This window comes from Melozone crissalis, unplaced genomic scaffold (genome assembly GCF_028551555.1).
Source record: "Melozone crissalis strain CALT ecotype California unplaced genomic scaffold, PUWL_Pcris_2 ptg000014l_1, whole genome shotgun sequence".
In the NCBI taxonomy this organism is placed as follows: domain Eukaryota; kingdom Metazoa; phylum Chordata; class Aves; order Passeriformes; family Passerellidae; genus Melozone; species Melozone crissalis.
In genome coordinates this window covers 15,476,386-15,619,631 of record NW_026535792.1, presented here as the reverse complement: position 1 = coordinate 15,619,631, position 143,246 = coordinate 15,476,386, and the positions used below count along the sequence as shown (strand labels likewise).

The window sequence follows — 143,246 nt, the reverse complement described above, 5'->3', positions numbered from 1 at the left end:
GCTTTAAAACTGACTCTGGCTTATACTTTGTTCACTTTGTTGGGGACACAAGTCTGTTAGTATTTTGGAGATACAGACTTTGTTTTTATGCATATCAATATCATATCAGTGCTTAATATGTATTTTTAGATTTTACATTAATACACCTGAAAATAAACATTAAAAGATGTGGGTAGTTCTCTAATGTTCACAACACCAGCTGCAAATACCCTTATTATGGCTTCCTTCAACGTTTCCAAATTATCCACAAAGGCAAAATTATTTCAGCAGGAGTTTTGCCAGAGAGAGGAAGTAAGAGTCAAGACCATCCAGGGCTCGAGGTTTTCTGTGGAGACTGCAAGATCCCTGCAATAGTGATTGTCTTTCACACTCAGGCACTGCAAAGCACAGGGAGCCTTGGGTCCCCTGCTGCTACTTCAACACAAATCATAAACAGTAGTAAAACAATTCCTGTGTAGTGTTCTCCCAGAGCTGGCACAGCCCCAGTGTGAGAGCTGGAGCTGCACAGCCATGCAGCCACGCCGTGAGGTGGGGATGGATGTCACATCAGTCAATTTAATGAGAAAGGCAGCAGCCAAAACTCATCTCACCTCCCTGACAAATTTATGTCTGCTCTTCCAGGCAAGTTAAGGGAGAAACTCCTTCCCCTAAAGCTAAGCAACAGCAGTTATTCTCAGAACAGCTCAGCAGTTCTATTGAGAAGGAACACTGCAGGGAGGAGTAGATGGAAATAGATGTGATTCATACTGCAAGGGAGCCACTGTAGATCTGAGCTTCTGAAATTGCAGTGCCCAGTTCTAAGATTGTGCTCCTGGGCAGAGCTTGCTCCTAAGACATCAGTGCAGTCTGACTGGCAGCTTCCTCGGAAGATTTACAGGACGGAGTGTGGAAATAAAGACTAAAATTTGTGGAGGAAGAAAAAAGACATAAAACTTTCTGGAAAAGCTCAGTAGTGTGGGTGAGTAGCAGCACCACAGACTGCTGTGCACTCAGAGAGTCACAGCTCAGCATGTTTATGACACACTCACTTTGTACTTCCAGCATCCAGCTCCAGCTAGACTTCTGGACTTCCGAAAATTTCAGGCAAAGGACTACATTGAAATTACTGTGGACAAAAATGAAGTGCAGAAAATATGGACATTTTCAGGGAATCCAAATTTTAAAAAATCAGTTGCTACACACAAGGACTCCACAACACACCATTCTCAGAATCTGTAAAACCACTATAATTTAACACAATAATGTCTTTAAATCTGGATTGCAAAGAGATAGAAATCATGCAAAGCACAATTACAACATGTAACCACTGTGCACTTCTCAAACAACCAAGACATCCTTTCCTTGAAGATCCAGCTTAGGTTATGTGGCCTCTGACCTGTTTCAGGAATAAACTGCATTTTTTAGCACTTGGATTTCATACCTTATACACATTTAGATGATTAACAACATAATTGAAACACATAAAGGGCTTTATTATCACAGTAATGTACAGGTTTCAATGTGGACTTTCACAAAAGTGTTTTCCTATCTTATCATGACTCACTATTATTTGTTCATAAAACTCCACTCAGTGTTACTAAAGTAAGCAAGGAGGAATATGTTCAAACTTGCTGCATTCTTTTTCTTGTGGTAACTCACAGAAATGTCTAATGTACAGCTGGGCCCAAGGTCAGGGGAGTATCCAAATCCAAAGGGTGCTATTCCTCTGTTTTTCACATTTAAATCCTTGTACTCAATGGTAGGATAAAGCAGTTTAGTGGTTTTAATTCTGGACTCAAAAGAAGTGATAGTTCCTGGCCCAATAGCCAGACTTTAAAGATTTCCATGACTCAAAGCAGCAGAACTTCCAAACAAAAAGAGAATGAGCAATCCTGGCTATTTGGTGGTGTAGTTTCATCAGAGCAACTGAAAAAAGTGCAATGCTACCAAATTGTAATTCAGCTGTAACAGGAAAATGCAGGATTTTCAAACACCACCTTCTCATTGGCTTGGAAAGGTCCCACTTATCTCATAAAATGCTACAAGGCAAGGCTTCTATCTAAATCTAAAATAGGATTTTAAATGTGCAATGACTGCAAATTACAGAATTGTTTTCTTCACTTAGCTTGTCATAATCTGTAGCTAAGAGTCCAAAAGCACACTGCAAACAAAGCCCTGCACAGGGGATAATCCAATAAATTGACCTCTCTCAGTTCACTCAAAATCTGATGACCACTGACATCATGAGAGATTAAAAGAGAATTACAGGGCAGTAATATATTTCTGTAGGAGCAAATCTCCTTTTTGAAGGCCTTCTTTATAAATATTTACTGAAGAGTCTTTGTGGTAAGTGGAGACACAGTATAAGGAAGAGTGTCATTGAAACAATCACCTGGGAAAGATCACTTCTGCCAGTGCATGCAAAAATCCCTTCATCTGCTCATGACTGATCAAAATGCAGAGGCAACTTACAAAAGGAAGACAGAATGCATCAGCAAACTGATGGAGAAAAGAAGGTATTACTTAAATGAGCCCTCAGAAAAGGCTTTGTCCATGTGCACACTTCCAGGTTATCTAGAATAAAGATATAAATCTTCACAACAAAGGCATGTTGCCTGTTTCCATTCTCCTCCTGACTCCTACAAAATTTTAAGAAAGAGGTTGATCCTTACAAGGCCAAAGTCACTGAATGTGCAGCCCCCACCTTCAAACTACTAATAGAAAATCACCCAATTCAAAACCTCATGTTCCTCAGGATATCAATTGATAGCACCATGAAAAATTAGGCAATTTCTCAAGGGGTCTAAATGTCAGTGTTTGTGTTTGAGCACTGCTATATTATACAGTTTCTTCAAAGTGTATGACACAGATCTGAGACAATGATATCTCCCAGGGCACAGAGAGCACCTGAGCTACAAGTGATATTACAGAAGGCTGCATTCAGGATCGGGTGCAGCCAAAATGCAAAGGGCTTTGGCTTCTTTTTTTGTTTGGGATGTGATCCAGACAAGGCTGTAGTAATGAGCAGGGGCTATAGATCCCTAAGCCCCCTTGTAAATCTGCTCATGGCAAAGAGTAAATTAAAGCATTAGGCCCATGCAACACACATGCGTGCATTATTACAGGTTTCTGAACTTCTGTCAAGGCTGCTCTAATGGGAAGAGCAGCCACCCCCTCATTCTGAGCTTGATATGGCTAGATCCTTCTTTTGAGAATTGATTTTATATAAGATCACTCTCTAAAACTTATAGAAAAGTTAAACACTAAGGTAGTTTGACACAGTTTGATACAAGGCTTAGGCACATCACACATTTCAGCATTCCGCTGCAAAATCTCGTTCCAAATCTGCATTGACCCTTCTCACATACTATGTTTAATTTCAGAAGTCAGCAAAATAATTTAAAAAATGTTCACTCGCTCATCTAGGCTCCACAGCTCACTAATTTTAATCTTGATTTTTCTGAGAGGGAATGTAGACTAGAAACCATGCTTGAGCCCCCACCAATGTTCTGATCTTTGACCCTTGCTACAATTGATTCTGAGAACCCCTGTGTGATAGGTGAACTGTGTAAAATGTGCTCAGAGGCTGTTTTTAAAGCCCCTCTTCAGTAATCATCCACTTTAAAACATTTGTGTGTTACAAATTAAACTTAAATAGATAGAGGCATGAGCAGCTGTGAAAGCAGCAATGCACCTAAGGTTTGAATATAAATGTCTCTCATTTGAATAGCTGATATTTGTAAGCAGTATCCTTCAACTTTGCAAAGAGCAGATCTTTTGTTCTGCTGACTTACATAAGTGATTGATAGCTCATTAATGTCCCTGAAAAAAACACACAGCCACAACAAAAACATTGTGAGCATAATAAAGGGAAGAAAAGGCACTTAATTCCAGGTCATAATTTTCAAACAAATAAAAGAAATATATATTTTTTTGTGTTATATTCCGATCTTGATTGCTCAAATGCTAATCCAAGTGTAGTTTATGAATGCAGAGTTGTAAATACAGATATCCTGACTCCGTGTATGCATTACAATCCTAAAGCACAGTACAATATAAAGATGCAGTCAAGACAAATAAATGTGAACTTCAGTGGGGAACTACCCTTTCCACCCTCCCTTGCTTGCACATTCCATGTAATTTTTATCTGCATTGTTCAGTAATTTTAAAAGTGCAGCGCTGAAATCCCAGCTAGTACATCAGATGAGATTAGAATAAACAGCTCTGATAAAAGGTGTTGCAATGTTCTAGTTTTAGATCAATGTTCTAGTTTTCAGACCATCTTTTTATAATGCAGAACTTGATCCTCCCCTTTCTTGGCTGAAAGAATTCATTTTCTTACAGGACTTCAGGCCTACACCTGTCATTGTATGAGGCAAATATTATTTATCTACTAATAAGAGCAATTTTATTCTCCATGCTGCAAGGAGCTAAGGAGAACTGAAGGCAACTGAAGGTAAAGAGAACCTTTGCTAACTAAATAGTGTGTGCTCAGCATCTGTGTACCAGAGAACATGATGTGACTTCCAAGACCATCATTTTACTCCAAGGAAATATCTTTGAAGAACAAGGAATTCTTCTGCCAGGATGCAAGAAAGATTGATAACTATAGAGTAATATGGTTTCTATTGTAGCTCTGTGGTAGTCATGGCAATTAAACACTGATTATTTTTTATTATTATTATATAGGCTAATAAATGCATTTGATTTAATAATGCTGTGTTGGAGAGAAAAATATAGTCTTACACTAGGAAAATACTATAATCAAATGGATCCCCTAAGCAATGCAGCATTTCAGATCAAAATTATGTGGCAAAGATCCAACATTTATGGAGCCAATACTAACACAGTAAAACTAATTTCTTACCCCCTGCCTGTCACCCCAAGCCTTTCTTCAATTCATGCTTAAGTCTAACATAGTTTACATTCTTTCTTGCAACTTCTTTCAAACTGGGTATGACTTTTCTGGATTTCTTCTGCAACTGCATCTAATAGCGAATGAGTCTCAAGACTTCCTGAATGAATTTTTTGGATAGAGAAACAGGAGCAGAACCTTACTGAAGCACATCACAGACAGCAAAGGAACAGATAACATTTCTTAGGTAAGCAGGGAGATTTGAGAAGTGTGAAGGTGGGAATTGTTAAATATTTGAAGCAATATGGACAGCAAAAGTGAATGAGAATTAATTTCAGGTCCTAAAGATCCCTAAGAAAGCTGTGGGGGTGGGAGAAGAAAGAAATCAATTTAAGTTTCATCTGTAACACACAAATATTTTAAAGTGGTTGATGACTGACAAAGGGCTTTAAAAGAAGAATACAGAGATCTCTTCTTCTCATTGCGATCTTGCTTTTGAAGTAAGATATAAGTGGGGGTTTGCAGACTCAGATCCAAGGAAATTCACCAAGCATAAAATAAAATAATCTAATGTCGAATCTTTGTTCACTGGAGTGATGAAAAACCCAAACATTGTGGATGGGCACGAGATCAACAGTCTTTTCACTAAGGGCTCTTATTCCAACCTTGTTCCCTTTTACAGCTGCTGAACACACCTCAGCCAATCCCTTCAAATAGTTTAGCTTCTAAAGCCCAATTCCCTGAAGGAATGTTCTGGGGCTTTAAGATGAGGGACCACAGATAAGAAAATGTAGCTTCTCCTCTTCTGTCTCTCTCCAACCAGTAGAACCTTTTGTTGCCTCCCATAAGATTTAATTTTCAGATTTTTTTTTCCTTTTTTTTTTTTTCCCCCCCAGAAGGGCCATTTCAGCTTCTGCAAAGGACCAGAGGTCTCACACCACCATTACTCTCAAAACCACCTCATTACTGAGTTTTCAGCTGTCAGATCTTGAATGTTAACCCATATATTTAAAAGATCTGTACATTCAGTCCCATCAAATGCCACGAGGGCTTGAAAATGCTTGTCCTGAGGATGAATTATTGTCATAATATTTTATAAAGCAAAAGAGGTCACTATGCTCAAAGAGGCAGGAGAAACTGTATATCATATTGAATAGTAAAAGTGAAGAGAGAATGATCTGGATCACTTGGAAACAAATACCAAATTTCAAAATGGCCACAGTAAAATCACATATTACAACCAATGAATGTAATTCCAGCTTGCCTGAGACAGGAAGGGGATCAGTCTGGGGAAATGGAAACCAGAAAAGAGTTAATACAGCCCTTGCAAATAAATCAGGATCATTTTAGATAGGAGTAGGGGGAGGAAATCACTGTAACATCAGGTGTTAGATTGCTAGCAAAACAGTACATGCCATTCGGGTTTTCTTAGTTTAGGAGGGAAATTTGTAAATTGACAGGCTTAAAAAGCACTCAAATAATGATTCAATGAAAGCTTTCTTTACATTGAAAGACTTGAGGTCATCCAGTGGTTTAGCTTCACAACCAGAAAGTTCTTCTAAAAGGTGGCTTGATCAGTGGTGTTAAGAGGAGTATTTGCAATAACAAATTCTAGGCATATTATTTAAGTTCTTTTATACACAATATGTAATGACTGGAAGTTGAATCTACACATACACAGATTAAAAGAAATATGTATATTCTAATGGCAAGGAAATTAATCAGGAAACCAACTTATTGAAAGTTCTGAGTTCCTATAAAAGGAAATATTTTCATAAGAAGCAAGTTGTTCTAATTTGTCTCCTAATTGGAAAAATAATTAATTCACAAAAGTTCAACAGACTGTATTAAACAAGAAAAAAGGTTAGTTGGCTTTAAATCTTTGAATCCCTCTAGTTTCTTATCCAGGTTCATTGTTCCTCCCCAGCAGAGTAAGTTCACATTGCTGCTAGCAGGAGGCAATCGTATTATGAGCGGCTTTCTTGCTTTGCTCGGAGCAGTGCACTTTATTTAACAGCTGCCTCCTCAGCTTGTTGCTTAAATAGTAAACTACAGAAATGTATTGTTAGAAAGGTGGAAAAGTTATAGGAATAACTTTTAGTTAGAGAATATATTTTGTCCACTGCATTTCATCTAAAGATCCAAAGAGGAGATCAAAGTACTTTGCCTCCTAAAGTTTTGTGATAATATAAAGCATTCCAGTGGTTGAGTCAAAAGAAATTATGCAGCATTGGAGTATTCATTCATTAGAAACCAGTGTGACTTCACTAACAGCACACATCCTCATGTGGGTGAACAGTTCCAAGATGTCTGGAATAATATTAACACCTTAGAAGCTTTTTGTTTATACCTGGTTAGGTTTGGGCCCTGTTTTTGTTTCAGATACAATCTTAAAAACAGAACTCCATCTGCTTTAGAGAAACACTTGGGAGGCTGTTTGTTTTTTAAAGTGCAGAGGTTCAGTTAGTGTGATAGTTAAAAAATAAAACCTCTCTGCTTTGATGTTTTCTTACCCACCACTCCAGGAGCCTGTCTTCCATGTCCAAACTGATGAGGCATAACAGTCTAATCAACTATTTATCCAGAATTCACTAGTTAGAACATGTGCAATAAAATGATTCTGAACTTGAGCTGAACTGTGCTGCCGTGTCTTTACTCAGATGCAGATACTGGTAAATTAATCTGGAGTGACTACTGAGGAAAGCTGCAGCAAAGAGAACTCTAACAGAAGTTAGAGTATTAATTAAATTAACAAAGCACAATCTGAATAAACAAACCGTGTGTGACTGAGGGTGGGCACGGCCAGGCGGTTGCAGAGGTGCTGCTCACAATGCCCACGGTCACCCTGCTGCCAGGTGGAAGCTTACACACCACTGGGGGGACGCTGGCTGACAGCAAATGTGCAAATCTCTGTATTTCTAAGAAATTCATGAAGGCAATTCTCAATCTGACTCGGAGGTGATCAGGGAAGTGGGGAAGGTGGCAGAGATATGGGAGGAAATGACATTTTTCATGAACAGGAGGGATTAGAGCATACGAACAACATGCATATCTTTCTTGCTATATGCCATGTGACCATGGATAAGAAGTATTATGCACATGCCTAAAAAGAAGATTCTCCAGAAATGAGGTCAAATGCCTTGATCTCACTTTCACCAGAGAAAATCTGCAATAAATCAAGCAAATTCTTTGATGATGTTGTGAATTTACAGAGCAGAAGTGGCCAACTTGTGATTATTCTACCAGTACTAGTATGGTGAAAGTTTTAACAATCAAATGCAAGTCAGAACATGCAGATATATCCATTTGCTTTAAAAAAAATAGAAAAGAAAGAGAAAAAAAGCAATGTATTAATTGTAAAGTAGAGGATTATAACAATGGTAGTCTTCCAGATGGATTTAGGTAAAGAAAAATAATAACTCATACTATGTGGTAACAAAAAAACCCTGATAATATGGTGCATGTATTGAGGGAATTCAAGGTTCTTACCAAAATCAGTTCATCATTAGCTAATTCTCTAGTCCAGTATGTTTTGGGACCTTCTCCCTCAATAAGAGTTTGTTTGCAGTACATCTTGTTTTCATTCTCCCAAGTGGCCAAACTCTGCAGGCAAGAAAACCATTAGGAAATACATTAATTATATTCCCCAGCAGCATGAGACAGAAACAACAATGAGCAGTAGTGAGAATAATCGCTCCACTAAAGGAGCAACACATGGATAGTCAAAGGCAGAGGAAAAAAAGTAATCAGTGGAAAGTGGTGAAATAAAAATTAAGGCGTGATGGGGCATTTTGGAAAGAATATATTAGTAATATATTAGTATATAGAATAGTCTAGAATACTATAGAATACTATATATATTCTATATATAGTATAGAATATATTAGTAAAGTAATCGCAAATGTGTCTTTTCAGTGTGAAGACACTCAGTTTCCATCAAATGCTTGATGTTGGAAAGTGTAATTTAGGAACATGCAAATGTAGCGTCTACATTCCCAATCATCTTTGTAAAAATGATTTGATCTGACATGTTATTTATCACTACAGAGTCCCCTAAGAGTAAAAGCATAAACAATTGTATATATCAAGTTGTAGTCATAAATAATGCAGTATTTGTCACTTACAATATTTCCTGCTCTATGGCACTGTGCCAAGTTAACTGTTTATTAAGCGCATTGAGCTAACAAACTAGAATAAATCACAGTTCAATTTTAAAAAATGTCAGAATTCAAGTGTTTGTGACATTACTTTTTTAAGTTTGTGAGTCTGAGAATTGAAATACCCTTGGGCATTTTTCAAAGCATTTGAATAACAACTATGAAACCACTGAAAAATAAAAGACCCCGAAACTACATGATTTTGTTAAACTTTCACAAACAGGCAAGCCCTGACTGTTGCTTTTCACATGAGCACTGAACTCCACAGTGCAATGGAACAGCTGTGCAGAAGGATGCCCTGTAATGAATGTTCAAGTAATCACTTTATAACTACACAGGGGAGACATTTATTAGTCTGTGATTACATACATGTACATATACACGTGTGCATGTGCATACGTATGCCTAAATTCAAGTTAACACTTCACAGACTTTCCAAGGGAAAAACCCTTTACTTTGAGTAAAAATTAGCTGTTTACTTTTTAAATATTTTTCAAAACAATAGATTTTATAAACCAACAAGCCATCTCAAATGGCAGTTATAGAAGCTGTGCCTTGAAGTACAACCATATATGATGCTGTCTTTGTCTGCACAAACAATGGATCAAGTTAGTTGGCAGTACAAAACCCTCCACCCCATAAAGTATATCAAAATCTATCACCAGTCAGCAGTTTTTCCAGATACTGCAAACTACATTCTGGAGTATAATTTTATTATCTGTCAGTTTCTGCTCTGTGGCCACATCTTGGTTATATACACACAGCAGTACAACTTATTGCTGAGAGCGGACTATAAATAATTTCACAACACGTGGAAAAAATTTACTTCTTCACAAAACCCATTTCTTTCAGGTTTTTCCAACTTTCATAGCTTACGCCTAATTATTGTTTTTCCATCTTCAGCAATAAATCCTTCTCTAGAAAGCGGGTCACATTTATTGTATATGCATTATGTATGAAGACACTTTTGTTGAACAAGATAAATTAACAAAGCCTGCAACATTTCCTGGACAAACTGTTAAATATATGATAACTCATCCTAGAGAGCAAGCGGATGTTCTAAATATTCACTGATTCCCAGAATCTGCTTCTCGTTTCATAAGTTTATGTTGACACCAATTGCACTGAAGGCAGTAAGTTCTGAATTTTTAGTGATAAAGATGGTCTCAAAAGCTGACCCAAGAATTAGGAGAGATCATATTTTGGAAAGTAGCTTATTTTACCAATACTGGATACTTTTAAAACTGGATCCTCATTTGAGACTACCTTCTGATAATCTTCATTTGTACTTCTTTTATAAGAGTTTTATGTACACTTATACATACTCCTTTATAATTTTGAGTGTAAATTGTCTGAAGAAAGCATAACTAACCCATACCTTCAATAATGGTTTTCAAAGGGCAGCTATGACCACAGCCCAGCTCCCCAAATCTCAGATCCCACATATCTACACCAGCAAGAACCTGGTGTCAGATGCTGCCGACTTAAATCCCCCTCCACAGCCACAAAAGTGGTTACAGAGGTAGAGGAGCAGGGTCTCACACACAGAATCAAGCCCAAAACATTCCAGGGAATGCATCTAATGCACTTGTGCTCAAGGAGATGGTGTAATTGTGTCTGGTGTAACACCTGCTGAAAGCCTGTCTTACACTGTTAAAGAGCTATCTATCAGTAAACTGGACATACGCACATGGCAAGAGTGTGAAAGAGGGTTTCAGCCCCAACCAACAGTCGGTGGTCCTGCTTGAGAACTCATCTGATTCAATCTAAGACAAAAGCTATGTCAGATTTGTGCAATAAATCCTGACTCTTGAGGTCTCTCTTGCTCCACCACTTCCCATGTTCGTGTCAGGGACAGAAGCTGGGGAGAGATTTCACTGCAGCTGAGGTCTTCAGGGGAGAGGAAAGCAAAAAGAGAACTAAACTCTGCCAAGCTGGAAACCAGATACCTGAACTCTGCTTTCAGGACCTTTCATGTCCTGCTGCCTTGAGATTTCAGTTTTATCCCAAAAGAGGGACAAGGGAAGTGGTGACCATCCAGACCCTCCAAGAATGCTTCAAGAAGAGGGTGGAGGGCAGCAATGCCGCTGTCTGGGGAGATGTGTTTGCCCCATCTAAAGAGCGGCAGATGTGTTTGTCCCATGTAAAAAGAACTTGGTAACACGCACACCCCCCACACACATACACATGCCCCAGCTCTCCTCCTACCCTGCACTTCCGTCCATCCACCGTCTCCTCCTCAAAGCTCTCCCCGATTTTGAAGTTGATCTCAGTGGTGCGGACAGTAGTGGAAGTTTTGATGTAGAACTGGTCCCCGTCCTGGCGGATCTCCACATGGGGTTTGGAGGCGGCTGCCACCGCCACTTTCCTGAGCATGGCATTGACACCTGGGCGAAGCGGGGAGGAAACAGCTTGAAGCGGCCAGCGGTGCCCTGGGCTGACCTCGCCCAGCACCACACAGACCAGGGAGCGGGGCGAGAGCCGGGGCACCGCGCGTAGCCCCCGGCACAGCGGCGGCGCTCGGGCAGGCTCCGCACGGCCGGCGGCACACGCGGGCTCCGGCAGCGATCCCCGCGGCGGAACGCCGGGCCAGCGGCAGCCCGGCTCCTCGGGCAGGACCGCCGGTGAGGCGGGGACCGTGCCGGGCCGTGCCTCGACCGCCCCTTCCCGGGTAGGGCTCTGAGCCACGCTCCGCACCGGCGGGAGCCTCTCCTGCCCGCGGCCGAGGCGCGGAGCTCTCCCGGAGACACCGGGCACCGGAGCGCGGCTGCGGCTGCCGCCCCGCGTCCCCTCCCGCGGGACACGGCCCGGCTCCCCCGCCACTCACCCAGCGCCTTGAGCAGCTCGTCGAAATTCTCGCTGCTCTTCATCTTCCAAGTGCCGGCGAAGTTGGGCATGGCGGGTCGGGCGCTGCGGAGGGCGGCGGGGACGCGGCGCTGCTGCTCGCTCTCCGGCTCAGGCACCTTGTGAGTGGGGCGGACCGCGGCGGCAGCGGCAGGGAGAGCCGGGCACACCCACCCGGCCCCCCACCCCTTCCCTCGGGCCAGCATCACACCGCCAGACAGCCGGCCCCCTCCCTGTCATGGCCATCCATCCATCCATCCATCCATCCATCCATCCATCCATCCATCCATCCATCACTGCCTGCCGCCTGCCTCGCAAGCTCCACAGCTGCCCCTCCTGGGGCTGCCCAAGAACGAGAGCCCGATCGCCACTTGTGCGACAAATGAGGCGGACAGTGAGGACCTGATGAAAAGCCCCAGAAGCAGGCAGGGAAGGCAGAGGGCTATCGCACCAGGCTCACGCTGGGCTGACCCCAGCACGGCAGGGCCGAGGCGCAGCAGCCCATCGCACCTCACCCGAGCCCTGCATGCTCGGGCCTTCCCGCTGCCAGCCTGCCCCAGCACTGCTCACTGGCACAGCCAGCAGCTCCGAGGGGTGGCAGGGAGCAGAACCCTTTCCAGGACAGGGAACTGCTGTAAGGAAGCTGTCACCACCCTGAGCCGAGTCTCCCCTTCGAGAAGGGTGAAGGACAAAGAGATACACAACACCTAAAGCATTCCCCCACTTCCTTAAATCAGCACCAGTGTGCTCAAGATTAGATTGCTGTTCTGAGCCTTTCCATTGTGTTTGCTTTGAATCCCTCAGTTTCAGGTCAAAGATGCTAGATTAAAGTTCCTTATCAAAGCTAATTTATCCACATGATAAAATGGAGCAGAATTTGACAGGTTAAGGCGTATGGAGTTTTTCTGCTGCTATTGTGCATAAGGAAATAGTCAAAACATTCAGAGGCCTGTGATTTCCCACACAGAACAGAGCCAGATGTATTTTAATTATAGGAAAACCTTTGCTGAACAAACTTCATGGTACATTCACAATCATTCTTCACTTGTTAGATTCTGTAAAATGAACTCGTAGGTTACTTGAGTTATGTATAAAATGTGTTAATTCCTGGAAAATGAATAATTCTGGGAGTTACTTTAGTATGTTAGGCAGGGTTCTATATATGCTGAAATTTGCTCTCATTTTTTATTCCAGGAAGAACTTCACCTGAGTAAGAACCATAGAGCAGAACCAAGTATTTGTCTGTTGATTGTCACTCTTTTTCTACTGATTTTTTGTTTCTGCCTTTCCAGAAGAACACCCTGGAGACCTGGCATAGCTCTTTAACGGAAATATTTTGATGAAAAATCTGAGTTTTTTCCAGGAAATGAACATCTCAGAGAGGAATATATGTTTTCAATAATAGGGTTTGTCTAAAAAGAGAAACAGAGCAATACAAACCCAAAACAAAAAACAGAGCACAAAGCATCCTTCAGTTGTTTTAGTAAATGACAATAAATTCATCTCCATCTGAAATACTTTAAAATTTCAAATCCCCTCAAAGAAAAACACTTCTGAAAAAAAAAAGACAGACACACAAAAAATTTCCTATTGCAAGTAGGTTTAAGATTTTCAAATGTAAGGCTGCAGGCCCAACAAACACATACCAAGCCTTTATATTGTATGAAACACTGAAGAAAAACCCTGCTCAGACCCTCAGTTTCAACTTCCCAATTGCACACTAAAAACATGCTACATGCTTTGCTTCCAGAATACCTGGAGCCCAGTGGAAGTGTTATGGCTCACTCTTTGCAGGACAAAGTCCTGAGCTACCTATGACAATGAGTATGAGCAGCATAAACCAGATGGGAGCTCCTATCTCTTCATGAGAAAATAAACAAAGAAGAAGAAGAAGATTTTAAGGAAGGACAATTTCTTTTTTAAAGGACCACTTAAGCTCTTTTGTTTGCTGACCTGATACAAACAGGAACTATTCCAGCAGATGTGACCTGAGAGAGTGTCTCTAAGATGCAGGACACACGTTCTAGGTGTTGCACTGTGGCTGGCCATTGACCTGTTCCATTAGGACCAAGAGGGAGCCTTCAAAATACCCTTCACCTAGAAAGTGGGTCAGGCTGGAAGGAAGAAATGCCTTCAGTCAATAAAGTCTCTATTCTGCAATGGCAGCACATTGAGCTATTTATCCTAAACATAGAGATATTAAATTACATTTTTATTTACCTTATAATCTTACCTAAATACCATGAGGCACTGCTCTACCTACACAATACAGTTTCTAAAACAAAAGCTCAGTTACACTCTAGAGTGTCTAACTGCCTCTCTGGGGCAATGTGTGCACATTCAGACTTTATTCATACAGAGAGGAAGTTTCCTTCCAGCACTGTGTAATGCATGCTTAGCAACTATTCCGAATTAGACTTCCAAGTTCAACTCCAGAAGGAGTTGCTCCCCTCTGAGAGTGAGGGTCCCCTCTTGCCAGCACAGGCAGGACACAAGCATGTGCATTTCCAGAGCCAATGACTTCCCTCTCATCCATAGTTCTTCCTGCACACACGGTAGTTGAACTGATCACCAACAGTTGTTCCCCCCTTAATCTTTGAGTTACACTTCTTTTTGTATCCTTTCTGCATGCTGCTTCTCTTTTCTTTTAAATAATTTATGGTTTTCGTCTTGTTCTCAAAAATAAGCCTTCATGTTTCTCTGGCTTTACTAATTAATTTAGAAGTCACAATGAGTTAAACTCCAAAGTCAAAAGGAACCTAACTTTGCTCCAACAAAAGTTTAAAAGCAAAACATCTCTAGTATTTATGTCCCTTAAGACAGCTAAAGCTCAGTGAGAAAAATGATCTTTCTGTTTTCCATGTGGTGTTTCATGAAAACATTGTGGATTGTAATCCCATTGCATGGTGGAACACAAATCCCCACTTAGGCTGATAAGGCAACAGAGTGAGGTGTAACTTAAATGGCAACAAATTTCACACAGTTTATGCACTAGTTACACCAATTTATTACATATAAACTAATAAATGATATAAAAGTCAGTAAGAGATGAGTTTCTATTTTACAAGCTGTGATCATATCAGTTAGCTCAATGCTCTGAGACTCATTTGCACGCTGAACTGTTTGAAGGAGAGGGAAGGAAAGACAAGGAAGAAAATATGGAAAGAAGCTTAAAGGAAAGGAAAACAGAGGTGTGATGTAAGACCCATAAGGTATATAGCACTGCTATAATAAAAAAACATTAAGGCAGAATGTGAATTAGGATCAGTTTACTGCATATTGGATCACTCAAATGAAGGACAGGAATAACATCACTCTGGCAGACATGACTCAAGTCTCTACTGTTGTAAAGTGAAGATCAGAAAGTTATACTGATTTATATTAGCTGAGAATGTTGCCCATGGACTTTTAATTTAGCTCACTTCATAGATCCTTTTTCCTACCACAGCAGCAATAGGAGATGTTTATCAGGTCATGCTGAAATAACCCAGACTAAATGACAGTTTTACTTTTCTTTCAATCTCCTTCTGTATGTAATTTCCCCATTAATGTTATGAAAACCAGTTTGATTTTCAAAACATGCCTCTCAGCACTTTTCCCCCTTGGCATTTATTTTATTTACCTGAATCCCTTAAGACTGATCCTTTCCTACAGATGGACCTAATTAATCTTTCCAGCAGCGCCCCTAAGACAAAGGGAAGTAATATATGTACAGATGGGACCAGGGTACTCCATCATCTATATAAATAAGTGACCAGTAATGTGACCAAAACTATCCCCTTGAGGTTATTGACTGACCACTGTGAAGTCACACAAGGCTCAGTGTAAACAATAGATTTTATTTACTAAGGTGGTACCCTAGAAAGAAAAAAAAAGAAAAGAAAAAAAAAAAAGATTGGTTTAAGGGACAATATAATAAATTATTTCTGACATGAATAAATTGTACAACTGGAAGGCAAATTGCCATCGTAAATTTATCTGCCAAATTAATTTACAATGGGCCTCTAGCATGACAATAGGTGAAATGTAATATGATGTGTGCAACATCAACAGCATTTCTGCAGTGTTGCACCATATATTCTACTGCATTCTTATTAAGTTGAAAGAATACTGATTATTCCCAAACTGAAATGCTAGAGGCACTTCCAATGCCAAGCTATCCTTTTCACTTTTGAGACCGAAGTCATAGGAAAGTAAATTAATTCTTGCATTGTTAGGGCCAAACAGTAAAGTTTTTGCCAGTTTTATGTTCAGTAAGAAAAACAGATATGATTATCTTAATTCCTTCCCTTCAATATTCCCTTTCATGGGGAACTAGTTGATCTCTGTTCTTTCCCACAGCCAGGCTTTAAGCTGGCCACCTGCTCTATCTTCTGATGTGCTACAAGGATACAATAAAATTGAGAATTGTTTCCTTAACCAAAGTAAAATTTGCTTCTCTGACTCTGAAAACAAAGGGAGTTTGACTGTGGTTTCACTTGGGCATTAATTCTGCAGACTGCTGAGCAACTTGATCCTGATCCAGCAATGTGCAGTAGCAATGTAGTAACACAATCACCATGAACTGTGCCTTAAAGGTGCTCATGAGTGTGTTTTCCTGGGCAAGCACCAGAATAAAGCCACAAATATCAGGAAACAGGAAAATCAAGATCGCTCCATCTCAGACTATTGTTCTGTCTGTAATATAAACTAGTTTAGAATTTTTGGAAACTGTTTTGGAAAACAACTTACAAACTGTTAAATAATTTTGTAGAAGGGCCATACTGAATAACCAACATCCAATACAGATTTTCAGTAGCTGGACCTTTTAACATACATTTGAGCATTTGTAACATATCAAATTTGACCATTGACCAAGAGTGTGAGGAATGCTAGTGACATTACCTTCTGTCCAAACTGCCCAGCTACCACCAGCTGCCTTGAACAATTCCTGCCTCCTGAAAGTCAGATTCTGCCTGTGGCTTGGCAGCTGAAAGGGAGTCATCAATCCCCAAGCCCCTCTGGTTCAGACAAAGCAACATGGCAGAAAGTGACAGCTTAGAAGCAACATTAACAATCTGCCAATTTTAAAATACAGTATTGTATGAACAGGAAGGAAAAAAAATCTATTCACATGATTAAACAGAGCTTTCTGTTTCATTGGGCAAACAATGTTATTCAGAAAGAAAAAACTAAACCAAGGATTTATTGATTTCAGAATCTATGGCCTGAGGTGAAAGTCATCCTCTGTGAGTGCATTACACATGTTTAAATGGATTTTTTTTGTGGAATTCTTAGTCAAGAATGGCTCTCTGAAGGAAGAAGGTCATGGAAAGTCCCAATAGGTTTTTTCACAAACTAGTAAATAAGACATTAGCGTTCTTTTCTCTTTCCTCAACTTTCCTTTTCTTTAGCTGAAGGAAGCTATTCAGACTGATTTGACTAATTTTGGCACAATATCTCAGCACAATACTTTCACTTCAGACAAGATAACAAACATCTCTTTAAGCAGTGGAGTTACTGCACCTGCTCACAGGCAACCTAAGACAAGGACTAAGCCAGGCGAGTAGAGGATCTGAGGCAGGGAAGCTGGGATACACTGGTCTACATAAATCTTTAGGAGATAAAATCAAGTGGCTTCAAGCCAAAGAGTCCTTCATAGGTATGTCCAACACTCAGGAGCATAGTTCCTGTTCCCCTATCAGAGGCTTTTAAGAAAATAGCTCATAGGGTGTATTTATTTGATGTCTCCAAATGTGTGCTTCAGTCAGGCAAAGGGTAGAGGTGATAAAGCAGCTCTTAAAACACAACCTTTCCTTTGAGCTATGTCTGGTAGTTTGCCCATGTGGTCACTACAAAAATCTGAACAATGCTAGAGAAGTGAGAGCAGTGCTCTGGGTGTCACAGCCTTGCTTTGCTATTTCAGCCCCTGACATTGCTGAAGTTGTTAAATTGGAAATGTTCCCTATAATTACTAATGCAGAAGCGTTGTTTCTTTTTCATAAAGGGGTTACTACGACATTTGAAACCAGGGATTTTCATAGAGGCTTTCAGGAACCCAGCAAGTCTCCTTTTCTTGAACAAAAGGCATTAATAAAGCCATAGCTGTCAATAGAAAAGTAATCAAACTGTGGCAGCTCTCTGAAGACAATGCAGGTCTATTAAGACTGACTTAGTCAGGCAGATGGACCGAGCTGATGTGTGGTCATTAGAGATTCTTAAAGGACCTTCGTCTCCAGGGACAGAGGACCATGGTATTTTTTCCAAATGTCCAGAAGAAGAATGAGTGAATTCAAAGGAATATATTCTCATTTAGGTCTGGACTGAACTCCCAACAGGGCCATGTCCTGAAGCTATAGAGGCCGTGCCATTTGCACAACCGGAGGTTTTACTCTGGTGCCCTGACCTTTGTGTATGTGCTAAATTCAAAAGCTTTCCACTACATCTGGCAGACAAAAAGAAGATGAAGAAACTTCATTTTCCCTTTCCTAGCAAAACAGAGTATTTAGCATTCCACATAAATTAGAACCAGGAAATAAGGATCGTATCCATTAATTCAATTTAAAATTCCAAATGTCTTTGAAAGTCTTTTCATCAGCTTATTTTGAAGCAAAAATAAGTCTGAGCATTTGAGCTAGTTCTTACCAATACAAACAGCTATAACTGTACTCGTTTCAAGGAAGACATGACAATTTATACTATGAGAAGATGAGGTCCAGAAATATGAAAGCTGTAGGTGTTCTAACTCCTATCAATTCTTCTCCCAGCTTTGTTTTGTCCTGCTAAACTTTGCTCAGAAAATGACCTTGAGTACAACTGCTCTTTCTATCGTTAACCCTCTGACCTTCTAAACTAACATCCTTTGCTCTTTCTAATTCAGAAGGTTTCTGGGGCTTATTAACTGAGCAGGCCAAGTGACCGTTCCCAACCGAAACCAGAGTCCCTGACAAGGAGGTCATTGTTTTCCAGGCTTCCTCCCCAGTACTAGATCTGCAGATTTCAGACTGAAAAAGAATAATGCAGACATTCTTTGTCTAAACATTATCTGGAAAGCATCAAGATAACTCACGCCACTTCCTCGCCTATTAAAATTAGAGGGGTCATCTCTTGGGACCTAAGTGATTATGGCCACAGTTTTCAAACTCGGATGATGAAATTTGTAGCAAACTATATCATGAGGCATATAAATAAAAGAACTTCAGTCTTCAGAATGAAAAATAATTTGAACTAATGTCAGTCAAAAGAGAGGGTACTCAGCATTCCTATGATTTGCAATATTTTTACTTATGTCCCTCGCTATATACTTCAATGAATAGCCAAAAGCAATCAAATTTGGAAAGTGTGAACAAATTTCTCAAAAGAAGATGCTGTAATTAGGCTTCTAAGTTTAGGATTTAGGATCCATGAGATCCTTCTATAATACATCCTCGAAAACCAGAAATTCTAGCCAAGACACAGGGGCATATTACTATGGGCTTCAGCCTCTCAGCAACAGCAGACCATATTCATGCAACCCATTAGTACAAGTAAGTCACTTTCTACAGCATTTGTCCTACTTTTCCCTAGAGCCCCTCCCTCACAAGAGGCCATTAAAAAGCGAATACTCTAGGAAATCAATTCTGTACATTTTAAAAGCTGTTTGAACCCCCCTTATCTCCAAGGTGGAGGCAGTGAGTGCGCTGGCTCCCGGCGGAGGCTGCAGCTCCTGCCAGCAGCACCACCTAGCGCAGAGCACGCTCCGTGTCCCGGCCCCTCCATCTGCGTCCCAGATGCGCCCAGCCTGGAGCGCCTTCCCACCAGCATCTCCCATCAATAATGTGAACAGCAAACACAAGGCACCGGGACAGGATGTTATGGCAAGTAATTTCGAGACATCAGCTCTCAAAGTAAGGCCAGGTGAAATACTACAGTTGAATTTCCAGGGGGGTATTTTTAGAAAAGCTGACAAATAGAAAGTTCATTGCATAAGGTACACTGTTAAAAGGGAATTGCTAAACTTTACACTTGGTTGTGCCAATGCAATCTCTTTACTTTTCAGAACTGCTGACAGAAAAAGGAACCACAGTGAAACTGCAGGGATATTAAAATTTGTATTTTAATGTAGTATTGGTTTATTTTGCAAAGAACAGCAACATCTTTCCATGCCAGAAAACCTAAACAGCAATCCCCAAGCACAAATTTCTAGAGCAAAAAGTTAAACACTTCCTTTGTACCATTATTTACTGTGGGTCGCTGACTAAAGAGCACTCTCCTCATCTGAACTCAATTTCTGCCACCAGACTGTCAGGATGGCTATGGCTTTCCAGCCATACAAGAGATTCTCCCTTAAGAAAAGACAAAAAGAAAGGCTTTGGTTTTTATAACATTTAGAGTGTTTGTGACTGGGCAGATAGTTTATAAAAGCAGAAATGTCATTACATGCACATTTTTAAAGCAATAGTCTACAACTAAAGAAAAAAATTTAATAGTTCCATGTAAACAACAAGACCTAAATCATAAAAGGGCTGATGACCACAGAGAACACTCATCTTTTTCAACTATGCACTGTTCTCTAATGTTGCATTTAAGAGGCCCTCCCAAGATTAAAGTCCCCATTATGTCATATGCTATAGATGTGATTCTGCCTACATTTTTCCATTCATAAACAATGGTGAATGCTATTTTCTTGGTAGAAACAAATCAATGTGCATATCTGGGACCCAAGCTGTTAAATCTCTATTAAAATGAAGGCTACAAGCCTAAGTAGAATCTCTAAAGAGAAATGGAGCCCATATGTCAGAGACACAACTTCAGATTATCACAGCTGGAAATGAAGAAATTGTGGTGTATTGATTAATTTTGATTTTGCTTAATGAGCTATGACAGAAAGCCACTAAGATGAATGCATCTTCCTTTCTGGAACAGGAGGGGTTCTGCTCATAATGTCACTGACTTTGAATGGGGTCTCTCTAATGTTTTTTGGGATTTGTTTCTGAAATTGCAGTAATGAATACAGACCAATCAAATTAAAGGGTAATGGAGGCAACTTTTGTGAACAAAGAGATGTTCCAGTATCAGAAGCAAGCTTACTGGGAGTGCTGTCTGTGATCTAAAACAGCAGGAAAAGTGAATAATATCAAGGCAGTTAAATTGTATTCAGGAGCTCCTTGTGCTCCAGAAATCGGAACTCACTGTCCAGTAAGGACTTGACCCATTACAGATTTCAGGTGTAGCACAGGTGTGGCACAGGTGGCAGAATGCCTAAGCAGCCTATGGGATACCAAACACCTCTGCTTCCAAGTGCCACCTATGGGAGCTGTACCTGCAAAGCAAGAAACTGAGGAGCAGAAGCCTTGATCAAAGGAGGGAACTAAGAACTGGATAGGATTCAGCACCTTGTTCCAGTCACAATGGACTCACACTCTCCAGACCAGCACTCAGGGACAGATTGTGACACCAGCTACAGTTATCTTTGTCCTATGTTATATACATGACAGGTTTGTTGGTCTTTTCAAACAAAACAAACCTCCCTGCATAAGAACAATACCTTGCTGCTTATGATTTTGAGATGTCCCAGCTCTAGAAGCAGTATTTGCCTTTAAGATGTGGGCTAAACATCATGGACTTAATAATGAAACACTTCACTCATTAAAATATTATAAGAATGGAAAAAAAACCCCATTCCTTTGAAGGTAAACACCATATAAACTCCTGACTTTCTGCTGATAAATAGGACCTTCATTCTGATGATTTATTTCTTGCTTCAGAAAGACACTGCCTGTAGCTGTGATTAGACAGAATATATTTTCACAACAATCTCTAATGTGCTTCTCATGGTTTTTAGACTGTGAAAGCATAGTTTGCTGCTGGCTAAAGGTTTCAAATTCTGTTTTATCTGACAGTTCTGAAGGCTTGGTTATACCATAGTCACATGCAGAGAGGGGTGTGACACTGGCTATATACAGCATGCCCCACCATGTGTCACTCTGGGGAGAAAGAAACCCCACAAATACATGTAATGTATTAATGGCCTAAGCCATTCTCTGCCACATCTGAAATGACCTCTGTGCCCAGTTCAGCTGGCACACCTTTCACATGGAGTCCCCAACCTTGGAAAAGGGTAGGCAAGAAACAGGTGAAGCATTTGACCAGTAATATTGTATGATCTTGATGAGGGAAGCAGTCTGTGCAGTCAGCTCCAAAATGTCATTCCTGTGGATGCTGTGACACTAATGACATGTGACAAGAAGAGTAGGCAAGCCACCATGTTAAATACAAACAGACTCACAATAGCCATGAAAAGTGAGATGGGAGCAGGAAGGAGAAATGATAGACTGAAAAGACAGACTGACAGTTGACTACCTATGTGAGATTCTAATTGAAGTTGTACCCAATGTATCCCTTCTGAGGCAAGAACTAAAAGCCCTCAGTACCTTGCAGGATCTGTAAAACTTGATTTTTAATTTTTTTTAAATTTTTGGGCACAGATTTTAGCTCTTCAGAAAAAAAACACCAGTAAACTGGAAAAAAAGATCTACAGAACGGTGTCCTGATTCTAAATGCAATGTAAATAGTGTGTAAGGCCAGCTAGAGCTCATATAGCACTAATTAAGTGCATGACAATCCTGACTATTATATCCAGAAGCCTGTTTATTCCTGCTTGTCACAGCCCAGCAGCAGCACATCAGCAACCCTCGTTTCAGAATAAATGAAAACCTTTCATTTCCTGGCCTTGGGCACTGACAACAATAAAAAAAGAAGGTCATTTACTCATGATACCACTGCTTGTTTTGGAGTAGCTGTGCCAGACTGTCTCTGTGATCTCTGGACACCATGTAATGTTGTAGTGGATGAGAATCTGAGGAGAACACCATGTGCATGTGTAGAAAGATGATGGCAGTATTAGAAACATTTACTTCACAAAGCCCTCAGGCATACAAACCAACACATTGAAATAGTTTTTAAGTTCTTGGCATCTCCCCCAGGCTAATTGTTTCACTTGTGGGACAAAAAGAAATAACTGATATTTGGAATCTTATCAGAAGATTATGAAGAAAAATCACATCCCTTTGTCTGCAACTTAAAAGAATCTGTAGGAATCAAATGCTTTATTACTGCCTGAGTATTCTGCTTGCATAAAGCTGATGCAATTTAGAGGTGCCACAAACTAAGAAAACAAATCATACCTGCCTGTGATTTTCTTGCAAATTCCTGTAAATGTAGAGAAGCAGAGAGAGCATTATTCTGATATTCTTTACAACTCATTTACTCTGTGAACTGTTGGCTCCAGTAAATTCTGGTGCTTTGCTCAAATCCTCTCTGGAGGCAGCTCAGCCCTGTAGAGTTAGTTCAGTTTGGAGATGGGAGGGAAAATCTCAGCCAGGACTATGCATGTTCACTGTGGTCACCCATGAGCATGCAGGAGCAGTGTCACAGCATTCAGGTGTTCCACATCCCCTTTTATATCTTTACCAAATAAACAGTACAGAGAAAAGCATTAAAAAAAATAAGAGAAGTAGTAATAAAACCACAGACTTGGAGGAGGACTCCCTGCTGCACCCACTTCAGTTTTAAACTCATTGCTTTAAATTGATTTGGTTTTCTGCCAGCTATATCTCACTAGGGTGCCTATTTTCAGCAATAGCATGAAAGCAAGCTCACACTTTTAAGTGAGATATCAGAGTTGGATTTAGTAAGGAAAAAACCATGGAAATTAAAATTTAAAACTCCTTGTTATATCCCCATCTTCACATGAAAGCACAATGTCAGAATAAGCCTCTGGGTCAGGCAAAAATAAGAAATAAAAATGAGACTACTGCACTTCACACTTGTAGAGGAACCCCTGTGGCATAAAGCTCTGCATGAAGAATGTGGCAGAAACGCAGACTTTCCCTGCAGATGCTAATATGATCTGCTGCTCTAGGAAATCATTATTCCTCTACTTGGATCAGTTCTATGAAGATGAACTCATACCAGAATGGATGGCACTGTACTGATATCTGAGAACTTCATCTGACAAAACCCCAAATTTATGTCTTTCACATAGATACACTTTTGTAAACAGCACCTCCTCACCATTTCTCCCTAACACACAGAACAGTGCACAACAGAATAATAAAACTTTATCTATGAGACTGATTGATATCAGTCCCTCACTGGAGATATTAAAAATCCATCTGAATGCAATCCTGTACAATATTCTCTAGGATGACCCTGCCTGAGCAGGGAAGTTGGGGCAGACCCACTGTAATGCTTTCCAGCCTTACCTATTCTGTGAACTGGTGACTTCACTGCTACACAAGCTTTTAGGAAAAGGCACTGTTTTATCTGGAACATCATGAAAATTCAGTTATTTGCTAGCACTTCCATTAAATGCATGTCACATTCATACACAAAGAATATTTTCCAAAAAGCTTAGAAAGGCACATTGATTTGAATACACTCCTAAAGCAATTGAAAATGGGGGAATCTGCTCCTAGGGAAAGATAAGGAAAAGCAGGAAACTACTTATTTATACCACTTTCAGAGTTTTAGACATACTTTTTTACATCAGAGTCTACATAAAACATGTTTTTCACCCTACAACATTTTAAAAATAAACTATATTAATCTCCAAGTTTTTAGTTATTATCCACTCCAAAGCAGTCAAGTGCTAACTTTCTGATAAAGCATAACAGAGAAAGACCTCTTTGGAAAGACACACTAGACAAACAGACAAACAAAACAGAGAAGTACTATTCTTCATCATGGCAATGAATCTCAGCTGCTATTCTAGGAGACTCTAAATCTGGGACTTGAAAGGAGCTGTTTTGTTTACTAAAACTGTTAAATCAAATAATCTCTCTGTGACTGCATGTTTCTCTGTGACCACAAGAGATATTTCTAGTTTATTTAATGATATTTAATTAAGTCTCCATTAATGCTTATTCTAAAACAGTTTCATCATTACCCAGAATGATTGCTATTAACTGCAAAGAGGGTAGCCCTGGGCACTGAAAGATCAAAGAGTAATAAATCATCTTATTGGTTGAGGAAAGCACTCTTAAATCTGTCTATAACTATCTCTGAAAACTTTCTAAACTTGCTAATGGTGCAGTATTATAGTTCTGATGGCATTTGAGTTTATTTAATTATGCTAATTATTCACAGTTTTCTTAGCCTGGTTGTTACAAACCATGAGCTGATGGATGTTACAATGGTTGGGGCATTCATGCACAGGCATCTATTTACTTCATTTCTAATGCATGCTAACATGCTGATACATCTGTTCTTGTTACTTGACTGTTTCAAAGGATACTGAGTTTGACACGGATCCAATTATTTAATCTGGAGATTATTTATTATATAATAGTAATAATTCAGAGCAGATCTTCCTACCTGACAGACTGAGGCTGGGCTGTCTGCAATCTCTCAAGTGTGCCCTGTGAAACCAAAGAGGCTGCTTCAGGAGTAATGTACTCTTGCATGTGAAAAGAGAAGCAGACTCCAGCCCATTGTTGCAGGATTATTGCAGAACCCATTGTACTGAGTGCCAGATGATGAAAGGGCCAGTGTTTGTAGCCAGGAACAGTCTTGAGAGTGAAGACAAGTAGCTTATGCTTAGCAGGATACAGTTACAAAAACAAGTGAGTCTGTGCAGATGAGTCAGAACTGTGATAGGAGAATTGTGGATAGAACAATCCAAATCATCAAGAAAAAGAAAAGAATATTACAGCAGCAAAGACTCAAGTCCCAGGATGGAAGTTTAGCCCTGTGGCTCTCATTATCATAGAGATGTTATGGAGAAAATCTCTGAAGGCTTTAGAGAAAGGCAGACAAAAACACAGGAAAGAGGCAAGTCAAAAATGAAGTCTAAGTCTAGAAACAGACCTGAGAAATTCACTGAATTATTGTGTTTTCCTCAGTGACTGGGAAAAACATAGGGAAGATAATGAGTTCTTTTTGGCTAGCTTGGACTTCAGCTGGTTGTGAGGCCTTAATGAAAAAAGGCAGGAACAAGTACAGTGATTCCAACTGAAATTATAGGGGGAAATTACATTACTCAGAGACATGTAAGAGAAGAGATTTATTTGAACAAATATGTTATTAATTTTGCACTAATTTCACAAGGTCACTTCTACCTACAAACACAACTGAACAGCTAGAGCTCCACACAGGATGTATTTCCCTTGAAATAGAGGGGATTCAGAAACATCAAGAGCACACTGACCTTTACAAAGATCTTCAGAAGAAATCTACAGTCACCTACTAGAGTGGGGTCCTTGGATTCATTCTGAATCCTCAAGTCTGTTCTTCCTTTTTCAGGTATATGCTTAGAGTTCTTTTTTCTGCAATGCTTATTGTCTTGTGGTGGAGACTTTATTTACACTCCTCATGAATCCTTTATCACATACAGCCTCACACAGGATACAAAGGGATGCCAGTTCCACATTTCTGGACCTCTCATATCAATGTTTTTCATTATAACAATTTTTCAAGAGAGTATCAGTACTATTTACTATAAACCACAAGCACTATGCCTATGGCAATAATTTTTCTGACTATGTGTGTTTGCCTTGAATGCACTGCAATGACAGGATAAAACACTTGTGATCAGAATTCAGTACACAGATAATGTTTCAGAACACAGGACATGGAGATTGGTTTCATCAGAGATGAAAACAAAACATAGCCACTCTAAAAAGGAAAGGTTATAGCTATTCATGTGAGGAGTTTGGCATGATATAAAAAAAAATTTGTTGTCTTGATTGGATTGCATTAGGGCAGGATCCTCTAGGAAACACAGGGATTTTTCATCTTTTGTAAGTAATTACCTGAAAGAGTAGAGTAGGATGAAAGAAACTCTGGAAAAGGGGTAAACACATTTCCCAGCCACCATGTATGCAGCACCATCAGTGCATGGAGAGCAAGAAGCAGCAATATCATGTAGCAGAGAGCACTCCTCTGCCTTTCCCTCCAACCTTCCCCTTCACCAATAAATGTGGTAAAGTTTGGCTCCCTGGAGCCCAGTACCTGCCCATACTGCCCAGTTGGTCTCCTCTTGCCTCAGCAAAGAGGTTTACATGGCTTGCACCAGCTGGATTTCACCACAGAGAAGCAGGTAAAGAAAGAAGAAGTAGACAGGGACTGTTTCCTTTCTTCTTGCCCAATGTAGCAGTCTGAAAAAGTTCAGGATGGTCTTTTCCACAGTAACTTGCTGTGAATCTCAGGTATCCCCGCTCATTTCCCCTTTGCTTATGCACTGCCTCCCAGATCTCTTTGCCAATCAAAACACAGTCCAATTCAGTTTTCAGCAGTTTGCTGAAAACTCAAGTCAATGAAGAGCCTGGAAGGACTCGAGTCTCTGTTTTCCAATAGATTAAATTCCTTCAGGGGCAGAGCCTTCCTTTGCTGCCTCACACCTCCCTCCTGAAACCACTGAAACATTTGGGGAACTGTCACATTGGATATTGTTACCATGCTCTAATGCAAGGAGACTGCAAAGTGACCTGATTCATACAAAAAGAAAAAACCCAACAGACTAGCAATAACAAAATGAATTTGTGCAGACAGCAATGCAGAGATGGCAAGGCAAAGGGGATTGTGTTTACTTAGCAAGCTGATATTTTCTTGAAGGAGCGAGACAATGTAAATCCTCAATGGCAAGCTCACTGCTGAAAACTGGATTTGCCTATCTGCATTTGGCACAAATCTAGCTCTCAAATTCAAGATGGTTATTACTCAAGGCAATCAAAAACACCTTTGCTTTTGTTCAGTCTCTCTAGGGTAAAACTGTCCACTGAGACCATGACATACAGTCTGCATGTCTTTAAATCAGCACCTTATCAGCAGTTACTTTAATATATTTTTATTACCACATGCAATAAACCCAAGAACCTCCCATCTCTGGAAAAGAGGCTGCTCTTGCTGTGATTTGCTCACAAGAGGTGAATACACAATGCAGCATCACTGGCCAACAGCTGCCATGGCACTGGGGACAAACAGCCAGCCAGGTTTACCGCCCTGCCACTCAAGAGGATGAGCAGACTTTGCCTATGCAGAGCTTGGGGCTCCAAAGGGTGTCAGAGTCCAGCTCACATTGCTGAGTGTCCTTTAGCTCTCCCAGATGAAGCCTCTTCCTGAGCCTTGCTTGGTTTCTCAGAAAACAAAACCTGGCACAGGAAGAAGTATATGGAAACAAGACACAACTGGTCCTTCATACTAACACTAGAAATCTGTAATTTGTTTTTTCTTCACATTGTAAATTATTCCAATTCTAAACATGTGCTGGAAAAGCTGCTTTTCAAAATCTAAAACTGCTGCAGAGGATCATGTGCCAATATTTAGACCACCAGCTGTGAAGCTGTATTTTCCATTTTCTCTTCTGATGTTTGATAGAGCACCTTTTATATTGAAAAATGACTCTTCTCAGAGAGGGCCCCATAGCACACACATCTTTTATCAAAATGTATGGAGACTCTACTAGGAGTAATCCCCTCTCAGGAACTGACAAATCTGACCTAGGCAAAACATCAGTCTAAAATATCTCCCTAAAACAAATTCTTCATGAATTGTGCAACAACCTTCACTGAGACAAGCTTCACTGAGGAGAGGGGAGAAGGCTTTTATTATCTTCATCTCCAGTAATTAAGACTGAGAACCAGCAAAATACTTAAACATCATGATTCCAAATATTTGTATTTCAATGCTAAAACACTTAGTGTATGGTTAAATACTGTGCTGGATCAGGTCTGGAGCACATTTGTGTGTACCCAGTTCAGCAGTGCAAAAGAGCCAGACAAACCCCTCCACTTTCTGAGCACTCTTGTAAAGTCCCTGTTTATAATGTCAGTCCAGAGAGGACCACTGCTGTCCCTTGTCTGGGCCAAAACTCTATTTCTCTGCTTTCTAGCACTGTGTTTGTGCTGCCTGTTTGCCCTACACTAGCCAATGCTATGCTGGCCAACACTCACGTATTTTTGCTACCACCTTTCTCGGTGTTCAAACCCCTATGATAGAGCTTTTGCTGCCAGTTAGGGGCTTGTAGAAGTCCCACACACCCCTGCTGTGATCATTGCATGTCACAGGAACATCCAGTTGTGGCACTCAAATTCAAAATATCCCAGTAATTCCTATGATGACTGTAGGACTTCAAACAATAACCTGCTAAATCTCTGCCTTTAAACAACACGCTAACTGAGACTAATAAATGAGAGCTACTGACTGCACTCTATGGAATCTGGTGGTGCCTAAAAGATCACTCCCTTCCTGACCTCAGAACTGTAGGGGTCAGTGTGTAATTGTTTTCATGCAGGATCAGCTCTGGCCTAGGTGTCATTACTGAGATGTGCATGACTTCCCTCCATTAGCAGCACCAAGAGCTGCAGCTAAGTGGGTCACAGATGCTAACAGAGCTCAGTGCAGCTGCTTAAATTCATTGTTCTCTTTCAGCTGAGCATGGAAAGCACTGACTCCTGTGCACCGAAAAAGCCACTTCACTAGCACTTGTCAAATGTCCTATGATGAACACATTTAGGGGTTCCTCACTCTCAGTACCTCTGAGTCTACCCTCAAGGGCCAAGACACCACTGGGAAAAGTGCACTCTCAGTATTTTCAGTGCATCAACCTCTGCAAGCAAGCCTTTCCTCAGCAGTTTCCCAACATGGTTTTTGAGAATTTGCAACCTCAGTTTCAAAGGGACACTTGCATTTTAGACAGCATTTCCAAACCACTAAACCTGAAAAATCAAAAAGCACAGGGTTCAAGTGCCACTTCATAAATTAACTCAGATATTAGAAGTGTAAAAGGGAAGGTTTTCTTGCCCCAGAAAACACAAAGAACTGAAGATTTCCTGGTATCATAGCATCCAAATTTCAGAACAATGTTATGTGATCTCAGCAACAATCCTCCAGTCACACAATTGATCTGAAGTTCACAGAAATCAGGAATTTTTTTCCTCTCTTTTTGTTTTTTTGGTTCTATGTCTGACTTAGAAAGCCTGAAGCCCAGAAGACAATTACCTTACATACAAAATCTCTTATTTCCTCATGCCGTGTTTCTGCTAATGTCAGTAACGCATCACTAAACATAGGTGGACCAAAGCAGTCAAACAATCACGTCATTACATGTCTGAATTTTTTTTTTCATTATATGAAACACCCATCACTGATACAATGTCAAATGTGAATGAAGTACTTATGATGGGAACTCACAAAAGCGTCTAGTGTTTTTATATGAGGTATTTACAGAACTGATTCAGTGGAGATTTGAACATGTGTTCAGGACCCAGTGAAATCCACAAGACATGAACACATGGTCTTGCTGTGCAGGAGCAGAATGTTGAATCACCACTGTAAAATGGGCTCTCACAGCCAGCAACAACACAGTGATTTAACCAATTGGTATGGTTTGAGTCAAGCATCTCATCCAGAGGTAGCTGAACATAATCACAATGCTTTATGATGTGCCATACTTAGCCCTTCTCCCTCTGACTTCCATGGAGCCAGAGCTTGCAGAGCACTGCCATTTATCCTGCAGCACAACTCCTCTGTGTAAGGTTAACACTGTCAGTTTGATTCACAGGGGTTTGTGAGCCAGGCAAGCAAACTGAAGAAGAAAAAGCCTCTCTCACAAGGAGACAAGGACACGAAAGAGGTTGCCCAGCAAAGTCATCAAAGCAAACAGCATGAATGAGACAGTGTTGATGAAGACAGAAGTGGCATTGAAGGCTGCAATAACAAAGCAGGGCAGTGACATGAAGATAAGTGGCAAAGTAATTGTCTGGTTGAGCCAAGTGTGTCCATACAGTCCATCTGCCAGCAACCCATGCAAATGGACACCAAGCACTGAAGATCTAAGTACCTATTTATGTAAATATATTCCAAATGGTGACACAAAAATACGTAGGAACAAATAATTAGGAAACACAACTAAAAGTTTTTGAGCGTATTGGAGGTAATTATTATGAACAGTCTTAGCGTCTACTGCCAACAAATGAACGATTTTCTTCCTGGTTTTTCTTACTAATTATTCTAAAAAGCCAGAGTTGTGTCCTCAACATTTGATCCTGTAAAAGTTTATCATATAAAAAATACTCTTGATGTAACAAAGGAGCCACATTGCCAGGCCAGTTTCTGAATCCCCACTCCAGCAAAAAAATTGTCTAGAAGCCAATTTTAGCAGCTAAGTGGATTATCAATTTCGAAAGAGAGTCTCTAAGAAGAATAAAGTTAATAGCATTTTACAGTGGAGCAAATAACATATCCAGAGACTGGATCCATGATGCCTTCATTTCATCCTTAGTGAATTGTAAATAGCTTGGTCAGGCAGAGAATGTTACACAGCAGATGAAGGAAAACCCTTCCCTCCTCTCTGTCTCCCAGTTCATCAGCCTATTGAACCTTTATCTGTATGGATCAGAAAAAGACAAAAAAAAAAGATGCTTTCTCTTGTCTTTACTACCACTCACAGTAAGCTCAAGTGACCCAGATGCAAGTAGAGCCACCATTCTGGGTATAAAAGTGCAGAGCATCCCACATGCCTTCCTCCTCCTGCTTTGTGAGAGCAGCATCTCATTCACACAGGCAGTGACTGCAGACATTCCCTGGCACTTGGGGGCTGAGGATGGCACAGAAGAGCCTTCCATCACACATCATGTATGGATACCAAAGTAAAAAGGACACAGCCAGGCTTAGAAGAGAGCCTTAGATTATGTGGTCAATACTTAGTAGCTCACAACTACACAGCCAATTATTAATGGACAGCCAGAAGTGTTTTCCTAGAGCTCAAGTGGTTCAGTTTTGGTGCATAAGGTCACCAGGTCATGCCCAGCTGTCATATATATCTGAAGCCACAATAGCAAGGGACATGCATTAATTTTGGTAAAACATGTGAAATTCATCATCCTGGAGAAAAAAGTTTTACTGCTAGACTTGATGTATGGGTTGAAACTTTTTGCCTTCTGTAAGTCAGTCCCAACTACATGCATGATGTTTTAAAGGGCCTTATTTCAATCCTGACAAATGAGCACCAGATGTTTCTTTTATCTTAGTTGCATTCTATATGCAACTATATATTCTATATATCCAACATTTCAGGCTCATGTTAAGGTCTGAGAAACTCTCTCTGATCCACCTCTTGCTCCTTAAAAAAAGAAAATTGTGTGAGAGAATAAAATAAAGAATAACATATTATAATTCTGACAAAGTAAATAAATGAATGAAGAACTGAAGTCTTCTCACTGGAAGAAAGAGAAGAGAGGTAGAAAAAACCATCTGGGTTCAGTTATCATCCAGCACAGACCGATTTTTCATTAGAAAATCTCTCATGAAGAACAATTACTTCTGCTTTTTTTTTTTTTGCTTATTTCATTATTCCTTTCAAAACAACTGTATTCTGAAAGGTTCTCTTTGACCTACACATACCATGAGCAGGAGGTTAAAAGGCCTGTAATTACAGCTGACCATTCTGGCTTCTCTGCAGATGACAGTGGGGATGAGGCTCCATCCATGGGGAAGAGAGTCCAGTTTTTAGGACTTATTTAATTAACTGTTTTATTTTCTTCTTTTCTTCCTAAAAGCAGCCGCTCATTCACTCCACTCTCGCTGTCCACCTTACCCACTCCAAAGGAGCCTGATCCATTCTGAAGGAAAGCACTCTCCAGGCTAAGCTTTCCCCTGAGCAGAAGCTGACCAGGACACCTTGGGCTGGAACTGCACAGTGCCAGCCAGAGAAAGATTTGTTCCTGCAAGTGCTAAGGACTATTTTCATTCCTGTTAGGCCGAGTCTCCTCTTCATTTCTGTCTGTCCCAAGTACTTTTCCTTGCTTGTTGAATGAATACATTGAACTATCTCCTTTCTCATTAGCAAAGCAATGTAGTATTTAAATGCAAACTTAAAGCAGGTCAGTGTGCAGATACACACTGAGCTAGAGCACATACCAAGAGGCTGAGAAATGGTTCCATTCCTCGATCTACCACTGACTAAATTCGTCACCTTGCTTCAGATTTCACCCATCTGTGAAATGGGATAATGATCCTTCCTTAACTCATAGGGCAAGAATGTCATTAATTTTTGGTCTTGGTTTCAGATTCTTGAAGAAGAGCTTTTCCATTATATCATTTCCCTGTTTTGGCCAGCCCTTGGACTACAGTTGTGACTACAGTTCCAACTCTATATCCTACAAGGTATGATGGCTGGGTTTGGTGCCACCACTCGCAACATGCAGTGCCCTTACAATGAATGCTTTTTGAAATAAGACAAGAGCATTTCAAAGCAAAGCTTTTGTTTGAAACTCTTCAAATTTCAGGAAAGTTTATACTTGACTCCAGATCCCAATTCAGCTGCTTGGGACCATCAAAAAGAAACCTATCAGTGAAAAAGTATATGGATTTGCAAGAAAAGGAAAGAAAGGGGACAGCAGCTGACAAAAAGATATAACAAAGAAATAAGTGAGCAGAGGAAAACCAACAAAAGCTGAAAGATCAGCAAATCTGCATGCAAGGAACTGAACTTGTTTCAAAAGTGGAACTGAAGACTGTATTAAGACTCAATTTTCTGTGGCTCTTGTCTTTTGCCTCAACTGCCCCAATGCCAATGCACTACAATACTGACACATGCTATAGAAAAAGCTGTAGATACTCTGAGTGACTTAGTGGAGCAGTCAGAGATCTGAAATGAATGAGCAAACAGTGCAAATGCCATTGCAATTCACTCCCAGGAACACAGTCCCTTGATGGTTTCCCAGGAACACAGCACCCAGAAGCAGAGGATTCTTTGCTCCTGCCACAACTGTTCAGAATCCCCAGAACACAGAAGGATGTGAAATGATTAATGTTTGACTGTGAATGCCAACCTCCTGGAAAGAGGATGGAGATGCTCTTGCTGCTGCTGCCCCACAACAGGGAGATGGTATACTATAATATATAAATATAAATCTGCACACAGGCTCCACGCTCTGTCACAAGACACCCTTTGTTCCTGCAGCACCTGTGGGTGACCAATCCTACACTGAACCCTAAGATGGAAAAACAAACCCAAAACTGATGGATCAGTCCTGAAAGAAGCTTGGAATTGAATCCAGCTCTCTGCAGGCACAGTTGTAATACACAGTCACTTTTCTAAATTGACATGGCCTGACATTAGTAACCACAAAAATGCATATTCCTGTATTACTCTCTTGGGCAAACACCACCACATAACTTAAATACCATTCTCATCTTCCTCAAACCCACTAGCAAATGAATTATGTAGTGTGGAGCAGGGAGAGAAGGTGACACGTCTGGTACTTGAATGCTGCAGTGCTCATGTACCTGCAGAGCTGGAGCTCCCAGTTAATTATCTGGCCTTTCTGTTTTATGGAAGTTCATGTGCCTTCAAGACCTTAATGAATCAAGGCTTACTTGGCATTCCTCTTGTGTGTGAGGCTGGTGTTGAACTGTGAGTGCTGATCTGAGCTGGGGCTGTAGTACCATGCCACAATGGCAATCAGCCTGTGCTCCTAAATTGTCCTGCTCCCAATGTGCTCTCTGCAGCTGAACTTTGGGCTAGGAAGTGCCTTTTGCAATGTTCATGTGGCATCCAAAGTCATGACCTAATTCACTTCTATCTGAAAGCACAATATGAGGGTGATCATAATGACCATTTTAATATGGCAGGTTTCTTCCCTGTGACACTGTTTTAAAAGCTGTCATTGGAACCCAGAGGCACTCCCAAGGCATTGCTGTGATTAGGGCTGAAATACCCATGCTGACACAGTGCTCCCCAACAAGGACAGACATACAGAAACCTGCCCTCAGTTACTGTTCCACAGGGGCAATTTATCTGTAAATCAAACATGTGGCACACTTTGCTTCAGATTATCCTCTTGATGCACCAAAGCAGCATCTAATCAGCTTTCACTCTATGAAATACAGATTTGTGTCATAAGTGATGTAGGACATAACCCACAATCTCACTCTGCCCTCTCACAGGAGAACAGGAACAATCTTTTCCCATGAAGGCCTAAGGTGTTCACTGTACAGAGCAAATACCAGTGCACAGAGAGAACTTTGAAACCTCTGGGGGGATTAGAAACACTTTGTCAGTCAAAGATTATGTTACAGTCCTGCAGTACTCTATACAGAACTGCAAGACCAAGCTTGATTATTTGAACATAAGGTGAAAGTAGTATATTTTAAGCGCACATTTAAATGAAAGAATTCTTAGAAGAACCCTGGCAAGAAATAGAATAACTTCTTTTACTTTTGGAGAATGTTTACCATTGCGTCATTACAAACGAGTAAATGAGGATTTCTGAAATTCAAGACATTAAAGCTGTATGCCTTAAAATCTTCTCAAAGCTCAACCTAATCAGAGAACTAAGGATCCTGTAATTATATGTAAAAGTCTGTAATTATGTGTAAGAGTTTTACCCAGATTTTCATTCTTGACTGCAGAACTGTGTTAAGACACATTCAGAATGCCTGTTTTGGTTGTTACTCTGCTTACTCAGACAAGTTCCATTGATCTCAAAGAGCTTTGTGTACGTATGAAAACTGATTAAGAGCTGTGAAAGACCACTGATCCTTTGTCTTTAGTTTTAAACCTCAGGGAATCTGATTAATTCTCCTGAACTTCAATTCTGACATTTTTTGCACTTTTAACTCAAGCGGAGACTGCGACTTGAGAAACTTCAGCTTCCAAAAGAAAAGTCATACCTTTTTTTTTTTTTTTTTTTTTTTTTGATCTGACACAGATGATTAGCAGGGAAACTTCCTTTCTGGAGCACAAGGAGTGGCTGAGGGCGCTGTGGGGGCTCAGCCCGGAGGAGGCTCGGGGGGACTTTCTTGCCCTCTGTAACTCCCTGACAGGGTGTAGCCAGGTGGGGATCAGGCTCTTCTCCCAGGAAACAAGTGACATCACCAGAGGAAACAGCCACAAGTTGTGTCAAAGGAGGTTCAGGCTGGACATCAGGAAGAATTTCTTCACAGAAAAGGTGGTCAGGCATTGAAATGAGCTGCCCAGGGAGGTGGTGGAATCACCATCCCTGAAGTGTTCAAGCAATGATCAGCTGTGGCACTTCGTGCTCTGGCCTGGTTGACAAGGTGGTCAACTTAGGCTGGATTTGATCATCTTGCAGGCCCCTCCCAACCTTAATGACTCTGTGGTTCTGTGATTCTGTGAAGTTAAAGCCTTCTGTGCCGTGGTAAGAGCCATGGGCAGTGCTGCAGCCCAAGGAGCGCGGGGTCGGGCAGTGCTGTACTCGGGCTGCCCCTCGCCTCCTGCACACCTCAGAGAAGCGGCAGCCGGCCCAGCCTTCCCTCAGGAGCTTCTACATGGCTGGGCCGGCGGCCCTGGCCGCACCCCACAGCTCACACCAGCACTGCCACGGCAGCACGGCAGGGCACCGCTGCCACCGCTACCACACACCCACATCTGAGGGCTGCCCACAGCGATGGCGCCGGCCCCGCGCCCGCCTGGCCTGTGGGTGAGCGGGAAGGGATAAGTGAGAGGCGGAGATGAAGATGTCAACTGTGGGACGCCAGTGCGGGACGCGGGGCCGGGGGCTCGGTGCTGCTGTCCCTGAGGGCGCTGACGGGCAGGACACAGAGCCGGGGCTCGGTCCCCCTCTCCCTGAGGACGCTGACGGGCAGGACGCGGGGCCGGGGCTCAGTGCCGCTGTCCCCGAGGGCGCTGACGAGCAGGACGCGGGGCCGGGGCTCGGTGCCGCTGTCCCCTGAGGGCGCTGCCGGGCAGGACTCGGGGCCGTTTCCACCGCGGGACGTGTCCCGCTGTCCCTCCCGGCCACAGGGCGGCGGCAGAGGCGCGGGGCCGGAGGGCGCGGGGAGCGGCGCTCTCGGTGGTACCGAGGTCATCACGGCGCGACGGCGGCGGGAGCTGTGTCCGGCTGCTGTGGGCGCGCTCCCCTCGGGATTGTTTTCAGAAAGACATGACCACACAGGTAATTAAAAACACAGCGTTAGCTGAGCTAATTGCTGGCTTGAGGTGTGTGTATGTGTATGTATATATATGTGTATAGGCTGCTCATGTGTAATATTAATTATTTTTTCTTTCTAGTACGGTATTCTCTTCAAACAAGAGCAAGGTGAGCAAACGCTAACGGGTATTGAGCAGTGTTGGTGTTCTGGGATGATGTAAAGTTGATAATGGCAGGTATCTGTGTGAGGAGACGTGGCTATGCGTATATTGGGCATAAATCTGAGTAAGTCAGAGGTAGCTGTGCTGCTTTTTCAGCAGTGATGCTGCTCACATATTTTGGAACAAAGAAGACAGTGACGAGGCTCTCAGAGCGCTCAATAGACCTGAGGAGCAGGGCACGGTCTATTGCCAACATTGCAGCTAGCCAGTTCAGCATTACCAAAACCAGTTGTGATCTTCTATCAAAAGAAAATACTTATTTTTAAATTAATGTGCTTATATTCTCTTTTAGCTCACGATGATGCCATTTGGTCAGTTGCATGGGGCAAAAATAAAAATGATGGTTCTGAAACAGTGATCTCTGGCTCTCTGGATGATCTGGTAAAGGTCTGGAAGTGGTAAGTGCCCCATATTAATCTGTGTTAGGCCTTAGAAATCGTCCGTGTGGAGCAGCCTTGAATTTCCACAATCTGCAGGGATGTTAGAAGAATGGCACGCAGAGCTGCTTCTTTGAGCAAGTTTATCTCCATTGGTGTGTGCCTTCTCTTGGAGTGGTGGCATTCTGGTGTGCTTTCATTTTAAAAAAAAAGAGAATCCTTTTGAAAATGCATTTCAGAGAATACTTAATGTACTTCTAAACCAAAGAATGAGAAATGCCTCTTTTGATGAGACAGTGCATTTGGAGATGTGTATTGTGAAAAAAATAATGGGAATAGCGAGAAAGAGGAAATGACATCTTCCTTTTTTATTGAAAAAAAGATCCTGATAATCCTAATGGAAGTGTGCTTTTGCAGAGAAGTTATGTCTCTTAGGCAAAGCAGTGTGAAGGATGTGCTTCACTTCAGTGGTGAAGTGTGGTGGTGGGGTGGGGTGACTGTGAAGATGTCAGTCATGGTACTTTGTGCTGAGCTCACAGGTCAGCCCTGTGAGCACCCACAGACTGGGGTGTGATGGGCATTTTTTGGTGGGATGGCTTCCAAACTTAGGATGAAGTACCTGCTTGGCAGGAATATGCTAAATTATTGATTTGTCAGTTCTTTAAGTACAGAGAGTTTGTGTGCAGCCCTTCAGGGAGGAATGTGGATTGTTTGTTTTGTGTGAGGTTGGGGATGTTCCCAACAAGGCTTTTCTTTCCGTGCACGGCAGGAACGATGAAAAGCTGGATCTGCAGTGGACTCTGGAGGGGCACCAGCTGGGGGTGGTGTCAGTGGACATCAGCCACACGGGTGCCATCGCAGCCTCCAGCTCCCTGGACGCCCACATTCGCCTCTGGGACTTGGAGACTGGCAAGCAGATCAAGTCCATAGATGCTGGTCCTGGTAAGACACCAGTGCTGAGCTGGCTCTGCAGGGGAACACTGTGACTCTTCCTGGCAGATACTGGGGGACCGAGGTACCTGAGGGCATTAAGGTCTTTGGGGGGTTTAATCTTTCCTGTATTTGCAGAAGTCTTTAAGGTTTTATGAGCTCCACACAAAGCAGCATCAGACAATTTTACAATTTTACAATTTTATTTTTACACACTACTTGTGCTTTCTCAGGTATACATAGTAGGCTTTTTGCTGTATGCATAAAGCAGAAGCTTCTCTTACACATGCATTGGTAAAGGGATATTTGGAAGAAATAATTCAAGTGCTTATTCAGATGGATTTACAAAGGAGCTCTGAATGTTCTTCATAACACTGCAGTGAATTTGAGCCTTGCATCTGATCCTTTTTTATCCAGCATGTCCAGTCCTGAGCAAGCAAGTCAAAACAGCTATCAATGGTAACAATGCTGATGTTCTCCAAGCTGGAATTCAGGGCCCAAGGTCTTATTCCAAGTATTTAATGAGTCCACTGGGACTCAAGAATTTAAGAATAATCTTGCAGTGTTTTAGGCAATTAATATTTAACTTTTAGGGAAAAAACCTGTAAATTACATTGTGCCAGATAAATACATTGCACTGTTATGAAAAATGGTGGGTTTTTACATTCAGTTGCAGGAATGTTATCTGTGTTACATTTGTATATCTGCATTTCTCCTGTACTTTCATCTTCTGTGCTTTGCTACATACTTGTGTTGCTTTTTTCAGTAGTTTCAATCTTTTGGTTCTGGGAAAAAAGTAAGAATTTCCACTTAACTGCTGCAGTCTTAAATTCTAAATTTAACATTACATGAGGATCTCATAAGGTCAGGGTCTTACTAGAAATGTAATATTTTACTAAATGTAAGTAAATAGCTCAAGATATGCTCCATTAGTTACATAGAAGGGGTAACTTGATGAGCTTGTACATTCTTGGGGGGTTACACATCTAAACAGATGCATACAGGACTGACACTGTTGAATAAGAACCAGGAACAGGATCCAGCTAACTGGTTTTTATTTTTTAATACAGTTGATGCTTGGTCCCTGGCTTTTTCACCTGATTCCCAGTACCTTGCAACAGGAAGTCACGTGGGGAAAGTAAATATTTTCGGTGTTGAAACTGGAAAGAAAGAATATTCTCTAGACACCAGAGGAAAGTTCATCCTTAGCATTGCATATGTAAGAAGCACATAATTCCTTATGAGAAATTGCTATTGCTGTAAGATGTTGTAAATAGGTATTTTTGTTTCCATCTATCAGTTTATCTCTGCAATAATATTAGGTGACAGCCACAGTTCCAAATACAAATTGTGTGACATTTCCCCCTGCACATCTGGAAAATATATTTGGATCTTGTTTATAGCCTTCAGGATTTTTGGAGCCCAGGTATCTTGCATAGATTACTATTTGTGAAAAGTTGCCAAGGGAATGTCAGGGCTTACACAGCATAAATACACACAGATGTTGAATCACACTTTTTGTGTTTTATTACAGAGTCCAGATGGAAAATACTTGGCCAGTGGAGCAATAGATGGCATTATCAATATTTTTGATATTGCAACTGGAAAGCTTCTGCATACGCTAGAAGGTATGGTTTGGTTATTTGCAGTACCTAATTCTGACCTCATTTCTGACAAAATTAAAGGATATAATGCAAGTCAGAATAAGCTACAACAACCATGGCAAAAGTGAGTTGACATATTTGTCCATTAGACAGTATTTACTTATTTAGTGTGTTCTGACCTAAACCACTTAAAATATTAGAGGCAGACTGTAAACTCAGGCTTGCATCATAAATGCCTTTTTTAAAAGATACAGTCAGTAAAGCTTAACTAAATTCTTAAAGTGGAGCTCTTGTATTGCAGAAAAGTACAAGGGAATGAAGCCAAGCCAAATGTGTGCTGCCCTGCACATGATTTTTCTTTTTCTTGCGTTATTTGTTCTAAAGCAATTTTTTTGCTAGTCTAAAAAGTAACTGAACATTTTATGTTGTAGAACACATGAATTTTTTTTTCTAACAGATAAATGGGCTTTTAATGTTCATGCAGTTTCTGCCCAGTTGTAACCAAAACCCCAATCACTTAAATCATACTATAAAATATGACATGATTTCTAATAGAGATGCACAGTTGAAAAAAATTAGATAGTCTTTGTGTTGCAGACATGCCTTAACATTCACAGTTGAGAATTGCTGTTCCATTTTCCCTTGTGTGAAGAAGCCTCTGGAGAGAAGGAGGCTTCAGAGGCTGCTGTGCCTGAGCAGGCAGAGCTGTTGTGGCTTGCTGGGTGCTGTGTCAGTGGGAGGAGTGCCAGCCCTGCCCTGTGTCCCTGTCCCTGCAGGCCATGCCATGCCCATCCGCTCGCTGACCTTCTCCCCTGACTCCCAGCTGCTCGTCACCGCCTCCGATGATGGATACATCAAAATCTACGATGTGTGAGTGGCTGATACTGTGAAACATAGAGCTAACCCTCCACTCTCCAGAATTCCTTTCAGCTTTTGGTGACTTTTTATGTAATAAATAATCTTAAATCGTAAAATACTACATCCTCAGATAGTTTTTGAAAGTGTAGAGATAGAAGAAAGCTGTAAATTGAAAACAAATTACTTTTCTTATATTTGCCTGTAGGCAGTAAGCTAATTCTTCTGTGTATCTGTCCTGTGAGCTTGTGTTCACCTCTCCTAAACATCTGTTCTGTGCACAGGAAATCATATTTATAACCTATTTCTGTTGCATCTTGCAATACCTTGGAAGACCCTGGGGAGGAAATGGCCCTGCTTCAGTGGTCTTCACCTGCTAAACCTGCATTGCTTTGGCTTTGGTGAAACTCTTTGTCCTCCAGTCCGTCTTCTTAGCGACTTCTTTTTATGTTAACTATTTGAAATGGAAAAACAGAATCTGCTGTAACACCAGTTCAGCTTGGATGAACAAATGTCCAGAAGTCACCTTCCATTGAACCATTCTTGATTGCACTAGCTAGGGTATATTCCTGTTGCTTTTTCCCTGGAATTCACAAAGCAAATGCTCACGTGTTCTTTCCACAGGCAACATGCAAACTTGGCTGGCACATTAAGTGGTCACGGATCCTGGGTTTTGAATGTAGCATTTTGTCCCGATGATACCCATTTTGTTTCCAGGTATTGAGGATTTTTAATTGTTTTTGATTACTGGAAAAAAAAAAGTGTACAAATTGCAGTGGGATGTGTAATGAAATAACATAAAATTTCAAGGCTCGAGCCAATCTGTTATGTGATACCAGCTGTAGTGAGAGCATTTTACAGAGTAAGTCTTCCCATTGCAGTGTAGTTCCTGACAAGTGAAAAACACCTAAGAGAACAGCAGTTTGATTCTAAATAGCTGAAAAATTGCTCTTGAATCAAGAATTACAACCTAAAGTAGTAATACATTAATCTACTTGAATTTTAGTATTAATTCTTAAAACAGCTGAGGCAGCTAGGGGACGAAGTATATGTAACAGGAATTTCCTTATCCAAAGAACTTGCCTCAAAGAATTTTTTGGTCAAAATGGGAGTCTTCATTTTCACATTGCAGATGTTGGAACAGTACATTTATTTTAAAGGTAGTGGAACCTAGCAGAAGATGCAGTCATTTGCTACTTCATCCCTGTATTTGATGGGTGAAAGAGGGTTTCTTATGTCTACCATATCAGAACCTTTAATGTTTGCATTAAACTTTAGTTAATATATTAATTTAAACATTAATCAGCCTTATTTTTCTTTCAGTTCATCTGATAAAAGTGTGAAGGTTTGGGATGCTGGAACGAGGACCTGTGTCCATACTTTTTTTGACCACCAAGATCAGGTATGGCTGCTATTCCCTGAGTCACCACGTTCCCAGGAGAGCTTGTGTAGTTGAGCACATTTGTGCTTCACCTTGGTGCTGCAGCTCCAGGCTTGCAGTAATGTAGCTTTAGCCTGCTATAATGAAATTTTAAAAGTTGTGATTATTTAGCACTTAATATTGAACTAGTACTCCCAGGTGTATATGCTGATCTCTTCCAAGTCATTAACATTTTTCAGGCCCAAAAAAGGCAATCCTGAGTGGCCTAAGTCTCACCAGACTCTGTTACCTTTGTCTCTGGTTTTACTTATTTCTGTGACTAACACAGCATGTGTAAGGGTGGAAATACTTATTTAAAAGGATGGAATTACTTAAAAAGATGCTTGAAAGCAGCCTGGAAACCTGGGAGTTTTTCCTCCTTCAGTGTCTGTAATACTGGGTGATACCTGCCTGTGAGGGAAGGACTTAAGCTTCTACCCATTTACTCTTTGTCCAAATGTTAGGTGATAAACGGAATAGTGTTTTATTTTAATGGGCCACTGAACAAGAAACAAAGGATATTCTTTCAGATTTTATTTGAATGTTTTCTTCTGTAGTACTTTCTTGCTGGTAAGCTTTTTCTCAGTTACCTGCATTTGTGGGGGTTTTAATATTGGAGTACCAAGTGGGACTTGCTTTCCCCTGTTGTTTAGCTATTGTGTATGGTCTCATTCAGTCTGTGGCAGACACAGATGTGTTAGTTACTGGGAATGCTGGGTTTGGGTACTAATCCAAAATAGTGTACAAGATTACCCAAACCATACAGTTGTCAACACACCCATTCTGCATTTCACATTAATGTGCTAGGGAGCCTTCACCCTTCCTGATGTCATTCTGATGGAGATGGGTGTCAGGTAAGAGCCTGTGCAACTGTCTTAGATCAGAGTGACCTGAATTTTTCTAAGTTTTGTACTGGTAGGTAAGTAGTTCTCTGAAAGAGCTCAAGGCTAAACCCAGTTCTGTTCTTCAGTCTGTCATGGTCTCAGTCTGCATGACAAATACTTCCTCTCTTCCTTTTCTGCACTGTACTCTTTTTAGCAAGGGCTGCAGGATGGGCAGGAGTGAGAATGCTTGGGTTATTGATGCAAACTGAGGTGAGCACTTTTCAGCCCTGCCCGAGTATCTGTGGCTGGGGTAAGGCACAGTCAGTGGGAGTGGTGTAGGAGCTCGGCAGGCTCCTAGAGGGCAGTGTCCTGCTCTGCTTCGGCGGCCGCAGCTGCTGGTGAAGCAGAAGCCACAACTACACCAGTGCTAATTAGGTGACTTTGCAACAATCTTTCCTCTACTGCTTGTAATAAGTATTACTGCTGCAAAGATTCTTTATCTTTGTCCTCTCTGGATAAACTTGCATATGTCTTATTTACAGGTTTGGGGAGTGAAATACAATGGAAGCGGGTCCAAAATTGTGTCCGTTGGTGATGACCAAGAAATTCATATTTATGACTGTCCAGTGTAAATGTCTTGACTCAGATGCTTCAGTAAATCTCTTGTAGCAGTTTCAAGGGACTGCTACTGTTCTATGTCATTTTTTACTATGATAAAAGCATTGATACTGATCTGCAAAAGCAGATCCAATTTTGATTTTGCTTAGCACAAGAGAAAGTCTTACTTTTTTAAAATAAAAGCTACAGCTCCAAGTCCTTGTGTCTAATTCTTGGGGAAAAAGTATTTTTGGAAACAGGTAGTCATGGGTGAAGTAACTGCTCAGCTAATCACCCCTGCCTTTTAACATAAATAGACCAGAGCTATGGCCTAAGTGTTACAGCAGCTTATTTTAGCAGAAGGAAAATGACTGAGGCTGTGTTATAGATATGGGAAATGACAGCCCAGCTTGTCCTGCTAGTGAGTGCAAGAGGATCACTTAAGCTGAACACCTGTTTCAACAATTGTGTGGCATGGACCATTCATCATGGTTTCATTTCACTAAAGGGGACTACTTGTTTCTAACCCTGACTTAATACAAACACTACCAGCAAAGAGGTAAAACGGAAAAAAGTTTTAATGGGATCGCTGTACTGTGGTAGCATGTATGTTACAGAACAGCAGCAGTACACCCAGTGCAAGTGGTTTTGGTTTATTCATTTTAGTTAAGGCACAAGTATACAATGCCTAGGAGGAAGTAAAAACCCTTTCTAGGAAGGCTGAAATACAAAGCTTGAGCTTCTGAAAGGTCAAACTTTTATTTGCAAGTATTTGCTTGTATGTAACACATTAGAGGACAGCTTGTAACCTTGGGTCACACACAGCGAAGCAGCTGAAGGAACGCTACTGTAAACCCACAAAACACAGGAAGAGGGCTAAGAGGCAGAGAGGAGGGCATGCACAAAATGCTTCTGAAATACAAAATGAGACAGGTATGAGTGGTGCAGCTAACACAAATAATCTAGACTAGATGACAGAAGTCTGAGCTTAGAAGAACTTGTTTAAATAAAGGGGGTTCCAGAATGGCTTAGAAAGTACAAGAGAAGCACGAGAAAAGGTGAAGTACTATTTATTAGAAGTTATTCTGCTATGTTTTATTCTATGAAATTAATTTTCCAGTATGAAAGTATTTACATAAGACACTCCACTTAGCCTCTATCGATATTGCCAAAGTCTTATAGAAATAGCACAGGTGAATAAATTGAGAACCTTCACAGCAAGGAAAATTCATACCAACTTGGTTCTCAGCTGTATGACATTTGCTTTATATAGAAAGACTACAAGAACACAATATAAATTAGTTACAAAAAGGTGATACTGACAGCGCAGCAACTCAATTTGCTGAACACAAAAACCACAAGCAGTGGCTATTACAGCCATGCAGTTTTCATTGTGAAAATTTACATCTTAGATGACATCTGCTCCACCTTGCTTTAAGATGCCTGGCATTGTACTCCTGTTCTTGGACCCTCCTCATCTTCTTCATATGCTTCTCCTGCACTGTTACGGTAGGTTTGCTCATTTGGATCAAAATCTTCAAGGTCTACCTGATCCATCTCATCTGTAACCATAACATCTTCTCGTGAAGGAAGCAGAGCCTCCAGCAGAGACAGTTTCTCCCTTGGGAGCCAGTAGTGCTCTGGAAACTGGACCTACAATTTTACATATTTAAAATGAGTATTTATTCATGTGCAAACATGAGTATATTGGCTACAGAAAAGCATGCAGCTTACCAAAAACTGTATGATCAGGCTGCCTTTGTCCATTGGAGATTTGTAGACAGGCATCCCTTCATTGTAGATACATTTTAGGTCACCATGTTTTATCACTTCACCTATGGAGGCAAGAGCTGTAAGTGGGCTGCTGTGATGGGATGGGCATTTCACAGCCACACAAGGCAGGGCTGGACACTGTTCTCATGGCACCTCAGGGAGATTGTAATCACTTCACAGCAAAGACCTAAACCCAAGCTGTACACAACTAAGGCCATTTAGACTATTTCCCCTGCTATAAGAGAAATCAGCTTTTCTTGGCACAGCCTTCAGGCTGAGTGAACAGATAATTAAGTAGAATTAAGATTCTTTCCTCTTTAATATCTTCCTGGCTATCCACCAGCTGGGGCAGAGGTTTATTAAGAGGTATTTGACAGCTTTAGGTGTAACTGCATGTTTTAGAGTAACAACAACAAAGAACCAACTAGGTTAAGTGACTGCCTCATGAACCTGTTGCATCATCTGGTTAGGAAAAAACCCAACCCAAACAGAACAATCTCCCCCAAAACTCCAGTCCAGGTATAATTAAACCAATTAGTTTGCACAGTATTAGTACTCTTAACAACCTACCTGGCCTAGTAGATATGACAAGAACTCGGTTGTCCAGAGTTTCAATTGTCTTTCTGAAACCACATAAAGCCTCTGAGAGTTGAATTCTCATTTTTGTGATTAAGTCATGCCCTCGTCTCTGAAAGACACTGTGATCCTTTTGGTCAAGCACAATTATAACATCACCAGGCTCCAAATCAGGCTCCTGGTCACCTTCTCCATGAAATACTATCTTCTGACCATCTTTCATACCTGAAGAAAAGAAACCCATTTATTCTCTGCAGAACTATAGACTATTATTGACTATTATTTGGGAACCAATACAAATACACAGTTCTTACCTTTATCAACATGAACTTCTATGATCTTTTTCTCTCTTACAACCTTACAGCCATTGCAGTTGTCACATCTGTCTTTTGGATTTATTCTTTCACCTTGGCCTTTGCATTCTGGGCACACAGTTTGGATTTGCTGCACCATGCCAGGTCCAATCTGCTGAACTATAACTTGCATCCCTCTTCCTTTACACACAGGACATTTTTCTACTGCCCCTCTCTTTCCGCCATAACCTTTGACAAAAGAATTAAATTGCATCTCAGTCTCAAAAAATTACAGTAGTCAGGCTGGAACTCGCTGACTTCAAGAGCATGGTTAGGGTAACTTAAAAGTAGTTCAGTAATGGAATTTAGCTGCCATCACAAAATATACCCCACAAGCTGGAGGTTTCTACAAACAAAATGTTTATACAGCTAATTGTATTAGCCTCTGCCCCACCCCAGTAACTCCTGGTTTCCAAGGAACTGCCAGCATACCAAATTCAAGACATGAACATTCCATTAATACTTGGAAAAGAACCTGCTTATGAAATATTTAACAGCGTACTAAGATATAAGACCTTATTAAAATTTACCTCAAAGAGGACCAGTCTAGGGAGTACTTAGTAACTGTAAAATTAGTAGCATAACACAAGCTAGTCTTCCACCCACAGCAATTAAAGAAGTTTTACAAAATAAACATTTACATCCAAGTTCTGGGTGAAGATAATTTTAATTTAGGTACCCCTAACCGCAACTCACGGTGAGTTTTAGTTTGCCATTAGAACAATCATTTTGTAACACCGTCGAGAGACTTACTTTTGGATAAATGTAAGAATTAAATACCCTGGCAGACTTCCAGGGATCAGGCAAAGAATGAAGACACAGAAAAGTAAGAAAGCCTTCAGACTTTCTTCTCAGCCTCAGACAAGCCATACAAACAACTTGAAGAGGGATTTGAAACCACTACTTGTGTTTTTTTACCTTCACATTTTGCACAAATAACATTCTTTTGCAGCGCCAGTTTCCTTGTAACGCCATTATAGAGGTCTTCAAGAGATACACCTAACTGGTGCACCACATTTTTGCCTTCAGAGAAAAAAAGGGAAATATTAATACTTGTTCAGCTTTTGTGAAGATAAATGTTCATGCACAGTCTTACTGAAGAAATGCAGAGTTCATTCCAAACTTTGAACACAACTCAGCCCCCTTAAAAGCATGTGCAATTCCATCAGCTTCAGCTAAGCTCCACCCATTTATTTCCAAACATAAAGGTTGAGCTGTAATTAAAGCAAAGCATCATCAAAGCCACCCTATCCCTACTCCTAATTTTATAAGCTTAACTGAAACAGCAAGATGCAAGGACACTACCAGCTTCAGATCTGTCAATTTAGAAGTTGCTGTTTATGCCTGCCTATTCATTTCCATGCCACTTCATAGCATCATTTCAGTGATTTTACAGCAAGTTACTACTTGCTACTTTAACAGGCATTGGGCTTGGAAAGGACAAAAATCATATCATGCTTTTGGTAGCACACTGTACTCAGTTTCATGTAATTTCTCCCAAATATTTTAATGGGATTTAAAATTACTTAAGTTTAAGTTGATGGTGTCCTTTGAAGCAAATTGCCCAAAAACATATGCGCAAGTGAGGCACAGATTTGGAAAAAAGGAACTTAAACAGGTCTAAATCAACTGCTGACTTACTGATGTTTCCCCCTCCCCTACAGACTACCCATTCCCCCTTCAACAAAAAATAAATAGAACTTAGCAGAAAGATGGCTATGGCTAAGCCACGTTATCTACTTTATTAGACTCTTAATGCTAGAGTAACTAGAACAATCATAGTTTACTTATTCTATTGTTGCAACAAGTAATATCCACACTATGTGCACTCAGCAGAACAGCAGTACCATAGCACAGGTGTTTTATGCTTAAGTGCATGGTTAGAGTTTCTAGAACTTGTTTAGAACTGTGTACCTCTTCTCTCTCTATTCATTCGGCCTCCACCACCAAAGAACATGTCAAAGATGTCCATGGGTGAAGAGAAGCTGCCGCCACTCAGGCCTCCTTCTTTAATAGCCTGCTCCCCACCCTGGTCATAGAGGTCCCTTTTCTTTGGGTCCGACAGAACTTCATATGCCTGGGATATAAGTTTAAACTAAAAAGAAAAAAGAAGCTCTGAACAACTATGACCAAAAGGAAAAGTAGCCCTCTCATATACAACTCCATCTACAGATCGAGCCACTACAACACCCTCTTGTAGCATTCGTTTCCAAAAGGAAACTCCCTGGGTAACAGGCTATAACAGCACACTTTTGTCCAGGAAAACCACCCCTCTCCTCCCTCTCCCCCCTCCTCCCATGTTTTAAGTGGGCTTAATTCAGTCACATCCACCTTACAAGTATACACCAACTGCATTTTGCTGATTGTGGTAGTTGCAACAACCATTATAACCTCTAAAAATCCATTTAGAAAGGAATATGGTGCTATCCCTGAAGTCCTGCAGGTGCCCAACTGCTCATGGCCACAGCAGCGCCAGTCAGCCTAGAGCTACACAGGGATTCTCCATGCCTGCTGAGCTGGTACATCCAGCTACAGCAGAGATTTATGTGACCAGACACGGGTGTTGCTTACTCATCACAAACACAAGGACTTAGATACAAATCAAAACAATTAAGGATTTTTCTTAAATAGCTATGAAGAATTTCCTATTACTAAGATCACCAACTGAATTTTTAAAAAGAATTTGCTGTTACTGGAATGACCACTTCAATTTTAAGATTTCATTTACTCATGGCCATGTAAAGTGGTGTAAGCAAAAAAAGCAGGCCCCAAATAAAAGCAGGAAAGGTTGTCTTTGACTATGCTACTGTTTGAGTTCTATAAATTAGTATTCTAGAGATTAACATAAGGTAAATATGGACCTTCTATTCCTATATTAATGTATTAGTAAGCCAGCTTTTAGATAAACAATCCCATCATTCATGTTTTCCCTAGTTCTCCAATTGTGGTGCTCGTTTATCATCCAAGTCAACACAGGCAGCTGTGCGGGTCTGTGTTGACAGCATGTAAAATAGTTCCCTTGTAAGCAGCCCACCCACGTACAGCCCAGTGATTTCCCGGGTATAGTTACCTTGGACATCTGCATTAGCATTTTTCTCTGAAGAAAACCCATCCAGCACAACAACGCTGGCAGCTGGATCCACTACCAGCCTTTTAAATGTCTGACAGCACAGTGACCACTGGCACACTAGAAATCCTTCCAGCTTTGCCTGTTTTAACCAGCTCCTCTAAGGACGATCTTCCAGCGTAACTACAGGGAAACTAGTATGCGCCACATCAAAAAAAAAAAAGAAATGCTGCATCCCCTTTGCCACAGGCCTGCTGCCAAGCTCACATGTCTAAACAGAGATATGGAAGTAGGGGAGCCTTCACGCACCGGCATTACGCTCCAGAAAGGGCAAAGCAGAATCTGAGTTGGGACTTAGTGCACACTGGCTGTAACAACGGCCTGGCTGTGGGGGACCCGCGGTGCTTCCGCGGGCAGCCCTCCGGAGGCGCCAGCCTCCGGTTCTCCCGGCAAGGCCGCCCATGGCGCGGCCTGGCGGCGCCAGTGATGAGCCCGGTTCAGCCCCGGCCCGCCGGAGAGCCGGACGGGGCCTGCGGTGAGCCAGGCTCGGCCCCAGCCCGCCCGAGAGCCGGACGGGGCCTACCCCGCGCAAGGGCCGTAGGTGTCGCCTGGAGCGCCGCTGCCTCACGGTGGGTAGGTGGTTGGCCCACAGGCCTCGGCCCAGCCCCGACCCCGACCCCACGTACCCGCTCGCCCTCACTGGGGTTCTTGTCGGGGTGGTACTTCAGCGCCAGCTTGCGGTAGGCGCGCTTGATCTCCTCGGAGGAGGCATTGGGCTTCACCTGCAGGATGTCGTAGTACTCCGTCTCCTTCACCATGGTGGGTGCCTGTGGGAGGACGCGGCACGTTACCCTGGGGTTACCCTCGGCTTATCCCGCCCAGCGCCCCGCCGAGGGCCCGCGCTCACCGCTGCGGTTACTCCGCTGCACAAAACGCCACCTCTACCGCTCCCCGATCCCGGCGGCTCCGCCTCTTCCGCAGGCTTTATAGGAGCCCCGGCCGAATCTTCTGGAATGACGCCGCGCGTGACGTCACGGGGTTGGAACGGTCTAGAACGGCGGCGCGTGACGTCACCGGCGGGGCTCGCGGGGGGAGGAGCCTCGGGCCGGGCCCGGGTCTGGCGCTCCGTATTTAATTTGCGGCGGTCCGGGCTGCGTTTAACCGCTCGGGCTGTGCGGCTGGGGCTCCCCCGGAGCTGTGCCTGGCGTGCCCTGAGTACAGCTCACACAAACTGTGCTCGGGCAGTGGGGTACCGGGCAGTTAGCATTGCATGGGAGCTGTAAATTATTATCTATGCTAATGTGGTAATGCAAGTCTATTCTTTCCTCTTCTTTATCGCTTTTAGATTTATATGTCATACTGTTTTTCAATAAAAGTTCCAAAATACTAATTTTTTTTATATGGAAGCTTTAGATGTACTTTCCATTAGTTAAAATGTGACTATTTTATGGAGCTGAAAATATATTAAAAACTAGCCAAAATTTTATATCTTTGTATTGTAGACACAGTCTGTTTAGTCTAATTTAGAAAACTCCTACCTATGTCAGCTTTAGACAAACCTAAAGGACTGTGGGCCCAGCAGCAGTGAGGGGTCCGTCCTGGGGGGCCCTTCATGGCGGCCACCTCAGTAAAAAAACTACCCAAAATTTTATATCTTTTGTAGACACAAAAGATATAAAATTGCGTATTGTAGACACAGTCTGTTGAGTTTAATTTAGAAAGCTTCTACCTGTGTCAGCTTTAGACACACCTAAAATACCCTTTAGACGAACATAAAGCACCATGGGCCTGGCAGGGGTGAGCGTCCCTCCTGAGGGGCCCCTCATGGCGGCCGCCTCAGTTGGCACCCATTTGTCTCCCTGCCCTGTGAGAGGCTGGTGAGCACCCTGCTACAACCTGCCCCACGCTGTGTGTTAGATCTTCTTCTGGTTAATTAATAGAAGGCTTTCCCGATGCCTTGTTCCTCAGTATTTTTTCGATTTTTAATTAATTTGGCTAATGATGTACCCCTGCTCTGTATCTGTTATTTGCCTTTTCCTCAAGCCGGCCTGCCTGGAGCAGACTTGGAAGCTGGGATAGTTTCCATCTTTCTCCAGGTAACCAAAGGTCCTCATACAATTATTTACTGCTCAGGGGAAATGAGATAACTGGTACTTGTGTGGATCTGAGCAATAGCATATTTTCCTAGACGATGGCAACTTAACACTGAAAAATCTCAAGTGAAAAATACAGAAAAGCTGCATGAACTGAGAACAGATTTTGCTCAAACTTGAGTTGAATAGGAATGTTTACAAGCTGCTCTTTTATTCCAGGAAACAGTTCCTTATTCCTGGGAAGAGTTTTATGAAAGCAGAGCATCTCCTGTGGTTATGATAGCCCAAAGGTTCCAGTGCCCTGCCCTGCCAAGCACAGCACAGGTAAAGAGTCAGGATGACTGAAGGAGAGGGCCCTGTTGTGTTGTCTAACAGTGGGAAATGGGGAAAAATAAAAAGAGGGAGGGATCCGAATGAAAATTTGTCATCATTTAGAGCTCTGGTGCCACTACAATGAACTTCCTACTGTATTTCAAGTAAATACTATTAGAAGATTGAGTTAATACAATCTACTTATATTCAGCATGTAAATTTGCTGAAGAAGGGGGAGCTGATTACAGGAAATCAACAGAAAATATCAATGAAAGTAACAGTTCAAAACCACAAGAAAGAAATCAGTGTTGAAAACTATTATTTTCTCCAGGCATAATTATCAGCAGCTGAACGTGTAAATCTATGTTTTGCAATTGTGAAATTATGTTGACAAGTAAATGCAGGAACTCTTCTCTAGAAATATTTATGGTAAGTTACTCTGTAAATTTGTGGGCCAAGAACTAAATATCTCCTTTTTAAGGCAAAGAAAAGGTTAATTCTCATAATGGTCTCTACCTTAAAGATAAATTAACTATAATCTGTTGTTATGAACATAATATTTCTTTTTAAGAAGAAACAATAAATCAGTTTATATCTTGGTAGTAGCTGAATGCTTTAGTAGATGAGAAGCTTTCAAAGCACATAATGAATTTTAGAGATCCATCTTTAGTATGTGATAAAAAGGTATATCATTTCTGTGAATAGAAATCCTCCTGTAGGTGTGTGTAGATACTGATAAATATAAGAACTCACACTGGTGGATGGTTTCTTACTGTTAACATTTGTTACTTGTAATAACAGCCAAAAACTTGGCTGGTTTGGATCTTTGCTTAAGAGGATTGAGCCTCCTATGTCATTTACTTTCATTTTATTAGGGAGACCTATCAGGTTAAGTTTACCTTCATCTGCAGTATTTGTTTTCTCCATCTTTGGTTCCAGTTGGTGCAATCAAATCATTATTTATTCAAATAATTAGTGGGACAAGTAGTAAGGGTTGGTGTTTGAGATTATAAAAACAGGAGATACCACTCAGTGGATATTCTGTGCATCATCATGTGCTCTTGTCTGAGAGATGCAGTCATTCTGATACCTGAGGAGAACACAGTCCTACAGCTGTCTGAAGCAAGACACTTCCTATTTATCAATACTTTATTTATGGAACAGAGTTAGAATCCTCAGCAGATGGCTTTGTCATGATCAGTAATAAATGTGATACAGCCTTTACACATGCAGACATGTTTCTCAGCAATTACAGTCGTGGTTCCTGTACTCAACCAGCCTGGTGATGAAGGGTGTATGTGCCCAACTCTGTTTCTTGTGGTGCACACCTTGCCTCCTAAAGTTTGTGGTTGTTGCTAACCCATTTTTCAGATGAACAACATATTTCTTTTACTGTTCTTTCTTCCTTCCCTCCTGCCACATGTAACATGAATCACCTTGTTGCTTTTTACTTGCCCAGTATCAGATTTGCATGTGGGTGTCAACAGGAAAACAAGCAGAGAATTTCTGTTCTCTGCAGGGAGGCAGGAATGGACTGGGAATGGGCAGTAATTGGATCTGGAGCCTGTTGCATTTAGCCACCAGAGGACTCTGGTTCTGAAACAGCTTAATACAAAACAGGAGTTAAAACTGCTTCCCCCCTGACCTTGGGACCATGCAGCATCTTTATATCCTACAAGAATTATGCATTTATCTTTTAATCCCGTTATATAAATCACTGCTTGAATCTGCTTGTTTGCATTTTTTTATCTGGCTGTATTGCTATTTCTCATTCTTGTTGGAAGCAGGATCCTGGAGACACAGGTGAGAGAACAATCTGCTGAACTGCAGCTGCAGCTTCTTACAGCATCCTTGATTTTTGTAAAGTATCAAAACAACCCTTTTATTAAAAACACTGGGGAAAAAAGTCGGGAATCTGAGAGATTGTCTCTTTTCAGTCACACTAAATCTGCTTGAAGAGCTTCAGTATTTCCTCTATAAGGTGAAATTAGAATCACAGCAGACTTTCCTTTGTGCTCAGCTGGATTCTTTCAAGCATCCAGATCTCAAAAGTTAGCACAATTTCTACAAACTTCTTAGGGAAATATCCTTCAAGTAACATTTTTAAGCTATGATTTTTAGTCTTATTCAAAATGTATGTTAAACAATAAAGTGTGACAATTTCATTTAATGAACCTTGAAAGGCCCTGAGCCTGTAATTATGATATGAAAAGGATGTTTTCTACAGAAACAAACTGTTAGAAAAATCTTTTTGCCATAGATGGAAAGTAAAAGATGGGTATCTCCAGGAAAAATGTAAATAATGGCATTTGTTTGGAGCTATTTTAGGGTAGTGTGTAGTGAGTAACTAGCAGTCACAGGTTTGTCTAATCTGAATTCCTGCATTAGAAATAAATTAGTATAAAAAGCATATGTGAGTTTAAAAAGCTGTTGCTGGCCTGAAGCTTTTAATTCTGGAATCTGCCCTCAGCATCATCTCCTTGGCCCAAGGTAGCACAAATTGGTTGATCCTTAAGGTGTGTGTTTAGACTGGCTTGTTTAGTAAGATTTAATGGAGGCTTTGGCACTGTAACATTTGAAGACATGTTTGGATTTAGAATTTTGCATAAACCCCAAAAACTACTCTCATTTAGTAGATCTGTGGAGTTTAATTTTTTTTTTTTACTTTAGCTAAAATGTTTTAGACACTGAATGAAATTTTTAATTTTAATTTTATGAGAAAGTAGTAAAAAGAGAGAGCTGTAGATAATCACAGTAAATGTAGTTAACAGAACATAGCAGGCAGAGGGCTGCAGTTAGTAGCAAGTTGAAAAGCTGACGGGCTCTAAGAAAACTGATATGAAATAATAAAAAACTATTAGAAGTGGTGCAATTTATGTAAAGAAATGTAACAAAACCTTTGAAACAGGCTTTGAATAAAGGTTATGAGATGTTCTGCTGGTAGTGGTTGTGAGGTAAGGTTTTTTTTTTATTTGGTTTGGATTCAGTGGTGGAAGATGGGAGGAACAATAGGACTACCAGTTTAATGTTTGCACCAAAAAGTATTGTTTGGCACTATTTGTTACCAGTTATATGACTAAAGAAAGGGCCTTACTGTGAAATAAACCTGAAACATCCTGTCCCAGGCATGCTCCACCCACGCCCAGGCTGGTTTGCCTTGCAGTGCTGTTGGTCACTGCTGGACCTTAGTAACAACAGGGCTTTGGTTTGGCCTCTCTGATATTTCTGTTTGGCATCTTGTGACTGTGCAAATTGTAGGGACAGTGTCTTCAACTCTGAGGTTGCAAATTTCTGAAAGATACCAGTCCTAATTGCAGAGCAAAGGATGTGAACAGTATGTGAGCTTTATTTGGCTTTTATATTCCTTTATTGCTTAGTGAGCCTGTCAACGCCCAGAAATCTTATCCTGTAGCTGCAGAAAGCAGCCCATCCCAGCACAAATATTCTGTCTGGGTCTAGTGCAGGCTTGTGCAACTTGTATGCAGGTAGATTTAGGCATAAAAGAAAAGGATCACACCATCTTGTGAGGTGCAACATGTAAAAACCATTTCAAGATGAAGGTTTTTTCTGCTGAGCTCCATGTAAGTTGCTGGTCTCATTTGTTAGGATTTGTTTCTTGAAACTTGAAGTCAACCTAGAAATGTACCAGACCTGCAAAGGCAGGTTCTGTGTCAAACTATTGCAGCTTGACATTCATGAGCCTGTAGTTCAAGTGACAAGATGGTAGCTGACAGTTGCAGGGAACACAGTTTATCACAATGATGTGAGTTTTCTGTTACAGTCACACAATACCGAGTCCAAAGCAACTCTTCTCCACCAATTCCCACTGATAGATTCCCCTTACTTCACAGTCTGGCTTCCCTTTTGGCAGTAACAAGCTGCTCTTGTTACTGGAGGAGTGATCTGCCCCTGGAAAATGCTTGATTGTGTCAAAATAATTTGCTAACCATCAGCAAGTTTAAGGAAAATTATAGGAAAAACAAAACAAAAAAATCCTTCATAATTGCAGTGTATACAGAAGACACATAAATTGAGGTTATCTGTTTATTCACTGAAAGTACAAGACTCAGAGAATGAGCAGCCATTTCCTTCCAGGAGACCAGCCTGTTACCCAGCCACTAAACACCCAGGATGCAACTCAATCAAGGTAATTAGCAGCTCTCTAATTGGTTTCCTTCATATAGCATCTAAAACACTTTAGATGACCTGAAGAAGAAAAAGAAGGGTTTTCTTGCAGCAGAGTTTTCTTTATTATGTTACTGGAAAGTTGTTTGCAAGGAAGACACCTTGTGGCTTTCTGCAGAGAATTGCTGGAACAAAGGGTTCAGAGAATTATCCCAAAATGAAAGAGCTAAATCAATCCTGACAAATAGAGTTTTGCTGCATATGTTGACAAATTTTTACCATTGAAATACCCCCGTTTTGTGTTCAGATCTCTTCAAATCAAGTTTCTGGCGTTGCGAATAGATCCCTTAGAATCTCACTTCAGAGTTTTCTTTCATTTCAACTTGCATTGTCTACAATTATATGTTTGGATATGGTGCAAGGCACTCTGGAATAAAATCCACACTTTCTACAAAGTTAATATTTGCTATCTTAGATACTCCTAGTCAGTATGGCTCTCTTTGTACCATTAAGTAAAACATTTTAGATGATGTTCTCTGGCTCTGAAGGCCATGGCACAGCATGGCTTGCATCTCTCTTCCCCCTCCAGACAGGGTGGTCATTAATATCATCTCCAGTGACAGCCTCTGCCCTGCATTGTCCCAGGCAAGTGCCAGTTCCTACAGAGCCATGCCAGGGAAGGTGCTCACAGTGGGTGGCTTGAGCCATTCTCTGGATTTTGTTTCGTTTACCAGTATAGAAGTAGCCTAAACAGCTGAACTGGTCTCTCTTACATCCTGGGAAGTAATTTGTTCAGTCATGTGTAGAAACTTCCATGTTATACCATAGGCCTGCTCTGGTGAGGTGCAGGGAGTGCTGCTGTAGTTGTGGTGCTGGAGGAGGTGCTTTGCTGTTGCAGTGCTGGGTTTCACAGGTTGAGTTGACTTTAAGGCATCTCCTAATTAATCTGTGTTTTCTTTAAGCAAATAGCTTCATTGAATGTTCTTTTTCAAAACTAGACTTAGTAAAATTAGAATTGCTTCAACTTGTGTGAATGAATTTGTGGAAATCTTGGCAAAAGCAACGATTTGCATCTTAAAGCATTGTGAACTCATTAAAATTCTTCTCATGGATAATTAAAGAAAAGTGAATTAAAAAGAAAGTTTAACAGTAAGCAGCTCACAGGCACTGCAACATTTCAAGCATGTTAAAATCAGAAAGAAACAGCTTTTGTAGCAGTAGACTCCTCCTCTTGTATTACGTGTTGTTTTTTCCAACAAATAACCAGTTACTGTTGGTTTCTTGGGTTCTCCAAGTAGCTCATTTATGCCTGATCTGCACAGCTCTTCAGCATATTTGTGACCAGCTTTGCAGGGTTTCTCAGCATGCCTAACAGTGGAGAGACTCTCACAACACAACTGCAGACTGAAAATGCAAGGAATGTTTCAGGAAGCTGTGAAAATGGGTAAAGTAGCTTGAGCATTTATTTTAACAAACTCATATACCAGTTTTTCCCAGCTCCTCTTGTACTACTGTGCAGATGCACAAGAATTTTCCTGGTATCTCTACTATCCAATGAGGAGTAAGGTGTATCTTTTGAGGCTAGAATAAGAGAAAATTGTTAATGAAGATTATAAATAGGTTTATTCTCCTTTGCTAAATCCTACTTTGACTTTAAACCTACTAGCATCACTGAGTAGGTAATATGTTGCTTGTATCTTATTGGCATATAGGATACACCTGTATAATGTTTATTTTATAGCACAGAGGCTATTTAGCCTCTTCTGGATTTGGGGGGGTAATCCTCAGGTAATAATTGATCTTTGTGACAGATCATCTTCTTCCTGTCAGAGGCAACAGAACTTAACCAGGTAACCCATCTCTTAGAGGTGGGAGTGGAGAAGTGAATTTTAGAGGAGTGTATCTTGATGTTTATGTTACCTTTTACAAAAATAATCCTGGTGGGTGCTGTCTCCTCCTTTCTGTCCTAGGCAGCACAAAAAGAACATGTTGTTTCTTCTACCTGTTGATCTAGCACTGAAATGGTATCTCTCTAGAGATGGAGAGAATCTCCCCATCTCTAGAGTTTTGGAAGTACTTAAGATTAGAACAAGACATCTCATGGGAAATATTTTAGCTTCTGAATGTTAGAAGTTTGTCAGTATTGCTAAGCACTAATATCCATTTCCAGAGACTTAATTTAGTCTTCTGTTAAGGTATATCTAACTTCACATTTATTTAGGGAATAACTTGCATGTTATGTCTCTTGGAAGATTTGTTTGATCCTTTCAGGTAAAGGATTGTTGGGATAATTTCTGCCATAATGGTTTCTTCTGTTCTGGGCTTTGTAATCCTGGATAAGAATCATGAGAAGCAATCCAAGACTTAAGGTTTTCAGAACAGGAAGAAGTTTAAGAAATCTTTGAAAACCTTTGAATGTATTGTTATTGCTTCTGGAATCCCAATGTAGTTAAGTAGTAGAATTGCAAGTTTTTGGTTTACCCTGTCCAAAGATCATAAACCATTATTTGACTTGTGATCTGTATAGGTATATGTACACTCTGACTCATGAAAGGGACGATTTTGCTAAGTCAGTAATAATGCCTCTATTTTAGTCCAGGCATGCTTCCATTTGTGACATACTTAATAAAAAAAAATTAAAATCTGAGTTTACTTTGTTAAGGAAAAAAAGTTAAAGGAGACTTTAAAAGTACAATGGTTTGCATCCACTGCAAACAGGAAGTTTAAGGTTCCTGTGTTAGATATATGTTTAGCATTTGGGTTTTTACTGAATTTCTGATGGAAGAATATCAGACCCTAGAACTCAAAATACTTTTGATGCATTCAAAGTCTTTGGCATGAAACATCTGTGTTTGTTTGTTTTTGAAGATGCCAGTGCATGTTGCCATGTTTATGCTGTTGCATTAAATGCTGTTGTTTACCTGGTGTGGTTTGAAGTTAGGTAGCAAACTTCTGTCCCTTTTTTAGTATGCTGGAAGTAGGATTCCAAGTAGAAAGGACTAGACAAAGAAAATAAAATGGTATCAAATGGAAATAGGAAGATCTTTTATAAGGCTGAAATTGAATCAGTATGACCTGATTCATTCAATGAGGCAGAGATGAAATAATGAGTTCTGTGTGACCTAACTTTGCTACATTCCCTGCAAATAGCCATACAGAGACAGATACTGGGAGATTTCTGCTTCAGGTCTGGGATTTTGCTGTGCAGGGGAGGACAGAGCCAGAAAATCTGTACCAAGGTCAGGGCAGGGTTGTAGTATGCTCCCAATTGCTGAATAGAGCCTTTTTGGGGGAGAATAAAAAAGGCTCGTTACATTGTTTATTTCTTCCCATTCAGCCATGAAGTTCTCAGCTATCCGTAAAACTGCTCTGCTCACCAAAATACATGACCTGATTTTTGAGTATATTTATTCTCAACAAGAATAAAATGCTTCAGTTCTGGTTTTTGCAAGTAAAGAAATAGGTTTTACTAGAAGGTGTGTGCCAACTGTGTTATATGGTAAAATAGATTCAGCTGTTTATCACTAGTATTTTGTTCTTTATTCAGCATTTGTTTAGCTTTTAACTATATCTTTGTGAGAGAAGTTGTGTGAGTAATTTGACAAAGACTGGTTTCTTGTGCCCTGGGAAAATCAAAGTTATTGTTGAATCAGCTGAGCCTTTTTGCAAGAATAGGAACATATCTGGGCTGATCTATGGCCCTGTTTTTAAATCTCATGAGGGCATGGAAACCAATTAACAGCTAAATCTAACCTGTTCTTCAAGGGCAAAGGGGAACTTTTAAATAGAATTAATAAGGAATGTATTATAATATTGCCCTCATTTGAATAGAGGAGTAATTAGTAAATAAGATGACCAGTCATAATAGACAGCAGTGTCCTGTAAAGGGCCATGGGGACTTCCTGTGACTCTCTACTCATTATAGGAAAAATGTTACATTACAGAACATGAGGGTTTAAAGAACTAATGTGGTGTGTCATTACTGTGGGTTTTTTTTACCTTATGTCATAAAAAATGAGAAAACATCTTCAGAACATCTTGGGTAACAGTTGGCAGCCCCTCAGAGTGTGGAGATAGAGTATTTCCTTGGCTGTTTCTATGACAGTCTCTTTAGCTGCCAGTCTATCAAAGCTGTGGTGCTATGTTGATTGAAGTCAGAGTGACTTTATTGTCTTTGTTTAGAACTCTAGGTCAGATCTGTGATTCTGAATTTATTGTCTTTGTCACATTGTAGAAATGTGCTCATTTCTACATTCTGTCCCTAGAGTTCTGTTATAAAATACTGGATTTGGTATTTTGGTCTCTTATAGGATACATGGGAATTTGGGAAAGGATTTCTCATGAATGGGATGCAGATGAAGATATTTAGTTTCTGAAGTCTCTAGGCAAAATCCCAGAGTCATTACAGTTTTCAGAGGTTACCCATAGGTAATTTAAACCATTGCTTTTTGCTGCCAGAAGAGTTGGCAGATGAATACTTAATGATTCCCTCTTGAATTCAATGTCCCAATGAGCTGTTGAAAATGTCTAACACCCAATGAAATATTTTTAAGAATGTGCAGATGTAGACCCAAAACACTCCCCAAAGCAACTCTAATGCAGAGTAATGCTGGTGGAATGTGTATAGCTGGGATGGCCTGGAGAACATGCAGCGAGAGTTTGGAGGGGGGAATTCCTCAGTGCTGGAACAGAGATCAATATTTGGGATACTTGTCACCAAGACTGAAACAGCACAAGATGGACACCTGATTAGAAGAAGGATGTTTTGTCATCCACTTTATCGTGGATTCCTTAAATAATCAAGCCACTGAGCTGCAGGAGTTCACAGAAGGAATTCACTAAGTTGTCCTCAAGAGAAGCAAGTAGTAAAAGATAAAATCAAAATTTATGAAGAAGTTCTGCCTTGGAAAAAGGCGTATTTTCCACTTCAGCCCATTTTTTGTGTTTATTAAAAAGGATTAATATTTAATAGTTAGGAAAGCCAGTTCAACAAAGAAGTGTTTGAGGAAAAAATGCTTGTGCAAATGGGGATCTGCACACATTGCTCCCTAAGATAAACACCTGTGTCTTACAAAATATTTCTCTGGGCAAGGCAAGCAAAGAAAGGAGTTTAATTAAAAGATGGGGACTTTGTTGTAAGAAGTATGAAGTAACATGTCCACTGCCATGTGAATGCAGTCTCTGGTGAGCTTGTAGGTGATGTGCCTGGAGGAGCAGCCAGGCAGAGGAAGGAGCTGCAGTGCTTTGGATCATCACAGTGAGAGCAGAGCAGCCCTGAGCCTTCCTGAGAGCCCCTGAGTCTGGAAGCAGTGCTGTCAGAGCATCCCCAGGAGCAGCTGAACAGGATTGCTTTTTGGAAAAAATCATGTAAGGGACAGAGAAATTGTATGCACTCTGCAGACACTGTAACTGAGCTTTCCCTCCCTGTTGGCTGTGTTCTCTGTTGCAGACAGTCTGCAGGATAATTTCTTTTGAGAGGACAAAAGCAGAAAAATCTTGCAATCTGCAAGTTTTATAATAAAAGCTTTGAAAGTTAAGTGGACCTGAACTGCAGTAACATAGTTGACCACAGCCAGATCACAACCTCAGCTTATCTGATTATGAATGCAGCGTCTTCAACAGTGACTATGTCTCATCCATTAAACCAGAATAAGAATAATTAGTTAATAAAAATATTTTGCTGCATGATGATCTCACATGTGATACAACAGGACCCAGGAGCAGGGTGGGAGTGGAAAAGCTGTGTAATGAAGAAGCCTCTGCAACAGGGACACCAAGAAAGGGAGGAGGAGATGGTATCTCCATTGTGAATCTGACAGCACAGGTCTGGAAGCTCAGAATGTGGCTCTGAGTGAGTGTGTGGTCTGAACTACCCACTGGTTTTACGACAAAAAAATGTTTGAGTCTTCTTTGTGAGCAGTTGTCAATGTGATTTCCAAATGTAAAAGTACTTTGGCTTGCTATATATGCATAGAGGGTTATAAGTAAATATTCTGACATCTAAAGGAATACCTGAATAATGTATTAACAATTTATGAATGTAATTATTTGTTAAACGGCTTATTTTTGCAACTTTATAGAAAGCCTCTCTCTCTAGAAAGGCTGATCTTTTAAATTTTTGATAATTCCTGTAGAAAGCTGACTGGTAAAAACTTAACATTGACAAGATTACAGGAGTTGAACAGGAATAGGATAGGGAATGGGAATACCAAAAGAATGAGATGTCTTTTTATTTGCTCCCATATGTAATCTGTTTAATGAATAGGTTCCCCTTAAATTTCATAATAATATGATTGCTGCCTAACAGTGTTCATATTGTCTTGGTGCAGTTTGTGGTAGTAGAAATCAGTCTGCAAAAACCAGGCCAAAATGTATCCTAGAACATAAATTTCATAGTTTTTAAATTTCAGAGAAAAGCTACAACCTGATGATACAGGACACTCTGTGTCCTGAATATTCTGTGAGGCTTATTCAAATGTGATTTTCTGTAAAATATTTTTTCCAAAGAGGAAAATGGTTTATTATTGTATTAAAGACTGACTTAGTAGATTCTCTTCAGTTTTATTGTTTGTATTTTCACCAGATTTTACTATGAGGAAACAATTTAGATGACAGCAAATATCTGTATCTGGCCTAGAGCGTGAGGTGTAAGCAGAAATTCTCATTCCCAGAACAGGAAACAGAGCCTGTGGAAGGGAAAGGCTAATTCCAAAGTCCCTTAAAACAACAATAAAAAAAATGGAAATTGGTATCACGGTAAGTAGTGCCATTAATCACTAAGCATCATTATGGGAACAGAGCAAACAGTTTTTCTAGTGTGCAATTAGGAAAAGAGCACTCATTTTGTAATGATAAAAGCAGAGAGATTTAACTGTGGCATTTAGTTTCTGTAGTTACAATAAGAAGTGATACTGTATTCAGTGGTTGCTATCAAATATACTCAGATAAAACCAGTAATTGCTATGACAGCAAATCCAGATTGGGTGCTTCTCCTCTGGTGACTCACACCCAGCAGGAAGGGCTATCAGTTACATCAGTCATTATTTTACCTCACACACACATTGCTTCCTGGGTTGCAAAGATAAATCTCACTAGAGCTGTTACAGTCATGGAAACACAGAGGGAAAGGAAGCTGTCCCTTTGTTAATCCCTTTGTTAATAGAGAATGTTCAGAATCTTGCTTTTCAGGTTGGCCTGGTGTGTGAGAGCAGCTTCAGTGTGGAATAGCATCCAGGGGGCACAGGGGAGTGGTGGGAGCTGTGGGTGGGGTGGGCAGTGCTGGGCTTTGCCCCAGAGCTCTGGGTAAACCAGCCAGCCTGAGCTGTCTCAGGTGAGAGCAGTGTGTTGAATTCAGGCAGCAGATGAGGTCATGTTTGCTAGAGCAATACCTTGAAATTAAAGCCCAAATTATATTAGGAAATACTGTCATTCAGAAAACACCCATGCTAATGGAGTTCTACAGAAATATGCTTTGGTTAGTTCTAGCTGGTCAGTGTTTTGGAACTCTGTCTCAGTTTGTCCTAATTGACTTGTTCAAGTTACCCCCACTGTTGAATTCAAGCTCTGTGTGATTTGTAAAGGTTTTTGCTTATTATCTTTGGAATTGTAAACTTGCAGAAATCAGATGCAGAAAGTCCACCTTTAAACTAGTAGTTGGGTTTTGGAAGATGCTGGCCCTGCACTAATAACACTGAATAATTTATGCAGAACCACAGTCTTAATAAAAAATTTAAGAGCCAAAGTCCAGATCTCTGAAGCATTTTGGTTTTGCTGGGGCATCTTGGCACCATGCCATGGTTCTGCAGTGCCTTTTCTCCTTGCTGCAAATTATGCTCAGTAAGCTCTTGATCAGGCAGCCCCACCAAATTCTGCTCAGTTCAGTCTTGAACAGTTCCAGATACCATAACCATTCTGGGATATTTACTTAATTTTTAAAGGAATAAATCCTAATAAAAGGTTAAAGTAGAGTCATCAAAGCCACATTCTTTCACTCAGAAGCAATGGTTCTGAATACACATAGAAGTTGTTGTTGGAAGAGAAAATTTCTTAATTATACTTTCAGGGCAAAAAACCTCACTCTCAAACGAGCTGCCTGATTGCTGGGGACAGGTAAGAGCTATGTAGCATGGAGTGTTACCAACTTTAACACTCACAAAGATACTGAATGTGTAGGGATCCTCATGGAAGTTTTGCACATTGAAGCATTACCAGAGGAAGTCCAGAAGTTCAAATGTTGGTTGGCTGTTTTTCTATAAAGATAATATAATGTAAACTGAACCAGTGTCCTGTAATAGATAAGAATAAAGCAATCTAAAGAGATATTAATCTGGAAAAAGTCATTAATAATGTTTATTAAGGTTTTGGGTATCATCAAATGAGGCTCTTCATGTACATTACTAATCAGAGTTGTTTTATTCAGAAGGTTTTTCTGCTGTTTGTTTTCATCAAAAAAGTTTTGGTTATCTTTGGACCAAGACTTCAGGTTATTTGTTTTGTAAAATAATAAAAAGCTTTTTTATTGACAAGATATTTAAAGCAAAAGGTTCCACTGAATTGTTAAACATCAAATATAGTTTTTCTTTAAAATAGGAAAAGAATCAAGAATTATATCAAGTGTTTTGAGATAGCAGACAATCATATGTTCTTAAGTTATTTCTGATGGGGATTTTTGGTTTTATTCCCAAACAGATCTTCCTGGTCTTTCATTCTGTCTTTGCAATCCCACTTCATTAAGTCACCATTTTTTCCACATATCAAACACAGGCTTACCTTTCAAAATGTGGGATAATCCCCTTCTATATTTAAATTACTCAGTTTCCCTTCAGTATCTGCCTTCACCAAGCCAGTGACTATTTTCAGATCCTCATTTTGCTTATCAGACAAGCCCTTTCATGTTTCATGCCATTATGCCATTAACAAGAGAGGAAATATCCTCACAGGCAAGATTAGTGATGACTCCTTGTTTTCCTTCAGCTGCTTTTGTGACCCGTGCCCTGCCCTGAGGGTACCTGTGGGGAAGAGTGAGGAGGGAAAAGAGCTGTGGTTGTCACTTCTGAGGGGTGAAGAGTTACAGGGTCTGCTGAGTTATTGTAAGGAAGATACAGCTTGCTTAAGGCTTTTGTGACAGTAATAAATTCTAGGAGTGTCCCACATATATAGGTATTTTACAAGTGTGGTTGTTAATATGAAATGGGAAATAGTGCCTGATGTAGTGTTTGATCCTGCTGTTTGCTCCCTGTCCCCACTGTGTAAAAACTGCTTTTGAGGTTGTATTTATTTGAAAGCTGTGAAGGGTATTGTTTCAACTTTCTTTTTCTACATTTTGAGTTAATTTATTACACTGTGGAGGGGAAGGACTTCTTGAGCTTCACTCAGGACTCTTCTGTTGAACATATGGGGAAAGAATGAAGGAAGTTCTAGCTTCTTCTTAGCCTCTAAAGCTTCTGATTCCCACCATTTGTTCTATGAAATGAAATTAGCTAAATTAAAAAATATGCTGCTAGTCTTGTATAATCTGTAGTGCATTGCTATATTTGGTAATTTCTAAATGCTTATTGTTTAGGTATTTTGCACATGGAATTCTTAGCAGTCTGTCACCTTACAGACTTTTTGGGTTGGAGTTTGTATTTGTACTTTAAACTTGGTCTGTTTACTTTTGGGAAAAGTTAATTTCATTCATGTGTTAATGATAATTTTTTGTGTTGGTGGCATTGTTGAGAAACTTTATTATTATTATTATTAAGTATTAGTATTATTATTTTTAAAATTGCCTTCTTTTCCTGGCCTAAAAAAAAAGCCCTGACTTCAGAGCTTCATCAAGTATCAACAGTGACAATTGACAAGGTGTTATTGTTGTAGCAGTGTCACTATGATCAGGGTTAAGATTGGTAACTCATTCTTCATACTTGTATGGTTCATGGCCTCTTTGTGGAATTTCAAAGTTAGTGTCTTCATCTGGTATATTTCATGATGTTTTAACCAAAAGTGTGAAATAAAGAATGTCATTCTTAGGGCAAGGCATTTCCATTGCACTAGGTCATAGTGGAGTGTGCAAGAGTCAAAATGTATTTGATAGCTCTGAACTTTTCTAATTCTACCTGCTTGTATTTCAAAGTGCTTGCAAGCTGTGGTTTTGTTTACCTTTTGATATCTGTTTTGCATATTTGTACGCTGATTGTAGTAGATCCTGCTAGTGCTCCTGGATAACATCTTAATAGTTCTGTTTGCTTTTAGAACCTTTACAGATGCAGAGACTGTCTGCAGGGATCTGCTGCCTCATTTGGAGGAGACCCAGGGTGAAGGCATAGAGCCAGCAGGTAAATATGTTAAAGATGATCCTTGGAAATTTGAGCTCTTCTTAGATTTGTTTTTTCTTTTTAAATGTAGTTTTTATGTCTATTCTAGCAGGTTTTGACTGACAATTTCTCAAGGCTCAGTTAATGAAAGACAAGATTAAAACTGAAGTGAGTCAGGGCAGCTGAAAATTCTTCAGGAGCTGCCTGAAAATTTGCATGTGTTTCTGCCAGTGTTTGTCTGTATTTGAAATGATGACTGGATAAAAATTAAAAATAGCTTGATCCTATTGAGAATCATGCAAATTTTTGTGTTACCTTTGGCATCACAGCCTACCCACCAGCTGTCACCTGGGGAGGATTTGGTGTGCAGTGTAATAACTGGAGGCTTTAAAGGAATATCTGTGCTTTGGTCAATTCTGTGTTGCATCAGAGCATGTGCACACTGGTGTCATTGAATCCAGCTGCAGTGCTGAATGGCTTGCCTGAGCGTGCTGCCATGTGGCTTAAAGGAGGTTTGCTAGCAGAACTTTGGAAGGTTTGCAGCCCTAAGAGAGTTCCCTGTTGCCTTGGAGAGGCTGCTACTGGTCTAAATGTGCTCATTAAAACAAAACATTTGTTCTAGCAGAAAACTGAAGCAGTGAGCACATAGCTATCTGATCTATGTAGGAATCTTGCATGCAGACTTTATAGTGTGTATAAATATTTATCTGACTGGATATATGGTTACTTTTCAATAGGCAGGTCTTTGATACACAGTAGGGTTCTTTCCAAGAAGTGAACTGCTAGGTATATGCTTTCAGTGAGCAGGAAATAAATGTGGATGAATAAAGGCATTAACAAACTCCTGTTTTCAAATTTACAGGGTATCTTATTGTACTGCTTGAGCTACATGTTCTCTATGTAGATTGTCACTGAGACTGATTCTGCAGAGTGCTTATGAAGGCTCTGACCTATTTTCCTAAGCATTTATCTGGGACAGTGGTTAATGCTGCCAGCTCCCTACCTGCTTCTCTCCCAGAGGTTGCTGCAGTTTAGAGAAGTGAGCTGGGCTGTACAGCAGAGCTCCAGCAGGAATGCACGTGTCACTCAGCCACTGCTGCAGGGCTGACCACAGCCTCTGCCACAAAGCTGAGGAGAACAGCTAAGGATAGAAGCCATTCCAGCTGTTCCATCATAATTTTCCTGCAAACACAGGTCCCACCTTATCCACTTTAATTAAGCAGTTACTTTATTGGTGTTTAGATATGTTTCTAGTTGATGAATCAGGAGCTTACAATTTGTTAGACTTTGTCTTCTATTTGACCTTGGGAATCTGTGGCTCTACTTGTTATCCATTTAAATGGGAAGCAGGCTTTAACATGGAAACATCATACTGCTGTGCAGATGCTGAGTGGTGAGGTGAGGACTGAATTTCAAAAACTCCTCCCAAAAGATCTTTCATGAGAAGGAAGTTCAGTGACTGGTTGCAGGAGGTCTACATTGTATGTAAAGAGAAAAGGAGGAGATTCTGATATCTTCTAGTTGTTCAGAACTGACTTCCTCACTTTATCATTGATACATTCTGCAACCTCAGGAGTAAATTTATCTAATAAGGACCACAGGTTGTTCTATAATTTTTCCCCATTCCTTTCTACCAATGTATAGAAGCTCATTCCTGTGGAAGCAGGATTTGGGGGTTTTCTAATGCATATGTAAATCCAGAGTGCCTTTAATGTTGGCAGCACACATTACATTGACTTAAAACCAGTGTGAAGTTAGAAGAGAATTCATCCATGCTGGTTTTATACTGATGGAATCAGCAAAATAATTTATGTCAGAAAAGAGCACTGGAGGGCAACTAGGACATCTTTCTGTTCATAGGAAGCATTGTAGCTTTGTTCAGCTGAGTTTTGAAAACCTCCAGGGAAATTGTACAGCTTCTCAGTACCTCTTCTTAGGCTGAGTCACCTACATTGTAAAACTCTTGATCCAGCAAGAATTCTCCTTGCTGCAGCTCATGTCAATTGCTTCTTGTCCTTCTGCTGTGTGCCTCTGAGAAAAATCTGTTTTCCTCATAGTACCTGCTTCAGTCTTAAACAAACTGCAGGTAGATTAATTTTGTATCTTCTCCAGACTGAAGAAACACAGTTCCTGCAGGGATTCTTGTACGTGGTGTGCTCCAGACCCCTGAGTGCCCTGGTGTCACTTTTCTGGGCTTGTGCCAGTTTGCTTGTCAGGATTTCTCTCTTGCACACTGTCTCAGGGGCACTGAGTAGGGGGAAATAATCCCTTTCCTTGGTCTGCTGGCTTAATCTTGCCAGTGCAGCCAGGGGTGTAGTCAGCCTTCATCTCCATTGGGGCACACATGTGACTCACAGCCAACCTGTTCAGCAGAGCCATGGGGGTTTTCCTGCTGAGCCAGCTGGCATCCAGCCTGTGCTGTGCCATGGGGCTGTCCTTCCCAGAGTGCAAGACCTGGCTTCACCATTTTCAAGCTTTCAGGTTGTGTCAGCCCATTCTTCCAGTATGCTGATGTCCATCCAGATGGCCTCGCTGCCTTTTGTCCTGTCCATCACTTCCTCAAGTTTGCTCACTGAAGCTGGTGAGAGTGCATTCTGTTGTCCAGGACAAGAGTGCCATCGTTGTACAGTGTCATTCTCACAAGTAACCCCTGAAGAATGTCACTTGGAATCGACTGCTAACAAGACTTAGAATTGCTGACCACTGTTCCTAAAGACTCCTTGTCCAGTCAATGTTTTATATACCTGTTCCTCCAATTGCAGCTGGTTCAAACCTTCCAAGGATGCCGGGCTATGCAGAAGTTGTCAAAGACTTTGTTAAAGGTAGAGTAAGCAATGTGCTGCTGCTCTCACCTTCAGAGCTAGTCAGCTCATCTTGGAAGGCAGGTGGGTTTTATTTACAGGGCCAAGTTAAGGGTGGCCATTCTCGCTGGTTTCAGTCACCATTTTATAGCTCAAAATGATTTCTAGGAGGGTTTGTTCTATAGCATTTCCATGGACTGTGGTAAGGCTGATTGACCCTTAGTTTTCTGCATCCTCTTTCTTCTGCTCTTTGAAGATAGGTGTGGCATTTACCTTTTTCCTTGTGATGGGGACCTTACCAGATTGCTGTGCTTTCTCAAACATGACAGAGAGCAGCCTTGGGATGGCTTTGACCTGGGTCCTCAGTGTCCACTCTGAAGGAACCCATCTGATCCCATCAACTCTTGTATGTGTGCAGTTTGTGTAAGTGGTCCCTACTTTGATGTTCTGCTGCTGTGGGTAAAACAGCTCACCTTCCAGTAGGCATGGAAGCTCAGGAAGCCTGCCCTTGCCAGTAAATACTGAGGTGAAGAAGGCATTGAGAGCATCAGCCCTGTGCCTGTCTTGTGTCAGTGAGTTGCCCACAGTATCACTGGTTCTCCCTCTGGTTGCCACTGTACCTGTTAGAGCCCTTCTTGTGACTTTTCACATTACTCACCAATTTCAATTCTGAGTTTTGACTTTCCATTCCTGCATGCCTGGGCAATGTTTCTGTAGTGATGTTTCCTCCTGATTACACCCTCCACACGCTTTCATTTTGGTGCATCGTAATCACTTTTAGAGGCGTCAGTATTGTTATGAAGCTTGTTTTGCACTTGTCCTGGTGCACCACTCCCTCCACTTCAGCTCATGGAGGCATTCTTTGGAGGATATCTCATTTCTCTGGTCCACACTGTAGGGGTTTACTGATGTGAGGCGGAGAATGTTTTATTGTAATTAATAATTGTTCCGTTTTCCTGCAGTGGAAAAAGTAGAAGTTTCCATTAATTGAAATATTTTTGTGTGTTTTGGTTAATTTAAAAATATTTCCTCTATTTGTCTTTTCTGTTAGAGAGGGTAAAATTATTTGTTTATTGTGGAAAACTGGTAATATAACAGAAAACCCTTTTCTTCCCTCAGCTGTGGCAAGACAAGCCACAGGAACTCACAGCCACACACAGTTTGTGTGTTTTATTAGAAGAATCACTCTGTGTTTGGGCTGGCTGAGACTTTCAGGTTCTCTTGAAATTCCAAAGTTCTGTACCTTTGTTTAATCTGTTTACTGGCACAAGGAGAAGTTTGACACAAATGCCAAGCTTGCAGACTCTAAACAGTGTGTATTCAGCTCCAGCTCTTACTAAAATGAAGTTAATCTTTCAGGTTCATAGACATCTTGAAGAAAAGTGAAAAATAGTGGGTGAGAGGAGGAATGGTGTATTTCTGTTTTCAGCAGAATGTGATGGCGTCATAGCTGTGGAATCTTGGATGATGACTGACAGGAATGCCTCCAGCAGAGAGCTGAATTCCTTCTCCTGTCATTAGGGCAGAGTGATGTTTTGCAGCATCTGGCATATAATCAAGACCCTGTTTTGTGAGTTAGTTCTGATTAATTTTCAGGCAGAAGTTAAATTACTGGTTTACTTCTTGCTTCGCAGGGCATATCTGTGGAATATCACTTGGAGTTGCTCAGATCATGCAGCAGGGCCATTCCACAATCAGGCTGTTTGTCTGTCTGAAAGGTGACCTTGGGTCCTTTGCATTTTATATGACTCTCAGAGCTGTTCTTCCATAAACACCTGAATTCATTTACATTCTCAAATCCTTTCTGGCAGTCACCAGAATGCTTGCAGGTCAGGTAGTGAACAGAGAGAAGGTTTCACTAATGATATTAGCTTTAAGCTGTAGGATTAGTGTATTTCTCTTGATTTCTCTTGATCCTTCATATATCCCAGAGGTTCAGCAGTTTCAGCCAGACTGATTATACATGGGAAAAAAAAATTGTTATTTGTTTGTCTGTTTGAAGTAATTTTTCATATCTGAGCTTGTACCATGTCAGAACTTCCCATTTTACATGGTGGAAGGAATAAACTGGCTGTTAAAAACCACAAAATGTGTAACGTGTTCTATGTTGTGTGTAATTTCAAACTTGATATAAAGTATTTGAATAACAAATGTACTTTGTACACAGTATTCACATGTAAACAGTTCATAAGTTTGGGATTATATTGTAAAAGATCAGTTGAAAACTGCAAGTGTATCTTTTAAGGGGGTCTTAACTACTTTTTTCCTCCTGTTAAGTTTCTTGTTGAAAATTTACACTTTAGTTCCCATCTTGGTGGGAAAACTGCCCATCTGAAATCCCAGGTATTTAGATCAGCTTTTCTTAGAACAGTTCCCAAGAGAGGTTGCAGTACAGTGATCCTGTTATAACTAATGAATGAGACTGCCCTGAGCCATCTCTTCCTTCAGCAGGTAAGGCAGTGAAACACAGAAAATGAAGTCTGATCATGGAGTTCTTGGCCTTGGAGGAGAATGACATAGGGAATAAAATGTCCTTCCAGAGCCTCAAACAGTGACAGTCCAGATTTTATCACCTGAATAAAATCTCTGTTCTTCTTATCTGCCAATATAGCCTTCTTTAAGCAGAAATCTTTTTGCACCATTTCTGACCTTCAGAATTCATATGAAGGACATGAGCCAAAGTCACATAGTAGTGGATGAAAAAGCATTTTGAGTGTGAAGTATAATGCAGGTAGCAGGAGTTAGTGGAAGAAAGAGGAAAGGAGCAACTACTCTTTGCTTGCATAGAGAAAACTTTCAGTGGCATCAAGTGCTTTGAGCTGCAGTGCTGGGTTTTTTCCTGTTACTCTGTGAAGCTACAATTGTATAAGGTACCAGTGCTAAGAGTGTATATTGAGGGGTTTTATTCTGATCTCCACTTGGTTTCAGGAGATACTGAGTTGATTTCCAGCCTGGACATTGCAGTTTAACTTTCAGGTGCTACTGAAGCAGAACACCTGTTTTGCTTCTCCCAACATTTATAATTGATGCATTTAGTATTTAGCCAGGCATTCCTTCCCAGGGACTTTCTATGAAGAATGAGCCCTCTGCTCAAAATCCCTCTGCAAACTGACAGAGGAATATATTGTTCATGTTCTGGGATTTTCTACTAACTCTGGGGACAGACAAATTAGATTTTTAGAATTATTTGGCTTATTGAGATTTCAGAACTGTTTTGAGATTTAAGTTCTACCTGCAAATACATGCAAAAGCAGAATGGGCATTCAGGTTTATATTTGTGTTGTATCTTGAGTATTATTAAGGTGATGCACAGAGTCTCTGAAAGTGATTCTGTTCCTTGTCTTTGATATGAATCAAAGATGCCTTTTTAACAGCAGAAAAACCTGCATAATGAAAACAAAATGAAACCCAGTTTTCAAGTACATTTTTGGTTTCTATGTATAGAGATTTCAGGGGTTTGACTGGTTTTCATTATTCTCTGGGAGCAGTGGTGTTATTTGCTGCACATGTGAAGTGAAAATACACTATTAATGCAACTTCTGGCATGTTATTGTAGTAATGTAATGTAATGTATTGTAGTAATGTTGCTAATATTTTCTGTTTCCTTAAAGAGAGGATCATCTTTATTCAGGAACGTTTTTAATATATAGACCAGAATGTTGTATTTTAGCTCTGTATGCTATGATTTTGTTTTGAACAGAGCAGTCACCTATCTGTGTCCAAGCACACCTGCAATCCCTGATACCTTTGTTTTGGAAGCCAGAACATCTATATATATAATTTTTCATCTGGGCTTTGGTGTGTCACTGCATCCAATAAACATTTGGATTAACAATTCTCTGACAGGTCTTACCTCTCATGCTTTTCACACCTGCTCTGGGGTTAAGTGCAGAAACAGCTGCTTTGCCTTCTCAACTCATAAAGTATTTATTGGGGTGCTACTGCTTACACTTTGATAAAGTCTGTCTATTACCTAAACTCCTTCACAGCTATTTGTTTCTAAACGGTCTGGATTTATGATGCCCTTTCTCCAGTGACCTAAGCACAGCTCCACCCCTATGTTTTGAAAATCATTATGTGCCATTGACACATGAGAAAATAAAGGTGCATGGAGATGAAGCAGCTTAATTTGTACTTATTGTTGTCATTAGCACCTTCTGTTTGTCAGGAGAAGAATGCAAATCTACCAGCCAGGAGCAGGAATGGAATGAAATGTTTGTGAGCTTACAGTACTTTGCTCTTGGTGCAGGGTGCCAGTGTGTTCTAAAGCACTGGTGTGGATCCAGCTGTGGCTGATGTGTTCCTGTATTGCCACAGGTGCTCAGAGAGGCAGTTCCCAGACCTCTGAAACACCTAGAATAGCATTGGAGAGGGGTGTGATGCATGTTGTACTTTTGATCACTCCAAAACTGCTCTTTTTCAGCCATTGAGGTAGCAGGAACAGCACAGATACTAACTTAGCTTGCTTTGCAGATTTTGCTTTCCATAGGCACAGTAAAATACAATTATGCTTATTAGCTTGTATTAGGAATTACAAAAGTACTGTTTTCGGTTAGTCTTAATTCTTACAAACCCAAGCACTTTGGTCTGAAATTTTTTCACCAGCTCACTGTAGAATATATCCATTTTTATGCCTATACTAAAAGTATTGCTTCATTTATGAAAGTACATCTAAGGAAAAAAAATTCTTAAAAATGTTCTTGTACTGTTTTGTTCATAAGTATGGGAACTGCTTGATGGGGGAGTCGTGGGAGGGTTTGTGCTTTCCTTGTGAGAATTCACCTGAATTTTGCCAACTTATAACCCCTAGATCCTCTAAGGAGTGTATTCATACTCAGCCTCTTGCAGGGTTTGCAAGAGCCAAGGACAGTCTTTGAGGCAGACATTTCTTGTGAGTGCCAGGGACTGTACCAGTCCTTGGCACCAGTGGTGAGAGCCAAGTGACATTTGTTGGTGCTCTGCATCTTTGTCCTGTCAAAGAAAGGAAGAAAAAAACACAGGGAGAAAAAAGTGGATGGTATAAAGACAGGGTGAGGAAGACAAGAACAGAAGATGAAAAATGGAACCATGGAAGCAGGGCAAGACAGGAGAGAGTGGAATGGACACATCAGAACATGGGACACATGACCAAGGGAGAAACTGTGGGAAGTAGTGAGGAACAGGGACAGGATGAGGGAGAAGAGCTGGAGGGGCAGGAGGGAGGGAAGAGGTAGAACACACAAAAGGAGCTTGGATACTGAATGGAGCCGGAGGTTTTGTATCTTTTGGATCTCTTCAGCCTTCTGATTCACCACCAGCTCCATTGGCACAAGGGAGAGTGCAGAGCTGAGCACAGGCAAACAAATTCAGCTGGAACTGGGGGTGTGCCTGCAACACACATCATCAACAGAATTCTGTATGGCACTTTCATTCAAGATGCAGAATGAAGTACAAGAAATGGAGATTTCTCTTTCTACGTGGTAAATTTGATAATGAGAAAATTGGAAAACCCTTCTCTCAAGAGCTGGGAAGTGCCAGAGTTGTGCTTAGTCCTGGGGCCTTTATTCAATCCTCTTGTTTTCTGGTACACAGTCACATGGTATTTTTCAATTGCAGATGACCTTGACAATGGTGCTTTACCTTCCAGAGTCTCTGTGGACTTCTTTTGCTGATGGCAGAGTCAGACTGAGAATAGATAACTCATGCCCACAGACTCCCATAACAGTTCATCAGATGTTCAAGGAGAGCCTGGAAAAATATGGATCCCTTAATGCTTTGGCCAGCAAAAAGAATGGAAAATGGGAGAAAATAACTTTTTCAGAATATTACTGTCTCTCTAGGAAAGCAGCCAAGAGCTTCTTGAAGGTAGGTGCAGGAAACAAAACCAATGTCTTTAATCCTTTTGTCTCCTTTAAAAACCCAAAAACCAAATTAATAAAAAACCCCAACCCCAAACCCCACAATATATAAGAAGGTTTTTGCATTACTTGAAGATCAGTATTCAATATTCTTTATTGAAATGATAATGATGAAAATGACTTTTGGTCAGAGGTAACACTGCTGTCAGGGAGCCTTGACTGCAAGTGAGGAGATAAAGACTATCTTTAAAACATTCTAAATATAGGGTAATATTAGTACTCATTATGCTGTTATTCATATTGAAATATTCTGGGTCTTGAGACTTTCTGGGCAGCAGAGTTCATGCAGACAGGAGAAGGTAGTGGAAAATTCACATCCTGTTAATTGCTTATAAATGCCATATTTGCTATGGATACCAAAACATGCCTTCACATGCCTTGTCAGTACTGTGATAATAAGTCAAAAGTGTTCATGGTTTATATTTGTGTGTATGTTTCTCTCCAGTGGGCCTATATTATATAATCTCCTGTATATTATTTTTAAGCTTGGTCTTGAACGATTCCATAGCGTAGCCATCCTTGGATTTAATTCTCCAGAATGGTTCATCTCAGCTGTTGGAGCTGTTTTTGCTGGGTAAGATTTTTTGGGGGGAGTTAATTTTTGAGGGGGATTTGGGGATTTCTATTTTGCTAGGTCTGGGACTGTATCAAGTCAGTATTTTGTATCATATCCTGGAAGTTGTGTTGCTACTGATTGACACTTTCAGCAACCTGCTGGAGTCTTACATCCCAAATAGTTCAGACACTCATAAATGGATCCTGTTTGCCACAGGCTTAAGCATGACAGTCACACAGAAGCTGTTGTACAGGGTCTTATCAATGGAAGATGTGGGAAATAGATGAGAATCCCAGTTTTATATTAATGATAATTATACAATATTAATAATATCTACAGTAAGATATATTCAAACAGATGAAGTAACATATGAATATTAACTACCCTGATTTATTCTGTTCTGATACCTGTTAATTTGAATTTTACTTCTTAAGCTGTTCTGTACCAATGAAATCCAAATTGGTATCTGTGCACAGCTTGAACAAAAAGAGGACATAAGTGAGGATTTTTTTACCACTTCCTGAGCTAACTCCTGTGTAACCTTAAATGAGTTAAAACACTGAGTCCCAGCATCTTCTACTGAATTGTTTACTAATTACTTTTTTGCAATGAGCATAAATCAGAGATTCATGTATATCTGAATATGTGAAACAAACATTAGAGCTGTCCTGCTGTTTGCTTCCACATCTTCATACCCCTTCAGGTTTTATCTGATCTTTGATTATTATTCTCTTTTGATACTATGTGCCTATGTATGTGTGTGTATGCATATAAATGTATGTTCTTATACATATATATTTATATTTACATATATCTATATTTATATATATATTTTTTTTTTTTTTTTAATGCAGAGGGATTGTCACAGGGATATATACAACCAATTCTCCAGAGGCCTGTCACTACATTGCCCATGACAGCAAGACTGATATCATGGTTGTGGAAAATCAGAAGCAGCTGGACAAGATAATGCAGGTACAACGTGGCTGAATGATTACTGAAAAGCCACAATTTTTCATTTCTCAATGCTGTGTTGGTCCCAAATACCACATACACTCTCTGTATCATGAAACCTTTGTGAAGTGTGTGTTGCTACTCAGAGATCTGGTATCTGGTGTCAGAGCTTGTGGGTGGCTCTGACCCTCTGCAGTGTCTGTGGCTCCAGCAGAGAACTCACTGGATAGTTCACTGCAGGTTTACCTGGAAAAACCCACATTTTGATCCCATGTTTTTACTGTCACCACCTGATTCTGTTTGGAAAAACACAGTCCACTTGAATGGAAGAGATTATGCTGATGAGGGTTTGTAAAGGTCTGCCATTTAAATATTAAGGATGTCAGTGTTCAGAATTTTCTCTTTCCAAGGTATCATCTTCTCCTGCTTGTAATATCAGCCACTAAGGCTCTTGAGTTTACTGCACTTTGGTTAACATGAGACAGAGCTTAGTGAGAAAACAGGATCCTCCTTAAGTGAACAGTCTCAACTTTGACAGAACTCTTGGGCAGCTGGGCCTGCCTTTCAGCAGCAGTGCCAGATAGAAAGACCAATCTGATGGCAAGGAGACTTGGGAGAGGAGCACAGGCAGCTCTTGAGAAGGGTTTGTCTGTCTGTCAGATGTTGAGGGAAGCCTGTGGATTCATCAAACTTGCACCAAATGGCACCGTTTGCTGAAGCAGGAGGGCCCTCCATGATGGAGCTTTCTGCCAAGACCACATACCTACAAGAGAGAAAATATGCAGGTTTTTTTTCAAATGTATTTAGTATAAGTTGTTCATTAATTACTTTGTATTTTATAGTTGTGTTTTATATGCAATATGGAGGAAGAGAGATTTTTGTAAGTATTCTATAAAAATACACAGTCAGATAAACCTTCTTGCAGTGTCATTGATACAATACCAGGCTATGCTGTTGTGAACACAGGGAGAAGAATCCAAATGGAACAACTCAAGGGGTTTGATTTGTACACATTATGTAGAAAAAGAGAGCTCTGGCCAGCACTGCTTTAGCCAGCAGAGGTTTTTTTTTTGGAACTTTTTTTCTGGAATCCAAGACTGAAAGAATAACATCTCAATTGCTATCCTTCTAATAATATGTACATACTGGCTACCATCAAGCCACTGCTTTTGTATTGGCAAAATTCAGTTCAAAATGTGATTAATTGAAAGGTGTCTATGAGGCCTGGGGTCTCACAGAATTCAGTGAAATCAATGCTTCCTATTGGCCATGCAAAGCACACAAAGAGCTGCTGAAAGCAGCAGTCACTGCTGTCTGCCTGTAAGCCTGCAGCTTTATATTTTTATTTATCCTTACAATGTGCATACAGCTTCCTTTGATTTTTTTTCCTTAAGGAAGTAGAATTTTTTTAGCACTTGAACATGACTTTTTGCTGTGAGACTTTATTGGTAATTACATGCCTGGGTCAGCTTTTAGCTTGGCTTGCACTGTTCCTTTTTGTGCCCTTTTGTGCATTATGAGAAAGGATGCTGAGGAGCCATTTCTGGTCTATTTTTTGAACCTTTTGACTGAAACTAGATTTCCTGGAGCAGACTGTCTGTGTAGACTATGTAGTTCCCTTCCCTCCCCCCTTTCTAGTTGAGCTGACTGGTGATGAGTTTAGGGAAGAATATTTGGCGGTGAAGGCAAATGGGAGGTTTTTGTGCTGTCAACCCATTACAGTTTTGGTAACATTAGAGTGGATAAAAGCCCACACAAGATATGAGTAATAAATAACTTTGTTTTAAAAAATGCAACAGATCTGGAATCGGTTGCCCCACTTGAAGGCCGTGGTGCTTTATAAGGACTCCATTGCAGAGAGACATCCAAATTTGTACACGGTGAGTGAAACTAGAACACAGGCACAACCAAATAATGCACGGGGTTACACCCATGTGTTACAGTTAATACCTGGCTGCTATTTATTTGAAACATTTTTACTGTGATTATCTGCTGTTTAGAATGCATTGCTGTGCTCCAGCAAACACATTCAAAAGCTTTATCTGCTTTTTCTGTTCAGTTTACCTTTGATACTTCACATTTAAAAAAAGATCTACCTTGCTTTACTGTCTGTCTCGCGTCTTCCTAATTTTTAACTTGACTGGGTTATTAAAACATCTTTAGGTTTTAGGTGGGAATGTGTACTCTCAAATGATTAAAAAAAAAGTTGCCCCCTGGTGCCTGTAATTTTTTTTAAAATCCAGTGTTTTAACTGGACTACAGATCAGATTTTAGGCTGAAAAACTTCAGCTGTTGAAAAAATATATTGAAGAGAAATATAATGTATTCAGTATATAAAAATATAATGAACAGTGAACAGCTTAGAAATATTTTAAAATACTTGCAGTTTTGATAATCAGATAAGAAAAAAGTTTTCTGTGCCTTTTTTTAATGTCTTGCATATAACTTAATAATAAACTGTTATTGTTCCAATACTATCCATACCGATATAGAGCAGGCCTTGCATCTTGTACAATAAAAATGTTAATACAAAGATGTTCTTACTATTTAGAAAGACTTGGTGCTAGCATTTAATTCTTGAACAACTTGCACTTACTGAAATCTAAATGTGTGAGAATTGCTGTATTTTTAAACACTGGTTCAGTGTTCAGGTGTCATGGACATTTTCTCAGAAGAGCAGGGTAGCTGTGAGTGTCTGACAGGTGCCAGAGTTTATGTCATCTAAAGGAAAGATGAGAGCTCAGATCAGCAGAGGCAGAGTGATTGTTGCTGAGGTGTGATGCAGAGCAAAGCCCCAGCCCACGCGGTGTTTGATGACAGGGATTTGTGCCGTGTGATGAGCAGCAGCAGGGGCAGAGCTGGCTGAGCAGTGCGTGTTTCCAGAAGGCAAATGCAGAGTCAGGAGTGTGCTGTGACTGCTTCTGTACCTTCCACACATGCTGGAATGCCAACACCATCTGTTGCAGGTGCTGCTCAGTAAACAAAGCCTGTGCAGCAGATTCTCAGTGATCAGTGCATTCCACTGTGAGAATACAGTATGGTCAGGAGAGCAGGAAAAACTGCTCAGTGACATACAAACAATTACGTCCTTCACACCACCAGGCTTTCCAGGAGCTTGTGAAATTGATGCAGCCACATTCTGTGGGGAAGCAATAGAATGTGACAAATCCCTGACTTGCTACAGAGCTGTGCAGTGCCTCTCTTTTCAGAGATGTGGTTTGTTGGAAGGAAGTATAAAACTGATGAATAATTCTTGGGACAGCCTTGCCACCCAAGAAAAGGCAGTTAAGGTGCCACAGACGCTGACTATTGTAATCTTAGTAACCCAGGGCAATGCCAGATGTCCGAAAGAAGAAATTAACTACCCTCAAGCAGAGGCTCTCCTTTTTTACCTCTGTTTTCTCATCATCCCCATTACTGCTTTGTGGTCCTAGATACAGCTCCAAGAAATTGCTGAAAAATGAAGGTGCTGCACCTTGCATTTAAATATTACACTTCTGTAGCACAGTATGAATCACGTGATTGCAATGGGAAACTGACCATCTAATTATCAATTTTCTTTAAAAATTCTGTGATACTCTAGTTTCCAATTAGCATTGCAAGCAATGTTACACTTAACAGCACATTGGGGTGTGCCACAGAAGTATTGGGGAGCAACCCATATAATACAGAGGAGCAGGTTCAGGATTCTTCTAGGCCAATTTGTGTGGCACAAAAGTCCAGTGTCAGAAAAATTTTATCTCACTCTAGAATGAGTCAAATTTGAATGGAAGTTGTGACCAGCATCATCATATGCTGTTTCCTATAAAAGAGCACATAATTTGGGCAAGCATTCACACATCTAGATAATGATGCTTTTGCAAAGAAGCTTTCATTCAATTGCTTTATAGGTATATTTATATAGTGTACAATGAATGATAGATGGGCTGTCACAAGTGTACTCTTAAAAATGATGGATCCAGATTCCTTTAAATAATACTCAAAATCATTCTTACAGTGTGAGAACGTAATAGAGTTTTAGCCTCTGTGACTTATCCATAGTATCCACTTTGGAGGAGGAACAGTATTACTATTCCTTCTTAGACATTAAATAGATTTAGGACAGCACAATTTTAGATAGTCTGTTTGCAATTCACACATTAAGCTCTAAGATAGACTCACCATATTTCTTCCATAGCCAAGGTCTAGGGAAACTTGCCTTGGACATGTGTTCAGAACAAGGCACTGAAATGTTCTAACATTTTTGAGACAGGAAAGATGCAGTAGTACCGTGTCAGTTTGTAGGAAGTCATTTGGTATCCTGTATTTTCTGTTCCATGTTCTAGATGGAAGAGTTTCTGGAGCTGGGAGGTGATGTCTGTGACAGTACTTTGGATGACATTATTAACTCCCAAAAGCCCAATCAGTGCTGTGTTCTGATCTACACCTCTGGAACAACTGGGAAGCCAAAAGGAGCCATGCTGAGCCATGACAACGTAGGTACTTTAGGCTTCTGTAGCAGAGGAACAGCAAAGTGTGGAGATATTGATTCCTGTGGTTTGAGATGCCTGGTGCATCCTAGAGCCCTGAAATGCTTTTGCTTTTACAGCGTGGACAGGGCACTGCAAAGCAAAGGGCAGTCAGCTGTTCCTGGTAAAGTACAAACAAGGTAAAGAAAGAAACTCCATTCCAACAGCCCTTCACAAAGTTGAACAGTTCTTTATGAATATGAAATTTTTATTCACTGTATTTCTTGTGAGATCTAATGCATGAATTCATAAATATAGTTGACAGATTGCCATAAAGTCTCTCAAGTGAATGTCATAGGTCACCATGAAATGAGGAAATCATACACATCAGCCAGCTACTATCAAAACAGCCTGGTTGACTGCTTTTGCAGATTTTATTAAAACTGGGGGTGAATGTGTGAATTTTTTACTTTGGTGCTTTTTGTTCCTGGACTTGTGTGCAGGTTTCTATGTCTGTCACTGGAGGATAATACAGCTTCAGTGCTCAGTGCTGGTGCTGACAGTAACCCTACCTGTGTTGTTGCAAACAGAAAATTTCCAGTTATAGACAAAAGCAAAGTTGTTTGCTAAAAGGACTTTCCACAGAGGTTTGCTTGGAAAGATACGTGTTTGGTGTCTGAGCAGGAGTGGAAGGTGGTAGGAACCCTTTCTGAATTCACAAAAAAATCTGTGCAAAGGGATGGTCTAAGTTGAGGCCTCACCCCTTAAAGAAGGAATTATTGCAGACATGCACAATGTGGAAAAAGCAATTCACCCAAATGTAGGCAATTAGTGCACTAGTACCTGGAAGCAGAACATAATGAACTTGGGACACAAAAAGACTGATTTGATGTTACAAATCTATGCTCTTTTATATCAAAGGAGTCTGGTGTCATTTCCATGCCAGCTGCCAAACTATTCTTGGCTGCTGATCACAAACAGGCTATTTTTATGTTGACAAACAGTGGAAGGCATGCCATGCCTGTAGCTTTGCTGCTGCCTTCTTTAGTCAGAGATGTTTGCCACTGTTCAAGTGCAAAAGCAGTGCTGAATCAGTCCTGCATGACCCTCACAGATCTGCTGTGAGTGTGCCTGGGTACTGTGAAGCTTGAAGTAGAAGCAATGAATACAGACACATCTTAAAGACATCCTGTTCTTCCTACTGTGTGAGTCTCCCATAGCTGCTTATCCAGTGCTGCCACCTAAACCTGGATGGCCTGGCCTGGCAGCACACTGCTCCTTAAAACCCTCTCTTGAGAATCTCTGTTTCCTTAGGCCAAGCCTACATTTGTACCTTCTAATTTTTTCCAAAGGAATGTGCTGTGATAACAGGAATACATGTTGTTTATGTCTGTACTCTGCCATCTTGAATACTTTCATTTCTGTATCCTGCACTACCCAGTTTAGATTACAGACGTATCTGAGAAGGAGCTGTTTCTTTTTGTTGCTTGGCATTTTCTCGTTTGCTTTTTTGGTTTTTTTGGGGGGTGTTGTTTGTTTTGGTTGTTAGTTTTGTGCACATATATCTTCTCCATTGTCTCTCACACCATCACATATATTTGTCTTCCATATCCTATGTTCTGATGATGAAGATATGCATATTTAGCATCCTTGAACTGCATCTTCTGAGATAAAGTGGGAAATAGGAGGAAGGAGGGGGAAACATCATCCAGGTTCACTAAGTCAAGCAATACAACTTAAAACTATTCATGTATGTGCTGCCTCTCATGAGAGGGGTGGGTGTGTATGTGTCACTTGGGAACCACTGCAGTGAATATCCCAGAGGCTTCCAGAGGAATAGAGTACAGCTGCTCTCTTCCTCCTGAGTGCTTAGCCAGGGCATGATCAGTACCAGGCAATGAGTTTGTGGCTGATTCTAAATTGTCCTTTGAGCTCACTGATCACTGAGTATTTATTGTTCCTTTTCTAACTTGCAGATACAGCACTGGTGGAAGGTGCCAGTTTAATAGAAAACCTGCAAAGATGGAGAGGTGGAAAGGAAGGGACAGGTCAATTTGTTTCTCATCCATCCAGCCCATGGCTGCCTGGCTGAATGTGTCACTAGGGCATGGGGAGCTGCTAGTGTTCACAGCCCAGTCAGGCAGCACAAATGCTGTATTTACTTATGTTATCTGCTCTTCTGTATTGCTGCAAAGGTAATCTGGCTTTTGGCAGTGTCCCCAGGGAACTGACATACTGCAATGTCTACCTGTCAGCACAGATTTTTCAATTTCATTAGCATAGCAAGAGGATAACAAGTTTGTCTTAAGAGGAAGAAAGGAGAAAAATCCAACCCAAAATCTCGACCATACCTAATGTGTTGTATTATTTATTTGAACAGATAACTTGGACATCAGCCCATTGCAGCAAAGCAGGAGGTATGCAACCTGCAGAGGTCCAGCAGGAGTCTATAGTCAGTTATCTCCCACTCAGCCACATAGCTGCACAGATCTATGACCTGTGGACTGGAATCAAATGGGGAGAGCAAGTTTACTTTGCTGAGCCAGATGCTCTAAAGGTACCTTGTCTTACCTTACATCTAATTAAGATTGCAATTCTTTCTCTTAGAAAACATCCCAAGGAGAGAATATGATATTTGAAAAGTTGTAGAGGATAAAGATTGAGAGTCCATGATTGTAAAAGTTATAGAACAATAAAGCTTATTGTATTTGTGACCCAGTGCTCTAGATTATAATTAAAAGATATACTTCATATTCATAACGTTCTTTTAAGGCAAAAGAAGTATAAGCAGTTTTTGGAGCAAAGGGATGCTGGAGGAACTCACCATGTGTGGTTTTCTCCTTGTGTATGTACCTCCCCCACTGTGTCAGACACATATCAGTGCATATGGGTGACTGAAGGGAGCTCAGCCAGCCCTTTTTTATGTTCTACATATTTAGTGATGTTCTACAAAATGAAACATTCAGGTTTTACTTCACCAAAACTCCTTCTCTCTGCTGTGTGCCTTTTGTTGAAATTATTTCATTATTATAACAGGGCAGCTTGATCAATACACTAAAAGAAGTGCAGCCAACATCTCACATGGGAGTTCCCCGAGTATGGGAGAAAATCATGGAGAAGTTAAAGGATGCTTCTGCTCAGTCAGGATTTGTGAAGAAGAAAATGCTTTCCTGGGCTATGTCACTTAGCTTGGAGAGGAACCTGAATGGCTCAAACAGGTGTGTAGTACAATGAGTGAGATTTCCAGCAACCTGAAAGTAGCAATTTGGTTGTAATAAACCATGAAGCCTCAGTGAGACTCTTTGTATAAGTGGATAAAGTCTGGCTTGGCAACACAGCAAATATGGTGCAGGGAGAGGGTGTAGTTATCAATTGTTATTGATATGAATTGTTTTACAATGAAGTGGGGGAAATTTCTTATGCAGAATGGTATTCCAAAATACCATTCTATGATATTCCTTTGCTCGTCTTATCATTCAGTTTCTCAGATAGATCTTGCAAATTTCAGATTTCAGTGGTGTAGGTTCTCAGAGACACATTTAGCTGATAAAAAAATCAGATTTACAAGAGCTGTGTTGTATAAAATATGTTTTTATAGATTCTTTATATATTTGTTGAATTCAGATACCTAAAGAGTTGGAGGTAGGAAAGCTCCAAAGGTAGGAGAAACACCAAATAAATGAAAGAAGGATGAATGTGTCACCTTACTTATGCTCTAACTTCTGTCAACACCCAAAACCAAATGACAAATACATGTCCAAACAAAATTTATGCCTGATTGTGTTTTGAAAACTTCCTAGGTTGCTCTGACTTACTTGTGTATTTTGTACTCAGCAATGATCTAAAGCAGCTCTGGACAAGATTAGCAGACTACTTAGTGCTTGCAAAAATCCGCAGTGCACTGGGGCTCTCTTCCTGTCAGAAGCACTTTTCTGGTGCTGCTCCTCTCAATACAGAAACACTGTATTTCTTCTTGGGTCTGAACATCACCCTGTATGAGGCCTATGGGATGAGTGAGACCACAGGCCCACATTGCCTGTCTGGGCCTTACATTTACAGGCAGCACAGGTAATTTTGCTTTTATTACTATTTTTTAAATATGATCTGTTTCATTTTATCTATGAAAAAAGTATTTATTAAGGTCAGCAAAGATACTGCAGCTTATTTTATTTTCCAAGGGCATTGCCACTCTGTTGTGACTTTGAGAGTCAGAATAATTTCCAGGTCAGAATTTGAGCAGGTTGACTCCATAGCACGCTGTACCAGGAGCACTGAAACTGAGTTGCAGCATTATAGCCAAACACAGGGACTACATCTGACATAAACCCTAGCCCTTGTCCAAGGGAGAATGCAAGACCTCAAAACCAAAAATGCTTTTATGCCTGCAGATACAGGGGGGAAAAGCAGCAAGCACAGGCCAAGACAGACTGCCAGAAAGTGCTCAGACACCCTGACAAATCTGCCCTAATGAAGGAGTATTCCCTGGCTGTTGGACAGTTACAGCATGGTGATAATTGCAGTCACGGATACTTTGGCAGTTTCAGGCCAGCTTATCAGTATTATGTTTGATGTTTCTGTGATCCTTGTGGGGTTTTTCTGCTCTTCTCTGGTAGCTGTGGTAAACCAGCACCTGGATGCAGAGTGAAACTGGTGGACAAAGATTCAGAAGGCAATGGAGAAATCTGTTTCTGGGGAAGGACTGTTTTCATGGGTTATTTAAATATGGAAGACAGAACAAAAGAAGCCTTTGATGAGGAGGGGTGGCTGCATTCTGGAGATTTAGGAAAGCTAGACAAGGATGGCTTTCTCTATGTCACTGGAAGAATTAAAGGTAATAGGCAAAATTGTGCTCTCTGTTTATGGTAAATGTTCAGCACTATTCAGTCGTCTCTCAGTTGCAGTCCATCTAATGAAGTGTCTTTCCTCTAATACCAGCAGCACTGCCCTAACAGGAAGGTAAAATAAACTTTCCTATGAGAAAACCACAGTGTGCTCTGTGTTCAGGGAAGGTTCCCTCTAGTCTGTAGTAGGTGGAGATGATTCAGTTCCTACAACCAGGCTTTTCATCTCCCACTCCTTTACTCAGTATTAATTCCAATTAGCAACATAAACTACTAACACAGGTTTAATGTGTTGTGTTTGATTTGAATGATATCATTAAGCTGTCCAGTCTCCCTCTGAATCTTGCCAGTGTCTTGATTGCACATTACAATGTTTAGTTACACGTACAATGTTTAGTTGGGAAGGAGAGGCACCCTCTGCTACCGAGAAATTGGTGCTGTAGGTCAGAGGTTGGTTCCTCTGGGGTCTTAGGTTAAGTGTTTGCAGAGACCAGAGCTGAAGCTGGAGAGCAGAAGGGAAAGCTCCAGCTGAAGCCATGCACTGAGGTGTTACTACAGGGTTACTACAGGACGCTGGCTGAAGGCTCATGAGACTGACATTAGTCACTGCTGACTTGGAGGCTTTCTTCATAATACCTATTCAGACAGTGGGATTGGTCACAGGTAAGATGTAACTGAGGAGGATTTAAGAATTGAGTAAATATCATCTCAGAACTTCAAATGAATCACTAGGGAGACAAAACAGATGAGTGAATTTGTCACAGGTGCCATCATGTCCTTCTAGGAATCAGGACTGAAGTTGGTAGCATTAATAGCCTGCACCAAATGCAGCTGTCTTGATTTTAACTTTTCTTGTCTGACTAATTTTCCTTTAGCACAGCAGTAACAACCCCTTGTCTCAATTAATAACATTTGTGTTTCTCTTATATCTGTCTGGATTGCTGAACTAATAGCAGTTACTCTAAATGACAGGATAGGTAGACAATCTGAGATAAAATAACTGTATGTCCAGTTTCATTGAAGTTTTAAATCCAAGTCCAGATAAGCACAATGCAAAACTAAGGGCCAGAGAGATTGGTACAGGATCTGAGACAAAGACAAGACTATTACAAAAGGAGGGTGGAATGAAAGGAAAAGTTAGACTTATAAAAGTGTGTCACTGTTATTTGTTGAAGCATGTTCTGAACTGCTGCAAAAACAATTATTTGAGCACAATTGGAAGTCACCAATATAAAAAAAGCAAAGAATTGCAATTTACTTAGAGAATACTCTAGTGTGTAATAATTTCATGGAATATATATATTACACTTCAGAACAAATGTTGCTTTTATCAAACCTTCTTCCAGTAGTAACTTATTTTTGTCTGACCCCTCTTGGTGGATTCAAGAATTGGTTTTAATCATGATAACAATGAACTTGTTTTTTTGTGAGATAGCAATAATAGAATAGTGGGTGAACCCTATGCTAATTTGGAAGAGATGATCTCTCAAAGAAAAATTCCAGTTATGTAACAGTCCCTTGAGAATAAGCTGTTACTGGATAATGTAAAAAATATCTGGAGCAAATATACTGAGGGACAGCTGAGAACTTGAGCACACATTTGAAAAATAGTAACATTTTTGTTTTGAAGCTCATTAATAGGATTTGTGGTATTTGAAAAATATTGTCTTGGAAAAAAGATCTCGTATTTTTTATGTCAGCATAAGAAGAGCAGGTTGAGCCAGACATCAGCCTGATTTCTGGAATTTATTTGAATGCAACTAATAGCCTTTCTTTTTTTACCTAGATTTAATTATTACAGCTGGAGGTGAAAACGTGCCTCCAATTCCAATAGAAGATGCTGTTAAAAAAGAACTTCCAATTGTTAGTAATGCTATGGTGATTGGAGATAAGAAGAAGTTTTTGTCTATGTTCCTGACCCTAAAGGTAAACCAGTTTTAATGTTGCCTTCAGTGAAGTTATACACCTGCACCTAACAAAAGAATAATAATTTTGAACCATTTGTTAAAAGACCTAAAATTAGATAGGAAGATATTAGCAGGGGGAGAAAATATGTATCAACTACAGACAAATCCTGCTGGGTGTAAATCTAGAGTTACCTGCTCTGCTTAACATCCACATATCTACTGCTGTTTCTCCTACACGTACAATAAGAGCTATTTTCTATTTAAATGCAAAGTTTTATATAAGAAATGCTGGAAGATTGAGAAGCCTTTGTAACAGAACACAACAATAGTTTTTATGCTTACACATGAGCAAAACCAAGAAATGTTTCTGTTACGGGCAAACTCAGAAACCTTCCAACAGAAACATTTCTCTACAATTTGTTATTTTTATAGCACAAGAATGATGACCATGGAACAAAATAATTAATAGCCTTGCTGTGGTATAAGCTTCAATAGAGAAATCACTGTTCTCCTGAAACATTTGCACTTCAGTTCTGTGAACATACCTAGTGAATGCCACTTAGGTGTTTTGAAGTTGTTTACCTCTATGACTGATACTCTCTATCTTCAGATGCAATAGAAATACTAATTTAAGAAGTCTAGGAACACTTCTATCTCAAGCTGTTTATATTACACCATAATAATTCCATTGAACATGAGCTCAATGTTTCCCTGCAACAATGGAGTCATTTGGAAAATATGGCAGAAATTCAAGGTCAGAGATGGACTCTGTGGCCTAATTCATTCACACGTTTCAAGTCTGTTCATGACATCTGCATATAAGCCAAAAATATTTACATTTGGTAGCCAAGTGGAAAGTAAAGCCCTTTATGATCTGTAGGTGTTTCTGCTTTTTAAGGCTTACAGAATGTTTGTGTGTTTATCCTGAGCCTTCTTCCCAAGGGGGAGGGCCTGGTCAGAGAACTGTTAATGCCTTTTAAGAGTGAATGTTTAATGATTCACTTCATTTGGTATTTTAGAGTGTGCTGGACCTAGATACATCTGATCCTACTGACATCCTCACAGAGCAAGCCAGAGACTTCTGCCAGAGGAGTGGCAGTAAAGCCACCAAAGTGTCCGAGATTGTAGCCACAAGAGACGAGGCGATCTACAGAGCCATCCAGGAGGGAATCGACAGAGTCAACAGCACTGCTACCAACAGGGTTCACTGCATTCAGAAATGGATCGTCCTGCCAAGAGATTTTTCCATTTCTGGGGGAGAACTAGGTAAGACTTACTGTTTTATCTTGAGGTACACAAAGTTAAGAGGCTGCTAATCTAAGAATATTCAGTACAGGAGGAAAAAATGGTTACGCAGTGTGTGGTAACAATTACAAAAATTGGAGTTTTTGCTGCGCACACATTTATGAATCTGTGCTCATTTGCATGTAGAGCTCTTAAATTTCAGATTGTTTGGGGTAATTACGCAATTTTGGTTAATTGCATGTGCATTAAAGTATTAATAACTTCCTGTAATAATACTGAAAGTGATGCCTGGAATGGCTACCTAGGACAGAGGCTAGACAGAGTTAAAAGAGAAAGGATAGGTTTTTATTGAAAGGCCCTCACAAGGTACACCTTGTGAAGGCCTGCCTTTCAATAAAAGTGCAGGAGTGTCACCGAGAGTGTCACACCCAAGATGGACAACCATCACATGTTGTTTGGACAGATCTAAGTTTGGTCTATTTGCATATTGGAGGTTAATGTACAGTTACAGCTTCAGACAGTGGAATCTCATTCCCCTAGTTTGCCCCCCCCATCCCCTTCACTGTAGTTTACATTTTTTGGGGCCTGTGAAAATAAGGTAACCTTGGGTTTCAGGCCTAGAGAGAAACTTTTTTTTCTGAATAAAGTGGGAGAACAGTAGCTGACAGGCTATGGAGTTTGAGAGCTATACACTAAAGCAGTCTTAATCTGGAAAACATAAAAGCTAAAACTTAAGGCATCATAAGTTTCTCTTTAAAAGAAAACAAAAAAAGCAGCAAGATAGTGGAAGCCTGATAATGGAGCCCAAAGCATATTACCAGGCTCTTTGAATAAACTGGGAATCATTTAAAAGCTTCTAAAAATGTATTTTTAGCAAAAAAATAGTAGCCAGTTACCACTTTATCTGCAGCTCCCTTTGAAGTCCTCATGCTTATGTGGAGGCAACCTCACATATCACACTTACTTCTCACTTTTAGCATTTATCTGTGCTGAGAGGGGGGCGTGTTCTTCCCAACAGGCTCTTCAATAAAATACTCAGGCACTGAAGCACAAACTGAGTAGGAATTTTTGTTCCTATTTCTGGAATTGATTCTCCCTCTTTTAAGGTCCCACAATGAAGCTGAAGCGTCTTGCTGTGCTCGAGAAATACCGAAATGAAGTAGACTCCTTCTATAAAGAATAAAAAGTGTTTCCTCCAAGCATTAAGAAAGATCTGTGAACAAAAGGAAGTATTTTCTCATCAAAAGTATTAACAAAGATTTATGCTTTAAGTTTGTAGTCTGTTGAACCAAACCACTAGAAAGCTGCTGTCGATTTAATTGTTCCTGATACCTGATCATTTGTCCTCTTTTTACAGAAGCATTTTTCTGCAGTGTGTCCATTCTCCAATACTGCTTTTACTTTATGACCTTAACGACTAAAACATCTTTCTGTTGTATAAAGCAGATATGACTAATTCCTCTAGATTGAAACATAACAAGTTTTTTATATAGTCTTCCATTTTTCTTTTTTTTTCCTTTTCTTCTACAGGATGTTTCCTGCAGCTCATGATATATTTTGCTAGATAGCAGTACTGCTTAATGAAACTGTCATACCCCTCTAGTGATAATTATTAAAAAAAATTTAAAAAATCAAAAGGGCTAGGATTTTTTTCCTTTCCCAGAGAACACTTTCTTGTTCATTAACATATTTTAGAACCTGAAGACATTCTTGTTTCTGTAATGCCTAGAATTCAGACTTCTATGAACATAGCAGTTCGCTTCTTAAGTCCATGTTGGAATAAGTATTGCTATTTCTCATAAAAAGAAATAATCAGAAGTAGGGCAATAGCTTCCTAAGACTGAAAGGCACAAAGGAATAACTACAGGAGCTCTCACATTAAAATACTATTACAGAAACTTCTTTAAAATTGTTTACAGTGCTATTCTTTGAGCAGTGTTTGTCAAATGTGTAGCTGCATGTTTCAGTATTCACATTGCACTAATTCTGACAAATGTGGGCTACATTTCTTCTTACCCATATGCAAAATAAATCCTATTATGAGAAGGGAATGCTTGGCATGAAGTTGTCTAAAGAGTGTGCTGAAAGTGATCTCTGGCAGGCAGTTCTAGTAGCTCACACAGGCAGGGCAGACCACAGCCCGTTATTGAGACAAAGAAATTATGCAGAACAGGATAAGGTTTCCATAAAAGTTCCATTACCAATCTCACATATCTTACAGACCTAAGATTTGTTGTAAGTACCAATAATCAGCTCAATATATAAGACAAAACAGCACCCTAGGATTATAAAAACAAAACGAGCAATAGGACTTTGAAAAGTTTATTCTTCCCCATCTTGTGCGCAATGGTAATTCAGAATTTCTTTAACAATATTAATCTGAAGGAAACAAGGAAGCAGCAGCTGGGAAAACACAGAAAGAAATGTTGCCCTATTCACAAAAAGCTGAGTGTGGGAGGAATAAATCTCCTCCAGCATGTTGTTAGACTGTATAAAAAAGCTGGGATGCTTACTTTAGAGAGTGACACCAGAAGTTGTTACTCCAAAGTCGTTTTACTTCTGAAACAACCAGCCCTAAACAGTCATACTAGATATTACTCCACTTAGTTACTTTCTATTAATAAAATGAAGCTGTAAGAAGCCTGCTTCTGGCAGGAGGGGTAATCCTGTGCTATACTAACAAGTATGAAAATACATATTTACTTGTCAGGTGCAGGAATGGAAGCAATACCTTGATAGTTACAGATCAGAATGACTCGAGTGACAATCTGCATCTGATAGGGAGGGGAAGGGAGGGCAACGAGTTGCTTTTGCACCCATTAAGCTTAGTAAGCAAGGAAAAAATAGATTCAGATCCCCTTGAATAGGGATGAAATGTATTTCTGGAACATAGGCACCAGAGCCAAACCGCTGATCTGCCTTAATCCATTTAGGACTTGTCTCTTACATTCAGAGTTTCTAGAATAAAATTACTGGTCAATACAGCACGACACACTGAACAGACTGTGCAGAAACTACAACACAAAAAGCATTCTAGCCGAAGTCATGAAATATTTAGTGTAAATTTGCAAAGTTAATACTTTCCTCTCACAATATATGGTGGAAGTAATTTTGTACTGTTTGCTCTCATTAGAAGTCTACTGTAAAGTGTGTTTCAGAGAGGAAAACTTGTAAGAATTATTTTGGTATATAGATTTGAAAAATAACTTCAGCATTAATTTTCACCCCTTGTTAATGGTTGTATATTTGTTTAAAATACAGAAATAGATTAAATCTCTAGAATTTAGTATTTCTTAATTCATGCCTTTTGTGGGCAGGGCTGTATTTCATTAATCACCAGAGTATTAAAGTGGTTTTCTTGTTGCTTCTAACACAAAATTGCTATTTTAAGTTATTTCATACCCGTTTCTGTGCATGAAGATCATCTTGTGCTACTCTTAGGCTGAAAACCTATGTTTTTAATTTCAACAAGATCAATAAAGTAGGTTTTAAACATTAAGGTGCATTTATATTTCACTAATCTGTCACTGGTTTGTTTGCATAATTTTTCTATGTGGAAAGTAAAACCTTCTAATTGAAATATTAGACAGTTACAGTGCCAATAAAGGAATTCACTTACATAAAAATGTTCACCAGATAGAAAAAAATAAATAAAACAAAGCACTTGGAAGAGTCCACCGAAAGCAGGCACAAGCATCATTTGTAGCCATTTGGACTAGATTTATTAATGGAGAGGCCTCAGCTAAAAAGTTTGCTCTCAAGAGATAAGCAAACTCTATGCATGTGGATATCAGGTTACATATATTTGTACTCTGTGACATGTCCTTCCAGAGTCCTCAGCAGCAGGAGGAGGTTTAGTCTTTGTCCTGTACTCGGCGGCAGATCTCATCTGTGAATTCCGAGCACTTGGCATTGCCTCCCAAGTCTTTTGTCAAGACCTGAAAGAAAGAAAGAAAAAATAATGTTACTGAAATGTATTATGGGGCCAGTCTTGTCTCTGAACAATTCTGGATGTTCTTATGATGTGTTGTCTATGGATGGTTAATAAGGTGAGCAGGAATACATCAAGTTTGAGTTCTGCATCCCATAGAGACTTTGTCAAAAAGCACTGTGCAGGGAGAGAAAACCTGAGTATCCATGAAGTACTTATAATGTTATCAGATTTCAATGTGATTTTAACATGATTTTATCCTAACTACAGGAATAATATGTGTGTGTGGTCAAAGCTCTACAAAGTGCTTTAATGGTGTAATTAATGATTAAGTATTTACCTCTTCAGTAAGAAGTTTGTCCTTTGGAAGTAAAATTCATATATGAAGGCTCAGCACAAGGACAACTAATTGAGAGTAATTCAGAAATATTGGGTCTTTTTTTAAATGAAACCCATGCAGAACAAGCAGACATAACTCTTAATGCTGCATGTTAACAATTCGCAAAATTTGCTTTGTTTATTTAAGAGAGAGGAAATATAGAGTTCAAAATCTCTTTCATCAATTACAACTCCTGTCTGGCATCATGAAGACAGTAAAATAAAAATAAAAAAGTGGGCAACATTACTTGTCCAACCTAGCTAGATTAAAGCACTCTAGGAGATACTTTTAATTATCAGTTTCCCTCCCATACACACAAATCTTCATTAACTTGTTGAGGGGAAGGGAAGAATAACAAGCAAGAGAAGCAATCATGGTTACTATTTTAGGACGTTGTAATTTAAATTGCATTATGGGGCCTTTCAATTAAAAAGATTGTCTCCATTGTGAGCATATAATCGTAACATTTTAAGTACCCATGTCAGGAAACTTGCACTGTTATCTTCCATGGAATTACTGACCTGCTGATGGAGGATATCATTTCCAGAGCAGTGAATGGCAACTTTACAGAAGCACCTCGTTATTCAGTTGTAAGTTTAGATTTTTTTTTTTTAACTGGCTCCTACATACAGCAAGATAGCTGCAAACTTACAAAATGATGACAACTTTTGGTTTCAGCATTCTTGTTACTTTTAATTACAAAGCAGCTTCTCATGGTCCTGCCTAAAATAAATGAACCAGCATGACTAGCTAATCCTCTTTAACTACAATCTTCAAAATCTTGACAACTATGTTTTCAAGAGATGGACATGAATTTAGAAGAGTGAACCAATAATGGTAAGATCACAAATTTGTCGTGTTTTAGAGCATAAGTCCCCTCTCCCTCCAATATCCCATCTGAGTCATTAATCTGAAGACACTCTCTTCCAAAGAGAAACATATACAATCCTCAGAGAAAAAAAGTTAATACTGGATAAAAACTGTTCTTTTCTTGTAAAAAATGAGTGAAAGCAGTAAGAATGAAAAAAGAAAATAATTAAGCTGAAAAAACAGAAGTATTACAGTCAGTACTGAAATACTATACACAAAGTGGATGATGAAGCCTGGGAAAGGGAAACGAGTGTCCTTCACTTCAGGATCCAGATTTCAATATATATGCTTTGTAGGCTTCATAAACTTTATAAGTGAAATGCTAAGACTTACTTAAAACACTTATCCCCTTCTTGAAAAACAGCCATCTAGTTCACTATTCTGGAGTTGATAAAACTGTGGAAATCTAAGATGAGCATTGCTGAGACAAAAGGAATGCTACAGCCTGTCCCCTTATTACTACAGGGCATATTTAATATCACCAAAGATAACAGAATTACTGTCAGAGGACAATGGCACTGCTCATGCAACACGCTAGCTCAGCAGGCCATCCCCCACCCTGGTGTGAATCTTCCATGTTAATTCTTGCTTTGATAGGATATGATTTTAATTCAGAGCATTTATTTGCACAGCCACGTTACCTTTCCATCTTTAATTGTATCGAAGCAAGCTGACTCAATCTTGGAGGCATGTTTGTGCATTCCCATGTGGCGCAGCATCATCACAGCACTCAGAAGGAGAGCAGTTGGATTTGCCATGTCCTTTCCTGCAATGTCTGGTGCTGTTCCATGGACCTAGAAATGAGAGTAAACCTATCTGTTATGTCATTAGGGCTGATTAAAATGTCCTCCTAGGCAATTGTGCAAGCAACCTGAGCCACAGGTCTTCATGTTAAAACAGGACTTACTTTGCTGTGATACAGTCAGTGGAAAGGAGATACCAAGGATCAAAACAATTCAGTTCAAAGACAAAACTAGGTCACCTAATACCTTTAAGTTGAGCCCATCAAGTTCTATTTCATAGAGGGTATTTATCATACAAGAAAGTGGGAAAATAAAGTATTGGCCAAAAAATGGATATGCAAAAAACATACATGGAATATTTACTTTAACCAGTCTCTCAAGGTAAAGCTTGAGTATCTGCACAGTAAAAAAGAGTTCTAGGAAGATCTTTGTTAGATAAATGTCAGCCACATTGTATGGCATGGAAAAGTTTAGATTCTCAAGCTGAGACAAAGTTATCACTGATCTCCCTTTGTGTGTAACAAGACTTACGGATTCAAAAATGGCCACGCCATTGGCACCAATGTTTCCGCTGGGTGTTACTCCAAGACCCCCAATGAGTCCAGCACACAAGTCACTGAAAAAAACCAACCACCAAATTAGAGAATCCATGAGTTTTCCCATATATTTTCCTCTCTGCAAGGTATTAAAACATTTTTGTTTATCAATCAACTGCAACTATAACTCAATTTATACACCTGTACAGTCTGAGAATAATACGGAAAAAGAACAGACGCTGTTAGCCTGTACCCCATCAGAACATTGGAAAATTTTTAGAACTTAGCAGAAGACAATATAATAAAGGAAAACTAAAAGGAAATTCCAAATACTAGAATAAAGCTGATAAGACACAGGCAAAACAAGAAGTAATAGAAGCACAGCATATCTATAGAAGTCTCAAAAACTAACTATGTACAGTTCTCTGTAACTATACAAAAATCTTACTTCCTCTGAAGGGGCCCAGAACTACTTTTCATATGTAAATTCCTTCTAAAAATGTGGAGGAATTTTGCTCAGGTGGGTGAATTACTGGTGGTTTTGTGGTGTACTGTGTGCAGCCTAAGGAACGTTTTCCAAGTGACACCAGACTAGCTTTTCCCCTCTTTACTCAACAGCCTGCAGGTCACAAGTCTGACATTAGCAGATCATCAGATATAAGCAATCTGCATTTGGTTTCCACCAGAATTACCATGGGGAGCAACAAACCAACTGTGCCTGTTGTCATCACACTGTAAGTCCCGAGCTGAACACACTGACTAACAAAGCTCTTAAAACTGTTTCACATCCATGCATAATTATTGCCTACAAACTTGGCTCATACTAAGCTAAGTTAGTCCTTAGCTTAGGACTAATAAGGAGAAAAGTTTGGATGACTTTGCAGAACAATATTTAAAGCTAAAAATAAACCACTTAAGTTACAAACAGCCTGGGGAAAAACTAAATACAGTCTGCATTTGTCACTCTAAATATTTAATGCTTAAAGAGAATAGATTGTCTTCTACCTATTCAGACCTATTCAGTCTAAGGAATATACCTGGAATTTTGTTCATACTTTTAGAGCAGCAGGTGAGACCTCACCCAGTGGTGACAGTGTCCTCTTCAAGAACAGACTCAAATTTATTGAAAATTGTTAGAATGATGAAATTTTTTATGGAATTTCCATGAGAACTTTAAAATGGTTGATGATGAACTGTCTGAAATGGTATTGATGATGCCACTCCTCTGATTTGATCTCTCTTAGTTAATACTCACACAGTAAGAGCTGCTGTGCACACCTTCATCAATTCTTAAAACACGAGGCATTGGTTAGAAATCTGCTTTTTCTTAGCATGCACAGCCTTATCACAGAGAGAGTGCTGTTTTAAGAGAAGCTTAAGAACCATTTTTTCTTATACTTAAGTTACCTTTAAATTTATTATCTGTACAAAACCAGGAGATGGATTCTAACATGTGAATAGTCAAACTTGTAAATAAAAATTCCAGTTCAGGATCTTTTCTCAATCTCTCCTTAGAGGTGTGAGAAGAAACTATTTTACATAATACACTTAATAGTCCAGATTAAAACACTTCATTTTACAGGTGTTTAATGGAATTTACACTCTACCAAATAATTTTACAGTTGGAGAAAGTGTGCTGATAGGTTTTGCCTTCAAGACACAAAGAACCCCTAGTATTAATGTTATTCAAATATAAAATTTAATTTGACAGTAAGGAAAAGTAACACCAAGAGCTGGCAGAATATTAAGAGGCCACACATTTAGTTCTTCAGTGACTATGCAGACTGATTTAAATGTATGATGAGCCCCCTGTGTACATCACAGTCCCACAGAACCCTACACAATCTGTTTTAGTGCTGAGGATGAGAAAGTTTTTCTCCAATATCTAACCAGGCATTCAATTCTCTATTTCAATGTAAGCCATTATATTCTACCCACATTTGGAGAAATTTCTCTCTGTACCATCTGAACAATATTCATAGCCTCCATAAGCAGAAACAGATTTTTTAAAATAAAAAGTACATTCTTATCATACAGCCCCACCCATTAGTATATTAATAATTGAAGCAGTTAATGTCTTGTTAAGAAGTGTGAGTGCATAAGATGATCTGGCTTGCATGTGACCTCAATGATTGTAGGGAAAGTATCCATATTTTACATGTTGGGAGTTTAATGAAAATCTCCATACCTGAGGATGTCACCGTACAAGTTTGGCATAACAAGCACATCAAATTGAGATGGATCTTGAACCATCTAGAAGGAAGGATATTTTCATTCAGGTTAAGAATTTAAACTAAAAAAAAAAATAACCCCAACTAAAACATAAATACTCACATTCAGACATACAGTATCCAGATACATTTCATTAAATTTAATATCTTTACAGTTTTCTGCTGCCTCCCTGCATTTTCTCAAGAAAAGCCCATCAGACATTCTCCTGCAATTAGACAAGCAAGAGAATATTGCAGTTATTGTAAGGAAGCATTACTGGAGATAAAGAAAACTGCATGCAACAGGGGTTTAACTAGCATTCAGAGACTTGATTTGTGACTATTTATCCCTCCTAAAATATTTCTGTATCAGTAGTTTAAACAGCATACATTAATTCTCAGAATGACTTACATTCATTTATGAAAGGCTTAGTGAATTTGTGAAGGTGATGCCACATAATATCAGATGTGTTATAACTCAGTTCAGTTTTAAGTGGTGTGGAAACTGCAAAAGACACCAGACACTTTCATCCTCAGTTTTAAAATTAATTTTCCTTGTTTAAAAGTTTCTAAAATAAGAGGTTTGGGAGGAAGGATTACTACAAACGTGCTAATAAGAACATTGGTACACAATTACATCAGCCTTGTCAATACTGAATCAGTATTGCCCATTTGTCTTAGGAGGCATTTACTTGAAATTTTCCCATTTTACTGACTCCGAGTGCCATCAGCAGAAGTTTCACATTTGAATAAGACTTAGGCAGTTATTTATGATTAAATTTTTGGGGATTTTCTTTTTGTTTTTCTCAAAAGAAGTGTCAACATACATGATATTTGCCTTGTGCACAGCAGTCACGTGGCTTCTCTGATTGTTTCTGGCATACTCAAAAGCAAACTCTGCAATGCGCTTGCTGGCTTCCTCTGTGATCAGCTTGATGCTCTGCACAACCCCATCAACAATCTGAAAGACAGGAAGTGCATCAACAGTGAAAGTTCATTCTTCCCATGTGGAACCAAGCAGCAGAATTCTGAATCAGGCAGAATGCATTTCACAATGGAGAAACCTTTTTATGGGTGTCAGACATTAAAAAAAATCCAACTGAACCCCAGTGAGATGGGCAAAGTCAGCAGTGCTGTGTGGGAACCCAGGGCATCCCTCTGGCTGGCCAGGATGGCCAAGACCCCTGCCAGGGGGCTCAGAGACCCTGGCACAGAGCCCAAAACACCTGTGGGTTTGATTATGACCTGTGGAGCAAATTACCAACCTTATATGAAGATCAGCAAGCCACAACAGTTTAAGTAGAATATTAGTAAAGTTATCATGGGGTGGAAAAGTAGATTTTAGGGTTTTTGGTAAGGAGGTTCAGGAGGCAAGATGGAGGGAACTGGGTGTGTCCAGCCTTTCTCCTTCTTCTTGGCCTCCATCTTCTGCTGTGATGTTGGCACTTACAGACTGGTTTACAGTAGAAGCTCACTGTCTAACATAGGTGATAGGTATTGGGAAGTAATTGTAAACATTGTATATGTAGTTTTTAGTATGAAGACATAACACTGCCCTGGGGGCAGGCAGAGTGCCTGGAACTGTCCTGCTAGACCTCAGCAGGGCAGGAGAAAATTTTTTATAGATAAGACACAATAAACAACCTTGAGACCGAGGAATGAAGAGCTCTGACTCCTTCTTTGACCACCGGGCTGGGAAAAGAGACTTTTAACAATCTCAGGGTCGCAGCGACCCAGAAAGGCCCTGAGAGTGCTGCAGCAGAAAGGCAGCAGAGGCAGCAGCAGAGGCAGAAAGGCAGCAGAGGCAGCAGCCAAGGCAGAAAGGCAGCAGAGGCAGAAAGGCAGCAGAGGCAGCAGCCAAGGCAAAAAGGCAGCACCCACCACGTGCTCGATGCCGCTGTACTCGCCCTCGGTGTTCTCGCGGATGGTGACGATGTTCACGTCCGTGTAGGGCGTCTTGTAGCCCTCGATGGACACGCACGGACGCACGTTGGCGTAGAGGTCAAAGGTTTTACGCAGCAGCAGATTCATGGATGGGTGCCCTGCAGCGATTGGGGTCTTCAGAGGCCCTACAGGAAAAAGGTACACGAGGATGAACAAGAAAATAAACCCCTCCATGGATCTGAGAGTGGAAACTATAGGTAAAGTTGGACTCCTTCAGAGGATCTCCAAATTCCTGTTTAACCCTTATGCTGGAATGCCATGGGAATTCTCTGTTCTGTCAACTACTGCACAGGCACATTCATCAGTGGGTAAAGGCCAAACTGCGAGCCTTACATGGAACAGATTTTACAAAATGTATTCATTAAAACATACAAAGATGCTGCTCATTAGGAACCTAGTTATTGCATACTGTTGTGTATCTTAGGAATGCCTTCTGCACAGAGTCCAAAGGTTGTTATGTAAACAATTTCAGCTACAATAACTATCAAACTTACAGCTTGGAAATTGCATGAACCTTTCCTGTGAGGACTGTTCCAAGATTACAGACAACTACCTGCCAGGCTGTCCCCTATTTTATTGTGCTACAGAGGAAGAACTCCGGCTTTACATCAAACTCATGAGAAACACAATAGTATTTAGTATCTGTGTATTAACCCCTAAAATACCTTTTAATCCCATTTTGTTTTTATCCATGGATTCTTTGGCTTCTGGGGGTATCATCCACTTCCCTCCTGGTCCTTGGATAGCCGTAACATTCCTCTCTTCCCACTGAATAGGTGCCTAAACACACACAATCTATGTTAACTTCAATGTAATGACTTTGCTTCAAGTTTTAACTATCACAAGAAGGTGTTTAAGGAATTTTGTCCAGGCCTTTCTAAACAGTATTTTCTCTGGAGAGTGAGGGTTTGAACTAAAGTAATTTTTTAAAAATGTAATTAAGTAATTTTTTAAAAATGTAATTAAGTAAGTGGAAATTAAATAGTGTGAGCAGCAAATCATCATAAATGTGAATACCACAATGGCACTCTAGATGTCATATACACAAGTGTCTTATATACAAGTCTTTAAAGGTTTTAGAGCTATTGAGTTCCTTGTATACAAGGGACAACATTGTAAAGCTGAATTCATCAAGGACTCGTCATCCCCACTGACTGGAAGACTGTGTATGACATAGATGTGTATCTGTTATCTCACTGAAAATCTGCACATGCTCCACAATGCTTTCTGAATTTGCATTCACCACAGGACTCTGAGTGGAGACAGGCTGCCACCCATTCATTTCATCAGGAACAACCACAAAAGAAAAGATACATCATTAAAGAAACTTGACGTTTTCAAATCCATGTTGGATAGTTGTAATACAAAGGGAATATGCCTGGGTACTGTTACTAATGTGGAACAATTTAACAGGCACTGAAGAGCTGTATTTCCTTTCAAGGAAACTTGAGAAGCTCTAGTGAAGTTTCTCAGGTAAGGGAAAGTTCTTGAATACAGTAAGTTTTCATCTCACTGAAGTTAATGTGTTTGGCAGCACAGCAACTGGATTGCTAAAATGAGCCAATCCTTTCACATACACTTTTGACCTGCACCTAAAGTCCTAATAAATGAAAGAACATCCTCTGTCAGTTACTCAGGATTACTACATCAGAGTGATTTCACATGACACTGAGTTCGTATTTCCAAAAATCAAACACAGCATTTGCTCTCAAGTCTTTACTCCTCTGTCAGCTCTGTCAGTTTCAAGGCATGCCTTGCTATCACATTCCTATAATTTATTAGCTGAAGCTTCAAAGTCTTTCTATTGGAAAGAAGTTTTAATAGCTTAAATACGACTTAATCTCTTAAAAGAGATTTTAAGCTTTTTTAAATATGCCTAATTAATATTTTTTGCTGTAGTTCAATTTGCAATGCTTATAGCAAGACAAATATGACTTACTTTGGCAGCATCAAAGATCTTCATGACAGCAGCAGAAATCTCGGGTCCTATGCCATCTCCTGGGATTAAAGTTACTGTTTGTACCTAGGTAAAGAAATATCAGTAGTACAACAAATGAATGTTTGTTTTCTACATAGAAAACGCCTTCATGTGTTGTAGGAACCAAGTAACTATTAGAAAACAAAATAAATTTCCTTTTACCAAATATTCACTATGAAGAACAGCAGTCCTGGACAGAAGGACTGGCTTGCTTTCCAAGGGAGTGAACAAATATTTTGAGAGAAATGTTTAAAAATTCACCTACTACCTATTCCTATTTCACAACAGAGGCTGAATATGAAAGGCAGATTCCTGCTCAGTACTACTTGAAATTAATTAATGTAGCATGCTTTCCTCTGGAAATCTGGAGAGCAAGTTGTATTACCTAGTTATGGCTCTGTTCCACATATGTCTACAGTATTATCAACATGCTGCATGGTACTGACACATGCTAGAAATGATGATGTGTATGAAAAGATACATTCACCTTAAAAAAAAGGTCATGCCAAGCTGAACTTCTCAAGTGACCTCCTAAAAATCTCAGACCCATTTTAAACAATACCAACTTATTTCCCTCTCATAATGTTCTCAGTTTTGTTTCTTTTTTATCATTATCAAACAAGTAAAAAAAAATTGCACAGCCGAGGCTCAACAAATAGCAGGGGAAGAATGTATTCTTCTTTGAAGAAAAAGATAAATTATCATCACTGTTCTAAGGGTATGTGCTCCAGCTAATTTTGTTTTATTTAAAGAGATCCAACAGCTTTTATGGGCTCATTATTGCCTACAGAAAAGGCAGCTCACATACATTATTTGAAAAACCCCCAGCAGAATCAACTCACAGGCCAGAACTTCGATATATATTGACTGATTAATTTTTTAACTTCTGAGCCAAAGAAATTCACTGCGCACAACAAAAAAACAGAGCTTCAGAAAAAAGAACACTGATGCTGAGCAAGCTGTCACTGGTGAAATGCCTTGAGAACAGTATAGTGCTGTCTGTCAGCACTGCAGGGCTCCACCTGAGCCTGAAACTGTTGTGTGCTCACTAGAACCAGGGGTGCCTCACCTTGTGATTCTTATACTATATAAGTGACCTTTCAGTTTCTTTTCTAACTTTGTACCTGCTGTTCTACAAAACTTATCATGTTAGATAAGTTCCTCTAAAAACCACAGTTCCTCTTGAAGATTAAGTCCTGCTTAAGAGTGCTGAGCCCTGCTCCTGTCTTCACCAAAAAGAAGGCCCATGGGCACTTCAAACACATACACAAAGAAGAAGGTAAAACATCTACAGGGAAATACACAACGTCTAAGATAGTTTAAAGAGGACCTTGAAAAGGCAGAATTTTAGATGCAAGGAGTTCTAAAAGCAGCAGTAAAGTAAATCTAGTGCCTAGAGGGAAGTCTGCAAAAGAAAGAAAATGAGAAGCTTCTCAACAATCTTTCTACTTTGCCCAATATATATTTGCTCATTCCCAGATGAATTCCAGAAGACTGGCTTATGTCTGTATTTTGTGAAAACTTTCCACACCACTTCTATTTTTTGCTAGAGCCTTTTATATTCTCACAGTGATGTGCAATTGCCAGTGACAGTGATTAACTGATAGAAATCCAGGATGGCATTAAGAGCACACATGTTCACTTGTTTGGCCCTTATTTTTTGGGAACGTAAGAATAACAACAGTGATCTTATAAACTTCCAAACCCACTTATTGAGAAACTTCTTAAAAGAAAAAAATGGGACTATTATACTCACAGCATTACCAAAACTTCTGGTCACCTTTTTTTGGCTTTTGAAAGCACCTAGCAATCGAGAAACCTGCAAAAATCCAAACCAAAAAGATGCTCTTTTACTGCACAAACAGGATTTTACAAGTCTAACAATATTGCAGCAAATCTTCTTTTTAAAGTGATATTGCTTTAAATCTCCTAACTCAAACTAGTATAAAAATCCAAATGAAACCAGAGTACCCAGTGCTTTGCCAAGTTGCAGTCGAACACTCAGAGCAGCAACTCCTTGTGAATATTCTTAGCACAAGGTGAGCCCAGGACAGCCGTGCTTTGCCCCATGCTCTGTCCTGCCTGGGGGCCCTGCACCCCACTGGAGTCCTCTCACACACAATGTTGGAAGCAAACATGCAGGAAAGCAGGAACTCTAAGCAAATAACATCATATGCTAAGGACAAAGACATGCAGAAAGCAAAGCGAAAAATCAAACACTTCACTGGGAGCAGTTGGGTGGACAGTATCTTTACACATTTCAGGTGATGTTTCCAAAACTACTTTACATTTTAGTGTCATTGCTTCCATTCAAACTGTGGTGAATTTTGTTCTTCTACCTTTTATACCTGTAGGTGTTGTAGTGCTGCCTTCTGCATGCCTGATGGTTTTTTAAAAGTGGAACTGAAATGCACATTGAAGACAAAATTCACCATACCAACAAGTCTACACATCACAGTCAAAGAATTACATCTTCTGAGCATTCTGAACTGGCATAAAGCTTCAAAACTGGGATAGTATCTAAGCTTAGGCTCTTGCCCAGCTGAGCTCCATGGACAAAATCCTTACTCTGCAGAAAAATCACAGCCTCCCAATCTTAACCTCTTTAGGATTATTGATGCCTCTGGGACTTAAGAGCCAGAAGACTTCTAACTGCTCACACTACTTCAATTCTGCCATACTCACATATGCAGGCTGTCTGCAGCTATCAGGCTAGAAATGACTTTGACAATTCGTACCTCTCCTGTCCCACCTGCATTTGTTATTTCTTTACTGACAGAATGGTGTGTAGCAAAAGGAACAAACTATGTTGGCACCAACAGAAACAACTAGAAATAATACAGTTCTCATATTGTAATGATAATAAATTAAAAAATTATAAAATAATATAATTATCGTATTGCAATGAACACTGGGGGAGAAGTAATCTAAGCTAGATCTATTTTTACTTGTAACCCCACATGAGATTTACAAGGTCACTGCAACAGGCAAGCAGAGTTTACCAAAGCAGGCCCTATGGTTGAGGATGAAGGCAGAGCAATCAAATGAAAATGTGAGGCGCACTGTACAGGGTGTTCTCATGGTACAGCTCCTGCACATAGAATCAGGATTCACATTCCAGAGTAGCTCTGGGAAGAGCACAGTCTGTCTTGTCAGAAATCACGGGCCTAGTACATTATATTGAAGTTCAACATTGGTAACACCAATGTAGAATCCACCCAAGGAAAACTGATCCATTCTGACCTTAAAGTCACGTGTCACGATTAGCTCTTGTCAGTTCTTCCTTACTTTAGCACATAAGGTTAAATGGGGCGGCCCCAATGACTTTGCCTCAAGCAGGCTGTCATTTAAAGGTACAAAACAAATTTCATTTACTCAAGGCAAAAACCCGTATTTCCGTGACAGCCCCGTGATACGGTTTGCGTTTCAGAATGGTTCAGAGCTGCAAATTCCAGAGGACAGGTTGGGGACCAGAACGTGGCCAGCCAGAGCCCGGCAACAGCTCTGCGCGGGGGCTCTGCATTGCCCGGTCCCGCGGGCTCTTTGCGGCAATGGCGTTCCGGGCTGTGCTGGCTGCCCCGTGCGCACCGGGAGCTGCCCGCGGCCGCGGTGGTCCCGCCGCTGCTGTGACCTCTACGGCGCGACCTCTCCGCAGGCCGCTCCGAGGGATGGCGCGGCGCCCCCCGGCCGGGCCCGCTCGAATAACGGCCCCCGCGGCCCCTTCCCGCCGCCGGCCCGGGGAGGGGGGAGGAGGAAGGAGAGAACCCGCGAGTGCCGCGGGGCCGCCATTCGGCCCGAGCCCCGCGGCCATTCCCCCTCGGAGCGCTGCCAGGGCCCGGCGGCACTGCGACCTTGCGGCCGGCGGCCGCGCCTCAGGCACCACCAAGCTCCGGGCGCGTCCCGGGCGCCGCGGAGTAGGGTCCGGCCCGTCCCCCTGCCTACCGTGGGCATCCATGCGGCCGCGGCCATGACGCTCCCGGGCACCGCGGCAGCCAAGGCCCGAGAGCTCCGCGCCCGCCGCTAAACCGGAACCGGCGCGCGGGGAGCGGCGGCCCCGCCCCGCTCCGCGAAGCCCCGCCCCGGGACCGCCGCTGCGCCATCGACGCGGCCCCTCAGCTGCCGCCCGCCGCCGCCTGAAGCGGTCCGAGCCTCCTCCGCGGCCCCTCAGCTCCTGCCCGCCGCCGCCTGAGGCGGTCCGAGCCTCCTCCGCGGCCCCTCAGCTCCCGCCCGCGGCGGTCCGAGCCACTTCCCCTGCCCCTCAGCTCTCGCCCGCTGCTGCCTGAGGCGCTCCGAGCCGCCTCCCCGGCCCTTATCCCGCTGCCCGGTGGAGGTGCTGCCGGGGAGCTCCCGCTGCCGGTGCGGGAGGCGCCGAGGCGGACGGACGGCCTGGTGCCGCCGGAGGATGCGGGGTCGTTTATGGGAAAAAAAAAAATAGTTGCTAAGAAAGACGCCAGATTTTTTTAAAAGCCTCCTAAGCCCATGTAAAGTGTTTTAAAAAAGGCTGTTGAAATCGGGACAATTTAAGACTTCTTTTTGCCCTCATTTCTGAGGTTAGTGATAATAACAACCTGTCTCGTTATTTTTAAAAGCTGATTCTGTGTCAGTCGGAGGAGCGGCGGGGGCCCTGAAGGCGCAGGGTCCGTCCCCGGCAGCTCCGCGGCCCGGCTGGGGACAGACACTGTGAGGCAGCTTGAGCTCGTACCTCTGGGAATGGCCACTTTTAGAAACTACCTATTTACACTTAGCAACATTAAAATTTGAGGTTTGTCCCAGATAAATTTCGTACCAGTTTTTGGTAATAGAATTAGAAGATTAGTGGCCTTTCTAGTTTCTTAGCTCAGCATTGGTAACTATATACATAGTGAAAAATATATTCATGCTGCTTTCTTGTGTTTGTGACTGTATCTGCATCTACATTGTTAGGTTGCCCTTGGATTGAAAAGTGGGGGAAGGGGAGATACTGTGGAGAATTCTTCTACACATTTTCAACACCCATTTCTCTATGTCTTGTGGGTGTTGCTATAATAATGCTAATAAGGCATTAACAGTGGCTGGTTTGGCTCTGTTCTGAGAAGGGCTGCACAAGACAATAATGAGTAGTTATTTTGCTTAAGAAAATAATGCCTCTGAGAAGACAACAATACTGTCTTTCCTCTAGTGATCACTATATTGTCACTCCCTATGGGGAAATTCATTATATTACATTTAGCCTGCTAAGGCAACCATTACATGTATTATTATTTTGTCCCTGAGGCAAGATACTGTCTTGTGTAAAATACCTTAAAAAAAAAAAAAAAGGTAATGTCTATTTATTATGGATAAATTAGGCTTAACAAAATGCACTCAGAAGCCCCCCTTTTCTAACATGGGGTATTTTTAAGCTAGATAGATAAGATCATAAAACCAATGCATTTTCACACAAGGTTTTCCTTTTTGTTTATTTTCTTTAGCATTAAAACTCTCTAGAAAGTTCCTGTTCCTCATAGCGAAGTTGGCAGCTTTCCCTGGTTTGAGAGACATGAGTTCTGCATGTTTCTCAAGCTGTTTATTCATTCCTCAGAGCTCAGAGCATCCTCCCATCCACCATGTGCTGGAAAAGCAACTTTTTAACCCATTGCAGTGGCAAAAACTGTAATTTTTTGCATATTTCAGATTTTCATAACTGTGTATTTACAGTTCATGCAATTGTATTGTTTTCTAGCTCTGTAGCATCTTTAAGGAACTTTTTTTTTTTTAGCTCCACAGCAGCTGTATAAGGTGAGTGTTATTACTTTTTCTTTATTTTATGCAAACAGAGTTTTGAATAGCTTTCCAGTAAGAAAACAAATCCCAAAATCTCAGGGGAGATTTTTACAGCATCAATGGAGGATAGAACTTCTCCCATTCCACATAGTGATCACAGTTACTCACACCTGCATTGGGCCCCAGGGACTTGTGCAAGGTAGCAACAGAATAAATGTTCAGGCAGCCCCTCTGAATCAAAACTGCTGTTTTGCTAACAGAGTAACTGTTCTTTATGAACAATTATTCTGCAAGGAAACATCTGTGTGAGGGGGAAGTTGTTGGAATACTTGGTGTAATGGGCATGAAATTTCTTGGGTTCCTTTCTCCCCTACTAAAAGCTGTAGCAAACCAATATGTGAAAGCAGCAGATGTGCAAGGTGGTTGTTAAAACTCTGTGTGGATCCTCTTGTGGTGAAGTGGTCTGTTCAGAGCAGCTTGAGCCTCCTTTGGTGAGGAATTGGAGTTTATGCTTAAACCACCCTCCCATTCTCACTGCATGATTCACAGAGGCAACTTAAGGTACTCTGACCTGTCTGTTGGAGGCCATTAAACTTACCTCTCCTAATAAATCAGATCAATCACCTGTTGTGGCAGCCAGGGCTTGCAACACTTCAGAGCAGAGAGATTTGCACCAAAGGCTGTGTGGAGCTGCCAGCCTGGCACGTCCCACTGCCTGAGCTGTGCCCAGCCGAGGCCATGGCAGCTGACAATACCACACTGACAATAATTCACATCCTGCTGTCCAATACTACACTGGGGGGTGAGCAACAGTGTATTTCCTGCTCTGGGATTTACACTTCTAAAGCAAATGAGCAGGGGCTGTTTAACCATTGTCTCTGGTACAATGGGCAGTGAAATGGCAAGACTATTCTAGATATACTGTCCCCCTTACAAATGCAACCTATTGCAAGATGTTTGTTATTTCTAATAGCTTAAAACCACTCAATTTGGCAAACAGTTTTTTAAAAACTGAAATATAGTGAAATGTAGTGCTACTGGTAGTATTTAAGGTCAGTTCTTGCACATTGAAAACTATAGATTTGTTTCAACATGCAGGCATTAAGTTTGCTTAACACCCAACTGGCAAATAAGGTAATCTTTGATAAACAGGAACAGATAGAAGTCCAGAAGAGTAAACTGGAAGATCATCTGAACTTTGACATGTACAAACAAATGGGAGTGAAAAAGACTTTGTGTATTCTATGTCTTTAAATTTGACCCAATTGGCACAGCAAGGTAATTGTGCATTGAGCTGTAGTGACCACTGTGATATGCTTGAGAAGAGCCAGCTGGTTAACACTTCTGTCTGAATCCTCTGGCCTACATTGTAACCACAAGTAAGCCTTACCTGGTTAATGCTTTCCATCAAGCTCCTCTGCTATTTTACTGCTGTTATTTTGATTCAAAAGACTGAGAGTTTCTGATGAGTTTGGCATCTAGGATACAGGGGAAGCAGCCAGGAATATAAAAGCAGGTGAAAAACCAAGAGATGGGATGTCAGCTTTTCACTGTAGGAGTGTTGTTAAGCGTACAGAATCACAAGATTAAAAGATACTGAGCCACATCCACCCCTGCTGATGATTAACTTCTGTATAATGACATTAGAGGTAATTTGGCCATTTATACTTAATCTGATTTGCATAGATGGGCAGCTTGAAGTAGGTGGCTGTGAATGGAATGCCATTTCATGCAAATCACTTGCCTAAGTATTGGTCTGGTCTGATTGAGAGCAGCTGTTATCTCTTGCATTTTAGTACCACCAGATCAGAGATATTAACTATGCTTAATTATATGTATAACCACTAAAGCCAATGATGGAGCTCATTCAGAGTTGAGGACAGGTAAGAACTTTCAGAACAGTGCAAGTTCTTAGTCTCAAGGGGCCCTTATAGATTGTTGGGTTTTTTTGATTTTAAAAAAATTGAAATACTGTATTTTGCAGGTTTTTAAAAATTATTTTTAATATTCTGACTTACCTGTGGAGTACTTTTTGGAACATAATAGGAATCCAATGCCACTACACACCAATGAAAAGGAGAAAAAAAGCACCAGTGGCTGGGAAAACAGAGATGGATTTTGCCATGTGACAGTCAGTACAACTGTGTGGTATTTGAACAGGTGCTTGCTGCTGTCTTGGTCTGATGGTAAATCATTCTGTTTGTATTTTCCTTACTACTCTAGCTTCTTCCCTCTTATTTTGAAACTCTGCTGCAATATGCTGTATGGCTAGAATGCATTCTTTGATGTTACAATTCTGATGTTTGCTTATTGCTAATAAGTCTTATTGCCTACATCCTCATCCCAAGGCATTTATTTTGTATATGGGTTATACCTTGTAATTTTTGTAGCTCAGGGCAGTGCTGGTTTGCAGCTAATCAAACCTGCATTTCTAAATCTTATAATTTGAATAAGCCATCTCTTACAACAGTCTGTGGTTCAGCACTTTTTAGAATGTTTTTACTACACATCCAACACACTTCATAGGATGTTTTTACTATGTATACAATATATTTGCTTTCGCTATTACTTTTAAATGCTTGTTGTTACATGCCAAGGTAAAGTGAACTCCTATTATCCAATCCTGCTATCAGGCCAGGATCATTAGGAGCTGTAGGGAAAAGCACACGATAATTCTCCAAGTGTTTTTATTAAACTTGCTATCTTGATGAGGGCATATTGACCATTGGCAGACTACAAATAAACAAGTTGGAAATTTTACCCTGTTCCGTTCCAAAGTGCCTGAATGGAAAGTGAGCTTATAATGGGTCCTTCATCCTTTCTCACTCAGACTTCTTCCTGCTGTTGTTATAAGAGCTTATCATTCTGCAGATGTCGGATAATATGATTTTGTTTGTCTGCTTCTCATAGATACTCTTTTATTTTTTTTACTTTCCCGTCAGTAGGGTTGTGGTGCGCTAAAACACACCGTGAGCCCTCTACTGGCACTGTCTGCTTTTGCTTTAGCCTGTGCTAGAGGGTTTTCCTTCCCAGCTGTGCTTACTTGAGCCGAAGGAGGGAGGATAGCGTCTGTTTAACTACTTTAATATTGCTGACTTTTTAAACTTTAGTTCATGTGCGAAGGAGTCCTTGTGTTCGGTGCTGTAACCGGCAGTTTGGTACCTTTGGGGGTGAGCTCGCATCCTCGCTAGGCACGGTGCAGACACGAGTATTTCCCGCGGGAGTGGGGCCGTGAGGACGCGGTGGGGCTGATGTAGGACTCGGTGAGGCTGATGAGTGGGGCCGTGAGGACACGGTGGGGCTGATGTAGGACTCGGTGAGGCTGATGAGTGGGGCCGTGAGGACACGGTGGGGCTGATGTAGGACTCGGTGAGGCTGATGAGTGGGGCCGTGAGGACACGGTGGGGCTGATGTAGGACTCGGTGGGGCTGATGTAGGACTCGGTGGGGCTGATGAGTGGGGCTGATGTAGGACTCGGTGGGGCTGATGAGTGGGGCCATGAGGACACGGTGGGGCTGATGAGTGGGGCTGATGTAGGACTCGGTGGGGCTGATGAGTGGGGCCATGAGGACACGGTGGGGCTGATGAGTGGGGCTGATGTAGGACTCGGTGGGGCTGATGTAGGACTCGGTGGGGCTGCGCCCAGCCGCGCTCCCCGGGCAGCCCGGGGCAGGCAGGGCAGCTCTCGGAGCCGCCGGGGCTCTGTCTCCCCGTTCGCTCCCCTGCTCCCAGGCTGGCTGGGGTGCCCGGCAATACGGCTGCGCTGGGCAGCGCCACCGGCTGGCGCAGAGCTGCTCCAAAACCTGGAGGTGCCGTGAGGAGCGCCCTGAGTGAGACCCCGAGAGGAGAGAGCTGCGTTCTGCTGGGAGCGGCTGCTCGGGGTTTGGGTTATAGAAGCTCCGTATGCATCTTAGAAAAGCATCTGAAAAGGGGCAGATTGGTATCCCTGGTTTTGCACGACACCTGCCTGTGATTTTAACACTTTCCTTCTTGGCACACTCCAGTCAAGCCTTTGGAAAGATTTCCCAGATTGTGTCCTTCCTCACTGGGCAGGTGCAATCCAAACCAGTTCAATGCAGGCTCTGGGATTTTTTCAGCACACTCACGGAGTATACGTGCTCTAAATGCCTACAATACAGAGGAATCCAGCTACTTCTAATGGGATGCATTTGCCGAGAGGAAGAATTCCTCATTTAAGATGGGCAATAAGCAAACAATATTTACTGATGAACAGCTAGATGCCTATCAGGTAAGATATCTTGGTTTGCATTCGGGGATGAAAGGGAGTAATCTACGTATATTTATGATTTGGGTTTTTGTTTGGTGTGGCGAGTGGTTTTTTTCCAATATAATTGAAGACTTTCTTTCTAACCTGCATGTATATATTCTACTGTTCCTTCCAGCAGCTGTAATAATATTCTAAGGCTGGGTTATTGAATATATTAATTTAATTCCCTCTCTGTATAGAGGGAGAACGGTCACATCCTCAGTGTCTGAACTAGGAAGCAGAATAAAGATTGTGACTAGCTGGACAATAGTGTAGCACCTTCTCTACCCAATGCCTTTTGCTGACAATAGAGCAGAAAGGAATAAAATAGATCTTGTCTAACCTCATCGTAAGTAAGTGGGCATTTCATGTCAGGGGTAATTTGGTACTCCTTTATTTACTTAACATTGTATAAACTGCTTTTAAATAGGGTAAAAAGAAAAAAAAACGGATCTCCTCCTAAAACATGTTTTTAGTCATGTTTCAGCATGCTGCAAATCTCACTGAAATGAATTTCAGGAAGCTGTCTGCACAGCATCTTGAACAAGTTTCTGAAAATACAGTGAAGCAAAGCATTGAGTAGAAGTGTGCTCAAGAAGGAGGCAGCTAACTACTTATTAAGAGAGGCAGCCAGGGCTGGCTGCATTGCCCTTTTCTTCTACATGAAGTGATAAACATTGAATTAGCAGCACACAAAATCAAGATTTAGTTTATCTTGTGATAAACTAAAGGTAGACCCTTAAGGGACTGAGTAACTTAATAACATTTTACCTTTGTGATCTTTGATTAAAACTATTGAAGTAGAATCTATTATTTTAGTTACTAATTTTATTTCAATTCATTGCTAAAACTATGTGGACTTCTCAGAGGTATAACTATTGAGCCATGGGGTGAGGCCAGGTGTATATGATCAAGTGGTTACCACTGTTATCCCACACTGAAAGTAAGGCATAAACGAAATGCTTTTATAAATACCTAGTGGGGTTTTTTGTCATTGTAGGAAATGTGACAGTGGGCCTTCTTAATTTCCACTTTGTTACACCACACTTCTCACCAGCAGACTGTAATGTATTAACCTGAATTAATGATCTTAGACTTAACAGTCCAAGATCCAAAAAAGCTTTTTCGCCTCCCTGCTGGAGAGGCAAGAGAGAAATCAAAGATCTGTGAAGCACCAGTCTCCCTACTAACAATAGAAGTGAACACAAAGCAGAGCACAACTGCAGTGAAACAAAACAAAATCCAAATGTAATTAATGTTATCCTCTTGACATAAACTGGCAAATGCAAGAGCTGAAATGTCATCCCTAATTCAGTGCTCTTCATGTAGAAATTGCCTCTCTCTAATGGCTTTTGCAGCCCCTGCCTTTCATAATGCTGGGTAATTGATCTCAAAGCCTGGCAAGAGTTTGGCCCAGTGGATTGAGTCGCCTTTGGGATTTCTCTGTTACAGGCAGACTAGCAGTTCATTAGTGTAGAGCTAGACAGTTTTTGACTATGTTTGGCAAGTACCATAAAATAACAGGTTTCAGGACGATAACTGGCCTGCAGAATTTGTCAGGAAGGAGTATTAGCCTCATGCTGTGAAGAATCAGATAAAGACATAATTTTGATAGTGATTTGCCTCTGATTTATTAGTTTAGCATCTCTGTCGAGTCTTTTAAACAAAAAGATCCTGGGCTGACTGCTGGAGTCACCCACACAGAGAGCTCTTGCCTCTCCACACTTTGTAGACAGCACTTTGTACCTGGAGCTGTTTGGCTTGGAATTTGCCATCTTACCTGCCATCTTCTCATTTGTGGAATTTCTTCAGAACAGAAAAAGGAAGAATGGGGCCACGTTTCCATAATTTTTTTAATGCAGGTTTTTCATGTCTTGAGCCAGCAGCTGAGTTACCAGGGCCTCTAAACCATGGGCAAAAGTAAAACACAGTGTACCACAGTCCACTTTGCAACAGTCTGTTGTGCACATCTGTACCCCAGTGACCAGGAAGGCATCTACATATAAATTGCTTTTATAAATTGATCATTGAGTCTTTTTCTTCCCCTAAAGCAGTTTCTTGTGAATTTATGTGCCTGTGAGTTAGTTCTGTACTCCTTACAACAGTGGTCCAGTGATACTATGAACAGTAGTACAGTGTTCATAGTATCAGCATTCAGAAGCAAAAGTGTCAATCTTTTTTGTAAAATTTATCTTGGTTGTTCTCTTTTTTTTTACTTCCTCACAGTTCCTATTGGTAGACTGTTCAAAACCTCACTCACCTCATGGTTAGACTTATAATTTCCTAATTGAAATCTGTTTCTGGACATTGTATTATCTGGTTGTCCCTTCTATTATTTCTGTCTTTTGTACAAATTGCTTTGAGCTTATAGCACCTAATGTTGTTTCAGGTGGAAAATTTTTATAATTAAAAAAAATGTGTTGTGTTTTATGTGCTTGTTCTATAAAATACGCTATGAGGTGAAAAAGTGAGAAGTTCCTGTGCCTAAAGTATGGTAAAACCTGTGCAAGTGGCTTTGGCTTTAGAGACTGAAGATTAAGCTGCAGAAAAATCACCTGCTTGAAAAGCTGGCATACATAAATCTCAGGTCATTAGTGTGATATTAATGAAATAAAAGAAATCAAATCATTTGATTTATCTAAACCTTTCTGAAAAGCCTATAGATGCACCTTTTTTGCATGTAAATTGTCATATTGAAAAGCCAGTTGTTAGCAGAACTTTTGACTTTAATTAAAGAATTGTATATGTGGTCACCTACAGGATATACACACCTCAGTGTTTTCAATGGACAATTTTTAAATGCTCTTCATTAAGTTTGGTAGCCAGCTGAAACTCTTTGTACAAGAGACCTGTGATAGAACTTGATAATACTAAACCATTCAGATTTGTTTGTTTTTAAAATCCAAGTAGGTAGAGGCAAAGTAAAGAAAAGAAATTTTCACCTTTCCAGGCTAACACCTTGTCCTAACACCTGCTATGAAGATCATATCACCTGTTATTATCATAGTGTTCTTGTTGGCAGCTCTTTACATTTTCAGAAGATTGGTGAAATGTTTTGCAAATTAGGCTTTTGGTAGCATTGGGTTGCTCGTAGAGATTCACATCATTTAAAATACTGGCCTTCTGAGAAAAGGAATTTTACTAGGCATTTATGATTCTTATGCCCTTTTTTAATACAGAAAATGTGAAATCTAACCAAGGTCTGGTGAGGGAGAAGATAAGTATTGATAGGCAAGAAAGATGGGTTTCATTGCAATAAAAGAACATTTAAAAATTAAGATTTTAAAAGCTGCCTACAGATTTTGGAGGTCAAGTCTCATATTGAGAAAAGAAAATTAACTGAATTTTTAGGGTGTTTTGAGTGTGTACAGATGTTTGAAGCAATGGAAAATACAAGTATGCTGTAAAGCAACTTATTGATTGATTCAGAGCCATTTATTCACCTCGATGCACAGCATTTCTAACTGTAAAACAATTGTATTGGGTAGGAAATGCAGAGAAACTGCACTTGGGTTGTGGACAAACTCCCGCACTGTTCAGTCAATCTAATTTCCTTTTCTGGGATTACTTGAATCAAGAGATCTGAATTCAGTACAAATTCAGTGATCCTTTTGTTTTTTTGTTTTATTTCCCTTCTAGAACCTAGAGATTATAAAGCATATTACTGGTTTTATTGCAAGCCATTTGTATTTGTTCATTAATGGTATTGTTTACTCTGCATTATTTAATGCAGTCTCAAAACAAACTGATGTTTACCCTGGCAGTCTTATAGGCAAGATTGCAATACAATATAGTATGATGAAGTAATGGCTTTCTTCTTTTACACAAGAATTTCTCTATTACAGAGCTCACTTTTTCCTTTTATCAAAATTGACATCAAAGTGCAATTCAGCTATATTTCATGAGCATTAAGCAAAACCAGATTAAACAAGTTATGTTATGATCTGTCAAGAAACACCATTTGTAAAGTAAACCACGTTCATCAAGCTGTCTTTTAAAAAGCCATCCAGACTTCACCCAGGGTCTTGGAAAATTAATCCTTTGCAAGAATACAAGAAGTGCATTCATAGGTTCCCCAGGATCGTCTGTAAAAAGCAGTTTTGATTTGATACAGAATTGCTATTATTGTGCAAGTAAAAGTAGCATAATAATGGAGCAAGTTTTCTGTGAAAATATCTTTTGTCAGGTTCTTGTTTCATGTTACCATTTGGTGCATCTGTAGATTGAACAAAATTACTTTTGTTGGCAGTTTGCTTTTTTTCAGTCCTTGCTAATGTCTGACTTGTTTTTACTCCCCTGTTGCCATATGAATATGTAAACAGGTCCTTACAGATGCAGATTTCTTCCTTCTGAAACTCAGTGGGTGTTTGGGTTGGTTTGGGTGTAATTGTGAATATATATGATGACAAGTAAGGATGAGCTGTGTGGTAAAATTTTCATTGGTGCAAACAGCATTTTTAACTCATTGACTCTGTTAACTCTTTATATACTAACAGTGATGAAAATACATAAATATCTTGCAGACTCAGTCTTGCACAACTCCAAGCCAGTCTTAGTCATGTGGAATGTAGAACAGAAGTATTGCATTTGTAAAACATTGCTAGAACAGAGTTAATAATAGATCTTACATAAGAGTTCATTTGCTTCTGTCTGGTACCAGATTCTTGGTTGCTTCACAGGACGATATTTTGATGGTGTTTTGATTAAATGCTCTTACACACATTTTGTACTTTGGCACAGTACAAAATGTCATTTGCAATTTTAAAAATGAAAGCTCTGAAGTAATTTGCTTTAACTATTACTCTTTAAGGTGCTGCAGCATCTGATAGCTAGCATTTTTTAAGAGCTGCTCTCTCAGATAGCTATGGTTTACAGTATCTGCCTTATCTTTGAAGCTGTTTTTTTTTAATTTGCAGTGATTTTATAAGACTGATTAACATTGTTTTTGTATTTATAAAAGTTTCCAATTAAGGTGTTCCAGGATCAAAGTAAACCTGACCTTATGAAACTATACATATAAAAAGCAGAATATATATGTATTTTCTTAGAAGAAAAATATGCATTTAATGACTTTCAGAAATACTGTTTCACAGCATATTTGTGTATGTCTATTCTTCCATTCTGTTGTTCATTTCTCCAGTTTTTGTTCTGTAGAGGAATGTTTTGCATACTGCCATGAAGTCAGCTTTGTTCCAGAGCTGTACTTTATGCACAGTGCTTGTTTCTGGGAGTGGTGATTGGTAACCTCCCATTCACTGGGCTCTGTTGCCATTCACAAGCTGGGTGCTGCTCTCAGGACCTGGCAATCCATCCCCAGAACAGCTAGCACATGGGCTGAATGGAGCCACACCTCCTCGTGTGCTGGATGGACACTCTACAGACAGTTCAGTAGCAGCATTGTCAGAGCATCTCTCTCTCCTTTTTTGCTTTGTTCAAATCACTGTAGAACTCAGTACAAAGCAGAACCAACCAAGGAGTTTGCAGTCAAGTCCTGCAGATGACTGGACAAGGTGTTGGACCACCATATTTCAGTCTGTTCTGTCATAAATCTGCATTCATCTGACATAGGGAATAAAAGAATAAAACTAACAACATGTGCATGCTGCTCTGCTATAAAAATTAAGTTTTAAGAGCAGAGACTGTTAACTGCACTTAACAAAAGACTGGATGTGGCACTTGGTGCCATGATCTAGGCGAGGTGTTAGAACATGGGTTGGACTCAATGATCTTAAAGGTCTCTTCCAACCTAGATATTCTGTGATATTCTAGGAACAAGCAATACTGAGTGACTTGCAGAAAGTCCAATTACCAGCCATGGGCCAAGCTACCCATGGAACCTAAATGCACTAGCTGTCTGCCTCTTCTATCTGCAAACTATTTTAAGTAGTAGTTAAGCCATCTAAATGCTAAATTTGAGAATCAAGTCCCATTATACAAGATCATGATCTCATGGAAATCAATGGGAAATGTCTTTTCTGTTTGCTTGGTTTTATTCACATTGTTACAAGATGTTAAGTAGATAATTGCAGATTTGTTTTTGTGGTATCTTACTTCCAAACAACCATCAGTGATCCCATGTTGGACTTGTAATTTACTGGATTATTAAAGGCATGAGGACAGACTGAGCAGGAGAGTTGGTCTTGGAAAAGGTGCATGTTTGTTCTCAGGGGCTGCAATAAGTGAGCTGTCAAGGCACAGCCCCTGTTCTCAAGAAGCTAAAGCCCCTGAGGGCCTGTTAGCAGAAGTTTTTCAGGCCACTGTATAGCACTAGAAATAAAGGCAATAATTCCCAGGATCAATTCTTGCCATAATGCTGGACTGATAAGAATCATGAAAACTCTGGTAATATTTGTTTTCTATTCAGTTTCTCCTTTTCTAGCAGGACTCCCAGACATCTTAGTGTCCAGACAGAACAGACAGGTTGCTTTTTGTGCTCTTGGTAAACTCAAATACAATCCACAAAATAGCAAATGTGTTCTATGATATCTCTGGCTTGCAGGAAAATCAAAGTTATCATGTGCATAAATGACAAATGCTTTCCAGAGCCAACTTTACCTTTCCTTATGAGAGAGTGAATTTAACATGTTAATTTACTATTTCTTGTCCTTCATTATGTATTTTTCTGTATGAATGAAGTAGCCAAAGAAAATTGGATGATTCACCTCCGCGTTTCTTTGGCCAAAAGTCTTTAATTAAATTGGAATTAAATTGCTGAAGTTCCAGCAACTATAAAATGTAATTATGTTATTTAGACCTTTTTTCCATCATGATTTTAATCCAACTGAGGGCTGTGATTTCAAAAAAAAAGGAAAATTAACTCAGTCCTGCACCCCTTTCCTGCCATCAATAGATACTTGTTTCACCTTTGTCTCTTATACCAGCACTGCCAACGCTACGTTCTAAGTCACTAAAAGGAAATTATCCAAGCTGAATGTGTGTCCATTATTGCTAGGTTCATTTACAAACACATTAGTTCTTTCCTTCAGAGTTCTCTGATATTCTGTTTATCAAGGTGAAGTCTGCATAAAGGAACAGGCAGAAATAAAAGGGTGGGAGAAGCAAGAGGGATGGCTGGACTTCCCTATCAGAGGTCACATGGAACTGTGGTTTTGCACTTGCCATTTGACACCAGACAGGCTTTTTTATGGTAAATTGTTTCATAGCTGGCGTCATCTGGCTGGATCAAGAGTTTAGGCCAGGTCACAGTGAGTTTGTGGTGCTTTGACCCAAGTAGCTTTAAGATCTCTCTTAAGAGTGAGACCATTCTTAAATTTTTTTTGGCAACCTTCATCCATGACAATTCCATGCAATTGGCAGGTGTAATTGAAATAGAGCTGTCAGTAACAGTGGTCAGATAGGTAGTGGCAACTGCTTCTGCTCTAGAGGTTTTCAGCATTAGTGGGGTTTAGGTTACATTAGTAAAAAACTTGTTGATCAAAAAACAGGCAGGCAGCAGTGTTTATTGTCAACATCATGATGCAACTCAGAATAAAATATAAAAAATGTGTGGACTGGCAGCAAAAATGGATCATTATCTGACCTAATTTGTCTTCCAATAGCATTTTTGCAGGACTTCTGCAAGGTAAAGGATAACTTTTCCTTTTAATCTTTGTCTCCACTTGTATATCGCTTTCCTGTCAGCTCTCTAGTTAAGTGGCTGCTGTTTTCCCCAGCCTGTATAATTACAGATGATTGCTGCTGAGGGCATTGCAGTTATTTGTGAGATTACACCTGCCCTTTCTTATTAAATGAGGCATCCTTAAGTGACAGTTTGACTGAGTTGATTGTGTGGAATTAAGGAAGACTTGACCAGCTGGCTCCAATGTCACTTTGTGCAGTTGCAGACAATGTGACATCAGTGTCAGCAGCTCCCAAGGTGCTTCCTCCTGGGCTTTGTAGCTGCACAATCCACTGGAGGAAGAGCTGCTGCTCGGGGCACTTTGCATGGAGGAGGGTAAGGCAGCTCAATAATTGATACCTGCGGGGCCGATCGCGTTCCTGGACACCCGAGACGGGCTGTTCGCTTCTGCCAGCAAGGGATCCTGTGCTTCTCCCCTCCTTGGAAGGAGCAGGCACTTAGCCCCAGTGGGTCTCAGCTTGAGAAACAAATACTATTTCACTGGTTGACTGAAGAGCAGGACTTGTAGAGGCAAAGTACTTGTATGTAACCTTTAAGGATGACTTACCAGTCTGACACTGTTATCTTGTCACAAGCTGATTTTCAACGATGATATATTCTAAATATCTTTCCATTAAAGGGGGAAATTACAAAGATCTGAGTGGTTAGGCAAAGGCCCTGCCACATCACATGGGCCTGTGAGAGAGGTGGGTAATCAGGAAGAATTTTCTGTGTTGGTGGCTGCCCCCTATATATACACCCTCAGGAGGTGGCTCGAAGATCCAGTTACATATTCTCTGAATTGATGAATGATGTTCTCAACTGATTATCAAATATTTCATTACTACTAGTGTTACTAGTCTTGGATGCAGGGCAGAATTTCCATTAAATACATACTAGATAAGAGTGGAGATTAAAGGATTGTTTTTGAATGGGATGGGACTGATTATTGTTTCCTCACAGCACCTGAAATTATATGGGGTTTTTTTGTGACTGAAGTAGAAAGGCGCAAAATGCAAACTCTGCCACTGCTCATATTCTGGTTCTTTGGTGAAGTGTTTGAATTCTAGTATAAAAGAGATGTTCATTAAGTTAATTAAGCCAATGTCAATTTAGTCACATCACAGAGCCATTTAGAAAGTAAGTGAATGTTTGTATGCTCTTCTCTCAAGTCCAGCAAGCTCTACTTTTGCCTGTTAGTTATTTCTAGTTCTGTGATAGCACAGGGAGAGCTGAATGGTTTGCTGCTGTTCAGGGCAGGGATTGTCCATTTATCCATGCTCCTAAAAGAGAGGAGTTTGCAGCCTTCAGCAAAGTGACCACAGTGCAAACTGACTGTTAGCAAAAAGGGTTAATAACTAATAAATAACCACATCATTTTATTATTAAAATAATTGTCTCCAGTTGTCTCCAGCAGGGGGATACTTACAGTAAGAAGACAGTTTTTGTCATCCACAACAGATTGTTGTTTGTAGTTTTCCATATTCTTTTAATTAATACTTTTGGCATATACCTTCTATTTTAGATTTAATTTTGTTTCTGGTCTGGTCATTCCACATTGGAGAAGTATCTCACAAACTGGTTTTTCCTCCTGAACTATCACATTATCAATATCTTTCTTTTTACTGATAGACCTATCCTTGAAATATTTCTGCTATTTTATAGTGTATATTGCTTTCTGAATCAAATGTAGATGGCACCCAAATGGCATCTTTAATGTTTCCCTGTCAGATCTGAGTTTCCTTCCAAAAGGTTGAGAAATAACTCTTTGCAGTTGTTTTCAATATTTCTGTAGCACAATGACATATCTTGTTTCTTTAACAGGACTGTACGTTCTTCACTCGGAAGGAAATCCTTCGGTAAGTAAACTCTTAAATTTCTCCTTTGTGATCCATGTGGAAGGGGCTGAATCTTTTTATCTGACTTGTGAGGAAACCAGATAAATCCTGTTATTCTACAGGAATTAATTGTATAGAATAGAGTAGGATTGGATTTATGGTACACTTATAATGTATAATTGTCATAAGGTGGTGATTAGCTTAAAGTGAGTATCATAGACTGTTTTAGGGTTGAGCCAGTGACTTGTATGAAAGGGATTTGCTGCTTTTCTGCTCAATGATATCAGTGAGGGCACATCCTGCAGTCAGTGTAGAATCCAGAGGTGTTTCTACATGTTGGAGGTGAAGTTTTAGTGAGCAGGAACTAAATGGGTTATATCTGCCTGGTTAATTAGCACTTACTGATGTAGCATCTCCCTGTCTCAGTGAAGGGGCAGCCAGGTACTGCTGGGCACTCATTTACCCTGCTTACAGGATGCTCACAGGGCTGATATGGAGGAAGTGCAGGGTGAGTCCTCTTGAGGCTGAACTGAATTTCTTGTGCAGCTGCCAACTTCAGTGAGATGATCCAACAAGGAGCAACCTTACAAAAAGATAAAAGAAAGCCCTGTCTGTCTCACCATTCATTTGCATGGCTGTTAATGACTGTTGTGTAGGTGGGGATGAAGGAATGAATGTGGCAGCTTCAATTGAGATTGCTATAAACTGATGTAAACCAGTGTGAGACTGCAATTAGGTGAAATGGGCTAAGTGTTTTTATCTGTCCCTACAGGGAAAGTAGCCCATCAAAACCCCAAACAACAGTAAATCTATTTTCTGCTGGTTTAATAAGCTGAATCAGCTCTCTGAAGGATCAGATGAGTGCCAAAGCTGGCATGAGAGCCACAGCAAGCAAATGCAACTATATTGGAGAATGAAGAGAGCATTTCCCGACCAGTAAGCTGTTAGATTGACTTACATACTGACTTGGAGTGCAAGGCTTTGGTGTCAACAGCAGCTCAAGTCAACATAAATACAGGCTGTGGTCAGAGGGGTTGAAGACACATTTTTTGATTAGTAATCTGTGTGGACAATGTGCAAATTATTAGAAAGTAGTATAACTTATTAATTTAAAGTGAAGAAAAGTTTAACACAAAATGCTGAAAATGGATCTAGGAAAAAATATAAAGTAAGACTGCAGCAGAGGCAAGTGTGCCTGGTGAAAGAGAAAAATAGAAACCGTAGCTCAATATTGGTGTTTGACAGCTGTTTATCACCAGAAAACCTAAATACACTCTTAAGATGGTTAATTTTTGGAAGTGTTGATCACAGCTATGAGCATTCAGTCATGGGCCCAGGGCAAGAACATATTAAAGAATGTTGGTTATTGTAGACATATTTATGTTATCACTGACTCAAAACATTATCTAAAATATTAATAGGACAACTGACAAATTTTTAGAGCTCATACTGGTTGCTTTGGTGGTGTTAGGGCTTTGAAAACATGCCCCAGTTTTCTTAAGGAGAATGTGGAAATTTAGACCAATGTGTGCAGCTTCAGGACACAACTTTTCTGCATGGAGAGGTGCCAGAACACACTGGTAGACAATCAATCCATAACTGCCTGGAACTTAATACATGCTCAGAGGCAGCCACTGTGGATTTGTTAAAAGCAAATCCTTCTGTGAGTATCTGCTTTTGGAAGTCAGAGAAAAGAAGCAGCTGCAATGTGTCTTTATTTTGGTAAAGAATTCTACATATTCCAGTTTGTAGTAGTCCTTTTCTACTTGTGTAAGTGCACTGAACTTGGTGCACTTACAAAAGTGGTCAAAATACTCCTGAACATAGAAAATTGGTGAGAATGGTAAGAAACATTGAGGTGAAGTGAGTTGCAGATGCTATGAAGATTGAGATGAGCTTTTTCAACAGTACTCAGTGTGTTAGAGAAATTACTGGAGTCAAAGTGAGCAAAAGAAAATTCACACACTCAAGTCCTAAGAACTGAGAAAAAAATTGGAAGTGCAGAATGGAGTGTGTCAAAATAATGGGCTGGGGGGTTAGTGGTCTGAGCAAAGTGAGCAAAAAACAACACCAGCCCCACAATGCTCTTGCAAAAAAGAGAAATGCATTTCTAAAATGCATTAGCCTCAGCAGTGTTTATAAAATGGAGAATTCCAGTTAGCAGTACTGTGACCTCAGTAGGAATAGACTGTCCAGTTTTGGGCATCACAATTTAAAAAAGATTTGTTACCCTGGAAAACATCGTCTAGAGAGGAACAGGAATAAAAAGAAAAAAATTATGTGAAGAAAAGTAGGAAAAACCACTGTATTTATAGCAATGAATCTGTATAATGTGCCTCTCTTGTGATTGTAAATGGGAACAAATGGTTGAGTTGTCTCTCATAAGACATTATTTCTCTTAGTCAGTTTTACAAATCTGATTTTCTGGCAGACAAACTTTCACTCTATCAATAATGCTTAACTGTTCATCAGCCCATCTGTTTCTGCTTCTCCCTGTAGACTGGTACAGTTTGGCACCCAAACAAGCACTCATATGCAGGTGGTTTTGGATGTCTGTCCTAGCCAAAAAGCACAAAAGTTGTCAATTCAAGTTGTATTACTTGAGAGTGACTTAACCTAGTTACACTGCCAGGGGAATATGGCACTAAATGACCAAGCTGGGCACCATTTGGGATATCAGCAAACTTTGGAACTTTTGGTAGAAGAAAAATAGTTCTTCTGTTGCCTTCTCTGCCTGTTTCATGGCATGTTCTTGATGGGTGAAAGGGGAGGTGACAGGAGCCCTTCTAGCCAATCCAGCTGAATGTTGGATTTTAAATCTGCAATCTGCTAGAAAATTAAGCAGTGGCTCCTTCAAGTGTCTGGAAAGCTTCCTTATAAGGGAGCAAATGCAGCAAACTGCTTGGGAGGCAGCTTGCTGTGGAGCAAGTTGCTGCACAACGGAGGGAGGAGTTAGAAAACAACTCCTGTTTTTCTTTTAAAGAGTTTGAAGTTTTGTATGCAGAAAGGGGAATTGCCCTATTGTCAGCTTTGGAGGAAAAAGCATCAGCCAAAAGAATGAAATTAGCAGCTCTATACCCTTAGGAATCTTCCTGAGTTTTAGGCAAGAAACTATACACACAAAGAACATAAATCCTGAAGCTATTGTTGATCTTCTTGATAATTATGTTACCATTCTTGTTGTTAAAAATGTTTCTGAATCCTCTATGAATGAAAAAGGAAAAAAAAAAGGATTTTAGGCAGTCCTGTATTTCCATACCATAAACTTTTCCTGTATTATATTTAAGCCAGATTGAGAGGAGAGAATCCCTGTCAGTGTTGATCTGCATGGAGTCAGAAATGTTCCAGCTCTGGGCTCCCCAGTACAGCTGCTCCAGCATCTGGCAAGGGGCCATTGAGATGGATAGGGAACTGAGGACTCTCCTATGAGGAAAGGCTGAGAGAGCTGAGATCTGGAGGCTGCAAAGGAGACAGAGGCCCATGCCAGGAAAAGGGGCAGTGGCTACAGACAGAAACACAGGAGGTTCTGGCTGAACACAGGGAAGCACTGTGAGGGTGACCAAGCACTGGAACAGGCTGCCCAGCCAAGGTTTGGAATCTCCAGCCTTGCAGATACTCAAAAGCCATCTGGATGTGGCAGCCTGCTCCAGCTGCCCTTGCTGGGCAGGAGGTTGCACCAATTCATCTCAGGAATTCTTGGCAATCTCAGTCACTCTGTGATTCTTGGAATCACCAGCAGAAAGATGCCTGTGAGCAGGGGTTTGAGTGCCAATTCAACAAAGGAAAAACATTATAAAGTGTTCTTATTTATACTCTCTATGCATCATGTAGGTCTGGGAACAGTAGGGTACATATATTGGAAGTCAGAGTTTTCATAACTATAACTAGATTTAGAATAAATGTATTATAAATTGTCTGCCAAAAACATTTCTCACAATTTCTTTGTAATTTTACTGTAGATTACTTGGGAGGATATTTTTGTAGTATTCTCTTAAATGAATTTGTGCTGCTTCATTTTGCATTGCAAAGATGAATAAATACTTGCTAACTTAAAACTAGCAGAAGACTCGTCTATCTGCTTTTTCTCATCTTATTATGCTGCCTTTTTATAAATTATTTCAGTGTCCAGTTATTGTATTTTATTGATACAATGAAAATAACTTCAACTGGAAATCATAAAAGGGGAAAGGCATATCAGTAACAGAATTCCTTCAACTTTCAACTCTTTCTGCTTGTGTTTCTCACTGTCCTTTGTTTTTTACCTGTTTGTCCAACTGTGGCAATTCAGTGAGTTGTGGTTTCAGTTTCTGACTGAATTTCCTTGTATCATGTTTCCCGTCATTTTGGTTTCAGCTTCACATGGTAGACCACGTTCTCTAATAGACTGTTCTAACCTCTTGCAATCTTTGGAAGCAATAATTCACTGAGGAATTGGTGCAGCACAGGGATTTATGCCTCCATTACCATGTGTAACATTTAACATTTATTGTTGCAAAAACACTTTGTGCAAGTATGGCATAAATCTGAGACCCTCCAGGTGCTATATCAGTTACCCCAAAGGCCCCAGATTAAAGAACCTCCCTCTTTTTGAGCTATAGCAACTTTTTCTGCCTGTGTGGCAGACCTGTAGGTTTTGGTCTGTCTGGCTCTGTTCCCCAGCTGTCCATTAAAGGACTGCAGGACAAGAGAGCATGTGCAGTTCACTGATTTGCATCAGTACAGGGCTACAGCCTCTGTAGCAAGGGTTGTAAATCAGTTCCCGTCAGTGCATTCTGCCCTGCATTCTGTGCAGTCTCATCTTCAGTGCTGCTGCTTCTTTTACTTCCAGCCATCTCAGGTGCTTGGAAGGGCTGATTGATGAGACCTGCCTCTTTCCAGGGCTTTAAGTTGACTTGTCAATTCTCCTGCTGGTCTCTGGAGTAGTGAATTCTTCTCTGTGTATTACACAAAGTCCTTCTCCAGCTGTTCCATTCAGCTCTAATATCTGGATAGGAGCCTATAGCTCTGATTGTGGTGAATAACCAAAAGTACAACTAAACAGCAGCTGTGCACTTGTGGTCTTGCTGCAGGCACAGGTTGTTCCATCCTGTACAAGTGTACAGACAGCTCATGCCATGGCTCCTGGGAACCCATGGTGGGACTGCCCATCACTGCCTGCTTTCATTGCTCTAGTTAAGCCATTTGTTATTTTTTTTCTGACAGTGCAGAGCAATGCTGAGCAATCTAGAATTTACTCCTTGAGATGGTATTGAGTGCAATGTACAAGTCTTTGAATGCATCTCTTTTACTCAGGAATAAATAGGATATATATTGCTGAATAAAAATGTTTCCCCCTTACAGCATAAATCAGGTGAGTGTTGCTGTGGGACCCAAACCAGGAAAATGTTTATTCATTTCTAAAGACCACTTTAAAGCCTCTCCTTATTTCCAATCAATGAGCCATTGCAAGCTTTTATCCTTTGTTTTCAGCACTCCTTCAGTGCAGAGTTCCTGTTAAAAGGACAGCTCAGCCAGCTGTAATATGTTGTCACTACATTTAGTGCTGGAGATGAATGTACACCAGGCCAAGGAAGGGCTGCTCTGTGTTTTAACACACCCGCTGGTGACCTTGGCTACAGTCTGACTCCCTCCCAAAGCTCAATAGTGAATTTAAATGGTTGCTACAGGGTGTAAGCTTAGAAATCTCTTTTTTTCAATCTATTCAGGTAGAGCAGGAGGCTCTGTTGTAAGAGACATCCCAAACTATACCCAGCAAATTCTCACAGCATCATCCTTGCTGACTCTAGGATGCTTCATCCTTGAGAAGCATCATCAGTTAATGAAATTTGCCATTAAATTTATCACCACATTCCCTCCCACTCTCATTTGTGGCAAGGAAGACACTGCCAATTTTTCATTTCCTACTTCCATGCAATGTTGATAAGGAATCCTGCTGACAAAGGCAGCACAGCCAGGAACAGGAAAATGTTTCTGCATGCATGCAGAAGAAACTTCTAAAGGAAATACAGCTGTAGTAGTTATTGCTGCAAAGACAGTGAGGCTGGTCTTGGGCTTCTGAATATACATGATGGTCTTTGTCTGATAATGGCAGCTTTTCCAAATCTATGTGTTCAGACAGCACTGCAAACCTTCCATTACCTCCCTGACAAGGCATAAATATTTCTGTGTCTAGGACACATAAAGAGGTTTGAGGTTGTTTTCAGACATGTTTTTTGCAAAGGGCATGCTGAGTAAAAGGACAAAAAGCATTTCCTTTAGGTCACAACTGCTCTGATGTGTTCAGGTCACCTGAAAAATGTTCTGCTTCTCCAAAACAGGAGAAATATCAGAGTCTTTGCCACAGCTTTGTTTCTTCTGTATTTGTAGTTAGGAATTAATGTTATTGAGAGATGTGAGATAACAGTCAGTAATGAGAGCAGCATTTGGGAAGTGATTACTGATTTGTCATAGTGCACAACGCTGCAAGGTGTAGTGAAGTACTGCATACAGGCAGGAGGATTATGGGTGTAAATAACCCTGATGTCTACTGAGCTTTACATCATGTTACAGAGTAATTGATCAGACGTGTATTGCTTCCTTGCCAAAAAGTATTCTCCCAATGCAACATAAGTTATTCAACTGAATGGGAGTTTTGGTGGACCTTCAGCAAAAAGGGCTATGTTCCTTATGACAGGTGGTTTTCTTAAGATGCTGAAGCAGGTCTGTTATTTTTTCTGCAAAATCCAGTATTTGATACTGGCAATCCAGTTGATTATAAAACAGGACATAGTGCCCCTGAAGAACCTCCCAGCATCAAGATCTTCCAGTAGGAAAAGGTGTTACTGTGGTTGTTCTATTGGTTGGGGTTCTTTGTTTATTGTTTTAAAGGATCATGGAGTAAGTGCCAAATACTATATGTTTGGTATAGGGAAATCTTATGGCCCTTTTCATGGTCTTAAATGCTAATCATGCCATGTGATAAGGCTATGACAAATAGAGTTGCTGAATCCCTGCAGATAAAAGCATGTGGAAGGTGTGTTTTATTGCTGTAATTTAGTTTGCAGGAGTTAGATCAGGGCCACTTCCTACAGACTCATTTGGATGCTTTAGTGTGAAATCCACTGAGAGAGAAAGCTCTTACATCCACAGATCTTTGACCGATTTGGTGAATTAACAGCAGAGTTAGTTGGGAGGAAAACAGGATATGAGAGCTGCCCTCAAATCTGCAGTTAGTTACCTGCATGTTTCAGTGTCCAGCACCTGCCTTCCAGACATTTCTGTCAGTCTAGAGTTGGGAGCTGTATCCTTCTTTCAGCCGCCAAAAGGTATGGCTGAACTTCATTATAAATAGATTGCAATTTCTGTGGACAGGATAGTGAATTCTGTCAGCAAGATGTGGCAGGTTTACTTTGCATTGATATTGCATGTTATAAAGAGACAAGTCTAATATTAGATAAAGTGAAGAAGGAAATCTTGACAGTTAAAATAAGCAGGAATCATCAGCTCCTGAATTTCTGAATGTTGTCCACAATGGTGAAGTTTTGCCAATAGGGAGTGCTTAATTTTCTTCAAGACTAGAACACCATTTCAGTATTCTAGCTTTTAAAAAAGTAGGTCACCCATAGATGGACATTGGACTTGAAAGTTTTGTTTTCTTTTAAGTTTTTCTTTTTAAGTGCTTTTAAGTTGCTTTTTCTGTTGTATTTAGAAGCATCTTTTTAGTTGCTGTTTACAACAGAGAAATCAATTGCTAGAGAGGGAAATGGCTATTGCATCTTGAATTACACAGTATTTATGAAATGTCATGGTGAGCTGTGGTAAGCAGCTGAAATGTGCTGAGATAGTGGATATCCAATTTCTGGTATGGCACAAGGTATTGCTGTGCAGGATAAGGACATCAGTTTCCTACAATGCAGAAAAAATGTGTTTCTGTGTTTCATTTTATGTGTTCTTTGTGGCACATCATAATAATGAGAAAACTGATGCCTGTAGATTATTTTACCCTAGTTTTTGAGTTTATTTACACACAGGAACCTGAAGTAGTTCAGTTGGGTACGGATCTGCTGCAGGTAAAGATGAAGAAATTAAGGGGTTGCTGAGGCATTTCTTCCTGTATTACTGTTTTGTTTATATTCTGCTGTTAAAACACAGTAATTGCTAGATGTAATTGTTAGTATGCCTAGGGAGCAAGCAGGATTTTTTGTTAAAAGGAAAGTCACAAGATACAGCTTTATAATGTATGCAAGTAGTACATACGCCCTACTGAGAGATTAGAATACACTGTGTTAGTACATAGGACATGACAAAGGGGCACTTGCTGTCCTAAGCAGTTTATGAATTAGGTGTAAGACTTAACTTCCACATATGATAACAATTGCATTTTGCAGTACATGTCTTGGTTCAGCCTTCTGTGACATACCTGGCAGTGCCTAATTGTTACATACACACAGTGTGAAACTCTGCTCAGTTACAGAAACATGTGGCTGCTGAATGCTGCATCAAAGCTCTCTTTCTTTCAGAATGATGGCAATTTGGTGGGCTCAGACTTGTGTACTAAAACCAATGATTAGAGCTGCAAGACAAATTTGTAGGTGATTACTGTCTGAATGGAATTGGTTATTTAAATTTGTTATTGGCTGTTTGTTTCTGCTTGTTTACAGGTTGCACGGCCGATACTATGAAATGGCACCAAATGTTGTGCCCATGGACTATACAAAGGACCCAGATGTTAAACTACCTATGCAGCTTATAGTAAACATGCCTGAGCTGAAGGTATCACTTTTGACTGCTTGCAAACTGTATCTTAACTTCTCTAGCTCATCTGCCAGACCTTTTTCCAAAATTGATATCCAGAAGCGCTGTGGCATGCTAAGGTCTTCCCCTTCCTGTTATTGTTCAAGGGCAAAACCAGCCCCAGAAAGTGGAAAATATCAGGTGAATGTCTTTCTTGCAGAGATAGTTAGGGTAGATGTTAAAGGAAACGAATAGGAAATAAATTTAGCAATCTTTGCTTTTTATGGATATGCCCTGCAGAAGCCATGTATCCACAGGAATCTCTGTATGAAGAGCTGGTTGGAAATCTGAAGTTCTTATCTCAGTCTGTAGGAATTTTGCTATCAATATGCAGAATATTGCTAATAAAAAGTAAAGGTTTCCCCCTTTTTTCTCAGCTACCTAAGCACAATAAATATTATTTTTCTTAATTATCAGGAGTTTTCATTTTCATGGGGACATTACATGGTAGGAAGTGGAGAAACAGTCCATGTAACTCCAAATGAGAGAAGCAGTAGGTGTAAGGCAATAAGTGCAAAAAAAATTGAGACACTATTTGTTTTTATTCTTATTTCAACAATTCAATAATTTATGATTTTAATGGAACAAATGTGGACTTTTAGCATTTATTTTTAAACAGTTCATTGAATTATGTTGTGTTTTGTCTATTTTTCATGTACACTAGTCGACTGTTGTCTATAAATTACTATAATGTGGAAACAATTATGTGCTCAATCTGATAGTTGCATGAAGCACTATTAAGCTTTTTAAGAACAATGCTATAAAAACCTTGTAATTGATGGCTTTCCACTTAATTTTAATGATCTAGAAATTCTTCTTTAGTATTGTATTTTTTTTCAAATATCTGGTATTTTACAAGCAGAAGCCATGCTTTAGACATTCAGTTGTAGAGAATGCTAAGTCAACATGAAGTGAAAAACATTTGAATTAGATTTCAAGTTGAAGGTCACAGAACTCTTTGTTCCTTTAATACCACACTTGCTGTATGTTTGATTCTAGGATAATATAATTTATTGAACAAGAACCATGTTTTTTTAAAGTGTGTTAAAAAGTCTTTGACCAGCATTTAATATATAAATGGAAACATTAAACACATGCAAGCATTTAATTCAATAAAAAACCTTGGGAGAATTTTTATCCTTCAATTATTCTTCAGACTCTGATTTAGCAGATGCCTATGGACAGCTTGGGTTTCTGAAGAAGCTGAGAGATAATTTAGAATTCTTTTTCACAGTAAGCATGGACTTCTTCAGCAAAATATATTTATGCTTTTTCTAATGGCATCAGTATTCCTTAGGGTTTATGTTATCGTCTCTGAGATCTTGATAGCACAACATGAATCCTTTGGCACAGTTCTTTGACTCCTCAGACTTTAACAGCCAGAGAGCTTTGTGACAAATCAAGGCTAACCTTAGAAAAGGAAGTGAGAATTTATGATCACACAGAGTCTTTTTGGCTTCAGTGATAGAGGATTGAACACTTAAGGAACAGCTCATTCTATGAGAACTTTCAAGATGGAAGGCCTGGGACTGAAGCTGACATACAAACCAAAAATTTTACACAGGATCCTATTTAGATTGAGATACAGGAGTGTATCATGCTACCTTAGCAAACTTAGGTGGCAATGACAGACTTCCTAAGAGGCTTCCATGTATGAATCATAATCATGTATGGATCATATATGGATCATAATGTATCCACTGGCACCACAAGTCTGTGAGGCTTTCTCACCCTGCTTTAGAAGATGTCTCTAGGTAATGGAACTTGACTTTATGAAAGTAATAGGACAAACTTACTATTGAATTTTATACAAATTCTCTCTCAGGTCTCATAAGTCTGTGGAAGAACCTTAGAAATATTGATTGCAAACCACTCATTTTATTTCAGGAATTCTGGGAGCTTACAGAGAAAAGTGCTTTCAATAGCTACTGAGCTTGTTTCCAGTAAAATCCCAGCAGGAGGAGACTAAGTGATATTCCAGAACTCTTTCAAAGCATTGACACTAAAAGATGTTAAAATGCCTGGGATCTTTGTTATAAACTGGAGTCCATCTTGCTCATGAAGCATCTTGTGGGCACCTGTGCAGACAGGAGTGAGGGGGAGAGAGGCTTTCCTCAAGATTTTGTTTTTGAAACAATCTAGGTACTAACTTCAGCTCATACACTAAGAAAAAAAATCCTTGACCTTTGCAACTTGACCAGACTGCCTAACAAATCATAATGGTGTTTTCTTTGGTAAATTTTCATCAAGGTGAAGACAAAGACAACATTTACTTCTTAAAATAGAAATAAATGACCTAAATGTCTATTGAATTCTAATAAAATTAGTGCTAATTTCAATGCACCTGGCTTTTTTCATATACACATTACATTTCTAGTTACTGGCAATGTTGAGCTCAATGCCACTGCAGGTTCTGACAAACGGATAGAATCAATAATGCACTTTTCTAAATTAGATTCTGCTAATATAAAGAAAGATCTTTACCTCCTGCATTAAAGCTTTGAGCCAGGTGTTTTGTGTTTCAAGGGAAAAAAATGCTGATGGTCATTCTCTTTAATTGATAATGAATTATTCACTAACTCCTGATTCTGAAAAGTTGAAAGTTGGGACAAGAAATAAATAAATAAAGAAGGGGAAGGTACTTTCAGTTGATTAGGTCTACCATTACAGTGAAGTTAACAGAGCTACTTTACTCCATCAGTTCCATTGCAGCCTCTGTTCTCTAATTTTTGCCATCTTGGTTACACAGGCACCAGTCTAATAAATTAACTTTGGTGCATCTGGACACCTGTGAGATGGCAGTAATTAATATAGCAAGACTGTAGCCATGATATGGACTGCTCAGTGTGGGACCAGGGAGAAAGCAAAAGTGATATTTTTTCAAATTAAAACTGATTTCGGTCACATTATCACTGTTATTGCCACAGAGCTGCAGGGCTAAATGTAACCTGCTGTCAGAGCCCCCTGTGGTGGGTAGCAGTGGTGGGTGTCCATACCCACATCCCAGATTGCCTCTTTCCTAGATTGTGAGCTCTCTGTGGGCACTGCAGTGCAGAGCAATCCTTCCCTCCAGAGCTGGGCAGCAGAGGGCTGCTGGAGGGGAACCAGTTTTGTTTCACTCACTTTACAGTCTGTTGCTTCCTGCCTTTTGGCTCACACAGGAACTTCACTGATCCTTGCAGGTTTGTTGTAAGCTGCACTGGGGAGGAGGTTTTAGATGTGATTTTAGTGAGTTTTCAGGTTCAGAGCTTTCTGTGCATTGGGCAATGACACCTGGGCCGTCTGTGTAAAGGGCAATGGGTAATGCCAGAGCAGGGTGATCTCCCCAAGCCCCAGCCCTGCTCTGGACAATTTTTGTCTCCAGCTCATCTCAACATCCTTGCTGCATTCTGTTAGTTGTTCCTAGTTTTGATGGGATGTTTTACTCCCTTTGGAGGAGCAAAACTTTTCTCCAACCACTCTCCTTGCTTCTCTGAAGTCTCTTTATCAAGTGTCATAGGCAAGGGCTGTTTTCTCTGCATCAAACCCCAGGCCTGCACCTCCCCTGCAGCCTTGTCTGTACACTTCCCTGTCAGAGTTAGGAATCAGTTCTTGTCACAATGCCTTATCTTCCCATGAGGTGCTGGTAAGTTCTGTAATATTTAAGCAATTCTGTATACAGCTTAAATCTTTGGATTTTTGGTTGTTGTGACTTCAGTAAAGAGTCATTGTTGAACTTAATATGCTTCTGCTTTCTGACAGAACAAAATGATCTTTTCCATTAAGACATAAATATACCAATTTAGCTCTGTCTTAGCCTTGGTTTCTGCAGGAATTTCTTAAATAGTACCCTGCAGGCACTGCAGAGAAGTTTGATGACATTAATATAATCATAGAAACATAAAACCCAGGTTATTGATTTTGAGGAAGAAGAAAATTAACAAAAAAGCCCTGCAAAGAAACTTGCTTTTTTCTGCTCCAGGGACAATTTGCTGTTGCACTTATTATGCTTCCCTTTTGAAGCACCAGTCTTTCCTATGGAGCTTTGATAATTAACAATTTAGCTACTTTTGTATTAATGTTTGTCTGATAGCAATTTTTCCCCGCTCTGTTTTGGAATAATCCTGAAATTTGAGAAAAGCTAGTTTTTACCATTGCTGAAAAAGTCTTGATTAAAGCATCCAGAAGGATTCTGGCTTGCAAAAAGCAAAATAGACTGCTTTGTGCTTTTAAATATATTCTCTGAAGTCAGTGGGGACTTGTGTTCAAACACAAAAGGGAAAGTCATCATTCTGTTTCTGTGGATATAAAAATTAATCAGCATTTTGTAATGACTCTCCTGTATCTCCAACTTAATTAATTTGACCTGTCTTTGAACTTCACTTGCAACTCTTATCTCCAAATGCAGTCAGCCTGTGGGAATAGGATTGGATGCTTGAAATTAATTCTTCAAACTCCAAAACAGATAAGGCAAAAGGCCACCAGAGTACTTTCCTAGAGTCTGGGATGGAAACTAGAGGACAGAAGAATATAACAGGTGACTTAGCTGCAATGGCAGGAGAAAACCCTCCAACAGTTTGTTAGAAAACTAATGGTTGTGTTTTATTGTAAGCTGTTAAAGGTCTGAATGTTGGAATAGATGCTGTGTAAGATTTTAAATGCACAGAAACACAATTATCTGAGTAAAAGAAGTGTTCCTTGCAAAGATGGATTGCACATTTAGGATTCTCTCGAGCCACTATAGCAACACCATCAATCTGCAAAACAACAGAGTTGGTTTTTGGTTGTAGTGATTCTTTATTGTTTCTGTCTCCCCTCTCATTTTTATCATGAGACTGCAGAAAAAGCTTAAGACAAGTGTAAGTTTCTAGTTTTAAAAGGAATATTTTTTTCAACAATTAGTGCTTATGGGAAAGCAATCTAGGAAAAAACAATATAATTTTCCCCTTTACTCCCTTCCCCCATGGCTCTTCCTTTAAATATGATGGAACCCTAATCTGTGCTCTTTAGAGTAGAGGTAATGAAATTACAGAAAGGATGTGAAAAGTATCTGTGAAGGTAAGCTAATACTTTCCATTGTGTAAGCCACAGATATACTGCCTGAAGACACATAATATGAGAAAGTTAAAGGAAAGAAATCAATATGAGGAAAGATTTTATTTTTCATTTTGGTTTTAGCGATCCATTTGGCAAAGAGTTACTTAAGAAGTATGCTTAGGTTCATTTAATTCATTCTTAATTGATCTGTATTTTCAAGACCTCTGACATGCCAAATAAATAACTCATCTTATGCAACTGCAAAATGCTTATTGAGTCAGTGAGATCCTGCCCCAGCCTTTCTAAAGCACAAAGTCCTGGGCTTGATATTCACTGCTGATAGGGATATTTGCATCTGTCTGCTCCTGGTTTGTTACCCAATGCTGCCTCTAAGATGTCAGTTTTACTACTGTTACCATGACACTTACTTCTCATCAGGTTTGTTCCAAAGAAAGCTATACAGCATTTTAGAAATGAAAAATAAATTTCTAACATGTTTTGATGCCCATTCTGATGTTTGGCATTCTCAGTTATTAAACATATAACACATTATTTTTTGGTGTGCTTTTAGGAAGCAAGTGGGCCTTTTCATGTATTTCAGCCCAAATTAATCTTACTTTGGCTTATTTATAAACTGGCAGTTTGAACAATAGAACCAATTGTTCCTCCTTGCATGTCTGTCTGTTCATATCCTACAAACAGGTATATGTGTGTAACCACAGGTAAATCCCACAAACAGGTAAATGTGTATTCCATGAATATCTCCAGGGACATTTCCAGGCATTTTAGTGAGATACTTTAACTTGAGCAGTACCCACAGATGCACACCTACTGTACCTACACATCATTCAGGAGACATGAGTGATCACTGCATATCCTTTTACAGTGAGCTTCTCTCAGCCATCTGCCTGGCTCTGGGGTGTTATTTTTCATTCTCATGCTCTGGAGAGATGTGACCCTTTTGCTTTTGAGGCTGCTTTTTATTTTCAGGAATCCCTCTTTTCTATTCTATTTAATTTGGTTTTATCTGCCCTGGTTTTGTCTTCATCTGAACAGTGAGCTCATTAATCTCCTGTCCTTTGAAATCTGTAGGCCTGTTCCCAGTTGTGGAGTCCTTGAGTCATCCAACCCTGCAGGAGAATTTGTATTTAGTATTGACTTCTTTATTGGGCTGGCATTTGAGCCCAAGGCTCTGTGGTCCCTACTTCACCTGTCCATAAAAACAGCCTTGTTCCTGGTCACTACTTTTTTAGTCACCACAGTTGTGCCAAAAATGCCTTCTATAGATGCTTGTGTTCTATGTGTGAATTATCAAGAAAGAATTCAAGTAAACTGAAAACCAACATTTTCTGGTCATTTGTCTCTCAAATATAGCTAGTTTTTGAAATTTCATTTAAAATAATAGGATGGTTTATGAATACCTGTTAGGTAATTAAATTTACAGGGAAATAAAAGAAATTGTAAGGAGATATGATTGAGCTTTTGAGCTTTCACAGTACTGCTCCTTTAAAAGCCAAACAAAATGCTGCATGCATATTAAAAATAGTGAACCTGATATGCCACCACCACAGCTGTACATATTTATGAATCAGTATGTTAATCAGTGTCTTGGCTTCAGATGAGATCTGTATCACAGATTTAATGAGATGCTGCTCACAGCCCAAGTGATGTTTGTGTTCTGTTCATATTCAACTAAATTGAATTGATTTTCCAAGTTTTATTGATACAGCTACAAATTAGTGTTGGAGTTTTGTACAGCTCTGAGAAAGACAATGGGTTTTTACTGTAAAAACATTTGTTTTGTGTGTTTATGGTTTTAGAATATTGTCTTATTCTAAGGTGCTAGAAATGATTTCGGGATCATCTCCATTGGTGACTATATTTCATTTAAATTTCTGGAATTTATAGTCAATCTAACCACAGGTTGGACATTGACATGTGTCAGTGAAAGTAAAAGGCCTGAAGTGGTACTATGCAGCAGCAAGGACTGCTGAAACTTCCTGCTACAGCATACAAATGTAAGTTTTTTGATGGATTTTTGAGGAGAAAAAGATGTCTTTAAAGAGCCAACTATGCAATTAAATATTCATTATCAAGTAGTCAGCAGATTTTTTCATCTTCCAAATACCAGTCTATGTGTGTCTTTCACAGGAGAATCCCTTCAAAGAAAGGATTGTGTCGTCTTTCTCAGAAGACGGAGAGGGGAGCCTGAGCTTCAATGACTTTGTGGATATGTTCTCTGTGCTCAGTGAAATGGCTCCCCGAGAGCTGAAAGCAATCTATGCCTTTAAGATTTATGGTACTGTGTGGAGGGGCTCTGGTGTGCTTTTCGTGTTTTGGAGTAAATGAGTGGTACACTTGGTGATCTTTGGTTCTTCTATTGTTTAGATTTTAACACAGATAACTTCATTTGTAAGGCAGACTTGGAAAAAACCCTCAATAAGCTGACCCGGGAAGAGCTGACAGCGGAGGAAATCACTCTGGTTTGTGAGAAGGTGATAGAAGAAGCTGACATGGATGGTGATGGGAAATTAGGATTTGCAGATTTTGAAAACATGATTTCCAAGGCACCAGACTTTCTCAGGTATTATTTTAAGAAAAACAGAGTTCCTTGCATACTTGCAGGTATGTTTTAGGATATCACTGTGCAGTCCAATACAAGAAGTGTCAGATGTAAGTATTTTACTAGAGAACTCACTAGGGGATGACTTCTTACCTAACTCAGTTTACTTTTCCTGGGCATATTCCAGTTCTCTCCTAATTTAAGACTAAGAGCTCAATGACTTTTAATTATCACCTTTCCTGCTCCTCCACTCATCTTGGTGCAGTTCAGGAAAATATTTTGATCCATTATGAGCTCAAATTCAGCCTATAGCAAGGATTAAGCCTAGAGCAAGGATCCCAGCTGTCTGTATAGGAATGTGTGTAAATATTGCATACATGTTACAAGTACACATAGAAAGACATTGATCTCTTTGCTGTGAAAGTATTTTTTGAAGAACTGTAAAGTGTCCTGCAGGACACAGAATAGTATTTCTTTCACAAATGAAACTTCTGAGGAAAGAGGTTAAAAGCGATTCAACAATAAAGCAGGAGGACATGATTCCAGTGAACCTTGAGAAACATCAGCTTCTGGAGAGGAGACATTCAATGTGAATGTCTTTTATACATTTCAGGTATTCCTTGACTAATCAAGTGTATCAACAGAAACCCCTTTAGAACAAGACATGTATCATCATTATGGTGAGGCTCAGCTCAGTAGGTATTCTAGTATTTTGTTTACAGATACTTCCAGCTAAGAAAACATCTTCTTTATACTGCTATCCTTGTAGAAGCTGCTGGGATCAGGTAGGGTTTCCTTTAATCAATCAAAAGGCTGTGCTGCTCCTACAAATCTGGTAGAGAGCAGTGATCAAATGTGAAGAATTGAAGGCAGATCTGAAGATTCAGTAGAAAGTGCAGTTTCAGAAGTTTCCTGTGCCATGACTGATTTTACTGCTGTGTTGTAGAGGCTTGCAAACTGCTGACTGAGAATTCCAAGCTGAGGATGCTGTGCAGTCCAGTCATTTCCTGAGAAAGTTTAGCTGGGTCATGGGATTCATCTCTGAAGTCCTCAAGCCTAAGAGCTCCTGGTGATATAAAGAAGGGTCTCCTTCCACCTCCTAACCAAAACACTGGTTTAGAGCCTCTGACCAGGCAGTTTCTATATAAAAGCAGTTTCTGTCGGGATAACAGTACAAAGAAAACAATTTCTTAGCTGGAAATATATGTAAATAAAATATTAGAATCCTCTGAAGAATCTGATGTTTCTTATGGTTCAGCAACATGTATCTTTGAAGCTATATTGGAAAATGAGAATGTAATGGAAAAAAGCCTCAGAGTTGAGAATATGTAGGTTCTCTAGTTTGGTTTCTGTTTTAATTTTAACAGTTAACAGCTGCAGGAAAAGAAAGTGACAGGGTCATAAGACTACTTTTTTCCAAACTGATTTACATGCAAGATTTGATACTTTTGCCTTACTGTGGTTTACTGTTCATTTTGTCTGTAAAGGTATTTGATTTTTTTAGGACATTGTTAGTTCTATTTTTGCTGTATGCACTGCATCACAGTCTGGCATACTTGTTAATACTGAACTTCCTGTTCTGAGGAACTTATTCTAATTTTTTAAATACTGGGTAAATACTGCATTCTAAAGAGAGATTTGACTTTTGGAATGGAATTCATTGCAGTTTAATGCCACAATAGGTTCACCAAAGTCTGACTGGGACTGAACCTAAGCAAGTACGCTCTGGCAGGAGCCAGTGCCTGCCAGCATGTGACAGACTTTGTGACATGGGACAAGAATGCAATTCCTGTAGCTGATCTCTCACCACAAAAAGCCCAGTTCTTTGTGCCATAACAGTCTTGGAAACATTACCTATTCATTTACTGAAACAATGCTTTCTTACATCTTTGTGAATTAATCTCCAGCTCTGTCTCCAGCCTCTCATTTTCTTCTGAGTTTTCAGCTGTAATGGTTGTCTTAAATGATAGCCTTGGGCTGTGTGCAGCCACAGGGCAGGCAAGGCCGTGCAGCTTCACTGGGTAATCTACTACAGAGCATGCAAAGCACAGGAAGTGTCTGAATAGCAGATGACCAAAGCTCTATGCCAGTGGAAAACTGAGCTAGCTTCTTACTATTACAAAAAGATAAAAAAACATGCTTTCATCTAAAATAAATTGGCCATTCGAAATCTTAAGCAGACATGTGGAAGAAATACCAACCCATCAATGTCCAGAGGCAGTCACAATTTCATTTGCTTTTGCTTATCTCCACTTTTTGTGCCCAGGTGAATGCATTTCAGAATTTAAATTCAAGGAAGCCCAAGAGTCTAATGATTTACACTTCCAGCTGCTCAGCAACTGTGAAAGTGGAACACCTAGGATCCAAAGCAATAGCCACATTGAAAATGATTGCCAGTGAGCAATTGCAGATGCTGGGTAACTGCAGTTTGTAGGGATTTTGCTGTGAAGCCATGGGCAGTCAGTAATTCTGAACATCTGATCCCAGAATACCATCCTGGCAATGTGGTATGGGAGCCTTCTGAAAATGCTGAATAACTTGCAGGGCCCCAGATGATTTTTATCTGTAGTAAAGGATTTACTCGGTCCTTTTCCTTTTGTCCCTACCTCTTCATATCATAAAAAGGGGAATGTAGGACTCCAGGCAGTTAGGTTTTATCCCTGGCTCTGCCATTGCTTGAGCAGCTGATCTGTACAAAGCCATAGAACACTTTTTTCTCTCTGCTCTCTTATGTGGGACCAGTGCTCACCTGACTTGTGACAAACGTTGAGAACTTTCAATCAGCTGCAAATGATCATCAGCAGCAGCATCAGATTTGAAATTACTGAGGAGGAATATCTTCTTTAGTCTGTGGAAAACCTTTGAAGGCCAGATTCTAGTAGCAATATGCACTCAGGTTATGAAGCACATGTTGGGGTGTTTTTAAGCTGTCACATTATCACGCCTACTTAACATATACAGCAGGCATTAGCTTTGACACCATGATCCAGGCTTTGACCTGCTGTGAGCTGAAGTTCATCCACTCTAGGTTGACTTATTTTCCTTATCTCATCACTCCTTTCTCAAACCTTTATTTAATGACCCTGTGTAGGTTTAATCTCCTACAGACAGCCTTTGCCAGCTTTGTGCTGCTGTCAGGCAAATGAAGATGCAGTAAAGTCTGTTGCTTGATTTGCACTGCTGTCGTTGAGGAATTTTTTCCAGACCAGAAGAAAACACTGTTAATCATTAACCAGGGAACATCTATGCAGTTGGCTGCTATCCCAGAAGCTGAACTAAGCTGTAAATGATAATGACAGTTACTAGTTGAGAAAATTGGATCCCAATAGTTTTATTTCACTAAAAATTGTTATCATTAAGAAGCTGCTTGTAGTTTAATGGAAGCATTGGCAGATTGAGCTGGCACTAGTTAAGTGTTCTGTTCTACAAGACTGGTTACGTTTTCCACAGGAAATTGTTTTATAAATCATCCTGGAAGTTTCAGCTTATTTGAATGCCTGAGGGTGAAGCCTGCTGTAACAATAGGTGATGGGGTTTGAGAGGAATATGGCATTAGTAATACCTAGGAACTGCCAGAACCAGACAGGGAAACAACACATTAAACATTGGAAATGCAGTATTTCTGAAACTGTTGTGGGCATAGTGACAAATGTGTTTGTGTGCCTTAATCTTTTTCTTTCTTTTGCAGTACTTTCCACATAAGAATCTGAAGATGTTTCTGCCAGTCCAGCTTTTCTGAATCTCAGGCACTCCAGGGATTTTTGTCCTCTAGTGAGGGCTTCCTAGAACTCAGCAGAAAGTACTGAAAGAATTCTGCTCCACAAAGAGACAGAAGCATCATATGATCTACAGGATATTTGGAACAGACACATTTTTATCTTCTCTGCTGGCCAAGCACTCTGGCGAAGATTGGTTGTTGGATTGTGGTATTTCTTTTTTTCCCCTCTTTTTTTAACAGTCATAATCAGAATATTATTAAAAGTATTTCCACAGAGTTTTTATATTTATGAATATTTAATACTGCTCTTAATGGTGAAAAAAACCCAAAAACAAAAACCTGAGAGATTAACTTTGGTGTGTTTTCCAAGAGTATTTGAAAGAAAGCACTGGCCTTAAATAATGAGATGCCTCTATCACTGTGTTGTACAGCTGGGATCTTGTATGGAAAATACCTGACGTGACAGAACTGCAGTCAAGACCAAGCTCCCAGAGTTGAAGACAGCCACAGCCCAGGTTTGCCTTTCAGCCACTAAAATGGCAACTGCTGGGTTTGGTGCTTACCTTCAACCAATATTTTATGGATTATTGTGTCCTTATAAAACTTGAAATATTTGCCTTTTGTATATGATAATTGTGTACGTGATTAATTCCTTCCCAAGATAAATGTTAAAACTGTGTCCTTATTCTCAAAGGGGCTCCTGCATTTTACTCATTCTATGGGCTGATAATGTTCTTGAATGGAGGAACATGGTCATCTGTAACTCATGAAGAAGTTGAAGAAGCACAGAACTACTATTAAGGACATGAAAAGATATTTTCTTTTGAAACAAGCTATGCAATCTCTCCCATAAAATGCATGAATGCAGTTCTATCTTTTCCTTTCCTCTCCAGCTGGAAATCAGCTAGATCTTTTTGTTGGGTTTTGTTGTTGTTGTTGTTTTGGGGTTTAAAATTTTTCTTTTTTTATATTTTACTTCCAGTATTGTTTAGGTACTGGGACCTGAAGACAATCATATGTGTATTAATTATTGTTCTAACAGTCAATAGAAGGGCTCTGTCACTTACATGGCTTCTGTATCAAGGTCATCACAATTAAAACTTTTGAAGCATTCTGTTGTGCTTTGAGAATTTTTAGGCTGACTACATACTAATTTCCTTTCTGATCATTATTCCAATTACTATAAAGTTAAATCTTTCAAAGAATGAAATGTGTTATATAGAAAACTGTTAAAGTAGAGAACCTAACCTGTTTATCATTTCTGTAGGGATGGTGATGCCTGTCTACCTCAGAAACTCTTCTGTGTGGTGAGCTTGCAGGGTAGCTTGCTGTTCAGATTTACACACTATGAATAAAGAAGAAATATTTACCTAGCAGCATGTGTGTACATTAAAAGTTTCAATGGCAGTTTTGGATATTCAAAGTATGCAGGACAGACATGTCTAAGATTGCACAGTGAAAATGACAGTAATTTTTACATTTATTTGTAATGCATATCTTAGAGCTATCATGTTCATTCATGTTTATAGCATTTTAATGCTTCCTCCTACTGATTTCTATTTAGATAAAGAAATTAAAACCTGAATTCCCTTACCCAAGTTAAAATTAACAGAAATCAATCCTTATATTAAGTTCTGATTGAGTAAAAAGAGATTCAAGCCTGTTTTTCATTTTGAGCAGATTAAGTTAGATCTATTAGCTGATTCAAAATATTTGGAAGACATTGGCATTAAGATAGATTATGTTAAAGTTACTTCCTCTTAATTGAAGGATCAGCCTAATTTTATAAAAATTTATTTCAAGACATTTAATCGTGGAAGCCTTGTGAGGTGTATAGGAAGATATGATTAGGATGTATTTGTAAAATACTAGGTTAAAAGATTTGGGATCAGATTATCCAGATAAAAAGGATCTGGTGCTGATGACATAGGTCAGTTCCTTTAGGCATCACCATTCCTCTGTGTGTTATGATTGTTATTAGCTAAAATTCCTGTTTTCCTGACACTGTGTGTCATTCTTGGGTTATGCCATACTCTGCTCTTAAAGGATGAGTGGCCCTGGAAGTGCTCAGTGTCTTGTTTCCCTGGGTCCTCTCTGACCTAAATGTCACAAAGCCCTTAGGAGACATGGGAGCTTGCAGCCAGATGTTTGACCTTGGAGTCATCCACCTGAGCTGGGAAACAAAGAGAAAAATAAATTAGGAGCACATTGTGGAGAAATATTCCTGTTCAGAGAGATGTGTTCCAGCAAAATGCTGCAGATACAAATGTGTGCAGCTGTCCTAACTGCCTTTATTTTTTTGACTCACATTCATGTCCTGTAACAAAAACCAGAGCAGCATTGTGTGTCCCTGGCGTTTGA

The 143,246-nt window shown here is 40.2% G+C and overlaps 6 protein-coding genes across 9 annotated transcripts in view; 3 read left to right on the top strand and 3 right to left on the bottom strand.

Annotated features, from left to right (window-relative positions):
* Nucleotides 1-11,940, bottom strand: part of CRABP1 (cellular retinoic acid binding protein 1) — a 13,230-nt gene extending 1,290 nt beyond the window's left edge. The window contains exons 1-3 of the mRNA XM_054272549.1: nt 11,819-11,940; nt 11,200-11,378; nt 8,324-8,437 (exon numbers count right to left, since the gene is read on the bottom strand). Coding sequence (XP_054128524.1) covers nt 8,324-8,437; nt 11,200-11,378; nt 11,819-11,888 — 363 coding nt within the window. The 5' untranslated portion in view covers nt 11,889-11,940. The remainder of the gene's footprint in view (nt 1-8,323; nt 8,438-11,199; nt 11,379-11,818) is intronic.
* A 24,693-nt stretch (nt 11,941-36,633) lies between these two features.
* Nucleotides 36,634-43,733, top strand: SKIC8 (SKI8 subunit of superkiller complex). Its single transcript, XM_054272545.1, has 10 exons — nt 36,634-36,713; nt 36,830-36,857; nt 37,203-37,308; nt 38,057-38,229; nt 39,288-39,436; nt 39,752-39,845; nt 40,598-40,691; nt 41,301-41,393; nt 42,000-42,078; nt 43,463-43,733. Exons 1-10 carry the CDS (start codon nt 36,702-36,704, stop codon nt 43,550-43,552), a joined length of 918 nt encoding a protein of 305 aa, XP_054128520.1. The 5' UTR covers nt 36,634-36,701; the 3' UTR covers nt 43,553-43,733.
* A 416-nt stretch (nt 43,734-44,149) lies between these two features.
* DNAJA4 (DnaJ heat shock protein family (Hsp40) member A4) lies at nt 44,150-50,240 on the bottom strand. The gene is made up of 8 exons (XM_054272543.1): nt 50,194-50,240; nt 49,973-50,113; nt 48,134-48,314; nt 47,138-47,242; nt 46,181-46,408; nt 45,861-46,091; nt 45,252-45,352; nt 44,150-45,170 (listed from the first exon to the last, which is right to left on the bottom strand). The coding sequence occupies exons 2-8, from the start codon at nt 50,102-50,104 to the stop codon at nt 44,952-44,954; spliced, it is 1,197 nt and encodes a 398-aa protein (XP_054128518.1). The 5' UTR covers nt 50,105-50,113; nt 50,194-50,240; the 3' UTR covers nt 44,150-44,951.
* Nucleotides 50,241-57,094: 6,854 nt separating this feature from the next.
* On the top strand, nt 57,095-92,259 carry ACSBG1 (acyl-CoA synthetase bubblegum family member 1). 2 transcript variants are annotated; one of them, XM_054272541.1, is made up of 14 exons: nt 57,095-57,260; nt 66,050-66,132; nt 74,539-74,756; nt 75,295-75,383; nt 76,220-76,340; nt 78,119-78,199; nt 80,645-80,794; nt 83,148-83,324; nt 83,804-83,985; nt 84,602-84,835; nt 85,381-85,598; nt 87,395-87,534; nt 88,535-88,781; nt 89,867-92,259. In XM_054272541.1, the coding sequence occupies exons 1-14, from the start codon at nt 57,181-57,183 to the stop codon at nt 89,941-89,943; spliced, it is 2,097 nt and encodes a 698-aa protein (XP_054128516.1). In that variant the 5' UTR covers nt 57,095-57,180; the 3' UTR covers nt 89,944-92,259. The 2 variants fall into 2 exon arrangements, with proteins under 2 accessions (XP_054128516.1, XP_054128517.1); XM_054272542.1 differs by lacking the exon at nt 66,050-66,132 and having other exon boundaries at nt 57,182-57,260.
* IDH3A (isocitrate dehydrogenase (NAD(+)) 3 catalytic subunit alpha) lies at nt 91,067-105,371 on the bottom strand. Its single transcript, XM_054272544.1, has 11 exons — nt 105,294-105,371; nt 103,108-103,170; nt 101,313-101,396; nt 100,039-100,153; nt 99,311-99,498; nt 98,257-98,390; nt 97,554-97,656; nt 97,408-97,472; nt 95,215-95,299; nt 94,582-94,734; nt 91,067-92,698 (listed from the first exon to the last, which is right to left on the bottom strand). The coding sequence occupies exons 1-11, from the start codon at nt 105,318-105,320 to the stop codon at nt 92,615-92,617; spliced, it is 1,101 nt and encodes a 366-aa protein (XP_054128519.1). The 5' UTR covers nt 105,321-105,371; the 3' UTR covers nt 91,067-92,614.
* Nucleotides 105,372-105,687: 316 nt separating this feature from the next.
* CIB2 (calcium and integrin binding family member 2) lies at nt 105,688-141,996 on the top strand. 3 transcript variants are annotated; one of them, XM_054272769.1, is made up of 8 exons: nt 105,688-105,901; nt 107,089-107,108; nt 111,191-111,342; nt 120,803-120,837; nt 129,456-129,567; nt 136,756-136,903; nt 136,993-137,188; nt 140,856-141,996. In XM_054272769.1, exons 3-8 carry the CDS (start codon nt 111,292-111,294, stop codon nt 140,875-140,877), a joined length of 564 nt encoding a protein of 187 aa, XP_054128744.1. In that variant the 5' UTR covers nt 105,688-105,901; nt 107,089-107,108; nt 111,191-111,291; the 3' UTR covers nt 140,878-141,996. The 3 variants fall into 3 exon arrangements, with proteins under 3 accessions (XP_054128744.1, XP_054128746.1, XP_054128745.1); XM_054272771.1 differs by lacking the exon at nt 111,191-111,342; XM_054272770.1 differs by lacking the exons at nt 105,688-105,901; nt 107,089-107,108 and having other exon boundaries at nt 110,971-111,342; nt 137,026-137,188.
* The last annotated feature ends 1,250 nt before the right edge of the window (nt 141,997-143,246 follow it).

What these genes read in the sequence shown, in the direction of transcription:
- ACSBG1 (XM_054272541.1), top strand. Translation starts at nt 57,181, where the DNA reads ATGCCTAACAGTGGAGAGACTCTCACAACACAACTGCAGACTGAAAAT. An exon ending in GTTGGAGCTGTTTTTGCTGG is followed by an intron (nt 75,384 to 76,219) that starts GTAAGATTTTTT and finishes TTTTTAATGCAG; the next exon opens with AGGGATTGTCACAGGGATAT. An exon ending in CATTTCTGGGGGAGAACTAG is followed by an intron (nt 88,782 to 89,866) that starts GTAAGACTTACT and finishes CCCTCTTTTAAG; the next exon opens with GTCCCACAATGAAGCTGAAG.
- IDH3A (XM_054272544.1), bottom strand. Translation starts at nt 105,320, where the DNA reads ATGGCCGCGGCCGCATGGATGCCCACG. An exon ending in TTGTACGGTGACATCCTCAG is followed by an intron (nt 95,300 to 97,407) that starts GTATGGAGATTT and finishes GGTTTTTTTCAG; the next exon opens with TGACTTGTGTGCTGGACTCA. An exon ending in ATACAATTAAAGATGGAAAG is followed by an intron (nt 92,699 to 94,581) that starts GTAACGTGGCTG and finishes TCTTTCTTTCAG; the next exon opens with GTCTTGACAAAAGACTTGGG.
- DNAJA4 (XM_054272543.1), bottom strand. Translation starts at nt 50,104, where the DNA reads ATGGTGAAGGAGACGGAGTACTACGACATCCTGCAGGTGAAGCCCAAT. An exon ending in TGTCATATCTACTAGGCCAG is followed by an intron (nt 45,353 to 45,860) that starts GTAGGTTGTTAA and finishes TTGCCTCCATAG; the next exon opens with GTGAAGTGATAAAACATGGT. An exon ending in GCCTGATCATACAGTTTTTG is followed by an intron (nt 45,171 to 45,251) that starts GTAAGCTGCATG and finishes GTAAAATTGTAG; the next exon opens with GTCCAGTTTCCAGAGCACTA.
- CIB2 (XM_054272769.1), top strand. Translation starts at nt 111,292, where the DNA reads ATGGGCAATAAGCAAACAATATTTACTGATGAACAGCTAGATGCCTAT. An exon ending in AACAGCTAGATGCCTATCAG is followed by an intron (nt 111,343 to 120,802) that starts GTAAGATATCTT and finishes TTTCTTTAACAG; the next exon opens with GACTGTACGTTCTTCACTCG. An exon ending in TAAACATGCCTGAGCTGAAG is followed by an intron (nt 129,568 to 136,755) that starts GTATCACTTTTG and finishes TGTCTTTCACAG; the next exon opens with GAGAATCCCTTCAAAGAAAG.
- SKIC8 (XM_054272545.1), top strand. An exon ending in TCTCTTCAAACAAGAGCAAG is followed by an intron (nt 36,858 to 37,202) that starts GTGAGCAAACGC and finishes ATTCTCTTTTAG; the next exon opens with CTCACGATGATGCCATTTGG. An exon ending in TTTTTGACCACCAAGATCAG is followed by an intron (nt 42,079 to 43,462) that starts GTATGGCTGCTA and finishes TCTTATTTACAG; the next exon opens with GTTTGGGGAGTGAAATACAA.